Source organism: Abramis brama (genome assembly GCF_963993115.1).
Source record: "Abramis brama genome assembly, chromosome: 4".
NCBI lineage: Eukaryota > Metazoa > Chordata > Actinopteri > Cypriniformes > Leuciscidae > Abramis > Abramis brama.
The window spans coordinates 38,427,940-38,553,234 of NC_139966.1; the positions used below are offsets into that span (position 1 = coordinate 38,427,940).

The 125,295-nt window shown below is 36.8% G+C and overlaps 4 protein-coding genes and 1 long non-coding RNA gene across 15 annotated transcripts in view; 3 read left to right on the top strand and 2 right to left on the bottom strand.

Moving 5' to 3' along the window:
• LOC311081224 (uncharacterized protein) overlaps positions 1 to 1,624 on the top strand; it is a 2,749-nt gene extending 1,125 nt beyond the window's left edge. Inside the window, exons 3-6 of one of the 2 annotated variants that reach the window (XR_014605833.1) lie at positions 185 to 364; positions 736 to 878; positions 1,146 to 1,200; positions 1,374 to 1,454. Coding sequence is in view for 1 of the 2 variants with exons in the window: in XM_084111655.1 (XP_083967781.1) it covers positions 185 to 364; positions 1,146 to 1,200; positions 1,374 to 1,531 (393 nt within the window). In the remaining variant the exon portion in view is untranslated. Of the gene's footprint in view, positions 1 to 184; positions 365 to 735; positions 879 to 1,145; positions 1,201 to 1,373 lie in introns of both variants that reach the window. The other variant, XM_084111655.1, reaches the window with a different exon arrangement.
• Positions 1,625 to 23,695: 22,071 nt separating this feature from the next.
• On the bottom strand, positions 23,696 to 25,207 carry LOC311081226. Its single transcript, XR_014605834.1, has 3 exons — positions 25,066 to 25,207; positions 24,195 to 24,319; positions 23,696 to 24,076 (listed from the first exon to the last, which is right to left on the bottom strand). It is a non-coding gene; the product is annotated as an uncharacterized lncRNA (long non-coding RNA).
• Positions 25,208 to 50,031: 24,824 nt separating this feature from the next.
• Positions 50,032 to 66,187, bottom strand: il15ra (interleukin 15 receptor subunit alpha). 6 transcript variants are annotated; one of them, XM_084111657.1, is made up of 9 exons: positions 65,764 to 65,897; positions 57,904 to 58,095; positions 57,497 to 57,523; positions 55,652 to 55,726; positions 55,357 to 55,575; positions 52,713 to 52,751; positions 50,704 to 50,742; positions 50,463 to 50,541; positions 50,032 to 50,371 (listed from the first exon to the last, which is right to left on the bottom strand). In XM_084111657.1, exons 1-9 carry the CDS (start codon positions 65,831 to 65,833, stop codon positions 50,194 to 50,196), a joined length of 918 nt encoding a protein of 305 aa, XP_083967783.1. In that variant the 5' UTR covers positions 65,834 to 65,897; the 3' UTR covers positions 50,032 to 50,193. The 6 variants fall into 6 exon arrangements, with proteins under 6 accessions (XP_083967783.1, XP_083967782.1, XP_083967785.1 ...); XM_084111656.1 differs by having other exon boundaries at positions 55,652 to 55,729; XM_084111659.1 differs by lacking the exon at positions 52,713 to 52,751 and having other exon boundaries at positions 65,764 to 66,187.
• Positions 65,957 to 90,785, top strand: rbm17 (RNA binding motif protein 17). 3 transcript variants are annotated; one of them, XM_084111653.1, is made up of 14 exons: positions 65,957 to 66,086; positions 75,453 to 75,600; positions 75,963 to 76,079; positions 80,761 to 80,927; positions 81,424 to 81,489; positions 83,876 to 83,991; positions 84,158 to 84,208; positions 84,705 to 84,831; positions 85,572 to 85,723; positions 85,948 to 86,007; positions 86,517 to 86,593; positions 87,029 to 87,127; positions 87,227 to 87,299; positions 90,411 to 90,785. In XM_084111653.1, the coding sequence occupies exons 2-14, from the start codon at positions 75,478 to 75,480 to the stop codon at positions 90,512 to 90,514; spliced, it is 1,332 nt and encodes a 443-aa protein (XP_083967779.1). In that variant the 5' UTR covers positions 65,957 to 66,086; positions 75,453 to 75,477; the 3' UTR covers positions 90,515 to 90,785. The 3 variants fall into 3 exon arrangements, with proteins under 3 accessions (XP_083967779.1, XP_083967778.1, XP_083967780.1); XM_084111652.1 differs by lacking the exon at positions 65,957 to 66,086 and adding an exon at positions 74,178 to 75,105; XM_084111654.1 differs by lacking the exons at positions 65,957 to 66,086; positions 81,424 to 81,489 and adding an exon at positions 74,179 to 75,105.
• A 9,244-nt stretch (positions 90,786 to 100,029) lies between these two features.
• Positions 100,030 to 109,921, top strand: pfkfb3 (6-phosphofructo-2-kinase/fructose-2,6-biphosphatase 3). Of its 3 annotated transcripts, XM_084111641.1 has the most exons (17): positions 100,030 to 100,342; positions 102,571 to 102,699; positions 102,868 to 102,964; positions 103,129 to 103,195; positions 103,276 to 103,350; positions 103,432 to 103,488; positions 103,591 to 103,715; positions 103,805 to 104,012; positions 104,285 to 104,431; positions 104,521 to 104,625; positions 104,708 to 104,837; positions 106,604 to 106,666; positions 106,766 to 106,830; positions 106,925 to 107,104; positions 107,254 to 107,276; positions 107,976 to 108,026; positions 108,517 to 109,921. In XM_084111641.1, the coding sequence occupies exons 1-17, from the start codon at positions 100,261 to 100,263 to the stop codon at positions 108,521 to 108,523; spliced, it is 1,611 nt and encodes a 536-aa protein (XP_083967767.1). In that variant the 5' UTR covers positions 100,030 to 100,260; the 3' UTR covers positions 108,524 to 109,921. The 3 variants fall into 3 exon arrangements, with proteins under 3 accessions (XP_083967767.1, XP_083967768.1, XP_083967769.1); XM_084111643.1 differs by lacking the exon at positions 107,976 to 108,026 and having other exon boundaries at positions 100,033 to 100,342; XM_084111642.1 differs by lacking the exons at positions 107,254 to 107,276; positions 107,976 to 108,026.
• Positions 109,922 to 125,295: the final 15,374 nt, after the last annotated feature.

Here is a 125,295-nt window from a genome sequence, read left to right on the forward strand (position 1 = left end):
TGCAATCATCCATTATTTTCTTGTGTTGTAAGGACACGTGAAATTGTAGGACACATTGTGAAATTGTAGATCGTCTGACATCACTACGCCCATAGTCTATTGAAATTGATACCCTGTTTTATTATTTTAATTGGTTAGTTTGACTAACTGTTCGACTGTTTGACTAACTGCCTCATATCTTTAGGAGTCATCTGTTCGAAAATTGATGACTGAAACATATCCCATTCAGCGTGAAATCCTCAACGATGCTGATACCCCTATTGGCGTTGTAAAGGACGAGTGGCCGTTCCTGTTTGAAGTTCCTCACCTGTTTGATCATGCATCTAAACTCCTTGGCTTCTCTGTACAAAACAAGCTGGCACAGGTGTGTTGTTACTGTTATTATAATGATTGTGCTGTGCTGCTCCATATGGAGAGAATTTTGTCTTTATTAATCAATCAAAAAAAGATTTGCAACCAAAAAGAGAGTTGAGACCAAAAAAGATAAACTGGCAACCAATCAAATAGAATAAATTGGATGAACAATCAAATATAATAGATTTGAGACCAAAAATAAGGAAGTGGCAACCAAAAAAGCAGAACATTTGAGATCAAAACAGAACAGGTTGCAAATGAAATTGAAATAATTCGATTTTTTTTTTTTTTCAAAATTCTCTCCATAGCTGCATTTTTTGGAGACCAAACGAAAATGAGTGTTAGTCTTATGTACCTGTACAAAATTAACACCTTGAACAGGAACTTTCCAAAAAAGAAAAGGGGATCAATGACTTCTCCTTGACTCCAAAGGGATGAAGACGGGCGAAGGTCCAATACAGCTCATCTGTGGCATTGCAAAATACTTCAAGGAAGACTCTTATAAACTCTTCGACAAAAAAGAGGTAGATGTTGTAAATTTTAAACTGTGTGCAAGATAATTATTTGCATCCAGTGGTGAACCAAGTAACCAATCACAGTATGAAGTATAGATTCCCCTAATTGTGCTGCTGATATTCTCTATAAACTCTCTCTCTATAAACTATTTACATTAATGTCTGTGCTTAATGGCTACCTCTGTCTGATGAAGACACTAGCAGATAGTCAATTTGCCAGCAGGTTTGTGTGCACTGGAAACATTAATTCATGTGTCATGTCTGTCACCAAAACAGATCTCTGCAGATCCTGAAGTCGAACTCCCAGTGACCCCATGCATCCTAGTCAGAGGTTTGTAGTTAAATATTTTTTGTATCTCAGCGAACTGTTTTATAAGCTGTTGTTTTGTCGTATTTATTAAAGAAATGTTTTGCTTGACTTAAAATATAGGATTATTTTTTTTGTACATGGTGCTCAGAATTGTTATTTTTTTTCTTTATCTTTTTTTTTAATCTGTGTTTAAGGTGACCAGCAATTCAAGATTGCTCTTGATGGGTTACTTGTCAATGACCACATCACCTCTCCCATTGTGGCCTTGAGCTACGTCTTCTCCATGTTTTATGTCTGCAACGTTCAATACCCACCGGAGATGGCTTTTACTCTTAAATTCATGCAAAGGTAAGCACTCATTGTTTGGAAATACTTTGTAAATGTGACTTTGCCGTGCCTTTCTGCACCCGACCTGCTTTTTGTCAATCTACACCAAACCCCTTTGTCTGAGATGTACAAGTTCAAAATGTGTCGCCACATGCTGTGAGCTTTTAGATCAGCTGTTATTGGCTTATGATCCCCCTGAATATGGATTTGTTCGTAGATTTCGTAGCTCCCTGTTGAAGACTATTGTTGGAATAAATGTGTCATATTTTTTAAAATGGCAGGTAACATGCTTTTTGCTTTACATAGTGTCCCAAGTCAATCAAAAACAAAACAAACATAACATGATTCTAGTTGGGAAATGGAGCAAAAAGATATTTTTCTTAGAATGGTTTCTTGACACAAATTTCTTTTGAGCTATCTCTTTAAAACCATTAGCACCTGAGACCAGGTTATGTCAGTGGTGGTCAAACCTTTTCATGTCAAAGACACACAAACTGAAATGTATTTGGCTGCAGACTCCAACCTCAAAATATGTTGTTCCAGGAACCCCCTCCAGAAGCAAAGACTAAACATATTCATTTAAAAAATAATTCATGCCCAAATGTTAATACTTTGATGTGTAACATGCACTGAATGTCACAGTTGCTCCACTCCATGTTTGAGTAACCCCCAGGACAGTCCGTGTTCAAATGTGCTGTTACACCTTTTGATAGGACGATGTCAACTGTGTTTTCTATCCCCTTCTGTGTTCTGTGCATTTATAATATCCCTGCACACATGTTGAGGATGCATGCTGTCATGTGTTGGTGATAAGCAGACTTCTCGCCCTTGCAAACATTTCTGTATATGCGCAGTGTGAATGCATGTGTCTTGAAAAGACAAAGGAAGAGATAAGCTTAGCCACTGGCACCAGCGCCACAACAACATTGGGTACTAGACAGATGGTCAACTAGAATGATAGAGAGGTTCACACATAGGGGCATATTGAAGAAAACAAATGTATGATTTTATTGAACTGCTCCACTCCTGTCAAGCCACACTACACGTGCAAACTTTGTCTGCATCTCACTATTATTATTATTTTTTTCTCAGAGTTTTCTTTGGGATCAATCCTGAGCGAGGCTCCAAGGCAGAGAAGAAGGGGAAGAAACAGCACTGCATTCCTCCACAGGTGTGCAAGCTGGTTTCTCAGCTGAAGGAATTTGAATGCAAGCAGAAGGAATCTGAGTGGGCCATTTGAGCTGTTCTCAAAGCTTTTTGGACTGAATACACACACACACACACACACACACACAAACACAAACAAATCCAAAAACATTGGGATTGGGAGTAGAAATACAGATTTTTACAGTATGATGTGAGTTCAGATGTTTTAACTAGATGCCCACAACACACATGCTGCAGTTTCAAATCAAATCCCCCATGTTAAGGGGGAGGGAAGGTGGGCGATATTTGTCATTCCAGGTAGAGCTTTGCCTGTCAATGTGGAGTTGGAGGTGTAAGTTTTAAGTTTTATTTTTTGCAGAAATCTCTTTATGGCATGTTGCACAGAGTCATCCTTCTAAGGTCATGGTTGTTATTGCTGCACTGATGTTTTATAGAAAAGTTGTATAATGTACATAATGTATAATGTATACTTCTAATGTTTTATTTGTTTTTTGTAGAAAGGTCAGACACTGGTTGCAGAGCTCTGCCTGTCGGTGTGATATGTGGAGTTGGAGGTGTACTGTAGGTTTCTGCATCCTCCTGGAAGGGGGCTCCTCATTTTGCACTGACAGGTGAGACAGCAACAGCAATGCTGGCAGTTTTATTGTCTTATTTTGTCAATGTCTTTAACAAATCCATTTGTTATTAATGCCTGTGGGTGCTAAAAAGTTGCTAGATTTGGCAGCTCCCTGTTAAAGGACATGGCTGTAGTTCATTGAGAGAACAGCTGGTTTATGTATGTAAAATTGCTCTGAATGTGAAGGTGATGTTCTGAATGTTTTAATGGTTGTGATGTTCTGAATGTTTTAATGGTTGTGATGTTCTGAATGTTTTAATGGTTGTGATGTTCTGAATGTTTTAATGGTTGTAATGTAAATATTGCAATTCATTCACCGCAAAAAGTGCAATCACTTTAAAGCACTGGCAGCTGTTAAAGGAAATAAATAATTGTTGTGATTCTACATTTGTGCTTTATTGATGATAAACGGTATAGAGAACTGTACGGAATTAAACATTTTAAGATGACTGAAGTGTCCGTAAATGGTACCGATTGAGTACTTTAATGATACGGAATATTCCATTTTAGGTTTGATGGAAGTGTCCGTAAATGGTAAAGAAAAAGTCAGGTAAATCTACGGAAATATCTGTTATAGGGTTTACGGAATTGTCCGTACAATAACGCAAAAATTTACGGAAAATACGGAATTTTCCATTTTAGGTTTGACGGAAGTGTCCGTCAATGGTACAGAAAAACTCAGGTAAATCTACGGAAATATCCGTTTTAAGGTTTACGGAAGTGCCCGTACAATAACGGAAAAAGTGCTGGTAATTAATTACCAGCACTTTTTCCGTTTTTTAACGGAACTTTTTTTAACAGTGCAGGTAGGTGTGTTGAGGCAGGCTAGAGCTAAACTCTGCAGGACAGTGGCCCTCCAGGACTGAGTTTGGACACCCCTGATATAAATGAAATGTTTATAAAATAGCTTACTAAAACCTCACAGCAAAAGTTTAAATAAAATGAGAGTCACAAAAAATTGCAATGAGTCTCTCAAAGCACCGTCTCAAAACATAGGGAGCGCGCGCATCTGTGTGTGTGTGTGTGTGTGTGTGTGTGTGTGTGGACATCAGAAGAGATGTGACCATCTGTGTGTGTGTGTCATGGGATTCCCCTCCCACCCTTTTGAGCTCTGACATCTGAAACGTACTGTTCAGACGCTGTGATTAAACAATTTCATACAAAAAAACATTCTATCCTTTAAAAGAATATAAATGATTATAAATAATATAAAATAAAGATCTTACTAAAACCTCACACAAAAAGTTGAAATAAATGTAGAACTATCCAGTTTAAGGTGCTAGGTTCTGTTACATACTTGGTAAAAGTGTTTGGGAAATTGAAAGAGACATGTAAACCAGCTCATCGGTTCGGAATTGCAACAACCAGAGTTAAATGATGAACCGTCTCAGAAAGATGTAATTAACAAGGATGTGTTAAAAACAAGGGCTCATGTTTTTTTTGTTTTTTTTGTGTGGTTTGAAATGATAAAATTGTGAGTTCCAGATTTCAGGGGAGGAGTGTTGTGTATTAACATTTGTATTTGAATACTATTAATTTGTATTTGAGTTGACTTTTGATCTTGTTTGTTATTGGCTGTGAGAGCAACAGTGTTTGTGATTGGCTGTGAGAGCTCCCGATAAAAAGGAGCGCGCCTTCAAGAGTAAAACAGTCTACCAGAGCACTTGAAGTGTAGTGTTTGAGGTCCTAACTGAAAAGTCTTTTGGTTAATCAGCAAATAAAATAATCAAAATCAAGACTATTCGTCATCGTATTTGTTGCTCTAGTAAATACATGACAGATATCATCTTGGATGTGTCATTTGATCTCGGATGTAATAAGCAACGTACGAAGAACGGGCCCCTGATCTTCTTTGATTTACTTTGTTTCTGAAAGTGTGGGCATGGTTGTGTGCCCTGTTATTGTTTGCTTGCTGTCTCTCTTTCTCTCTCTACTCTCTCTCAGGCCTAATCATCAGCACCTGGAACTCGTTTGTGAGTGTGCCTGAGACGGAGAGTATAACCCCTCATTATTTTGGGCCTTGCTCCCCCTGAGCCATTGCTCCCTAGTTACCTATGATTTGTTTTTACTTTGGTATTGGTTTTGTAAATAAAATCCTTTCTTTATTATATATCATCTGGTGTTGTCTTCACTCTGGGACAGAGGATTGAAGTGTGTTCTTGCCTTTTCTCTTAAAGGAGCTGTATGTAGTTTTCAGCGACCTCTAGCGGTGATGTTTCAGATTGCAACCAATAAGTTTACAAGCGCGTGCTCTTACACGTGCTCGAATTTATGAGCGAGCACTGTGGGTACCGGCCAGACTGAGACGCGTCACGCAACACACTGGAGAAAGCATCCCACAACATGCTGGAAACTCAGGTAAACTCCCACTGCAACGTTACAATAATAGGCTACTTTTATCAGCTTGACGTTGAACTAATGCTCCATGCTCGTAATGTTACCATGATAAGTATGGAACCCTATCAACCGTGTCGAATTTTGCCACTGCAAGCACTAACTTCACAATTTCTTCAGGAAATGTACATTCTAGGTTTGTAGATAAGGTTTCTCACTATGATTCAAATGCCCTGCCGATGTTGATCCGTGTTTTTTACCCGAAGTTCATCCGATTCACGTCTGGCCTTTAATAGGAGCTTCAGCAGAAAAAACTTTTTTTTTTTTTTTTTATCAGTATGTGGAGTTTGTGTTGGAGTCTGTGTTTTGCTGAGCGCAGGTCGTTTCTTAGTGTTATCAGACATGTCATAAGTTGCATAAGTCATAAGTCCATGTCATAAGTTGCAGTGTCGTCGCTGTTGAGTGCAAAGTCAGTAGGCTAGACGAGTCGAGAGGCTCGGGAGCGCGCATGCAGGTGACGTCACTGGCGGTAAATCCGACCCGGGACCTTCACATAAAAATAAGAATACTTGCTTTCAGAGGTAATAGCAAAACCCGCAAAGTGGATAATTTTAATGTGAGATTACAACCCCTTCACACACAGGCAATAAAAAAAGGATTCGTTTTGATAAAAAAGCTACATACAGCACCTTTAACGCTTAACATTCACCCGCCAGTGTCCTGAGAGCCTCTGCAGCCACAGAGGAAAAGGTCTAAGACAAACCCTGAAACGGCACATGAAGTGATACTCAAAGATCTCAAGCGAATGGGAAGAAACATCCCTGCCTTTACACCAGAGCTTGCAGAAGACCACAACGTCCCTGCCAATCTACGAGACATTGATTTTCACCTGCAGTCTTCGACCGGTGTGACACACCAAAATAAACTCCATCTGCTCTGGATCACATCCAGCCCAGAGTGGCACTGCATTCTGGCTTTGGCTATGGCACTACCAGCGGCTGGAACAAGCCATCATAACAGGATTCTCAGACTAAGAGTCTGAATGCAGACTGGGCACTGCCCCAGACACCAAACAGACCTAAAAGTGTCTGTGCTACTACCACAGACTCTGAACGAGCTCACCTTGGAGCTTGTAACGAACCTGTGACAGAGGATGACACCAGCTTTTTTCAACTTTTTTTTTTCCCTCCAAAACCAGTTAGTCACCATTTCTGGCCACCCCACGCAATGCCCACTCAACGATGTGTGACCTGACGCAGAAGGCCTTTAACACACAAGGCCTCGTCAGAAAGGGTGCCTAAGACCCCATTGACTCTGAACTGCAAACAAACCAGAAGGCACCCCGCATGATCACAATGCAAGCCTCTGCTGCAAAGTTCCTAGTCGGCATAGAACATACAACTTTTAAAGTAGATGAAAATGTGTGCTCAAAAAGAAGCAGGAAGCTGCATTAGTAAAATTTGAATTTTACTGATTTAAAGAAAATCTTGAATGCATGTGTAAGCCTCACATGCCAACAGACTATGCACTGCTTTTTGAAACATACAGACATTTGCCACCTGCTGGTTGAAATTGGCACTGCTGCATATTCGTTTCCATGACAATGACTTGTTACAGGAAATACTAACCTCAAATAGGGCATTCATCACCCTGATGCCAGATAGTAAGCAAACCACCTGAGCTGAGTAAACTAACATGACCTAGCGCCACTTCGTTTAAACTACTGTTATCCTAGAAGTGTACATTTGATCATTCTGATCCAAATAGGACACAACATGCGATACGCATTTTGATCACTAGTTGCTGGCTTGTTTAAATGCAGGTAAAACGATAGCTGGATTTGACATCTCCACTAAAAGTAAAAAAGTCTTAGATTTTTAACTGGTATCGGTAATTTCAGCATTAAAGCGCAAGTCTGTTTGACAAAGGAATCTCATCTCAGCGGCATGCTGTACCGGTATTTATTATTCTGCTTTGGGTTGGAGAAATCCAAATTGCAGTATTGCTTCATCTGTTTCTGACGAAGAAATCTCAGTACAGTGTTATATACACATAGACTTGGGTGATGCCCTTTCTACAATGTAAAGGCCTTACAAATTATTGTTAGATTGATGTAATTCATCTAAATTGTGGCTGCATCTACAAGCAAAGCTACCTAGTGATCAAAATTGTTTCACTCGTTGAAAAGTCAATATTTATGCATGAGATGGACGTAACCTTGTATGCGTAGACGAGCTTTGACTTACAGCAAATCTATTTCCTTACTTTTAAACAAGTAGAAGAAGTACAGAGAAGAGTTACATGAGTAAAATTGGCAAATGCCAAACCACATTTGCATTTTACTGAATGTAACATAAAATTTTTGAAAGACTTAAAGTATAGGCGCCACATTTTAACTTGTTTAAACATGTATAACTCATTTAAAATGTGCAGACATTCTTCATGGACTGTTGAACATGGACTGTTGAACTGGACTGGTTTCCATGACAACGACTTGTCACCGGAAGTGCTAACTCGTGATGTCATATTGTAAACAACCAGCCTAGGAGGCTAAGCTAACCTAACCTAGCGTCCATTCAGCTTAGGCTAAGCTAAATAATAACTTCTACAGTTAGCGGTTAGCATCATTTACTTGAAGCCTTTAACTACAGCTTGTGCTGTGCACAGTGCAAAGTGATCTAAAATACTTTTCCTTTAACCCAGTTAGGGTTCTGATTTTTCACTTTCTCTTTCCTTATTTTCAATTCTTCTCAGCTGAATTTCACTTCACCTTCAGTAGTTTAGGCGTAGTCCTCGCTGAGTGCTGTCAGCTAAATTTGCAGTTACCTTGTCAATTAAACCTAAATTTAATTACATGTAAACTGTGTAGCTAAAGAAGAATTCTAATAGTAAGGAGAATTTTCATCAGCATGTTGACTGAACTTTTGAAGGGACACACACACATGGTGGTCTTGAACACACAGCAGCTGTGACCCACTAGGGATTGTCCAAGCAAATCAAAAGGTCAGTCACTAGTGCTATTGATTATTCCAAATTCCAGATCATTCCTGCTGGTTTGATCACTTGCTTAAGCCTTTTTTTTTTTTACTTTGATAATAATAGCCGTCAGCTATTCACTTGTCTATTCTTTCATTTATTTGATTTATTTACATTTCCCCTCTTGTTCTAATGTGGTTCCATTTCCCATAGGGCCCAGAAAGGAACCAGAGACATCTTTATTTGTGATTTCGTTTATTTTCAACAAGTGCAGTCATTTTTATGACCCTGCAACACAAGTAATCTCAACGATTACTAGGGCATAACTGAGGCATGGTCCTGAGGGTTGATAATAAGCATAATCCGAATAGGAAAGCAGCCCTTTTTCCTCCTATCCTTCACTTCGTCAAGCCCGTTGTGAACCACCAGTTAAGTCCAGAGAAATAATTTAGCCATAAGAACCATCTTAAGTCATTTATTTCCTCTCGGCTTATGCCCTTTCCAGAAAATATTCTCGGAACCACACAAGTCTTCGCCTCCTAACATCCACAGCTAAGATGATAAGGATACAAGACACACTTGACAAGCTAGCTACACATGAAACACCTAGCTTTATGCTACATACCTAGCTAACCTATCAAACCTTAGCTCTGAACTCTTTAGGGTCATGCATTAGTCTCTCAGTGTGCCAAAAATGTCACAGATCCTCTGCTTAACCTGACCTTAACCAGACAGGAGACCGAAAGGACTGACAAGCCATCGTGAGGAACACTGTTCCACCAAGGCTGCTGACATCCTACAGCACCAGAGCCAAACGTAACTACACCATGAGAGAAGAAGACCAATGACCCATGACCCAAGCCAGAGTTACAGCCACACCGGGCTGATCAAGATTATCATCTCCTTACCCCACCATAGGGGTGAAACAGAAGGTAAACAACCTCACATAACAGATCACAGCGTCCCACAAGGAGCGGACCTGTGCGCAAAACCTTACCGACCGGCTAGAGACTGAGGTTCAAACCAGATTCAATGCAGCTGGACTGAACAACCCAGGACCAGCACAGAACTGTCACCATGGCAACAACCCAGGTACCAGCTAAGCCCCTTGGAGAAGCCCCTCAGCACCCTCAACCTGCAAACACCACAGAATGACCAACGGCTGTCAACGACAACATCCTCCTTCACACAGATGTCAATCGGAGGCTCCACAAGCTGGATGCACCTGACTCAGAGCTACAGGAGCTGCTGACACAGGCAAAACAGCTCCCTGAACAGGACTCACCCGAGGAGTCCTGTAATGTACAAGCGTCCGACTCCTTGCCTACCCCAGCTTAGGCAAGCTCACATCGGCACCGCCATTAGGACAGAGCAACACTTCAATCCTTCAGACTTCTCGTGACTGAGAGGCTAACAACTACCTTCTGACCTCCTGCCACCAGCACTAGGTCAGCCTGAAAACCTCTCTATGCTACATAGAGCCCTAACCACTTCCTGCAACCACAAGCAAACACCTGCCCCAAAACTAATTGACTTCAGAATGACAGGTGACACCCTGTCAAGGCACCTGCTGCACCAATTCAGAGACCTGGACTTGGCTGCTGTCTACATCACCTGATGGAACGACCACTGCTCCAGGAAACACCAACAACCAGAGGCCACCATGGCCTTCCAGCCTTGTATGACAGAGGTGTGCCTGATCTTTCTGCACTTTCAACGTCGCTCGTGGTTGTCCTTAAGAGAAACAACAACGATCGAAAGGGGGGAATCTGTAACGACTGAGACAAATCATAACTAACACAAATCATAAATAACACAATTATTTGGTATATGTACCAAAAAAATCTTTAAACTGCACTCTGGGATCTGTGGTCCCATCCCCCAAAAAGGACAAGAAGGTCCTACCACGATCAGATAAGTTGGTTTTATTGGTGTAAAAGAATGTGACCACATGCTCAAGAGAGAGACAATGGGATGACAGAAACAATCTTTAATACAGACTTTGCTGCATTAATCATAGACGAAATGATCTATAAATGAACATGCATCCCAGAAACTGTGTGAATGATTGACTGTCTTGTGTACTATTATGTATATACTATGGTATGTATTTTATTATACAACCAACCAACGGTCAATGTAACTTTACCTGTATCATGTCTCCTATCTAATTCATTTGACACTCACAGACCCCTCAACGAACTCGATTTTCAACCACTTCAAGAATTGTCCACTGCACAGACCATGCAAGTATCAATTTAATGAGGTGCTCTGAAAATGTATTTATTTATTTATTTATTTAACCTTTATTTATCCAGGTAAACTGTTTGAGAACCACTTCTCATTTACAAACATGACCTGGCCAAGAGGCTACAGGAATAAATAGGAACATACTGTACAACTGTACATAGTCAAACACATGACACATAGGAACAATCAATTGAATTAAAAAAGGTAGACAACAAAGAAAAGAGAAAAAGAAAAAGAATAAAGTGCTTAAATATGTGTATAAATATGTTTCATGATTGTCAGCAGGAACAAGAGTCAACTGTAATTTTTAAGGTTTTGCTCAAAGGTGGAGATTGGGATCAGAGATGTAAGTTTCAGGGTATTTTGTAGTATGTTCCAGTCATGTACTGCTGCAAAGCGGAAGGCATTACGTCCAAAGGTAGTAGAAGTAGGGGGGGTACTAAATTTAATCAAATTACTTGATCTTGTGTGAAGAAGAGATGACAAATAGAGAGGTGTCTTGCCCAGGATTGTCTTGTATATGAAGAGAAACCAATGATGGAGCCGCCGGGTATAAAGGGAGGGCAAAAGTAAAGGAAGCTTTATTGCGGAAAAGAAAGGCTAGTCTAGCTTTGACTTTTGTTTGAAGGTTATTGATGTGTGTAATGAATGACAGGGATGAATCCAACCAGATACCTAGATATTTATATTTTTTGACATACTCCAGAGCCATACCGTTCATGCAGATGATTGTAAGTGGAGTCTCGGTAACCAGTTTTCGGCTAAAAAGGATACATTTTGTCTTACTGGTGTTAATACGGAGGTGGAGATTGTCAAAGAACTGCTCTATAGAGGTGAAGCTGAGTTTAACACTGGAAGCCGCAGAATTGGGAGAGGAACCAACTGAGTACAAAATGGTATCATCTGCATAAAGATGAATCCGGGAGGTGCCAGCAGCTCTGGCTATATCATTGATGTAGATAGAAAAAAAGGGTTGGGCCCAAGATGGAGCCTTGAGGCACACCTTTAGAGATAATAAGTGGGTCTGACATAATGTTTTGAACCTTCAATTGCTGGACATGGTTGGTGAGATAATTGGCAAACCAATCACAGCTAGAGGAGGACAGACCAGTACTGGAAAGCTTATGTAAGAGGATCCTATGGTCGACAGAGTCAAAGGCCTTGGCAAAGTCTATAAAGGTGGCAATACAGACCTGTTTGCTGTCTGATGCTGTAATTACGTCATCAAGGACCTTTGTAGTGGCTGTTATGCACCCATGTCCCGTCCGAAAACCAGATTGCATGTCAAATAATATATGATTTTTATCCAGGAAATCATTTAACTGTTTTTGGACAAGCTTCTCCAGAACTTTGGCAAGGCATGGTAGGATGGAAATTGGGCGATAACAATTTGGGTCAGATTCAGAACCCCCTTTGAAGAGGGGAAAAATTATGGCTGATTTCCAATCAATAGGGAACTCAGAAAGCTGTAGGGACATGTTAAATAGTCTAGTTACGGGAGCGGCAATAATGCGGGATGCTGCTTTTAAGAACATGGGATCAAGACCATCCAAGGCCAGCAGATTTGTTTGTATTCAGCTTGGTGAGTTCATCCTGGACTTCAGAGGTGGAAAGAGACATAAAGGAGAAGACACTGTTGCTTGATGGAGAAAGTTGGGCATCTGCTGAGGTTGTAACTGAAGTGTCCATTGAGACTGGATTAGGGTTTGACACTGAAACTGTATGGGTTGCATTAATAAAGTGATGGTTTAGAAGTGAGGCCAACCGAGACTTCTCAGTAATAATAATGTCATTAAATAACATAGTAACTGGTAAATGAGGGGAAATAACTTTATTTTCCATTACCTTGACTGTTTTCCAGAATGCTCTAGCATCAGTGCCACATGTGGTGAGTTTCTCTTTAAAATCCGAGATTTTGGCATTTCTGATAGCCTGTGTTGCTTTATTTCTGCATTGACGGAAGGCCAGCCAGTCAACTGGAGATTGGGTAGAGCGGGCCTTTCTCCAGAGGGCATTTTTATGATGAATAATCTCAGCCAGGTCATTGGAAAACCAGGGACTATATCGATTTTTTATTCTTATTTTTTTCAGAGGGGCATGCTTACTCATAATCAGACTGAAAGTGTTTTTTAAAAAGACCATGCCTCTCCCAAGAAGGGGAAGGAATTAATTCTGTCCCAGGACACAGCCGCAACATCTTGGAGAAAAGCTTGCATATCCAGTTTTTTCAAAGAGCGCTTGATTACAATTACTGGGGGCCTTTTGAATGAAAGGCCAGAGCGTATACATGCAATAGCGCAATGATCACTTATTTGACTGAAAACTCCGGCTTGATAATTAGATGGATTGTTAGTCAAAAGGAGGTCAATCAGAGTGGATGATGAGGAAGATTTAGGATTAGGTCTGGTGGGCTCAGATATCATCTGAGTAAGGTTTAGAGCATCAAACTGTTGCAAAACTGTATCTGGGGGATTGATCATATCCCAGTTCAGATCACCCATAAGGACAAACTCAGAGGATATGTATGGAGCTAGGAGTTGACTAAAAGCTGTGAGTGCAGAAACTGGAGCTGAAGGTGCTCTATAGCAAACAGCAACAGAGATAGAGAAAGTAGTTGAAAGCCTAAGCTTTAGTACCAGTAGTTCAAGTTGTTTAGGAACTGACTTAGAAAGAGCAACAGTACATTGCAGATGATCTTTAACATATATAGCTACACCACCACCCCTGGTAGCTCTGTCCTGACGAAATACATTTAGCCTGGTATGAAGATGTCAAGATCAGTGTTCCCTTTTTTAAGCCAGGATTCAGAGATAGCAAGAACATCAGGATTAGCTGTATGCACCAATGTTTTTAAAGTGTCAAAATGCTTAGAATTCAACAGACTGCAGATATTTACATGTAAAAAACCCAATGATTTACAGTCACAAAATTCACCAAATGACAGCTGGGCAGTAACTGAGTTAGCTGGCCCAGGATTTGGATGAACATTACCAGAGATAAATAACGTGAGAATAATTAACATGCATCTAAGAGCAACACCAGAACAAATCCATTATTTGTCTTTTACAAAGGGCAAAGCCAGTAACAAGTTAGAGTCAAACAGTTCCTGCAGTAGCATAATTGCAAAATATGGAAGGGTTTGAAATACCTGGGTGACAGAAAGTCCAACAGATTTAGTAATCCAATAGGATGGGACATCTCGAGATTGAAGAATGAAGTCTAATGTTCCCCGACAGTGAAATGCTGTGGCAGACCCTAGAGTGCGTTTACCAGCAGGCCCGGGGTCCTGATAGTGTACATGCAGCAAAAAGGTGAATGACAAAATCCAGAGAACCAGTAGGATTTTTATAAAGAAAAGCATGACTCAGAAACTTTAGTAGTGTAGCACAGACTTCAGTGTGTGCTGGGAACAAGCCTTGATGTATCTTGATGTAAATCCTGATTCGAAAACCCCTGCCACAGATTTAGGCTGAATGCAAGCCACACTGCAGCAGGTCCATGTAGGCCTCAGACCAGGTGGAGTAGGCCGAGATCCTCTCGAAAACAAGCAGGTAGGCCTCAGACCAGGTGGAGTAGGCCGAGATCCTCTCGAAAACAAGCAGGTAGGCCTCAGACCAGGTGGAGTAGGCCGAGAACCTCTCCGAATAGCTGTAGCCAGATAGCATAGGCTTTAGTGTGTGCTGGAAGCGATCCACAGTGCAGCTGGAGATAGATGTTGTTATTTTGCTGTAAATCCTGTTTCAAGATCCCGTCACAGATCTAGGCTGAAGACAAGCCACACTGCAGCAGATCCCTGGGCATGAAGATAGGCCTCAAACCAAATAATAGGCCAAGAGCTCACAAAAATAACAGGGTAGAATATCCATAACTACAAAAACTTAGCTAAAATTAAATTAAGGCACTGTCTGGATTATTTCAGAGAAAGGTGCCCTAAAAACCTTTAAAAAAGTTAAAAATGGACAGACAAAGAGCAGACAGAAAGACATTCAGCCATCTTGGAAAGTGGGAGGAGTCCAGTCCTCTGGAGGAGTCCAGAGTCCGTTCAGAGTAGAGAGGACTGATCTGCGCATGCAGATAAGCTGATAAGTCAGATACGATCAGCTAAGATAAATGATAAGCTGATGGTTCTTTTCATAGTTAAATAGACCTTTTCCATAGTTCCATTTCCTGTTTCCGGTTCCATATCACTCACCATTTTACCTATGCATGTATGTATGTATGAATGTATGTATGTTTGTTTAGTTTTAGTTATGTTTGTGAGTTCGTTAATAAAACTTGTGCACAATATGTATTCTCTGCTTGCAACAAAGTCCATTTTACGATCTTGATCTTGTTATATGCTCTAAGCGCTGTACATGCTAAGAAATAATTATTTTTCGGTGGCCATGAAAGATACTCTTTTCTTAGAATAAATGAATAATCAAAAGAGTTCGTTGGAACTGATTAATTGATTGTAATATTAATTTAGCTACCTCAAGTTAATCTAATTAACTGACCCAAATATGAATAATTAATCATAATCGGTAATTATGAGTTATTATTAATATTTCCCCTTTGAGCTAATATTGTTACATTGGTGTATCTTTTGGATAACCCGACTGTCTCGCTGATCCGTGGAAACATGTTTCCAAGATAGTTCACAACTTCACACCCATCAGTTAATGGGAATAACGTCAGGCTCCTTCTGTGGGGCTTTCAGTGGATGAAGATAAGGATGTGGCATAAGGTGGGCATTTGCTGATGTACCTACTTTTGGAAACTTTTAACTCGGCAAAGGGGGTTGGCAAACATGAATCCTTAGTTGCAATCTTTTTTGGGATTGGTTGGGCTTTTTGTGGTTTTTAGTTTGCATTATAAGACAAGCAAATATATTCATTACCATATTGGTCTTTTTAATGACAAATTAATGCTTTCTTAACTCTCGATTTCCTTCACGCCCCCTCCTTCCCAGGTTCAGCTGAATGTCAAACCAGACCTTGCGAACCAGCCCGGCTGCTGTCTGGTGACAGATATGGTGAGTTACTAATGAATACTTAGAACTGACGTCTTTCCCAGCCTTGCTAAAACTTTTTAGGACGGCCCTGAATATGCCGTTGGATTATTTGAATTCTGATTTTGGATATATAGAGGTTCAGTCCAAAAATAAAACTTGACAGTGAATGAGTTTCAAATGGTGGCATAGAAAGCTTGCAGCTGGGTATTTAAAGCATCTGCCCCCTTCTCTCTCTACCTTGTCCACAGACGTATTTTTCACAGACGTTGTTAATCATTAACTGGCCAAGCTGGGGTTTTTTTCTTTGTTTTTATATCAGTAGACACTGTTGTTTTTGCATCAGGCTTTTTTGCGCTAATACTTGGGTTGATGACAAATCAGATTTGATCTTTTCAAAAGCTGCTTGCTGCACACAGCCCCAAATCCAGTCATTCTGCTTGGCTAGAATAGAATAGAATAGAATGAGGCATTTATATAGCGCTTTCATATGTACTACTGTACACCCAAAGTGCTTTACAATCATATCAGGGGATCTCTCCTCAACCACCACCAGTGTGCAGCATCCACTTGGATGATGCGACGGCAGCCACAGAACCATAGTTCGAATTACAGGACAGAAATATCAGTTTTGGGGGGGTCAGATAATTTTTCTGATATTGTGAAAAAATATAATTACAGTTACAATACAAGTCAACTCCTATTTTCACTGTAGGAACATTTTAATGTAAAGCGATTTCAGACACCCCTATTGTGGATCGTACCATTTTTAACCACCGTGGCTAGAAGCAATGGAGATAGAGAACGACTTCAACTTCTCAAGCAAGCGTCAACGTTGAATAACAAAACGCTAGTTTCATAAAGTATCATTCTTTTCAACATTCCTTATTTGTATATTCAAAAATATTTAAAATAAAATAATCTAATTTAATACAGTTATAATTTTTCAATGTAAATTATTTAATTTTATTGGTAACAGCCTAATTATTTTAATTGAATATATGGTAACACTTTACAATAAGGTTCCTTTATTAAACATTAGTAAATGTATTAACTAACATGAACTAACAATGAGCAATACATTTACTACTGTTATTGTTAATCTTTGTTAATGTTAGTTAATGAAAATAAAGCTGTTCATTGTTTGTTCGTGTTAAATCACAGTGCATTACCTTATGTTAACAAGATTTTAATAAAGTATTAGTAAATGTTGAAATTAACATTAACAAAGATGAACAAATGCTGTATAAGTGCAGTTCATTATTAGTTAATGTTAACTAATGTAGTTAACTAATGAACCTTATTGTAAAGTGTTACCGAATATATTTATCAAATTTAAGAATTTGAAGTGAAAGATGGAGCATACATTTAATAAAATTAGGGGAAAATGCCCTTTATAAAGGTACAAAAAATTATTCTGAGTGTTTTCAAACAGTGATGTAATGAAACATTGACAATTTAAGCTTGAAGGGAGTAAAGCCTCTGTTTAGGCTATTAAGGAAATGTAATTTTGTCAAAAGAAGAACTTTTATTTTAAATAAATGTTCATTTTAAATCAGCCTACTTCAGTGTGATATGTTACCATATTATCATGCTTAACAATAAGAATTTGAATAATTGTAATGTGATGATCAGATGCAGATACAGGGCTGCCAACTTTTGAGTTTAGCTTGGAGTGAGATTTTTTTTTTGGCGAGGGGGAGGGGGGTATGTAAGAACAAATATTGCATCACAATAAGTGTAATTGTGATTGTCAAAACATTTGGTAACTAAATAGAATTTTATGAAGTTTAGTGACAACATGTTACAATGTTTACATTGTACAATGACTGGTATAGGATACAGTTTTTATTATTGCTTGACAAAAATTTCAAGATTTCAATTAAATTCTTGTGATTTGATTCCGATTTTGATTCAATATTGACTAATTTGGATACATGTTTATTTTAAATTTTATTTAAAAAAATAATCTCACCTAATGCTGTAAACATAGAGGGCCCAATCTGCTGGTATTATTAAAGGTTAAAAATAACATTAAATTAAATATAATGCAGTTTTTGTTATAATAACAATTATTTAATGACATAAGTAAAAATATAATAAATATGTAGGCTAATATAGTGCTCAGCAAAATCTCCTCTCTAGCTATTTTTTCTATTCAATTAACATAATGGCTTTCCTGAGGTATATAACGTTATGTGACATAATTGTTCTCCTGCTGTTATATTGACCTCTTTCCGTGGTTGAAAAACACTAATTGGTCGATATTATGTATACTTTCGGTAAGTTGTACTGCATCTTTAAATAAAAAAGTAACAGGTGATCGGTTCACGTGCACTTGAACTGAGGCGCTCAGCGATCTGTCACGTCACATTTACAAGCGCCAAACGTATTTTTGTCTGAATTTCGTTATAAAATTGACGGAATCTAAGAGCCGAGAATTAGTTTAATATTAAAAGTAGGCTACCTCTTTGCACCACAATTTTTCTGTGCGTGAGAAAATGGATGTGTGGCGTGAGAGCGTGTGAAAAGTGTCAATTGCGTGAGTCTCACGCTCAATGCGTGAGAGTTGGCAGCCCTGCAGATATCTAAATCAAAGAATATAGGCGGTTTGCGGGTGGATTATTTATTTTTAACAGCGGATTCGGGTGACTCAAACTGCACCAGATTAATGAATTTATCTTTAAAATGTACAAAATTTTCTTCCGGGGAGGCATGCCCCAGGACCCCCCTAGAGATACCAAGCTCCACCAACAAAAAAATGTGGGAAACACATTAGGCTATAAGTAGTCCTTATGACCCACCTTGTGTCAAAATGATTAATGGCTTTGACCTTTGACCTTTTGACAGCTTGAACTTCCTGTGACCTTTTATGATTGATGGGTTGAACTTCCCAACTGAGGTCATGGGATTAACCTTTGCCCTATCGATCATGTAGTGTGACAGTTAGTTTTGCCCTATGACCTATGTAGTCCTAAATAGTTTTGACAGATAGTTTTGAAGGATAGTTTTGCCCTATTTGAATAGAACAGATGTTTTGACGGCCGGTGTCATGTGTGTGTGTCACAGACAACAAGCTTTGTGTCATGTGTGTGAGTGTGGTTATGGTGTCATGTGTGTGTGTGTGTGTGTGTGTGTGTGTGTGTGTGTGTGTGTGTGTGTGTGTGTGTGTGTGAGTGTGGTGTCACAGGCATCCCCAAGCATCGCGCTCCCTCCCGCCCTCGCATTCCAGAGCATCGGGCACTGACAGCTGTTTGGTCACTGTGAAGTGTATGTCACACAAAAACTTCACATCCTTTAAAAGTATATAAAATAAAAAAGCTTACTAAAACCAATTATTTTAGATGAATAAAAATTCATCTTACATAAAACATACTGTTCCTTAAAAGTGTATAATATAAAATAATTATCTTACATAAAACATTCAATCCTTTATATTCTATCCTTTATATAATTTATATAATATAAATGATATAATCTAAAACAATTAAACTAAAGTTGAAAAATATTCTGTTATTTTAAAAGTATATAAATATCTCATTGATCCAATTATTTTAGCTGAATAAAAGTGTATAAAATAAAAAGCTTACTAAAACCAATTATTTAAGTTTTAGACGAATAAAAGAATATAAAATGACAGACTTAAAATTAACACTTTTTTGTCCATACCATTGATGTCCACAAAAATAATTAAACTAAAGTTGAAAACATGCCTTTAAAAGTATATTATTGATCCAATTGTTTTAGATAAAAGAATATAAAATCATCTTACATGTTTTAAAAAGTTTAAGTATGTCCTACCATCGATGTCCACAAAAATGCAATGTATGAATGGGTTCAAAATTGTTTTACACAACTGAATTCATATAGTCATTCCTGAATGACCTCACACTGTCTCAAAACATAAGGAGCGCGCGCGCTTCTAATGTATGTGCGTCAAAAAGTAAAACACACGTGTGTGTGTGTGTGTGTGTGTGTGTGTGTGTGTGTGTGTGTGTCTGTCTGTGCGCCCCCCTCTCCGTCTGAGCTCTGACCCCCTCCTTTGCATACCAGAGTACAGTGAAATCTCACACTAACAAAAGTTGAAAAACATACCTTTAAAAGTATATAAAATATATCATATTGATCCAATTGTTTTAGCTGAATAAATAAAATCATCTTACATTATTTTAGAGAGAGTTCTAACACATCATTGTCCATACGAATGGGTCACAAAAACATGTGAGCTCTGTCATCTGAAACAGGATCCCCCATCCACATTCCTGAGCACAGTGAAAGTGAGATTAAACATCATATACAATAATATAAAATAAATATCTTACTAAAAAAAAATCTACTGAAATGCTTGTAAAAAGAATAAAATTCATCTTACATGTTTAGAAACTTACAACTCTTGAACTTACATGTTCAAGAAGGTCTTAAGAGAGTTAACATAAATCACAGAGTGGTTCTCTCTCACACCAGCATCTCTGACTCAGAGGAGTGTATTCAGTGATGGGATGAGACATTGTGAATGTTGTGTTGAATTTACTTCAAAGTAAAATCTTAATGATATCTTTTAAAAATAAAATTAAAAAAAAAAATTTCTACAACGATGGTCTGTGGAAAAATTCGACTTGAACTTATTTGTATTTATTTATCATGGGTATGTAAAATAATTTGAAGCGTCACAAGTCATCTCACGCCTGTGAAATGTTCAATAATTTCTTAAGTTGTATCTGTGAGAAAATGACAACAACATAGGCCTATCTTCAGAGAGAGCAACCATGAGAACATTTAGAAACTGGGAATCTTCCAGAAATAAGGTCTTTCCGATCAGCGCTGAGAAAGAAGTTACTTGACAATAATGATAGCTTCAGGATATCGGGTGACAGACCGAGCCTCTGTGCATCGTGTCAGAGCGTATGTCATGTTAGTCTGCTAACGCCTTTCCATACTAAATTCATTTCAAAGCATAACCTTAAACGTTTGCATTAGATATTTTAAAAGATTGATTAAATCTTTAAAGTTTGAATACATACTCATCTTCTATTTATCTTTTAGAAGACTTATGTATAATATAAATTATTTTGTTTAACGGTGACCTAAAGTATAATTGTTATTAAACAATGTCTGTTTCAAAACTGTACTTGGTCGTCTTAAATCTCATTTATATGAAAAAGATTCAACCAGCATTTTTTGTCCATGGGGGGGTTTCAATTTTTATGGTGGAGGCCATAATGATTTTGTACCGTAACTGCATATTCTAACCCGGTACACCTAAACACGACCATCACAGAAAACTACATTTTCAAAATGAAATAAATAAATAATTTAATAAAATGTAAACAAAGTTTTAGCTAAATAAAAACACCTTACATTTCCAGAGAGGCGAAGTAGTTCTTTATGCAATGATAAAAACGATCCAAAAAAGCAAATAGTTTAAGTTGTCCTATAACATCCCCAGACCCCCTCCCAGTGATAAACTACAGTGTGAACTGAAGCTTCAGGATATAGGGGGGGCAGACCAGATGAGTCTCGGGGGACAATGTCACAGTAAATCTAGTCTGCGTTTCAGAGCATACTACATCCAGAGTTTATACGAAATTCATTTAAAAGCATAACCTTAAAAGTTTAAATCAAATCTTTAAAGTTTTATTAAAATCATATCTTCTATTTATCTTCTTAGAAGACTTGGGTATTATTTTTACTAAACAGCGTCTGTCCAAAAAACTTTAGATTGTTGAAAAACTGTACTTAGGCGTCTTAGATCTTTTGTCCATACAACATGAAACAAAGTTTGTCACAATGTTTTGCTGCTGCGTTGTTTTTATGAAATCCGAGGACTTCACATTGCTCTTATTTAGACTAAGTTGTATCATTTGGAAAATCACCACACAATTTGAGAGACGCAATGTGTGATAAGTAAAAATCACACATCGTCTTAATTCAAAGTATAAGATCGTATAAGATCATTTTTACTTGTATCTCCCGAACTATCCTTAATCAGTGCGGAAATATATCAGTGTGAGAATATACTATCGGTCATCTACTCAAAATACATGTAGAAGTTTCAAATGTTAGCATTTGTTGATGGTGGCCGCATGAACAGACTTTGGGGAGAGCTATAGCAGGAAGCAATGCCCTTTGACCTCCTCGATTTTGCAGGCCTTTTTGTTAAAGACCCTACTACAAGTTAGTTCTCCCAAAAGAATTTCTCCCATCTAGCGGTGAAATTCTATTTTGCATTTAAACGAATAGTGCTTTCTAGCGGTTCTCCCACCTACTCGCTTTTTCAACTTTGGTAAATGTGCCAAGAATCTATGACAACATGTCTTCCGATAGCGCTTCATCGAGTTTAATTGTACATGTTCTACCGTTATGCTGCCTATATAATGATTTACACAACCAAGCTTGTCATTTAGACCGTACCTTTGACTTACCCGTCGAGAAGAAAGCAGGCAACTTCCCTTTCAAAGTCTTTCTCCTTCATTAGCTCTTTCCACCTGGGAAAAGCTATCCCGATATTTATTTACATACCGATAAATTAAATTTTAGCTTTTTGGCGACGAGGATTCCTTCTCCTGTGGCTCGGCATAACTATGATCCAGCATTATATTGTACCGTGCAGTGCAGCCTTTCAAATGTGCCGCGGGAAGTATCAACGTCTCCCATATGGTCTAGTGGTTAAGATTCCTGGTTTTCATCCAGGCTGCCCGGGTTCGACTCCCGGTATGGGAAGCCAATTTTTTTACATTGCCAACAAAATTCAAGTTATTCAAGTTCATCAATAATCATTTTTAGTCTTAGAGGCCTACACGAACTGCAGAAACATGCAGAAGATATGTAAAAACTCATAAATGCTGTTTCAGTACTGAATCATTTTCACAAATACAATTATATTGAATTCAGAAAATTTCACTATGGAATATTTACTTTATCTATCATAATTTCAATTTAGTATGTCATCATTTAAACTTTTCATCTCATAATTATGACGCATAGTCATAATTTCAACTTTTTAAGTCATAATTTCAACTTGTCATAATTTACAATTTTTGTCAATTACGCCTTTTTAATGTAATACTAAAAACGGTTTTAAGTCATAATTTGGTTGTTGACTATAGTAGTGTTGCACCTGCATGCCCACTAACTCGCTTGTGAGAGTCAGAGTGTGTAAAGTAAACTCTCATTAGTGTTAGTAGAGTATTAGTGGACTGGTAGGGTTAGAATAAGTAATATTAGAATAAAATATCTGTTGGGGAGCATCACAATAAAGAGTTAATGTTTAATGAGTTAAATGACAACATACCATTTTTCAACAGAGCGAATCTGCGCATGAGAGACCTTCAGAAGTCATAACTTCAGGGGTAGGCCAGTTGGCGAAAACACTGCGTGTGTAAAAATCAAATACTGTATGACACTTTTCAAAGTTAGAATAAAAAGTTAAGTGTCACAAAGTCTGACACAAGGCCATTAACTTGTTTTTTTGCTTATTTCTACAAATATCAGCCTGATAAATATGAATACGATTAAACAAGATCATTTTTAAGAAAAAACGAAAAAACAGTGATTTAAAATACAACTAAACCATGATAATGTTTAGTTTAGATGTTGATGGCTAAGTTTCAGGCATAGTGCAACCACACAATGTTAGATTTCTCTAACATCTCACTCACAACGCAAAACGTTGTAAATAAACATTTTCAAACTGTAATTTAACCATATTTTATTAATATTATGTTGATTTAAAGTTTTTGTTATTAACTAATGCCTACTAACACTTCAACACACAAAATTAAAGAGATGTATTATTTTAAAAAAAATGGAATGTTCACAATCTACAGTTAGATATTCTCCTACTTAGTATCTTTGGGTGTATTTTGTCACGCCATACTGATGCAAAGTTCCACACTCTATGGACTAACTTAATAAAATAAAAAAACATACATAAATATATATATAACATACACAAATCATTTCTTAACTAAGCAACTGTTTCTTAAATTATCAGACACTCACCACACTGATGTTAACATCACCATATATTGTCTTTTCTACCATGATTGGAGCAACTATTGTCCCACCATTCTTCTGGTCAATTGTGAAGTTAAGCTGATTAGGGATCTGAATTAATAGCCGTCCGAATGATGTAGAATTATTATTATTATTATGCTGTCGTTGTGGAAGGTTGTTAGGCTGTTGGTTTGTCATGTTTCCAGAATGTGTTTGAATGCTCAGCGTCTGAACGTCACCATCTGTTAAAAATGAACAATTAAATACACAACCAAATCCATGTAAACATTATAGTAAAACTTATTGAAGATTGAGAAACATATTCACTACTAACAAAGTAAATTATAAATCTTTTCCTACGTTTGATATTCTTTTTTCTGATTTTTTTCACTATGGACTTGATCCTTTTTAATGCTGTTTTCTCTCCATATTTATTCTGTAGTTCCTCTACTGTGTCTTCCAACCTCCCTGTTGTTCTTCTCCAACTGTGTTAACCAAAGATAAACAGTTAGAAGATTAAAATGTATGTACAATAGCAAAAATAAAGTTGGTCATTAGTTGATAGGGTTAGATACACCTGTAGACACATTCATACACCAGTTCAAAGTCAATGAACCGGCTGATGCTGCAGTGTTAGAGCACATGATGGCCGGTGAACAGCAGGTTAAACCAGAGCTAAAACAATAGTCTATGTTAGGACAATAGTATCTGATAATAGCTGATAACGGTCATAAAGTGCGAGATAAGGAGCAAGTAGCTAAACTAAACATTTCATATTTGACAAATGTTTTGACAAATGTTAAACAACGACAAAAATAATCAAACTAATCAACTTGTTTCTAATTTCACCATTTGAACTTAAAATAGGCCTATATAATACATGCGATTTAATGTGAGAGGAGAAGAAACAAATAACATGTGTACATGAATGAATGTGTACATATTGTGAATTAATTTAATAAACGTATTTACCTAACATCCATAGCCTTCAGTAAATTAAGGCAAAGTTCCTTTTTGTGGACAAAGTGAACTTTGGAGCGCTTAAAAGTGTCATTTGGAACTCTTTATAGTTATTTTTATCAAAAAATATGTTGATAATGATTAGTTATGCCAAATGATAGTTTGGCATGCATGGGATTGTGTGTCCATAGTGAGAGAGAAATACTTTTATTATAGAAATACCTATTTTTTATTCTATTCTTTAATCCACAAATAAAATAGGTTTTTATACCTGCTCAAGTACTTCTTGATGAGTTTCTTCTGTATTGAACAGCGAATCTTCTCAGTCAGATCATCGCAAGATCTCAGGAATCCTCTCACACTGCTTGTGTTCACGTGCTCCATCGCTGCACTTGTGTGTATGACTCGACCGATTCAAACATCTCTCTGGCGACATGTAGGACTTGTTGGTTATGCAGGAACTAGTTATTTATGGCTTTCCTGAGGCCAACCTCCATACATTCTACACACAACAGTGGGGCGGACCCCAGCCTGATAAATATTTCACGCACGCTCTAGCTCTACTAGCCTCAGACTGCTGTGCTACAGCAAAAAGTTGAAAGTCCTGTTTGCCTGAGCCTGACACAAGCTTCTGACCCAAAAACACAAACTTCCGAGCGTTAACCCTGGACGACTGTACCTCAAGGATTCCAGGAACATTCCAGGAGATTCAGGAGACTCTTCGAAAAGCTGAAAAATGGCAACGCAAAACCTAAAGGAGAGCGACTCCCCGTTGAGTTCTGGCGATGCCGGGCACAAGTATCATCTGGCGTGTGAGTGCGCCACAGGCAAAGAGTGTCGTTTAAGACCTGCGCTGGACTGTATGTTTAAAGATCATTTTAGAGGCAAAATGGTCGGCTTGATGCACAGGATCATCGACGCTGCGTGTGATATGAAAAACGATTGTGCGCAGGATACCAAACGTGTGACAAATCTCAAAAATGAAATGGATGACGTAAGAGGCTTGATAAAGTCATGGCCTGATGTAACACCCATGTTTTTTAACGGCAAAGAGCCGATCGGCGTAATCCTCAGAAAAGTTCTGGATGTGTTGCGTGAATGTAGTGACGAATTCCAAATCATCGAGATACTCGCTATTTGTACATTCGTAACAGATCTCTGTGTGTCACTGGTGTCAAAAAATGCAAAAACTGACGTTGGTGAATTAGTTGAAAGTCTTGCCAGCTACATCGTAGAGCAAGACATGATAGCCTGCGGATATTTTCTATTCTGGTTAGACCATCTGTAAATGTCTTTCACTCAAATTTCTTCAATGTATGAAAGTATAATGTTGAAATAAAAATTTCTGAATGAAAAAATGTCTGAGCTCATAAAAATAGTATTATAATAATAATATTTAGAAAAATATTTAAAAGATTAAATATTTGTTTTCTGCATTTTAATTACTGTATTCCCGAGGCGGCAATACAGTTGTATCATATCAAATGATACAACTAATTTGCCCGCTGTGTACAGAACAGAAATTTGGTACAGGACAAATTCGATTTTGTTCTTGTTCTCATTACATTTTTTAATAAGATGATGTGTTCTGTCATGGACGACTAGACACTAGGCATGGGATGTCCGGCAGAGAGAAGGGCTTGAGTGGACACACCCTGTGGTCACATTTTTATGTCTTCATCCAGAGCCTTCATCAAAATCGCTTTTCCCCGCTTCGCAACGTAGCCATCCTACAGCTTTCCGCCCCTGCGACACCCGTTTCAGGCCAAATGGAGGAGCGGGTGGGTTACCTGGATATGTCTCACCAGCGCCCTCCGGCTTGTCAGAATCCTGACATGCGTCGGGAACAGGAACGCCTTGACACCTTTCAGAACTGGACTCTTGCACCAGTAGCTCCGGCCGAGCTTGCCAAAGCTGGTTTCTACTGCCTTGGCCAGGGCGATAGAGTGGCTTGCTTCAGTTGTGGAGGCCAGCTTAGCAACTGGGAACCGGGAGATCGTGCAGTATCAGAGCACCAGAGGCATTACCCCAACTGCCGCTTCGTTCGAGGTGACCGTGCAGATAATGTACCTTAATCTATCCTTTCCAATGGATCGGCAATGCAACAGTGTGAAGACAGGTTGCTCACATTTGTCTACTGGCCCTCAAGAATAACTGTTCGACCAGACCAATTGGCTAAGGCTGGTTTTTACTATGTTGGTCGTAATGATGACGTGAAGTGCTTTTGTTGCGATGGTGGACTCAGATGTTGGGAGTCTGGTGATGATCCATGGGTAGAACATGCTAAGTGGTTTCCAAGATGTGAATACCTGCTGCAAGAAAAGGGTCAAGAGTTTGTTCATCAGATTCAAGCAAGATTTCCAAGACTATTTGAGCAGCTATTGACTAATGGAGACAGCGACTCAAGAGAATTTGTGAGAGAACAAGAGAACAATCCTGTGGTGAAGTCTGCTTTAGAGATGGAATTTGAGTGTGGCCTGACGGCCCCGACAAATGAAGCTGCATCACCGAGTCAAGATCTTTCAGACTTGCCTATGGAGGAACAGTTAAGAAGACTTCAAGAGGAGCGCACATGCAAAGTTTGCATGGATAAGGAAGTGAACATTGTCTTCATCCCCTGTGGTCACCTAGCCTGGCTCCGCCCTCCTGCGTACTTCCGCTCAATTTTATTTCCCTTCAGTACTACGTCTGGGATTGTGGTGTATTCTTTGGTTTTCTCCGATCATTTTTTTACCGGTCCAATCAGCGAACAGAGGGAGTGGCTGAGAACGATGACGTTGAGGTCGTGCGCTAGTTTGAGTATAGGGTTACGTCACGACCAAACGTTAGCGATTGGTTATGGCAGATCCAGAGTGACTCTGGGCAGATCCAATAGTTTTAAACTTCAACAGAGTACCCGCCTACAAGGAAGTTAACGCTTGTCAATGGAGAGAGGCCAGACTCTCTGTACAAATGAAATGTACGAGAGTCTGGTAGAACCAGGCTAGTGGTCACCTAGTTGTATGCAAAGAATGTGCGCCTTCTCTGAGCAAGTGCCCCATATGTAGAGGCTTGGTCAAAGGCGCCGTCCGTACTTTCCTATCATAAAGTTTTCCTATCATTTGGATTTAACTTGATGCATAAAAAACAAAGGAAAAGTTTATTATTTTCACTCGATCCAGTGACAACATTTTTGGATTTACAAACATTTAGAAAGTAGTACACTGTAAAAAAAAATCCCGTAAAAAAACGGTAAATCTCTGGCAGCAAAGTTTCCAGACGGGTTCTGTTAAATTACAGCAAATAACCATTTCACAAAATTACAGGCAAAAACCGTAAAAATACAGAATTGACTTTACGGTCAAAATTAATTAAATTACAGTACATTACTGTTAATAATGGCTTATTAAGCCGTGGAAAAACGGATAAATGATGTCAAATTACATAAAAAGAACATTTAACTTTAAGGTTAAACTGTAAATTTAGGGTTTTATAAAGTTATTTTATAATAATGCTCTGTATATCTACAGTAATTATCTTTTAATATATAGTTTTTCTGTGTAAAATAACTATGAATATATGTATAAAAATGTAATAAGTACATAAATTCAAATACAAAGTTTGTATATTTACAGTTTTAATTTTTGCAGATCCAGTTTCACAACTTTGACCAATCTCTAATTAAGTACTTAATAATAGCAAATTTACAGTCAATTTCTGTTAAATTAACTAAACATACAAGTACGGAATACCTGCACATTTACAGTATTACTCATTAAACAAACACTGAACATCAAGATACGTGAATGATAGGAAATACAGGCTTAGTATATCATTTAGAACAAGTAAAAATATCCACATTAAAAGACAATTGCTGTATGCCTTTATACTCTAATATAACTTATTTCAAACATTTACAATTACATTTTATCCAAAGTGACTTAAAATTAAGAGAACAATAGAAGCAACAAGTGCAGTGACAAGTCCCAGTTAGTGTAGCACAGTGCACAATTTTTTTTTTTTTTTTTATTAAAACAAAGATTTAGTATTATTGGGTCAAGTTTTTATGAAAAGATGGATCTTTAGCAGTTTCTTGAAAATGTGTTGAGTTGCGCCGGTCATTCCACCAGCAGGGAACAGTCCAGGGAAAGGTCAGTGAAAGTGATTTTGTGTCTCTTTGGGATGATGGCACCACAAGGCGCCGTTCACTTGCAGAACACAAGCTTCTGGAGACACAGATCTGAAGCAGTGAGTTTAGGGCTTGCTGCAGCATGTGGATCAGTTGCAGAGGTTTGACTGATGCTGGAAGAGCTGCCAGGAGAGCATTACAATAGTCCAGTCTGGATAGAACAAGAGCTTAGACAAGGAGTTGTGTGGCTCCGATAGGAAGGGCCGGATCTTTCTGATGTTGTATAAGGCAAATCAGCAGGATCACACAGCAAGGATGATTTGGCTGAAACCATAAGCAGTTCTGTCTTGGCAAGGTTGAGTTTAGGGTTGTGCCGATAGACGATAGTATCGTGTATCGACGATAGACAGAGATATCGCCGATGGCAGATGCCTTTGCCGATATCAATACGATAATTGGCTCGTTTTTCCATTAATGTATTAAATCATTATTATTATTATGAAGCTAGTATAGTTATTAAATTAATTAGGAACTACAATTATATTTGCCTTGCCTAAATTCATAACGACATCACCACATAACCACACTTGCGCCATATCACGCGCGTATGAGGACTCCTCAAAGAAAATGTTTTTAAAACAGACAAAACAAAAACTACATCCCACAACGAAATTTCATTGCAAGGTGATCCATTCACAAATTGTCAAGAGTGCTTTAACAGACGCATAATTTTTATACAGAGCCTAGATGAAGACGCGGCATCGTTGTTCGTCAGTATTTTGTTTCCATAGCACATTAACAAAATATTTAATGACACGAATAACACTAAAAACAATACAATTACAAAATATGAATTATAATAATAATATCAATAAAATGATATAGGCCGCCTAGGCCTAATAAAAGTCTTTAGTTCACGAAGCATCTGTGAAACTCTGCCATCTGTGAAAATCACAAGCAACTTCAAACTTGTTTAACAAGAAATATTCTTCTAATTTTTTCGCTGTCAATAATGTAAGTCCACAAGAGAAATATTCAGCCAGTAAATTAAGATAGTTGCTGTAGCCTACCGTTATCCACCGTCGACTCTGAGAGAACGTGCTGTTAATGCAGCGAAAGCTCAGTCCGTTTCTGATTTCGTTTTCAGGGATTGAGCGCGTTTACATGCACGTTATTAACTCGATTATGCTGAATAAACTGACAATGCATGTGGTCATGTAAACGGATTAACCCGTTTTCCTTTATCAGAGTCAAGTCATAAGTTTAAGTCGGCGTATAACCGATCGACTTTTAGATTTTTGCCTCTGATTTCTCCTGGCATTTAAAACACCTGCGTTATTGAAGTGCGGTGCGCATGTGAAGTGCATCCAGACAGAGAGAGCACTGGTAGGAGGACATATATCGCAGACTCCGACTCTTTCTTGAATCAAGAAATTAAAACGTGTTCACATCTCGTCAAACAGTCAAAATGCTGCAGATCTGTAACGGCATGAGAGGATAATGTGTGTCCGTAAATTTCCCGCTGACATGTTGAAATACTCCGAGTCAGATACAAGAATGATTAGGATCTTTTTTTTACCTCACTATACCAGGAAATAACCTGATTTAGCCTATTAATAAACACTCCACCTTTGCTAGCAAAATAGAAAAAAGATTCTCATTTAAAACGAAGTAATAAAACAAGCAAATTGATGAGTAAATAAGCAAGTTAATAATCAAATAAGTAAGCCCCGCCCCCTCACGATAATATCGTGTATCGCCGATCTCACAGGCTGACGATAGGACGATATGAAAATGGAGCATATCGCGCAACCCTAGTTGAGTTGAAGGTGAAGGTCATTCATCCAGCAAGAATTTTCCATCAGGTAGGCTGAGATAAACGTCAGATCATCTGGCTGGAATGAAAGGTAGAGATATGTGTCATTAAGTAAAAGTCATGTTTCTAAATGACAGAGCCTAGTTACACTACCAAAAAAAAAAAAAAAAAAAAAGTAAATAGATGGGTGGAATCTAACACAATTGTGGTCTTACTGTACGTTCACACCGCCGCCGGCGAGAGCGGCAAAATTCGCTCTCGCCGCCCTGCCACCGACGCCGTAGAAAGTCGGCGGCGTATATTTTTTCCTCTCAGCCGGAGTACTTCTATATTCCGATTGGTTGCCGCCGAACCGCGTCATAGCTTATTACCATAAAGTTGACTTGATTTCAACTCCTCTCGCCGCTCTTGCCGTCCAAGATGCGCCGCGCCGCCTTCGCCGGAGCTCGCGCCGGCTCTCATTGAAAATAAATGGCTTCCGGCCACTTTGACACTCTCGCCGCCAGCGGTGTGAACGCACAGTTACTGTAGCAAAACCAAACGTTGTGCAACTCCAGTGGCCTCACAAGGATCAAATGAATATTCACATGGGAAAATATACAGTGTAAAACAAATTACATTTTCTGCCACTTTTAGTGCAATCATATGGGATCAGAAGACTCTGCCATTACAATATATTAAATTACTTTTTCCCATACCTTGTTTGCCATGATCATCCTGCTTTCCACTTGACCTGAAATCACACAAAAAAAATTATATAAATATATTTTTTTTTAACAACTCAGTATTACATTTACACATGTCAGAATATGTTCCACTGAGACAATGCAAAACCTCAACTGACTATGATCTGGAAGCTGAGCAGGAAAGGCTAACAGTGAAGTTTTGAGCTGAGACACCTAACGTTAGGGGTGTAACTTTCCGTTCATCTGGATCAATGCAATTTTCATAACCAATGATCAAAAGTATCCTATGAAAAGGCTACTATGATGACCCCAGGCCATCCAAAATGTAGATAAGTTTATTTCTTCATCAGAACACAAACATTCTATCAACTTTTATTTTATAAGCCTATGCACATGTATGCATTCTATAGCTAACGTTAACGTTACGTGTTGGCAAGCAGATGCAGCCAGAATTTGCAATTTATCATGATGTGTTCATATTCTAGTCTCATGTGCTTTCCTGTATTATCAAGTACAGTATTTACTGAATTCGTTTTCTTAACAGTCTTGATAGCCACGTTAACCCTTACGAAAATTAACTATGGTTTAACCACACAGGAAAAAAAACAAAAAAAAAAACATGGTAGGCCTATTTGTAGTATAACTGTGGTTATTAAAAATGGTAATAAAAATCCGCCAAAAACGTGGTTACTATAATTTTACTAACTTTATAATTAAATAAAACTGTCTGCACACTTGAATCCTTTCAGCAAATTTAATAGCCAAGCTTTCGGTCAGACGACCATCCTCAGGGCACTAACTTTATAATTAAAACCAAGGATATTTTTTAAGAGAAGAGTTTTCAGCTTCCAGGCAGTGTTTCAAAATGTCCCGCCATTTAAGAGATTGATTTACTGACAGATACTATCGCGTATTAACGAAGATTTTATACACAATTAAACGGACTTTGATATGTATAACAAGTCTACGAAAGCTTGTTTTAGGTCTTTTGAGGTGTGGGTTCAACTGATCTTTCTTAAAACAGATGGAAAATGTAAAGACGCATGCTACATTTTCAGTGTTTTGCCCTCGCCAGTTAACTGAACATCATTTAAGAATGCTAACGTTAGCTTGAAAACTGCAAACGTAACACAAATGTAATATAAAATATCGTTCACATGTAACGTTAGTATAATGAGACTCTTACCTCAGCCGCTGATCGGTTGGCATGATGTCCGCCGTGACGAACAAGGCTCACTGAAAAGGGCGTTTATTTCCGAAGAATCCAAACGGACTGACTGACAACAGAACTCCTGCTCACGGCTGCTCTTGACGAATACGATTGCTTTGAACCACTGTTGTTGATGTCATAATCCACTTCACGAGAGAGTAGACTGAATTTAAATCTCCCGCTTGCCCAAACTCGACTGATCAGCTACAGCTAACGTTAACCGTTGTGGGCGGGAGTAAACAGCGGAAATGAATTTGAATCTGCGTCATCGCGCGCGCGCGCGCACTCACACACACACACACACACACACAAAGCCCTGAATGTGAAGCAACGGAGATTTGGAAAAATATTCATAAAATATACATGAAATTATGGGAGAATAAGACAATGAAATAATGATCAAAATGAGTATAAAATAAAATGTGAAATAAAAAATAATTCAATACAGGCCTACTGTAGCCTATGTATGTACAAATACTATTATTTAACCTTTAAAAAGCTCACATTAACCCCCACATGCTTATAATCTGTAAGGAAAACATATTGAATAGATGCTGATTTCCGCAGTTATACCTTCTTTTCTTTGTTTTCTAATTTCACAGAAAAAATCTGTAAAATATTACTTTATATTTCTGTAAAATTACACATAACTCTGTAAAAATACAGACAAGTTCTTTTTAAAAAACGTAAAATTGCTGTAAAACCAAAATACAAGCAATTACCTGTAAATTTAACAATGGACCTTTAAATTACAGCAAATGCCTTTTATTTTACAGATATTTGCTGTATAATGACAAAACGGTAAAATTCTGTAAAAAAATACAGACAATTACCTGTAAAATTACACTTTTTTTTTACAGTGTAAGGATGCGTAGGCTTTAAGTTAATTTGACCGACTATTGTTAAAGACCGTTAGCGCATTCAAATGTATTGAGTTAAAATTAAAACGTGATATCCATATCGCATCATTACCGAATTCAGGGGTGTTTAATAACTTCAATAGCACCAGCTGATTTAAGTTTTTCTTCAAACAAAAGTAATTTCCTGATAAATCATCATACATGTGTTTTGTTTTATGCACAGATTTTGAGTGTCGCTTATAGAAAGAGGCATCCTTGTCTTTGTTTCGTTGTATTTTTAAAACATAGAACCAGAGAACAGAGAACCTTGTGTGGCATATCCGCACAAAGGGTTAAAATATACATTTTAGCGCTATTTAAAAACTAGGACGGTATAACAATATAATGTAAATGTCTCACGTATCAAATCAAGATACAAATCAAGCCAATTCATGTGAATACTGTCGTATATGAACAAAGAGAAGACCACTAACATTACAGCTAACCCTACACTGTAAAAAATGTATTGTCAAATCAACAGTAACTTACTGGCAACAATTATCCAGTAGTTGCTGTATTTCATTCAACAGTAAAATTACTGTAACAGTAAATACAGTACTGTTAAGCATTCTGTAAAATTAAATACATTATTTTACTGTAATTTTTTACCATGTTAAAGCACAGTATTACACCGTTGATTTGTAATAATACTGTATAGTATTATACAGTCATGAAATGTTATTTTATGACTTTTATAGTGCTACTGTGTAACCTGTAGAATATGTAGAAAATCCGTAGGAATATTATTTTAACTGTTAATGGGAAATAGAAAAAAGAACAATTGAAGCTTTAACTGCACAACAAGGTTTATTGTGTATTTTTAAACAATACATTAGTAATAATAATGTAATATAACACAACAATAAAAATCTGCTTTAAAAGAAGACTAATGAACATTATATAATTAATAATTAAAATCAGTGAACAATTCATGTATTTCAATTCATGCAAAAATTATCCTGAACAGGTAAAAAAGAAACTTAGAAAGAAAGCAATACAGGTGAGGATGAAGGCCAGGTGAGGAGGGTAGTGATGGTGTCAAGTGGAAGAAGAGCGACAACACTTCTGATAAACCTGCAAGGAATGATAAGCACAAATCAATCAGAGGCAAAACATACAATTAATAATCAAAAAAACCTAACTCAATTATCAACACCTTTTTAGGAGATTTTTTTTTTGCCTATGGTATCCACCTTATTTTTACAGTGGGCATGGCCATTTGTAAATGAAATGTGTCTGTCTTCCGGTGTCATTACAGTTATTTCTAGCAGTACAAAAAAGCTTGTTATGCTTCTTGATATTTTGATGTATTGAATTTGTCATAATTGTCAACAGTAGTTTATAGCACAAATATTTTTATCATTTACAGCACTTTGTTATTCATCTTGTGAATTTCCCTTTAGCAGTTAATGAACTGGAAGTCTCGCACATTCACAGAAAATAGCTTAGGTAGGCTACTTTAGTTTTTACATACAAGAAACACGTTCAACATGGACACACAAGCGGTTTTCTGTGGTAACGAACAAATACTCTGTAAAAGAGAATGAACATGTCCTGTATCAGAAGCTAAAGTAATAAATATTGAGAAGGCAATGGCCCATATTCTATATCTCTGACTCCAAACAATCGGTCACTGATCAGGGCTGCGTTTCCCCAAAGTATTGTAACCTTAAATTGATTATCGAACAATTTCCACCAATGGTACCTACAATCAATTTAGGCTTACGATGCTTACGATAGTCAGTTCCTTTCATAGATATGTCTGTCGATTTGATGCTTACTCATTTTAATGATGAAAAAGATGTGCGTGAGCTCATGACGCGTGAGAGGCTAATGTGAACGCTGAGCGGCAGCGGGTTAGAGTAAATTAACGCAGATATGAGGTGTGTATAATTTAAACTAAATAACTCCCACTCAATTGGGACTAACAGTAGCTGCTGTTCATTTCTCTGCTGTTCGATTTTGAATCAAATTTCATTTAGATATATGCATAGATTTGATTTTAGATTTGATCATATATTTTAAATCTATTCCATACAGTATATCAAATTAAAATTTGATTCAAAAGAGAATTCCCAATTTCAAAAGTACCGCCTCTTTTGAATCAAATCGTGACCCCAAGAATCGATTTGAATCGAATCGTAGAATCAAAAAGATTCCCACCCCTATTACATTTCATTATAGTTTTACTTTACCTGTTGTCTTCATTTTTTAATGTATGTTTGAGAACATTTAAAACTTAAAAGAAATACATATTTGACATTGATTGTGATAATTATCAACACTGACTGATATAAAACATTTTATCAATATGATTTTTGACCATATCACTCAACCCTATTTTTACCATTTCATGTTTTAATTAAAACTTATTTAATTAAATATAATTACAATTATAATATAAAAATATGAATTCTTTGACTTATACAAGGCATATTTGTTAAATGGAAACTGTAAAGGGAACATGATTATATTTTAAAACAGACTATCAATTTGAAAAATGTATGGTTTAAGTCATTTCCACCCTTTTTGGATTTTTCTAAATACAGATTCAGACACAAATCATTTCTACAGATATGGACTCCACTGCACATCCCTAATATTACTCTTACCTTAATGATTTTGCCAATCATATTCTGCAAAGTCCCTGATGTAAGATGCAACGTGTGGATTCAAGGCCATGGTCTTCCTCCGAACAACCTTCCCACTCTTTCTGCTCACCTGGAACTGTGATGTGCATTTAGAATTTTCAGGATTTATCCTGACAAGAAACCTACAAAAAAATAAAAAATATTTTACAACTGAATCAAGAGTGAATCAAGAGTGATCACAATGTGTAGCATCATCTGTAATAAGTCACATCACAATAGGGGATAAGCTCTAAACCATCACTTGTGCAAAATAAAAACCAATTGGTGTTACTAATAGAAACCAATTTGTAACAAAAGTGTATGAATGAACATAGACTGAGGCAACTGCACAAGGTCCTGGCAGATCGCCAGGTCAGGTCCTCACAGACGTGTAAAAGAAAATTCTGATTTAGACGAACATAAGCGCAAATAAATCAATAAGAGGAATCGAAAATTTAATTTTATAACAAAAATCCGAATCCTAACCTTGGGTATCCGATTTCAGGATACATTGATCGATTTGATATAAACCGTATGATATAAAATAATGAACTCGCGGGCGCTTCCACTGACTTAAAATGGTAAATAACAAAATTATTAGATCATTCTGACCTTATAAGAGGCTACATATGCAATCTATGTTAATAAAATCACATTTATTAATCAAGTAGGCTAGCTATCAACATGAAGGAAATACGCTTCTGACTTAAACGAGGCGTTAGAACATAAGCCGCGGGCAGTTCTTCTAAACTAACGTTAACCTGCCACTATTTAGTTTGCATAAAAAAAATATAAAGATTCATCACTAACCAGATATTTATGACGAAAACTTCGCCGACAGACACAGCGATGCGATGCAAAGGCCTGCACTCTCAAAGTTAGGCTACTCAGGGAACTGAAGATTTCTTCATAAAATGGCAGCTTGTGGTTATTTTTCGCGGTCATTTCGTACTACTGTATTTAAATTTACAGTAGGCTAACATGTCCCAAACTACACTGAAACATAGAGTAGCCTATCGTATTGTACACAGTTTATAGTAAAATGTTGAGAATAAATTTAATATCGAAATCGTGGTCAGCTATTCTCTAAATTACTTTAAAGTTATAAGCTAGAACACATACAAATATTAAGATTTATTACTTACCATATGACGAAGTTTCAGGTCGGCAGAAAAGACGTGGCGATGCAGAGTCACAACAGAAAAACTCTCAAACGCGCTCTCCTGCACCCCCCACTGACAGAAATTAAGACTGTTAGACTGTAGGACCCGTTATCCTGATTTATGTAAGGATAGTCTCGCGTAGCCAGACCTTCAGACTGACGGCTGAAGGTCTGGAATTCATAGCAGCTTTCTTTGGCCAAGGCCCGCCCATAAGGCCGTTTGACCGACATGTCAAACAACCAATTGCAGTTCGTTTCGTTCAGCGTCACGTTTCGGGGCGTGGAAATGTCCCCACAACAACAGACCGGCGTGCAACAAGTCAGTCAGCATAGAAAATCAAAGAAGGAGAAGAAAACAAGATAGATAGGAGGGGACACACAACTAGTAAAATTGGATCTGCTGGGAATCCTTCTAAATGCTGACAAAGGGTCGGCCAGGCTTGGAAAATAATACTCTTCCCAAATCCCGTCGGCAAACAGGCTAAAATATCTCTTTTTGTCTCCACTAAGTGCCTCAAACAAAACTCCTGGACATCTCTTAAAGAGTCTATGCCGTGAACCTCGCATACTTTTAAGAATCCTACGTTTAGCTGATCTTGATAAATGCTCATTGTCACTCATGTAAACACAACAGTTTTTCTTCCGCAATCACACGTCTGCGCTTTGTTTCCCGGCGGACCGAAAATAAACGCGACACTCGCGCCCCCCGGAAATCCGATAAAATTCAACCAATCAGATGACGACTTCGACATTCCTGAAGTGTTTCCAGTTAAGTGTACCATATGCATCAGACGTTTAGCCAACGTTCCGTGGGCGTGACGTCTGAGGCTGAGACTAATGTAAGGATAACGTTAGTAGTCCTGTGGAATTGTGTGTGGTGTTTTTCGCGGTCAATTTGCACTGCCGTATTTAGATTTACAGTAACTAATAATTTCCCAGAATGCATTGAAAATCTACAGTAACATACTGTCAACTGTGTGCACAGTACATAACTGTTGAAAATACAAAATAATACTGTGAAAGCAACTAAATCTACAGTGACATACTGTACATAGGTTATACAGCAATAAACTGTTGAGAAAAACAGTACAATGCTGTGAAAACAACAGAAATCATTTACAGTGTAGGGAACAGATATCCGGGGAAAGTGTAAAGAAAACGCCATACAAAACATTACAATCACACCCGACAATACGATAAGTGTTACGCTAGCGATGTTAAACAATTTAAAAACATGGTGTTTCAGAAGAAATGCAAAGATGGATAAAAAACAAAGGTGTCCAAAATGTTACGTGCTAATATTTGTTTCAGAGTCGGTATGCTCCGGTGAAAACTATGTGAACTTTGATGAGGCCGAGAACTATAGCGCTGTTAAACATGCGGTTCAGTATAAACAAGAATCCAACTCTAATGCGACTGCGCTTGTTTCACATATAACTGATGATTGTTAGATATAATAGTTAGATGATTTATCTAACCATTGAAATTTACGATATGTTAAAACATGTCGGCATTATGCAGAATAAAAAGAAGATCATAAAACTCTGGTGTCAAAGTGTGGACAGAATAAAAAATGAATCAACCCCCCTTTCACGTAAAAATACCACGTATCAACCGTAATAATAACAAAATAAGTTTAATAGTTAGACGAGTTTGAAGTGTAATAGGTAACAGAAAAACAGCAATACTCATCTTTGTTTCGTAGACATAGCAGAAAGATTCACTCGCATACTAAACACTCTCGTGTAGAAGGAGGACCTATAATGTATAGGATACATTCCTATATGAACATGTTTGACCACGCTCTATGTACTTTTTGCAAACTGTACAAAAACTAAAGAAACAAGATGTCAATGACAGAGATTCAAAAGCAAAAACGGATCACTATAGTGGCTTTTCTGTGTTTGTTTTAAATGGCTCATGATGATGAAGAATTAATTAGAATTTACTTATGTGCAATTTTATCAGCAGGTTTTACCAAAGTGTGGAACTTTGTTAAACAGCCTCAAGCTTTGATGAATATGCCTCTCTCGGTGCAATAGTTTAAGTGTAAAACAGCTTGTGTGATTCGTATTTGTGTGATTGATATCAATTTAGTCAAACTATCGCTTAAATTCTTAATCGTCATTTATTTCTATAAACGGCTCTCAAAGAAAACGTCTTCACCTAAAACACATACAACATGTGAAACAGTGTCGCCTGCTATCTGAACAAGATGACTAAATCTAGCGGAGTAATAAAACCATCATCATTTGGAAACTTTTATGTATGTATTTGTGTATCACAAATTCTTAGTGAATTGGTCTTTTGAATCTTACACATGTGATTCCTTTATAAAGATTATGTTTTTAAGTTAGTCCATAGAGTGTGGAACTTTGCATCAGTATGGCGTGTAAAAATACGCCCAAAGATACTAAGTAGGAGAATATCTAACTGTAGATTGTGAACATTCCATTTTTTTAAAATAATACATCTCTTTAATTTTGTGTGTTGAAGTGTTAGTAGGCATTAGTTAATAACATAAACTTTAAATCAACATAATATTAATAAAATATGGTTAAATTACAGTTTGAAAATGTTTATTTACAACGTTTTGCGTTGTGAGTGAGATGTTAGAGAAATCTAACATTGTGTGGTTGCACTATGCCTGAAACTTAGCCATCAACATCTAAACTAAACATTATCATGGTTTAGTTGTATTTTAAATCACTGTTTTTTCTTAAAAATGATCTTGTTTAATCGTATTCATATTTATCAGGCTGATATTTGTAGAAATAAGCAAAAAAACAAGTTAATGGCCTTGTGTCAGACTTTGTGACACTTAACTTTTTATTCTAACTTTGAAAAGTGTCATACAGTATTTGATTTTTACACACGCAGTGTTTTCGCCAACTGGCCTACCCCTGAAGTTATGACTTCTGAAGGTCTCTCATGCGCAGATTCGCTCTGTTGAAAAATGGTATGTTGTCATTTAACTCATTAAACATTAACTCTTTATTGTGATGCTCCCCAACAGATATTTTATTCTAATATTACTTATTCTAACCCTACCAGTCCACTAATACTCTACTAACACTAATGAGAGTTTACTTTACACACTCTGACTCTCACAAGCGAGTTAGTGGGCATGCAGGTGCAACACTACTATAGTCAACAACCAAATTATGACTTAAAACCGTTTTTAGTATTACATTAAAAAGGCGTAATTGACAAAAATTGTAAATTATGACAAGTTGAAATTATGACTTAAAAAGTTGAAATTATGACTATGCGTCATAATTATGAGATGGAAAGTTTAAATGATGACATACTAAATTGAAATTATGATAGATAAAGTAAATATTCCATAGTGAAATTTTCTGAATTCAATATAATTGTATTTGTGAAAATGATTCAGTACTGAAACAGCATTTATGAGTTTTTACATATCTTCTGCATGTTTCTGCAGTTCGTGTAGGCCTCTAAGACTAAAAATGATTATTGATGAACTTGAATAACTTGAATTTTGTTGGCAATGTAAAAAAAATTGGCTTCCCATACCGGGAGTCGAACCCGGGCAGCCTGGATGAAAACCAGGAATCTTAACCACTAGACCATATGGGAGACGTTGATACTTCCCGCGGCACATTTGAAAGGCTGCACTGCACGGTACAATATAATGCTGGATCATAGTTATGCCGAGCCACAGGAGAAGGAATCCTCGTCGCCAAAAAGCTAAAATTTAATTTATCGGTATGTAAATAAATATCGGGATAGCTTTTCCCAGGTGGAAAGAGCTAATGAAGGAGAAAGACTTTGAAAGGGAAGTTGCCTGCTTTCTTCTCGACGGGTAAGTCAAAGGTACGGTCTAAATGACAAGCTTGGTTGTGTAAATCATTATATAGGCAGCATAACGGTAGAACATGTACAATTAAACTCGATGAAGCGCTATCGGAAGACATGTTGTCATAGATTCTTGGCACATTTACCAAAGTTGAAAAAGCGAGTAGGTGGGAGAACCGCTAGAAAGCACTATTCGTTTAAATGCAAAATAGAATTTCACCGCTAGATGGGAGAAATTCTTTTGGGAGAACTAACTTGTAGTAGGGTCTTTAACAAAAAGGCCTGCAAAATCGAGGAGGTCAAAGGGCATTGCTTCCTGCTATAGCTCTCCCCAAAGTCTGTTCATGCGGCCACCATCAACAAATGCTAACATTTGAAACTTCTACATGTATTTTGAGTAGATGACCGATAGTATATTCTCACACTGATATATTTCCGCACTGATTAAGGATAGTTCGGGAGATACAAGTAAAAATGATCTTATACGATCTTATACTTTGAATTAAGACGATGTGTGATTTTTACTTATCACACATTGCGTCTCTCAAATTGTGTGGTGATTTTCCAAATGATACAACTTAGTCTAAATAAGAGCAATGTGAAGTCCTCGGATTTCATAAAAACAACGCAGCAGCAAAACATTGTGACAAACTTTGTTTCATGTTGTATGGACAAAAGATCTAAGACGCCTAAGTACAGTTTTTCAACAATCTAAAGTTTTTTGGACAGACGCTGTTTAGTAAAAATAATACCCAAGTCTTCTAAGAAGATAAATAGAAGATATGATTTTAATAAAACTTTAAAGATTTGATTTAAACTTTTAAGGTTATGCTTTTAAATGAATTTCGTATAAACTCTGGATGTAGTATGCTCTGAAACGCAGACTAGATTTACTGTGACATTGTCCCCCGAGACTCATCTGGTCTGCCCCCCCTATATCCTGAAGCTTCAGTTCACACTGTAGTTTATCACTGGGAGGGGGTCTGGGGATGTTATAGGACAACTTAAACTATTTGCTTTTTTGGATCGTTTTTATCATTGCATAAAGAACTACTTCGCCTCTCTGGAAATGTAAGGTGTTTTTATTTAGCTAAAACTTTGTTTACATTTTATTAAATTATTTATTTATTTCATTTTGAAAATGTAGTTTTCTGTGATGGTCGTGTTTAGGTGTACCGGGTTAGAATATGCAGTTACGGTACAAAATCATTATGGCCTCCACCATAAAAATTGAAACCCCCCCATGGACAAAAAATGCTGGTTGAATCTTTTTCATATAAATGAGATTTAAGACGACCAAGTACAGTTTTGAAACAGACATTGTTTAATAACAATTATACTTTAGGTCACCGTTAAACAAAATAATTTATATTATACATAAGTCTTCTAAAAGATAAATAGAAGATGAGTATGTATTCAAACTTTAAAGATTTAATCAATCTTTTAAAATATCTAATGCAAACGTTTAAGGTTATGCTTTGAAATGAATTTAGTATGGAAAGGCGTTAGCAGACTAACATGACATACGCTCTGACACGATGCACAGAGGCTCGGTCTGTCACCCGATATCCTGAAGCTATCATTATTGTCAAGTAACTTCTTTCTCAGCGCTGATCGGAAAGACCTTATTTCTGGAAGATTCCCAGTTTCTAAATGTTCTCATGGTTGCTCTCTCTGAAGATAGGCCTATGTTGTTGTCATTTTCTCACAGATACAACTTAAGAAATTATTGAACATTTCACAGGCGTGAGATGACTTGTGACGCTTCAAATTATTTTACATACCCATGATAAATAAATACAAATAAGTTCAAGTCGAATTTTTCCACAGACCATCGTTGTAGAAATTTTTTTTTTTAATTTTATTTTTAAAAGATATCATTAAGATTTTACTTTGAAGTAAATTCAACACAACATTCACAATGTCTCATCCCATCACTGAATACACTCCTCTGAGTCAGAGATGCTGGTGTGAGAGAGAACCACTCTGTGATTTATGTTAACTCTCTTAAGACCTTCTTGAACATGTAAGTTCAAGAGTTGTAAGTTTCTAAACATGTAAGATGAATTTTATTCTTTTTACAAGCATTTCAGTAGATTTTTTTTTAGTAAGATATTTATTTTATATTATTGTATATGATGTTTAATCTCACTTTCACTGTGCTCAGGAATGTGGATGGGGGATCCTGTTTCAGATGACAGAGCTCACATGTTTTTGTGACCCATTCGTATGGACAATGATGTGTTAGAACTCTCTCTAAAATAATGTAAGATGATTTTATTTATTCAGCTAAAACAATTGGATCAATATGATATATTTTATATACTTTTAAAGGTATGTTTTTCAACTTTTGTTAGTGTGAGATTTCACTGTACTCTGGTATGCAAAGGAGGGGGTCAGAGCTCAGACGGAGAGGGGGGCGCACAGACAGACACACACACACACACACACACACACACACACACACACACACACACACACGTGTGTTTTACTTTTTGATGCACATACATTAGAAGCGCGCGCGCTCCTTATGTTTTGAGACAGTGTGAGGTCATTCAGGAATGACTATATGAATTCAGTTGTGTAAAACAATTTTGAACCCATTCATACATTGCATTTTTGTGGACATCGATGGTAGGACATACTTAAACTTTTTAAAACATGTAAGATGATTTTATATTCTTTTTCTATATTCTAAAACAATTGGATCAATAATATACTTTTAAAGGCATGTTTTCAACTTTAGTTTAATTATTTTTGTGGACATCAATGGTATGGACAAAAAAGTGTTAAGAGCTTATTCAAATCTCTAAAATAATGTAAGATGAATTTATTTATTCAGCTAAAACAATTGGTTTTAGTAAGCTTTTTATACACTTTTATTCAGCTAAAATAATTGGATCAATGAGATATTTATATTATACTTTTAAAGGCATGTTTTCAACTTTAGTTTAATTATTTTTGTGGACATCAATGGTATGGACAAAAAAGTGTTAATTTTAAGTCTGTCATTTTATATTCTTTTATTCGTCTAAAACTTAAATAATTGGTTTTAGTAAGCTTTTTATTTTATACACTTTTATTCAGCTAAAATAATTGGATCAATGAGATATTTATATACTTTTAAAAGAACAGAATATTTTTCAACTTTAGTTTAATTGTTTTAGATTATATCATTTATATTATATAAATTATATAAAGGATAGAATATAAAGGATTGAATGTTTTATGTAAGATAATTATTTTATATTATACACTTTTAAGGAACAGTATGTTTTATGTAAGATGAATTTTTATTCATCTAAAATAATTGGTTTTAGTAAGCTTTTTTATTTTATATACTTTTAAAGGATGTGACGTTTTTGTGTGACATACACTTCACAGTGACCAAACAGCTGTCAGTGCCCGATGCTCTGGAATGCGAGGGCGGGAGGGAGCGCAAGGCTTGGGGATGCCTGTGACACCACACTCACACACACACACACACACACACACACATGACACCATATAACCACACTCACACACATGACACAAAGCTTGTTGTCTGTGACACACACACATGACACCGGCCGTCAAAACATCTGTTCTATTCAAATAGGGCAAAACTATCCTTCAAAACTATCTGTCAAAACTATTTAGGACTACATAAGTCATAGGGCAAAACTAACTGTCACACTACATGATCGATAGGGCAAAGGTTAATCCCATGACCTCAGTTGGGAAGTTCAACCCATCAATCATAAAAGGTCACAGGAAGTTCAACCTGTCAAAAGGTCAAAGGTCAAAGCCATTAATCATTTTGACACAAGGTGGGTCATAAGTACTACTGCTATATGATGATCTACAAAAAAAATACATATTTAATTATCTTATTATTAAAATACATTATTATGATTTTACCACCTCCGCCTCATTTTGAGCCAGGAAAAACCCTGAAATAGGCACTAGGCTTCTTGTAAAGGTATTACTTTTACTAGTAATTAGAATGGTATTTCAGTGCACTTAACTTCTAACTTTTGGGATTGATCAAAACAGTTCTCTTTTGGATATATAATAACAATGAGATATTCTGTAGCCTACTGATTATCAGTTTGTCACATGTTTAGACCTTGTATGTGTGTTACACAACACATGTTGCACTTGACGATCACAGTGGGGATTGATATAGTAGTGGACCATGATGGTCATAGAAGAAGTGAAGGGGCAGTACCCCCCAATTATGGTGGGGTAATTTGCACTCTGCACAGAACAACGGCACCAGTGCGCTCACCACACACCAGCTATAGGTGGAGAGAGGAGAGAGAGAGTGATAGAGCCAATTCAGTGTAAGGGGATTATTAGGAGGCCATGATTGGTAAGGGCCAATGGGTGGAATGTGGCCAGGACACCGGGGTTACACCCCTACTCTTTACGAGAAATGCTATGGGATTTTTAATGACCACAGAGAGTCAGGACCTTGGTTTTACGTCTCATCCGAAGGACGGTGCTCTTTGACAGTATAGTGTCCCCATCACTACACTGGGGCGTTAGGACCCACACAGACCCCTGCTGGCCTCACTAACACCTCTTCCAGCAGCAACCTGGTTTTCTCAGGAGGTCTCCCATCCAGGTACTAACCAGACTCAGCCCTGCTTAGCTTTAGTGGGCAACCAGTCTTGGGCTACAGGGTGATATGGCTGCTGGCTAACAGATCACGCAGTGGTTTTGTATCGTCAGTGAAATGGGGCATGAACTTACTCATATGTGGCCATGCCCAGGAAGCGTATAACATCCGCCACATTTTGGGGTGTAGTCATCTCCACAATTGCCCTCACCTTTTCTGGATCTGGTGCTATTGCCTCAGAAGTGATTTTGTGGCCTACAAACAACTGAACACTTTTCATTCAGAGTTAAAGGGATACTTCACCTCTGGAAAGATGAATGTGTATTTAAAATGGGTCATTTATGTAGAAGAAATGTGAAATTATTTTTGAATTTGGAGCTTTCTAGACTTTTTGGCTTATGTGGATGAAAGACAACAACTCCCAGAATGCACTTGCTTCACTGCTCTACGAGGCCACTCCCAAGCCACGCCTACCGGTAAGAGCGCGCAGTTAAACAACAAGACTAGGCTACTAGTGAGTCTCCATGACGAGTCTGCCCGGGATTTCGAGATCGCCCAAAATGTCCGGGATTCTGCTTTTGCGTTCTACAGTCGCCATTCATTATGTTTACTGTGGCGAGCAGGACGAGACTGAGGGCCGAGGGCCGTCACTTGTTTAGCGTTCATGTAAACACTACATTCAGATTCACCAATCGGAATGAATTCAGTTATATTGAAACAAAAGGTTGACATGTAAACAATGAACGGCGACTGCAGAAAGCAAAAGCCGAATCCCGGACATTTTGGACGATCTCGACGGCCGGACATGTCCGGGAAAAAGAGGATGGTAACCCCAGCTCAGCTTTCTCCACAGAACAAGAGCCTGCTATAGCTTAGCTTCCAAAAAAATATGGCTGACACTATGTGTACATTCTGTGAGTGAGATCCCACCCTCTATGGGCGGGTTGAAAACATGCGGGACAGCCCCTACTACTGGTGTTGAAGAATTTCCCTTGTCTCATATGAAAGTCTGAATACTGTAATGCCAAGTAGAAAATGGGTCACAAGAATAAGAGAATGGAAAAGTACCCAAAAAGTCTGTAAATGCAGGTGCTGGGATGCGCTGGCAGAAAAGCATGTTTTTTGAGATGTTCCACCAATAGAAGAAGGTTTAGGGAGAGATGTATCTGATGGTGGCAAGGCCACAAGGAGTGACAAAGAAGAAGAGATAGATATGAGGGTGCCCATTGGGCACCTAGCGATAAGAAAAAGTATAAGACATGAACACTGGCTATTGTAACCTCAGATGTCCAGATGGCCAGCTGGCTTCTCACTTTGTTGCTTGTCAATAAAGTTAATTCTTCTGACCTGGAACCTCGACTCTGAGAAACTTCTTTGTGACCTGAACCAAGGACTTAGAATTTGCTATAACTTAATTACTACTTTGAGACCTGAACCAAAAAGAACTTTGCCACAACACTGGCTGTAGTCTTTAGCCTCTGGCCAAAAAATTCTGCGCAAAATGACGATTTTTGCGTCATTGGAGGATTTTTTCCAGACAAAAAAAATACATAAATCTCTTGTCTCAGGGGGATATGAGGGTGGAAAGCACGGTAATTCGAAAATACTACAGGTTTTCAGGGCCGTATTAAGACAGTGTGGTGCCCCTGGGCACTATACCTCAAAGCCAATCAGACATAATCAAGGTGATTTCTAAAATGTAATTTACTAACTTGTCCAACTACATACATGTAGGAATATGAGCAGTGAGCACTATATTCAAATGTCTTAATTCAAAATGTACATCAATTCATTGACAGCGTCAATTCACGTTTGCCCAATAAACCTTCATTAATGTCCTCTTCCTCACCCGAGTCTTCCTCGCTCCTGTCTCCCCCAAGAAGAATATCCTCATTCGCCTGGCGGTAATCGCAGACGCCTAGTAGGCTAACATTAACAGTAACGGTGCGTGTCCACTACAGCGGCAAAACTCCGCTCAGTGCCACTGGCAACGCTGTAATGTATCCGCTTTGGTTGCGAGTGTGTTTAATCGAAGTTTTTTTCAACACACAGACAGTATAATCATCAGCGATGCACGCGATTACATTTAGAAATAGACAAGATTTGTTTCCAAATGCACCAAGCAAAGATAATTTCAATTTTATAAACTTTTATAAACCCAGCCAATATAATCACAATGAACACATCCCAAATAAAATCTTTAACAGATATATAACAACTGCAAAACCACTCAACTGACATCTGTCCATTTTGGATTTAGATTCATTTTCTGTAACGTTAGCCGTAAAAAAAAAAAAAAAGACACATTTGCGCGTACTTCTTGTGGACCAACTCAACTCTGACAGATTGGAGAGGGAGGGGGGGAGTGATAGTGGTCATGTAATCTTTATTTATTTATAATTTATTATTATTAGTATTATTGTTAAATTAGTGTTCATAAACAAGTTATGTATGGTCTTTCAAGAATTTCAAGTTAATAATAGCCTATAACAATTTACGAAAAATATTTTTAAAGCTTGTGTCATGTGGTGCCCCCCTAGTGGTTGTGAATGGTTGGTGCCCCTGGGCACTGGCCCAAGTGGCCTTATGGATAATCCTGCTCTGCAGGTTTTCTTCTAATACAAAGCTTAATGCTAAATCCTGAAGTATCCCTTTAAGCCTGCCTTCTGAAGTCTGGACAGGACCTCAGTTACTGTAGTCACTCGTCGTATTGGGCTTTGTCTTTACCACATACTAATACATCATCCGCATGGCAGATTACTCCTGTCCATTTCATGCTTTTAAACACATTAGTTGGTGCAATTGTTAGAATAGAACCAGACTGTGAGACAGAAATGAGCGAATCCAAAAACAGGTATTTATTGAACATGAAACGGAGATGCATTGCAGGTAAGTAATAGCACAGTAGATGCTTCAAAGAATACAAAGATAATAACTGAGTTTTTTTCTGTTACCAGGTTAAAGCAGAGTTCAGGTGCAGTTGGGAAACAAGAATATTAAAAAGCACACACCACTGGATGAGTATCAGGTGAGTATATTTCATCACAGGTAAACAAAGGAGTTTTTTCAGGAAATATAGCTGAAGGTTACCCAGAGATCACTTGGAGTACAATTAAGAAGATCACTGAAGACTTATGAGCAGAACTACTAAGTAGAGCAAGTAAGGAGTCTGTATCCATTTGTGAAGCCAGACATGACTGAAGGTGTGTGCTCTTATACACACCTGATGAGGTGCTGATGAGGGACAGGTGATTAATAATCAGGTGAGAGGGAACACTGGCTGAATGGTGTTGACTAAAGAGCCTGGTGGAGTCATGACAGTAATATTTGTGTTAAATATATTGCTTGCAAAAAAATACAGAATACACTACCTTTGATATGGCCAATGGAGAAAGATGCTTTTTGGAGCCAGATGGTGTAGTTACCAGCATCAACCAGCAGGGGCTAATGCTAAAAAGCTAAACCTTGGCTGCATCCGAAAACTTAGGCAGACTTGTTGCATCGCTGCTCTGTCAGGCAATGACTCTGCAGGCAGGGTTTGCGCACGAAGGCACCCCACGAATATGATTTCAGACAGACTTCTAAGGCAGCGTAACAATTTAATGATCTACAGCAATATAGAGCGAGCTTTGGTGAAAACTAAGTGAATATTTAATGACTACAATAGTAATTTCTCACAAGAAATTACATCACAAGTGGAAAACATTGATTAAAAATGTACTTTTACACACAAACTTATGATTAACTGCAATTTTCAGACGCCATCTTTATTTTTGTAGCTCAACTATCATCGAATGGAAAGCACAGAATTGTGGGATATCAAAAGCAGCGAATGACACATCTATGCTGCCTTCAAAAATCAGATGAAGGTATCCCACCCAGGAGACAGGAAGTGAATATGGCAAATAACATTGTATTTGGATGTGCCTTGATGCCTTCCGTCCTTGGAATGTGTCCTCCGAAGGCAACATTTATCAGTTTTCAGACGCAGCCCTTGACTACATGATCAAAACCATTTGATAAACCACTAAAAGTTTCTTCCCAGCACATGTAAGTCTTCCAAGATGTCTGCTAAAAAGTCATTAATCTGGAAAGCATCTGTCTAAAAACATCTGATAAACATTTTTTATTTTATTTTTATTTTACTCACACTCTAAACTTTTCTAAAATGTTTTTTTCTAAAATGTTTTAGAGACATATTGATGATGAGCAAACGCTATAAAAAATTCTAATCGCATATCAAATAGGCATCTCTGTGATGTGTTTTGTCATTGATCAATATACACATAAAGACCATGATGTAAAAACAATATAAAACTTTATTAATTTTCTGATAACTAAAGGAGTAGAGTGAGATAAAGTACAAAAGATGGAGGTTGATCAAATATGTGCAGTTGAGATGATATTTCATGGACTGCTAAGGGCAAAGTCTTTAACAGGAGTCTGTTTGTGGGAGGAGCTTGTCACATGTTGTCCGCACCATGGGCGGAGCCTGTTCGTGGTTGATTTGTGTCATTGACAGAAACAGTCTGTTGTGGGTTTGTTGACTGCAATGTTTGGTTCAGCTGATCAGTGCTCAGAAACACCAACTGTACAGGTATGTAGGAAGCTTCTGGACTGTCTCTTTCTCGATGTCTTAACCTGTGGGTTGGAGGGTGAAAACAATTCAGTAAGAAGCTGTAAAAAAAAAACTACCAAAAAAACATTCCACAATAGATTTTATAAAACATACCTCCGCCTCCACCAGATAAGGAATACAGCTGCTGCTGCCAGGCAGATGATAATTATGCTTGTAACTCCAGCTACTTTTGCTGAGTGTTGAAGAAAGAAAGAAAGAAAGAAAGAAAGAAAGAAAGAAAGAAAGAAAGAAAGAAAAAGAAACCATTTTTAAAAAAATACAATGAAGAGCACAAAGTGGAGAAATATTGAATATTATTTGTTTCAGGAAATAAACAGCATAAAATGGCACTCACATGTGTAATACCCAGTGTTGGCTTCCGGTTTATCATTTACTAAATTAAAGAAATTTTAATGGGTTAGTTTGTTCAAAAATAAAAATTCTGTCATCAGTTCCTCACACTTGTGTTGTTCCAAACCCAAATTACTTTCTTTCATTAAAAATTATGAATAATGTATGCTTTTGTGGAAAAAGCATGAACAGAGCATGGCTAAAAGCTGTAGAGCTCCAAAAGGATGAACACACCATAAACATATAGCTCTTATGATGTCTTCTGGGGCCATCAGCTTTCTGTGACAGACAGACACTTTTTTTTTTTCACTTAACATCTTCTCTCTATTAAATATTTAATCTCATGTGCTCTTATGTTTTTACATCCAGTGTGATGCATTACATGCAAGAACATGCAAGAGCAAATTATGTCAAATGTGTCTTCATCTTCTATGTTTTAATATGCACATATGTAATTTACATTAAATAGCTATAGCAGAGGGGAAGATTTCCCATAAATAACAAATTTCTGTCTGCTCGTATGTGTCACGGTGGGTTGCAGGAAGGCAGACGGATATGAGAATATATTTTCAATTTGAAGGTTTCATTTAATTAAACACAGGACAGCAGAACAGGTAGCAACACACACTAAATATAACGGAGATCGGACAAAGACTGACTGAACAGACGGAACTTAAATACAAGCACAGATGACACTGATTAATGGAACACAGGAGATACAGATGATGATGATTAACTAAACATTGAAATGAATGCTAATGCCAATGCCAAATGAAAACAGGAACCAATCAAAACACAAACTGAAAGTCCAACTAAGCACTAACACGTGACAGTATGGCTTCGGGAGATTTACTATATAGTGCACGAGTATGCATGAGTATGGACTACTTTAATGGTGGGAGTGCCTTTAAATTGTATGAACGCTTTGAGAGTGAAACATACTACCAGAAAAAAAAAATTCCTTACTTTTTATGTTTTCAGTGATTGTGAGAGAAAGGAACTCCTTAAATGTCATAGGTTGCATCAGAAATCGCATACTTCCCTACTATATAGTAGGCGAAAAACAGTATGTGACAGAAGAATTCAGAGTATTTCTGAATACGATGCGCGCATACGATGGACACTTTACTATCACGTGAGGCCACTGGAGAATGGAGGTGAAGCGACACAACTAATGCTGGTAGGTCACATGATGATAACCACATGGCAAATGTAGTACGTCAAGATTACATTCATACTACACACATTCATACTATATAAAACATAATTTTTGCGCTTGTGAAGTAATTACTTATTCAAAATAAGTACCTACTCAAGAAAGTATGCGATTTCAGAAACAGCCATACTGTTGTAATAAAAATGAAGCTGGTTGAGATAATGTCCAGAGCTGTAATCTAGGCTACTTTGAAGAATCCCCAAATATAAGAGTTTGTATTTGTTTAACACGTAGTCACTGCATAATCCCATGTATGTAGGGTGACCATATTCCAGGACATGTCCGGCCGGGGTTTCGAGATCGCCCAAAATATCCGGGATACGGCTTTTGCTTTATCGTCGCCATTCATTTTGTTTACATGCACACCTTTTGATTCAGTAGGACTGAATTAATTCCGATTGGTGAATCTGAATGTAGTGTTTACATGAACGCTAAACAAGTGATCGGTTGATGTGCGTTTTACCATTGCTAAGAAAATTCCTGTGTTTTCGTCTCGATCGGGATCCGTGTGAAGCAGAATGCATGACCTGCAAAGCTGGCACGTACGTGTCAGTGTCAAATAATGTAATAATGTAAACATAATGAATGGTGACTGTAGAAAGCAAAAGCCGAATCCCGGGCATTTTGGGCGATCTCGAAATCCTGGCCAAACATGTCCTGGTTAAACAGGACGTATGGTCACCCTACATGTATGTGATTTTATTTTTAATGATTTTACTATTATTCTAAAGTGTATCTAATCTAATCTAATCTAATCTAAAAGTTAGAGGATATTTAACTACAAGCAAAGAAATTACCTTCAGAAACAGTTGAGGTGTTCACACATACAGTGATTCCTAATAAAAATGGGAGAAGGACAGAATTACAATGAGACTGAGTTTTGACAGAGTGAGTGCAATAACATGAGGGTGAGAGAAGTTTGGCATTATTATTATTATAATAGAAAATCTGTCAGAAATATTGCAATAGTGGTGAACAACGAGTTCATAGATTGAAAGCCAACATGTTGTGGTAAATGTTAATCGACCATGTTAAAGACTTCTTCATAGTGTTAGTCCTGTTAACATTCAAGAGGTAATTTCATTAGGAATGTTTAAAGGAGCAGCCGCAGCCGCAGCAAACAAAAAACAAAAAAAGGAGAGACATTTATTGTAAAGGTCAGAAAGTAAAAAAATAAAAATAAAAAATGGTCATGAAATATGAATGTTTTGGCACAATACTTTACAACAATACAAGTGGACTTCATTAAAATAATAATAAAATGTAGGCCTACGATATGATCCCTTTAAAGGTATAGTTCACTCCTAAGTAAATACTCAGCATCATGTGAGAATCCACTTACTTATCACAGAAGGAGAAATTTAGCAGTTTATACAGAATTTTTGAAAAATGAACACTATAAGAGTAGATGACCATGGCTGACAAAATAGCATCATAAAATCAGTCAATAAGATTCTTCTTCTAAGTCTTATGAAGTCGTACTATAGCTTTATGTTAGGAGCAGCTTGGATGTTCTGCTGTTAATACCGGTAACTCTCCCTCAAAAGTAATTTAATAACATTCCCTAGCTCGAAAGTCAAATGAGTTTTGAAAAACATGAGGGTGAGCAAATTTTGGGTGACTTAGGCTATTCCTTACTTACTGGGATCTGCAGCGTTTTTTTTTTTTTAAGATTTATTTTTGCCTTTAATTATATAGTGAAAGACCAACAACACTGTTACATGTTGGAGCCAATCCCAGCACCAAGACACACATCTTTTTATAATTCTCAGGGGGATTTGCAGTTGAAATCGCATTCCAGGGGTGGGACATTTCCCAGTGACCATTCTTGACGTGTGATAGTCTGATATGATATGTAGCTAGGAAAAAATTTACGGACCTCACAATCTATGAATCAGGCAATCCTGTGTGAAAATGACACCACCACATGTCCCAATTACAGCGAGACACTGCCTGTTTTTTTGGCTATCCAACAACCGTGCAAAAAAAAATGGAGCTTAAAGGCAAAGGAGGAGCAGAGAGGGAGTGGATGAAAAAAAGGCCACAAATGCAACAAGGTGCAAAAAAAAAAAAAACACAGCCATGTTTGCCAGTAAGGGAGCAGGTCGATCAGAATTACCTACACAAACGCTGCACACATCTACAGCATGGCTAGCTATCGCCTAATAAGTCCACTTTGTGCAAGCGATGTTGCAACATCTTAGAAAATGACAAACTAGCACACTGTTTTAGATATGGGGATACAGTATTTGCTAATAAAAACAATTGACCAGGAATTTCCGCTTTAAGGACTCAAATTGAAGGACATAAAGTCTTAAATGTTATAAGAAAGTCGGAGCACTGCCCACAAGGGCCTAACTTTTTGTGTCAGTTGTGTGTGGTTAGTTATATACATTGCAGGCTTTGCAATATGGAGGTAAATTTGTTCTGCATAACAGGAAGTAAGATCTAGTCTGGTTTACATCCTGTTCTGCTTCAAATTAAAGTTCAACTAAAGTCTTCATATACCAAAAACGATTTCATCTCAGTAATCACTAAATAATGACTAAACAATCCCCACAGGAATCACTAAATACGACGAAAACAATTTTGATTTTGAAAATTGACATACAGTGAGCTAAAAAGGATCTATTTACTTTTATACTTTCATTGTTAAGAATATTGAAAAGCAGATTCAAATGACTTATGTAGATCAGGCAATTGTGCAAACACACAAAAAAACTGAATTACTTTAGTCTCTTTTAACTAAAAAAATATCCTCTCAAATGCAGAAAGCAGAAATGCAAATGCTAGAAAGTGCACTCTTTTTCATATAGTTTAGGCTATGTTTGTTTATTTACATTAGGCAATAATAGTGCAATACAAATTGTGCTGGGAAATTTTAGTGAATGAACCGCAGTCTGTAACGAGTCAATGGCTTCATTTAAATATAGACAATTTCAGCACAGCACCAACTAAACTGCATTGTGGATGGTTAGTTAAGAATAGTAATAGTAAATGGTAAGTATTACAATGATGTACCATGTGCAAAAGTGGTACAACTATTTAGAGAATTTTACTGTATAAGCGTTAGTACATTCATATAAACACAGCTCTAGCTAAATGAAGATTAATAAAACTGAAAATTCTGTCATCAGTTATGTTTTTCCAAACCTCTGACTTTTTTTAAACTTGTTGTGACACATCTTGCAGTAGGAAGTTTGAATATGTGCATGAGCTAATAAAGAGCTTAACAAATCTTGGTTATTATTTACTGTGAAAAAGAGCAGTTTGAACATTCTGCTAAACTTCTCTTTTTGGGTTCTATGGAAGAAAGAAAGTCATGCTGGTTAGGAACAACACGAGGGTGAGTAAATAATGACCGGATGTTATTTTTTTAGGTGAACTATTCCATTAATGTTAGTCCCATGCATTTCAACCCATCACAGTGAACGGCTTCACCTGTTGTTGTAGTTAAAGGGCTTGGCGGGGTATGTGATGATGTTGTTGTCATATAATCTCTGCTTGTGAAGCTGCTGGATGTTGAATTTGTTGAAGTAATTTCATTGGTTGTTGTAAAAGACTCTGCCTCTTTTGTTGTGCTCTTCAAAGTTGTCTGGTGTGTAGTTCTTCTTGTTTTGTTTGTGACAACTTCATTTGTTGTTGTCAAAGTTATATATCCTGTTGTGTGTCATATCATAAACATAAATGTGGTTCTACCCAAAAATATCAACACATACAAGCATAATATATTTACCTGTGGTTGGCATGCTTGTGCCAAGAACTGTGGGATTCTTTAATTCTGTTCTTTCTGTGGTGGATGTTGTAGTCTCTGCTGAAGCAAATAAATAATACAGGACACTTTAGTCTTGAGCCAATCTTGGTAAGTCATAGGGTTTAAAAGTATTGTGTGCAATTTTTTGTTGTTGTTAAAATACGTTTTATATCCAGAGACATCTATAAGTAGTAAACTATTTGTTGGTTAATTCCCCTAAAAAATGTAAACACACTGTAATCGCTATCAAAAGACTTGTTTACGTATTTGGGTGTTTCTGCAACTACGGGCACTTTTAAGTCCCAGGAGTGAAATTTTAGATTTATGTCAAAATTTGTCATTTGATGTTTCATAAATATAAACGTAGTGTCAATACACACCTTGACATAAAAAATAATGAATAAATAATATGATTTAATGTAAAATTATGAAGCATTTATAGGTCCAAACACCATTTTTGCTCATGTCCCACACCCGTGGTTTCAATGTTGAGATACTTAAAATTAGCTCATTCTTTTACAATATGACATTATTTCAAATGGAATTGTTTAATATTCAGATTCATTTACAGCAACTTAAAATTCTTTGTATTATTTACTGATCATTTTTATGATTTTTTTTAACTAAACGTGACTGTCCCACACTTTTGAGTCCTTAATGACAATGAAACAATGAAAAAAAGCTTTTATTATGAAATTTTATCGAACACAAACAAGTCTAGTTTCTATGGAAACAGAAATGATCACTTGAGCACATTGCTGACAGACTGGGCCACCACACTACCTCACTCACAAGATACCAAAAAAATAAGGTAAACATCATCTTTTCTGCTCTAGTATTTATTGTGCGTCCTTACCATTCAGCTTAATAATTGTGTATTTTTGAACTACATTTTAAAAATAAATGTATATTACTGTTGAATTCATGTATATTAAGATGCTAAGAGTCAAAACTAATGTGGTAGGCCTTGCTAGCTGCCAATTAGCTAAAATATTAGCAAAAATGTCATTTCCGCAACATGTCTTTACCGCAGCAAATTTAGGTGTTGCGGTAAAGACCTTGTGTTGCGGTAGAGACAAATTCAAGGTTTACTGTATATTAAATTACAAATATTCAATATATTATTAGTACTGAAGTATATATTAGTATATATATTAGTATATATATATAAACATGCCATTTTTTTTTATTTTGTCCTTACCGACACAAGATGTCATTGCCGCAGCACTGCTCTATTTTCATTTTTTTCACATTTTCATTTGCAAAAAAATATTTTTACACTTAAGTTGAGATGATTAACACATTGAAATTGCAACATCTATCATAAAAAGTTAATTATGTTATATTTTGTGTGTATAGAAACAATTGACATCTAAGGTTACTGTACATTTTTTATATGGCTTAGAAAAAAACATGAAATTCCCTATTTTGTATATTATTTTTTTATCAGTATTTACTAAAAATGTATAAAATAAACGTTATTGTAACGTTGCGGTAAGGACACTTTTTAAGAAGATGACCCGAAAAACATAAAAAATAAACATATTTCAGATTAAATTCTTAACGACTACATTCTATTTTGTGTACATTGTTATATGTATTACAGACTGTGATGGTTAAAACTGAAATTCATAGAGGTTGATTTTTTCAAATTGGGATAGTCAAAAGTGCCCGTAGTTGCAGAAACACCCATTTACGTACAGTGACTGGCTCAGTGTGACCAATGTTAATGTTAAAACCACGTAGCATAAATTACAAACTTCCCTTTTCACTTCAACAACAGACACAGAAAGACAGGGAGGAATTGGTACTTAAGAATGTACTTACTTGTCACAGGTGGGTTTTTGGGATTAGCTGCAAAGAAGGAATAATACAATCACCACATTGATCATCTGACTTCTGTTAGGATGTAAAACTAAACAAATTTATACATTTTAGAATCATCAGAAGAAAATGTGATGTTTCCTAATGGTGCTGTGAGTGGTTGCCAAGGCATTGACAAAAAATGTTAGAAGGAATCCATCTAGTATCTAGAGCCTCGCACATGACATTCAAAGTAAAAAAATAAATAAAAAATAGAAGTCGTGGCCACAAATTAAGAATTCTGCCCCATTATTTAATAATTTGTTCCCTAATTTTATTTATATAGTGGTCATGATTTAGCTAAAGTAAAAAAAAGGGAGAGGACACGTCATGAGCCCTGGACATCTCTCTACAATAAGCAAGAATCTTACGTATGCACACAAGGGGAGGGGAGTTTTTCCAGTTCGTGGTGCCATCTTTCATTTTTGTACAGATGATCAGGTTGGATGTTCCTGCTTTCCTCACGTAGCCCTCTTCACACTGAATGCGAAATCTCTCATTAACAGGATATGTCTCATTAAAAGGAACTGCGTGGCTGGGGACATTGCAGGGTTTACAGAAATCTGAGACAAAGTAAGAATAATGTCACAAAAAAATCACACATACAATCAAAGAAACTCAGATAAAATCCAATTAATCATTATAGCATTGATATTATAAATAATTGATTCTCTGTAATGTGCACAAATCAAGATGCACATAAACGGAAAATACCAGTGACTTTATGGCATAGTTTCTCTCTTTTTCCCCTTTCAGTTTTTCTTTTAAGGAAGAGTTTGGAGCTTGGAATAGAGGGAAAAAGTATACAATATCTACAGTTTTTATAATCCTTCACATATTAGTGCTACGAAAATGGAAAAATGGTAAATGGAAAAAAATTTAAGATAGACCGAAACTGGATTTTGACCCAATGGAAACTGTATTGTATTGTATGGAAACATGATTCATACTGTTTGTAGCTCAAACAGTAGAGCGTTGGCACTTGCAACGCCAAGGTCATGGGTTCGATTCCCAGGGGAAGCAAGAATAGATAAGAATGTAAATGTGTACCTTGAAATGCAATGTAAGTCGCTTTGGATAAAAGCGTCTGCCAAATGCATAAATGTTACACAGCTTTCTGGCATCAGTGAATACCGAAAGTCAGAGTGGTACTGTGTACACATTTCTTCACAGATTGTTTGGTGACCCTGTTTAAATGTAATGCACTGGAGCAGGCAGCATTATCACAGTTTTTAGGTTAGTTTTGGTGCTCTCTCACATGTGGAGAAGTCATTTACATCAAAGTCTGAAAGCCATGTAGCAAAAATCATCCCAATTTTGTAAGGTTGAACTGTAACCTCTGTGTGTTTTCAGAGTTTGCTTTGGTTCGTGTAAAAAAAAGATTTTCCGAACTGGAGCACACCAGAGAAACAAACCTGAGTACATTTGAGAAAAGTAAAAAAAAGGGGTCCAGTTGTGATCTTAGCTCTTCCTGGTCGCATGGAAAATATGTTATTACTTTTTACTTAATGTACACTACATGACATATTTATTATTATTAAATAAAAAATAAAAAAATTCTAGAAGATTGTATAAAAAAAAGTCTGTTTTAAAAATCATTTGAAACCAACATGAAGTCTGAAAACAACATATGGTTCAGAGGAAGGTCATGATAAAACAAAATAATTGTGATACAAAAACCCTTGAGCACATTTTGCTGTGCAAAAACTCTCCAGTACATTTTTGGACAAGACAGTGCACATAGCTGTTCAAAAAGGAGAGAATAAAGTTACAGTTTGGAGGGGTATGTTATTCCTCTAATGGAATGAGGAAATAGTGAAAAACGAATCATTTATCATCCACCTAAATATTATTAAAAACAGCCCTGAAACACAATAACTTCAAAATAGTGCTTATCTCACTAGCATTTAGTGACTGAGTAATCTCACTGAATTGGAAACAAGCCTAAATTTGGAAAACATAACCGGGGGGGGGGGGGGGGGGGGGGGTTTGTGGGAGCATTTGTGCAATAGTGCTTTCGCAATCTCTCTGACCAATCTTGAACCACTATGCAACACCACAAACTGAATGGGGAAGAAATCAGAATGGGGAAGAAAGGTGATTTAAAGGAGTAATTCACTTCAGAATAAAAATTTCCTGATAATTTACTCACCCCCACGTCATCTTTCTTTCTTCAGTCGGAAAGAAATTTAGACTTTTGAGGAAAACATTCCAGGATTTTTCACCATATAGTTGAAGATCCAAATTGCAGTTTCAATGCAGCTTCAAAGGGCTGCTCTACACGATCCCAGCCATGGAATAAGGGTTTTATCTAAAATGTATATCAATGTTTTTTCTGATTGTTTCGCTAGATAAGACCCTTATTCCTGGGCTGGGATTGTGTAAAGCCCTTTGAAGCTGCATTGAAACTGCAATTTGGATGTTCAACTCGTTGGAGCCCATTGAAGTCCGGTATATGGTGAAAAATCCTGGAATGTTTTCCACAAAAACCTTAATTTATTTCCGACTGAAGAAAGAAAGATGACGTGGGGGTGAGTCAATTATCAGGAAATTTTAATACTGAAGTGAACCAATCCTTGAAGTGAATTTGAACGTGTCAGACAGGCTGGTCTGAGTATTTCAGAAACTGCTGATCTCCTGGGATTTTCACACACAACCATCTCTGGGGTTTACAGAGAACGGTCCGAAAAAGAGAAAATACCCAGTGACTGGCAGTTCTGTTGGTGAAAATACCTAGTTGATGCCAGAGGAGAATGACCAGACTGGTTGGAGCTGATAGAAAGGCAACAGTAATTCAAATAAGCACTCGTTACAACAGAGGTCTGCAGAAGAACATATCTGAACACACAACATGCCGAACCTTCAAGCAGAAGAGCTACAGCAGCAGAAGATCACACCTAGTGCCACTGTCAGCTGAGAACAGGCTACAATTCACACAGGCTCACCAAAATTGGACAATGGAAGATTGGAAAAGCATTGCCTGGTCTGATGAGTCTTGATTTCTCCTGCAACGGTCAGGATTTGGCATTAACAGCATGAACGCATGGATCCATCCTGCCTTATATTGACGGTTCAGGCTGGTGGTGCTGTTGTAATGGTGTGAGGGATATTTTTTGGCACACTTTGGGCCCCTTAGTACCAATTGAGCAACACCACAGCCAACCTGAGTATTATTGCTGACCATGTCCATCTCTTTATAACCACAGTGTACTCATCTTCTGATGGCTACTTCCAGCAGGGATAATGCATGTCATGAAGCTCAAATCATCTCAAACTGGTTTCTTGAACATGACAATAAGTTATGTGATGGAAAGACCTTGAAGTTGTCTTCCATCACTGTTTTTACTGTGTTCTTACTGTTCCTATGCATTTTATAATATTTACATGGGGTTTGCTATTTTATATTTCCTGTTTTAGCTGAGTGGGCACGGCCTTAAAGAAAGTGCGAACTGGAGGGGAGCGCTCATTTTAGCTATTTATGGAAAAGGTTTGCTTGTAATAAACATCTGTTTGGATGCTAACACCGCTCGGTTGACATCTTGTGACCGCTCTGGTCACACAAGTTAACTAAGCTCAAATGGCCTCCACAGTCACCAGATTGAAATCCAACAGAGAACCTTTGGGATCATGTGGAGCTGGAGATTCACATCACGGATGTGCAGCTGACAAATCTGCAGGAACTGCGTAATGCTATCATATCAATATGAAACAAAATCTTTGAGGAATGTTTCCAGCAACTTGTTGAATCTATGCCACTAAGGCAGTTAAAGGCAAAATACTATACTAGCAAGAGTGTATACAATGTTTTACATCAAGGGTATGATACAAATACATGATGGTATGTCTAGAGTGTATAAAGACTGACTTTATGAATTGACTTTTTCACCCTCGCAAGTAGTTTTTTTCTCAATGGAACACAAAAGAATGATAAGGGCTTTCGCATCCGGAGGAACATTTTCATAGTTCCTAGAAGTATTTGCAGAAGTACCCGGATTTTGCCGTGTTCATACTGTAGGAACTAGGAACGATTTTAGTTCTATGAACTCCTTTTGGAGGAACTAATTTAGCTCCTGCTTCAGAGTAGGGTCTAAACCAGCACTATAGGAACTACCAGTGACGTTAGTGTACGCTGATTGGCCGAACGCGCACAAAACACCAGATTATAGCCTATATATTTACTCCAGACTCTACGAACATGGAAAACAGTGAAAGATGGACCTCTCAACCTTTACGCTAAGGAGAAAATCCAACGCAACTTTGAGTCGACCAAGCCAAACATGATTTTGTATTTCTGCTCAGCTAGCGACATTGGGCATCAACCACACGGCATACGCTAATACTTTTTCATATACTGTCTACTTTCTTTGTATAACAGTTCTATACAATAATGTATTAGAAAGGAATATTAAACAGACCATAAACAAATGGAGAATAGGAGCGCTGTGTGCTCAGGCTCTAGCGTTCTCAGCGCCGTCAAAATAAAAGTCACAACAACAAGCGCGGCTTACGTCACTTCAGAGTTCCTACTGGCGGTGCAAATGCAACCGGTAAATTGGGAATCATTAGTTCTCAGGGAACCACCCTGGAGGCTAGTTCCTAGAAATAAGTTCCTAGATCTACCTGGTGCGAAACCCTAACCCTAACCCTAAGCCTAACTACACGGTTTACTATATCTGAAAAGTTACAAAAGGACCAAAAACACTAAAAATTATTCCACTAAAAAGTAGCTATCACTATTGCACAAAAAAAAAAAAAATTTAACCGTTTTAAAGGTGAACTGAAGGAGATGTCATTCGTGATGACAAATTGTCACTTCCTGTGACAGATCAAAAACTCGCCACACACACACACACACACACACCACATCCTTTGTGAACATTTCTTGTAATATCAAGTCCAAAAAGGGCTGCGCTGATGACTCTTTAACTCCTGAACATGAATAAAACAAATGACAACTGTGCTATTCTCTGCTGCTGTGTTAATAATTCCAAGGAAATCTAGCAAATTATAAATTTTGTTATTTAGGGTTCAGTGGGTGGAAATATTAAAGGGATAGTTCACCCAAAAATGAAAATTCTGTCATCATTTACTCTCCCTCAAGTTGTTCCAAACCTGTATGATTTCCTTTCTTCTGCTAAACACAAAAGAAGATATTTTAAAGGACAATTCCAGTGAAAAATGAACCTAGGGGTAATTAACACATGGTTACCGAGTCGATCGTTCCCTGCGATGCGTTTTCATGAAAATCGAATGTATAGAGTTTTATCTTTAAAAACAGATTAGCTCATAGCAGTAGTATATGGGGCATAGAGTAAGTAAAATTAAATCGCTAGTTAATACCACTAACAAGGCTCAAAATAGCCTCACACTAACACGGTAACATAATGAGGGTCCTTACATACAAACCGAAGCATTGAGAACTTTGTAAGTGTACAGACAGTTTAATAATCGAGCCACGAACGCCGTCGATAGGATAGCTGGTCGATAGGAATTACGTTTGTGAAATCTAACGTAGCACGGCGTTCGTGGCTCGATTAGTCGAGACTGTTTTCCAAGATGGATCCTGGATGTAAACGCGTAATGTACTGTCTTTATAAAGTATCTTCTTATTAAACTGTCTGTACACTTACAAAGTTCTCAATGCTTCGGTTTGTATGTAAGGACCCTCATTATGTTACCGTGTTAGTGTGAGGCTATTTTGAGCCTTGTTAGTGGTATTAACTAGCGATTTAATTTTACTTACTCTATGCCCCATATACTACTGCTATGAGCTATACTGTTTTTAAAGATAAAACTCTATACATTCGATTTTCATGAAAACGCATCGCAGGGAACGATCGACTCGGTAACCATGTGTTAAATACCCCTAGGTTCATTTTTCACTGGATTTGTCCTTTAAAGAAGGTTGGTAATTAAACAGTTGCTGGTCCCCATTGACATCCATAGTATTTTTTTTTCCTACTATGGAAGTCAATGGGGTCCATCAGTCGTTTGGTTACCGACTTTCTTCAAAATATCTTCTTTTGTGTTCAGCAGAAGAAAGAAAGTCATACAGGTTTGGAACAACTTGAGGGAGAGTAAATGATGACATAATTTTCATTTTTGGGTGAACTACCCCTTTAAAGATGTGGGCTTATAACGGAAACCATATACAAACCTCAGCTATTTTTATTATTACTAAATTTTGAACCACACACCATCACTATTCTCCCCCTTAATCAAGCTTTTCTTATACATGATTAACCTCAGTATACCACTAGTTTAGTCAAAAAGATTTGTGAATAACGACTTCAATTTAGTTCTGTTTTGTCACACAAAGACATTATAGCTTCAGAAAACAAGTCATGCACTCACTGGCATCTTTATTAGGTACACTCGCTAGTATCAGGTTGGACCCCTTTTGCTTTTAGAACTGCCTTAATTCTTCATGGCATAGATTCAACATTGTGCTGTGGAAACATTTCTCAAAAAATATAGTCTATATTGCATCATAGTATCAGGCAGCTGTTACAGATTTGTCAGCTGCACATGCATGATGTGAATCTCCCATTCCACCACATCCCAAAGTCACTATCATGTTCAAGAAACCAGTTTGAGATGATTTGAGCTTTGTGACATGCATTATCCTGCTGGAAGTAGCCATCAGAATATGAGTACACTGTGGTTATAAATAGGTGGTCATGGCCAGCAATAATACTCAGGTTGGCTGTGGCGTTTAAACATTGCTCAATTGGCACTAAGGGGCCCAAAGTGGGCCAAAAAATATCCCTCACACCATTACAACAGCACCACCAGCCTGAACCGTCGATACAAAGCGGTATGGATCCATGCGTTCATGCTGTTTATGCCAAATTTTGACCCTGAATGTTGCAGCTGAAATCGACACCAATGTTTTTTCTATCTTCTATTGTCCAATTTTGGTGAGCCCGTATGAATAGTAAGCTAATTTTCCTGTTCTTAGCTGACAGGAGTGGCACTCTGTGTGTCTTCTGCTGCTGTAGCACAGGTGAATAGGTGTACCTAAGTGGCCAGTGAGTATATGTACTTCATATATGCTTTTTTGAAGCTTGACAGACATGTTATGAACTACTGATGTATTAAAAAGGAGGTAACACTTTCCAATAAGGTCTCATTTGTTAACATTATTAATGTATTAACTAACATAAACTAACAATACATTTGTTACAGTATTTATTCATCTTTGTTAATGTTAATAAAAACCCAGCTGCTCATTGTTTGTTAGTTCACAGTGCATTAACTAATATTAACAAATACAACATTTGATTTTAATAATGTATCTGTAAATTTTGATATTAACATTAATATCAATATAATCAATGCTGTAAAGGTTTTGTTAATTCTTAGTTCATGTTAACTAAAATAGTTAACGAATGAAACCTTATTGTAAAGTGTTCCCAAAAAGGACTCTTCGAAATTATAATTTTGTGTTCAACATAAACAATAGGCTACTTGCATACAGGTTTAAAAGAACATGAGGAAAAGTAAATAATGACACAACTTTCTTTTGGGGGGGAACTATTAACTTAAATCTAATACATATTGTAATGTAACAATATAAACTCCCATTTCTGAATAATTAACTCAAGGTACCTATATAGTACATAAAAATTGTATAACTTAAATGTATAACTTTATACAAAACTGTACCACGTTTTTATATCAATCAATCAATCAATTAATTAATTAATTGATGAATTAATTAATTTTTCACTATAATGAGTTAAGACCAATCAGCACGAATGGTCACAGCCTACTGAAAACCATTTCGGATCAAATTCAGCAGTCTTTTAATCAGGCATTTTCCTTTCCAATTCTTCCCAGTATGGAAAAAGTACAATATTTAAAAATAAATAAACAAACAAGCAAGCTGCAAATAATATAGGCTAAGTATTATAAGATATCAATAAGGCTATCTGGGACACTGTCACGAGAATGAGTTTTCGCTTCTTCATATTTCAGTTAAAGTTTCTTCTAGTTTCTTTTTCCAAGACGTGGTTTCGTTTTTTTGTTTTTTGTTTTACTTGAAGGCCATGTGATGCACGAGCAATTAATGAAAAAGGTTTTTTTTTTTTAGCCAAGCAATTCAATTTAGTCCACAGTTACAAAGTAACGCTAAACCTCAACATATGTGCTATAACCTATGCAATAACACTGTTCAGGTTTGCCAAACATAAATGTATTATTTTTTCCCGTGATGTTCCTCAACTTACCGCTTGCTCTGGCAATGGTATTATGCTGATGAGCGGCCGTCATTAAAATCAATATAACCAGAATATGCATGTCCACTTGTCCCGGTGAATTCAGAAGAAACGCAGACGGGTAAATCCTCACGAATGTGTATGAAATCGCACCGCCAGGCAGAGAGGTGCGACATCTGAGTGGGTCTGATAGGAAACGTCACTGTCTGTCCACACCATCTTTCACTTTCACTTCGTGGGCGCGCCCGTGCGAACTACGCGGTTCCCGTAGGATATAGCAGTGCTTACAAGGCACTACTTTAAATGGACATGAAGAGTAGGCAACACAGTTAAGGGCAAGTAGACTAAATGTTTCTCAATTGTTGTGTGTGTAGCCTACTGTAAACGAACGCCTGAGCAATGCTGTCACGATCATGCCGCTGTCCCGACGCTCAGTGCACGTCTTTTCCCATGTGTTAAATTTAAGGCTATTGTGAAATAGCAATTATAAAGAATGGACCAATCACAATTCATTATGCAAGTACATGAGAGAAAGAGAACCAATCCATCCGAAAGTTATTGCAGCAGTTATTTACATACTATGCCTGTATAGTTTACGCTACACTCAGAAAAAAAGGTACAAAAGCTGTCACTGTGGCGGTACCCGTACACCTTTGTACCTAAAGAGTGCATATAAGTCCCTCAAAGGTACATATTGGTACCAAACGTGTACATATTAGTACCTGAATGGTACATATTAGAACCCTTTTGAAGGGTACTGTCCCAGTGACAGCTTTTGTACCTTTTTTTTCTGAGAGTGTATAGTGCTTTTAGGCCCCATCTATCATAGATGCAACAAAAAATGAACGGGTCAATATTATCTAAAAGCACTATGATTTGTTATAACAAATCTTTTTTTTTTCTGTCATTATGGAGTATAGATTTATTTTGTCATGCTAAAATGCTTTAACAAGGCTATATATAAAAAAAATATTAATAATAATTAAAAATGTAAAATATTCAGACCCTTTGTGCTAAGATACTTAAAATTTACCTAAGGTGCACCATACTTTGACATGCGCTGCGTCCGAATTCGAATACTTCCCTACTATCTGAAAACCAGTATGCCAGCAGAGTAGTCCGTCCAAATAGGCCTATAATACAATGATGTGTGTGAGTCCAGCTGTGGCAAATTCAATTGATTTATGACATGATTTGGAAAGGCACACACCTCCTGTCTGTAAGGGCTGTGTCCGAAAGCTGAAAAATGCTGGCTGTTTCTCAGTAGCGGTTTTAGGCACGGGCGAACCGTATAGTTCCATATAGTTATCGAAGTCAGTCACACCTCGACTTTCTTCCAAATAGCGCACATTTCATTCATAATATTATAAATACAGGCCTCTATATTTCCTGCACAGTTTTGTTTTTCTGAATGGTCTGAATGGCTAATAAAAACAGGTAATACAAAACGATTACTTGGTCACCACCACCCAGGTGAATTGGTTTAGTCTTGACTTCTGGTCGTGACTCGTGAGTGACAGTTATGGGGGGATCAGGGGATCTGTTGATTGTCGATGTCGAGTGCCAAATAAGAGATGGACAAGAAAGGTCAAAGCCATCAGGTGCCCAATTTAGGCGAAAGGGGTCTCGCCCAGGGTGTAATTCAATGAAGAACCGCCACTGTTTGTCACGTCATCCGCCTGATCCGCGGTTTATCCGCATCTCTTGTGTGTGTGTGTGTGTGTGTCTGTGAGTTGGCTCGGTCCTCCCTCATGCAGTTTAATTGGTTGGCATCGCGTGTATGATTGACAGGAACAGAATGTAAGGCTGATCAGACAGTCGAAACGAATGTGTAGTGCTCCTTTAGGCCTATAATTATTATTTTTTTGTTGTTCTTTGAATTAGTCAATTATTTTAAATAAAATTACAATTATTCATTATTTCATTATTACATAATGATTTGATTTCTATAGGCTAGCCTATATTTTTTTAGCAGACTTTTTTTTTCCTGTCCTGGACTCGGTCTTGACTCGGACTCAAACCTTTTTGGACTCGGTCTTGACTCGGACTCGAACCTCTTTGGACTCGGTCTTGACTTGGACTCGACAAAGGTGGTCTTGACTACAGCCCTAGCCTATTCTTCATGATATCTCACTATCTTGTGCGTTCGATTCCATGACTGTTGAGCGAAAAAAATAAAAATGGCTGGTGGTCAGTTTGTGAGTAAAAGTAGCCTATATTTTTGACCAACTTTTTGATGTAATTTCTATCGAGAAACAGTGGTAACGAAGGAAACGGTAAGCGCCACCTACTGTCAGAGAGAATTTGCATTTTCATTCAGTCTGTCTGCTGTTTTTGTTTTGTGCAGTTTAATATAGCATAATTGTTTCACAAAGATAAAGTTAGACCATTCTGTTTTTAGACCAAATCTTGAAATTCTACAATCTAATAATTCAAATAAAAAACAACTGCTCATGTGTGCGTGCAGCATTTATGTTTGGATCGTGATTAATGCAGTGCTTGCCTCGACCAGATCACAAAACTCACGGTTCGGATCACATTATGGTTTTTGAGTTACGGATCGGATCATTTTTCAGATCAGCAAGGGAAAAAAGGGCCATTTCAAGTGGCTACAAATAAGTTCCAGGCCCCAGTTTGGCCTGTAGCCTAATATAGCCTAGCAAATAAACGACAAATATTTGCTTTAAAAAAAAAAAAACTGCAGCCGGTATCAGGACAGATCCCAAGAAGGTCAAGCCAGAGAAACCATAGATTAGACAAGCGACAGATTAGACAAGCACTAAAACACACTAGCAATGATAAAAGTGCAGACAGAAGATATAAAGGGGAATCAAGAGGGAAGTAGAGACAATGAGCGGACGCCAACCGGAAAGATTGAAAACAAAAACAAATCTGATAGATTAGATCGATTAGAGAGCAGACGGCTCCGTATTCTTTTTACATTTGTAAAACGTCGAAGTAAATGCTGTTCTTTAAACTTATCTGTTTATCAGTGAATCCTGGAAAAGGACATGCGTTTTCCTATCAACACAACCATTTTGAACAGTGAAAGCATTTGTTTCAGCATAGAAGGATTGTGTAACCCTGCAGATTGGTGTTCATAGTTTTGAATGCTTTGCACTGGTACTACCACATTTATGTGCTTAGGGCCAGGGGTTAAAGTGGGCCGGAACGGTCCGGAACTGCGTTCCGGCACCTCAGATAAATTAATAAATAAATAGATTCAAATCAAATCATTCTAAGCAAATTCAATGATTCTCATTATTCATCATATCAAAACTGAATATCACCGCCTGGCCCCGCATTCACAAACACGCTTCCCGACGTTATGTTCTCACGGTTTTCCTGTCTGGTTTTAGTGCATCCACACCGGTTCTCGCCTCCCCTCCCTTACTAATGCGTGAATGCACTCACGGGGGCTGAGCGCGGTAAAGTTAGTTTTAGGTTCGATATTCATTACATGTAGGCCTAATATTCAATATTCAAAGTTGTATCCTTTATTATGTAGGCTACATCTATTGCACATACATGTTAGGCTACACATTCACGGAATGAGTTACAATCGGTTACAATCAGTGGTTACAGACTTCTAGTTCCCAGCATGCTTTGCTTCTGACTGTTAAAGGAGAGTAAATGTTAAAATTAAGTGTCGATATTAAATATAGTGTTCAATATTTTATAGAGGGGAGATACATACTTCCGAGTCTACCATACATAAGTTTAATTCTTAATCACTGTTATAATAGAGGTGAAAACTGGCAGAACGGTAAGTTATTGAACTAATTATTCATTTTCATGTTGTCCCACGGGTAAAAATTTAAGTGCATTTTTCATATTTTGCTAATTATCTGGCAGATAATTTTACTTGTTTTATGTAAAATGCATCTTGAAATAAGACCAAAAAAAGCATTTTTTTGCAGCGTGAATGAATCTGCAGTGATACATGATGCCACTAGAGGCGCCAGAACGCTTGTTTGTACTGTATTTTTGTTATCTCTTTGAACGTTTGTGAGCTCCTCAAATACTTTATTTGATTTTGTTTACCCTATTGTACTCTTATTTAGATTTTTATATTATTACCTTCCTGACACTTTTTTATTTATTTTTGCAGATGTTTTTTCTTGTTCTGTTTTATTTCATATGCATTATTATTTAATATTTGCATATGAACGAAATTCCATGCATAATGTTCATGTTTATTTAAAAAGCAAGGCTCCGTACAATAAAAAAATAAATAAAAAAAGTAAAGTGAAAGAAATGAGATTAATGATATACGTGACGCGGGTGCTTTGACCCGTTAACGGCGTTCCGATCGGCTCTTTAATATGACTTTGCAACATGCACTCGTCTCAATGAACGAGTCTGCGTCTGCCGAATGTCTCGTCTGTGTCTGCCACATCACTCATTCGTGTGCCGAACGTCTCGTCTGCGTCTGCCATAGTCTGCTGCAAGGGCGGTTTCCAGCACATTCCACACACTCATTCTTTATTATTTTTTCCCACTGATCTTCAGTTGTATTTTATTAGCAATTAAGTGATTTTACCTTGCCTATGTATAGCTTTTATTCCAAATAGTAAATATGAATTTACACAAATGTTCATGTTAAAATATTTGTTTACCATTGTTTCTTGTCAACATATCCACAGATAGCCTACTTATCAAGAAATCATAAAAAGCATGTATATAGCCTACTATTCACCAAGTCTCTTGACCAACACAAAATAACGTAGTTGTAAACATTTGGGCTGATTTAACTCATTTATAGTTAGGTATAAACGCAAATAATAATAATAATAATTATCATTAATATCAGGCTAGTCTAGGCTACATATTTAGAAGACGCTTTTATCCTAAAAGGGAACAAAGCAATTCGTCAAATGTCAGTCATAATATAAGATTATCACATATAAACACAAGATTTTGACGCATTTCCAAGTGTTTGTGCGAAGTGTGGAGCGCGCTTGCTGCATGCCACGGAGGCGCGGGCGCGAACACTTTCCTATCAACAGTGGAAGCAACTTAAAATAGCCTGTAATAGCTGTAAACTCACAATAACAAGAAAACATTGTTGCTTTTGTAAAATAAAAGAAAACAATCAGCCGCATGATCTCCGTGAACTGGAGCGCGTCTCAAAAATGAACTGAAACAGTGTATAGGCCCTACTGCCTCACAGTCAGACTTGAGGAATATACATAGCTTGAAATGGCTACTTTTAAATGAACAAGTTCAAATCGAAAGTGTCTGATTATGTAATCCGTAAAGGTTAATTTCTCTCTAAGGCGCATCCGCAGCGGAGATGGAGATATGTTTGCAGACACGGATTTAAAAAACACTTTAAACAATTAAAATGCCTCTTTATTTTTTCAGACACATTTATTATAATTAGCCTACTTCTGCTGGTGCTTTGCAGCAAGATTTATGCGTGCGCTTGAGCTATAGCCTACCATGCATGCACCCAGTATTTAATTAATATAAACGTGCGATTAGTCGACTAATTGCTTAAATAAATTACTACTAGTTGACTACAAAAATCTTTAGTCTATGGCAACTCTAATCAATACATTTATTTGACATGTTTTACTTATTATTTATTGGATAGTAATTATCCAGTTATTTACATTACATTAGTTGAGTTAACATATATAGCCTAATTAGTAAATGAACGAAAAAAAAGATTAAATTAATATGCTAACCATGTATTTCTGCATTGCTTGTTCCTACACGAAAAGGACTGTTTTAAAGGTGACAATCCTTTATACGTGAAGATTATACTGTATCTTGAAGATTGTTGTATTGTATCTTCTGTTATAAAGATGAAGATTGACATTTCGTTAATTAAAAATAATAAGCATATAATATTGTAAAAAAAAAAAAAAAAAAGTTATGTTCTGTTATGCGTTTTGACTACTTTTTGTATTTTGTATACCCTAATTTTATCTCTGGGTAATGAAGATATATATATATATATAACTTTTTTAAAGGGCCTCATTTTTCCTGGACCCGCTACAATTGAGAATCACTTTAAGCATGCACGCTAAGACAATTTGAAGTATTCCACTTAATACACAATATACAATAATTAACAACGTACCGCTTGCTGTTCTAGTGAGGACGGGCCGAAAAAAAAAATTCCTCCAATTTATACCCACCCCACCACATACACCACAACTTTAATAGTTGGGAATGCATTGCTGTACTATTTACTACATCTCACAATCCATAGTATATTGTTTATACAATTGTTATTTCCCTGTCGACTGGTGATATAACGGATTGCACTTTATGGACTTTTTATTGCACTTATATTGTAAGAATCTTTGATGTTATTTCGTTGTTATTTATAACAATGACAAAAAATAAAGAAAAAATAAAGAACAAACAATATTTAGAAGACGCTTTTATCGAAAAAAGGAACAAAGCAATTCGTCATATGTCAGTCATAATACAGGTTAGACAATAATAATACAGGGTTTTATTTGATTATCACAAATAAACACAAGATTTTGACGCATATCCAATGGTTTGTGCGGAGTGGAGCGCGCACTGCGTGGCACGGAGGCGCGGGCGCGAACACTTGTATTTTCCTATCAGCAGTGGAAACAACTTAAAATGCTCATAATTTATGGTCATATAGAAAATAATAATACATAATTCGCAACTACTTTTATTTGAGTAAACTCACAATAACAAGAAAACGTTTTGATTTCGTAAAATAAAAGAAAACAATCAGGCGCGCTTTCATGATCTCCGTGAACTGGAGCGCGTCTCCAAAATGAACTGAAACAAAATAAAGCTTGAAATGTCCAATTTTAAACGAACAAATTCGAATCGATCCAAATTCGAATCTGATAATCCGCATGAACAGTGCATTTCTATCTAAAGGCGCATCAGCTTTACAGCGGAGATGGAGATGTTTGCAGCCGACACTGATTTAGAAAATACTAGTTTATTAATAAAAACAATTAAAATGCCTCGTTATTTTTTCAGACACATTTAGGCTATTATCATTAGCCTATAAACCACCTATAAATCAGCTCTCTGTATGGTTCCAGAGATGGCTCTTCTCATTCAGCACTGCGGGAAAATAATTTGGCCTTAGAAAACCAGTAAAATCTTTTAAAAAATCCATATTAATTTGTGAATATTTTAAATGTTTAATAAAGGGGCAAAACGTCATAAACAAAAAGTCAAATAATAGTTTACAAACTATTTAAAAAAAGAAAAGTTTACAGTCGGTTTTTTTTCACCACAGGTGACTTATATATAAAAAATAGTAGCCTATTTTTCAATTCTATTCTTCTATTTAAAAGATCTACAGAAACAGTGGTTGCGCGATCGAGTTGTATGTTTTCTAGTTTACCAAAGTGCTGTAGCCTAGGCCTTTTAAAACTATAAAAAAATTAAAACACAATAACAAACAACCCCAACAATAAGCTATAAAAATGCAATAGCCTATATCAATTTTGTTTCTTCATATTTCTATCTTTGTGGGGGCATTTGGCCCTCAAAATGTGGGTTAAACAACACACACACACACACACACATACTATCCTATATATAAATCACAGACGCAGACGTCACGTTATAAGACAGACGCAAGTGTCACGTTCATTGAGACCAGTGCATGTTGCACTTGCACAGTCATATTAAAGAACCGATCGTAACCGCTGGCACCGTGTTGAGTAGAGTGTTAAATACTTGTTAAATACGTGTTAGAGAAAAAAAATAATTAATAACTTCACTGCCACACGTGAATGACGCGTGACGTCTGACTCTACACTTCACTGCCACGCGTGATTTACGTGACGTCTGCGTGACGTCTGCGTCTTAAAATGAATGGAATAAATAGCAGGAAAAAAAAAAATAAGACGTTGAGTGAGACGTTCATTGAGACGTTTGCATGTTGCAAAGTTGCATTTAAGAGCCGATCGGAACGCCATACTGTGCTGCGTTCCAGTCCAAAATTAGGCTTGTTTGAGATGCGCCTAGCCTCGCCTGAAATGTGTGCGAGAGTAGGCGGCTGCAGTGAGGGGAGGAGTGAAAAAAGCGCAGGCAAGCCGGACAGATCTCTCTTCTCGCAGTGGATCTGACACCTGTGAGATCAAAGATGGATATCGCGGGATTCACGCTCGTGCACAGTGTTGCTAATAAACTGGATGTAATTCAAGTTCTGTTGCTTTTATATGAAAATAAATAAAATGAACAAGACACCCAAAGTAGCCTACTTGTTATTTAATTCCATTCCAAATACATGTTTATCAATATTTTTTTCTTTAATACAGACATAGGCCTATGTGTTTTTATTTTTTTTATTTTTTTATAAAAATTAAATTGCATAACCCAAAGAGATCGCACTGTCAGATAGTTTGGGAATATTCACACATAAAATATACACATAAAACATGATATTAGAGTTTTAAAATCAAACATTTTAAAAGAGAACAATACATCACAGTTGTTTAAACCAATGAGCATTAAGCTGTGTCGTCAGCAAGTCGTTTCCCATCATGCTTTTGATCAGCGCAGTCAGTGGAGAGCAACTGCGCTCGCCTGCAGAATCCGACACATCCGCCTTGCGATCGCGAGAGATTTTTGACATACGTCAGCATGACATCAGAGCAAGGCGGACCGCACTCGGACACATTTCTAACCGGCATGCATCTCGCGCTGATCACCGGTGATCGATTCTGCGCAGATTTTGCTCATCTCAAACAAGCCTATTGTCATGCCCTTCACTCGCTAACTTCCCTCGGTCTCGTTCACTCGGATGTACGTCATTGCGAGTGCCCACTACTGGCGGAAACTGCAATGGGCTGAATTGGAACGTCCTAAGCCCTTGATCACTTGGAATCAGCCATGGAGTTTATTTATTATTTACAATTTTTTTTCCCTTTAAGAATTTGTTTAATGCAGCATCCAAATGTTTATAGGTGTGTTTGGGTTGTTTTAAATAAAAAAAATGATAACTAATATATCATAAAGTTGTCTGTTGTGGTTGTGATTAGACGAGATATGTGGTGACGTCACAATCGTACTGCATTGTGGGACATATAGGTGCCTGAAGTGTACATTTGAAGTAGACTCGCTCCCTCGGTCAAAATCGAGGGAACGAGGGTCTGTCCATATAAACTTCCCTCGTCCACTTCACGAAGTGGAACGCACTTAAAAATGGCGGCAGGGATTCCCCCGAGGGGAAGTGCTTAGGGAAGTTCGCAAGTGCGTGTCTAAAAGTGGACTGGAACGCAGCACTGGTTTGGCCACAGCCTGTGATGTCATCCGTCCGCGACATCACTCTTGTAGCATGATATGCTAACCGACAGTGCAGAACGAGTAGAGCATTTATTTTCGTTAAAGGTTTGTATCTAGCTTCAGATATTTGAACAGTTAAAATGCATGAGTGGTTTAAGCTTAGACATTAATAATTTAGTATATTTATATAGTACAATAAGCGTTGCAAGCCGTTTGGAAGTGAATGCTAAATGCATAAATAATACTTGACTGTGTAAGAACCATGTTTTATTATTTTTGTAACGGAAGTTCTAACTGTAGGTTAATTTTGAATGTGGTTTTATGTTTAAAATACATATAGACGTCTAACTGACAACTTGTGCGATACTTTAGCTTCTGTTACATTGCACACTGATGTTTGGAACACGTTTATAACGTTATGTATAATCCTGTTTCATGTTTGTGTATTTCAGTGTTTTTATTTGGGAAGGAGGTAAAATGTCTCTATATGATGATTTGGGGGTCGCAACGAGCGACACTAAAACAGAAGGATGGTCTAAAAACTTTAAACTGCTTCAGTCTCAGCTGAAAGTGAAGAAAGCTGCATTGACACAAGCAAAGGTGGGTCAGTGTTTATGCCACATGCCTGACAATAATACAGTGTGTCTCCTTCTTATATTAATAACTGGAGAGTTTAGGTGTCAATGTTCCCTTTATCATGTAAAACCTGAAAATATTAGGGAATTTATTTTGTTTCTATTATTGGTTAGATTTAAAATATTTAATTAGCAAAAATGGATCATTGTGAGTAATATCTCTATCATATATTATGTTATTTACAATATAATAAAATATATCATGCATATATTTGTGTACATGATTATCCAGTAACCACAAATAACTTGAAAAGTTATGGAAATTAATTCTTGAGTCATGGAAAGTCGAAAAGTGTGACGGACAAATGAAACTGACTTCTTTTGCAGACTCAGAGGACGAGACAGTCAAATGTTCTAGCTCCGGTTATCGATCTAAAGAGAGGAAGTTCAGCAGATGACAGACAGATCTCTGATACACCTCCACACATCGCTGCAGGGATGAAGGTAAACAATGTGTATATTACCGTCTGATTATGCACGATTTAGGGAATTTTTTTAAAGCTCCAGTTTAGATGTGTTGGCTTTAGTGGCCAACAAAATTGTGTTTATGTATCAATGGCCCTGTTTACAACTGGTATTAAGATGCGTTTTGGTCGATTGGATGACAAGTAGACGAGGGAGACACTTACCCGTTTACACCTGGTGTTTTAATCTGTCTCTTTTGTCCACTTTCAACCACTTCTGTCCTGATGTCTTCAAGGGGAGTGTCTATGGGCGGGTAAATGTATGTTTTTTTTCAGATCTTTAGATCTAATGGACTATATAAGCTTTTTTTTTTTTTTTGCATACATATGTAACAATTTACATATGTATGCAAACGGAGATGATGGAGAAACGCCCAAAGAGCATCAGCTTTAGTTTCTGCTCTTAAAGCGGCAAGACCACGCCGAACACGGTGAGTGTTAGAAATCAGGAATGGTGTGAGAACATTGTGCTTGGTAAGTTTTTCATCTGCAAACTGTTGGAAATTTCAGAAGCGAAGACCAGGAGACTTGGTTGTATCTTCATAACAAAATAAACACACAATAAAAGTGAGAAAACGGCGAACATTTTAATAAAGCATTAGAAAAGCATCTGATCTTAGCAACGTGGATATGTTTATTTGCACAAACTCTACGGCACTCCATTAAAGTCACGTCATGTTTGTTTATATAGCACATATACTATATATTGCTACAAATCAAGCAGCTTTGTTGTATTAAACATTGACAACCAATGTCAGTGTATCATTTCATCAGAAGAACTTAATTCTCTACTATAAAGCAGCTCCTCCAGTGTTCATGTTTTCACTCGCAGATGTCTGACCTCGGCCGAATGAACAGGCCAATCAACCAGAAAATATTTCCATGTGAAAGAAGGCGGAGCCTCCACACACACACCTACCTATTATGTAATCTCCACGGACCAATGATTGTACAAAGCTGTTTAGCAGCCGGAACTAACTTTGGCAAGCTGTTTTTCATTTCGGCCTGGTTTTGTTCGAAATTACGTCACATCAGTTCGTTCTTCGATTTCACTTGAAGTATATCGGGGCCTTAAGGGAGCTGGACATTGTATTTTATAGGCCTTGAGTGGGCAGTCCTGTATTAGTTCTTTTCAAAACTACAACTGTTGACACGTACGACAAGTTATGGTAACATGTCGTACAAATTACATGAACAGAAAACCATGTAGCATAAGAGTGGAATTTCTGAAAGTCCATGGCGCCTGAATAAATGTGAAGTCCATTTCCTGTGGAGTCCATTTCCCACGCTTAGAATCAGATGAGACTTTTTCATGGATGTCTGAAGTGATGCTTTACACCAGGGTGCCGCTTATAAAGACATCATGGCATATACACATACCTGTAACCAGTGTTGGTCAAGTTACTTGGAAATAGTAATTAGTTACTGATTACTGATTACTTCTTCAAGAAAGTAATCCAGTTACTTTACTGATTACTTATTTTCAAAAGTAATTAGTTACTTTACTAGTTACTTTACTAAGTTACTTTTCAAAAACATGATGCATGACCTGAATACGCTATAAAGCAATAGACCTTTCAGCCTAATTCTATTCTTTCTGCATATTTACATTTAGTCATTTAGCAGACGCTTTTGTCCAAAGCGACTTACAAATTAGGACTAAATTAAGCAAGTCCTCGTGAAGAGGCAAAAAACAACGCAAGAAGTGCTCAAGATACGAAGTTCAGGCATTATTCAGAGTAGCATAAGCGAGGACATAAAGGAAAAGGTTTTTTTTTTTCTTAAATGAGGTTAAGTGCTCACGGAAGAGATGGGTTTTCAGTTGTCTTTTGAATGTTGTCAGGGATTCTGCATTCCGGATGAGGGTGGGGAGAGCATTCCACCAGCATGGAACTGTGAATGAGAATGTTCTGGAAAGTGATTTTGTGGCTCTCTGTGATGGAACCACGAGACGTCGCTCGTTGACCGATTGTAGGCTTCTGGTAGGGATGTAGACTTGTAGGAGTGAGTGAAAGTAGGAGGGAGCTGAGCCTGTGATAGATCTGTAAGCAAGCGTCAATGCCTTGAACTTGATGCGAGCAGCGAGAGGTAGCCAGTGCAAAGTAATGAATAGAGGAGTGACATGGGCCCTTTTGGGCTCGTTGAAGACAAGACGAGCTGCAGCATTCTGAATCGTTTTTAGAGGTTTAGTTGCACATGATGGAAGTCCAGCCAGAAGAGCATTGCAGTAGTCAAGCCTAGAGATGACCAGGGCCTGGACGAGAAGTTGTGTTGCATGCTCAGTTAGGAAAGGCCTGATCTTCCTGATGTTGTGCAGTGCAAACCTGCATGATCGAGCTGTCTTTGAAATGTGATCTGTGAAGGTCAGCTGGTCATCCAATATCACTCCAAGATTTCTGACCGACCTTGATGGGGTGATTGATGATGATTCTAGCTGGATAGTGAAGTCGTGCTGTAGAGATTGACACTGGTCTGTGTGTCCTAGTCCATCCCTATAGTTGATTTTCAAACTTTAAAGTGAGACATCCTCCAATGAAAGATGTCAGAAGACATCATGACCCATAGAGAGCGGATAAGAGACTGGAGTGTGCTGTAGTATAGTTTTAAGGCTGTGAGTGTACTTAACCAGTGTCCTATACATTCGGAGGAAGTGATAGTAAACTTCCCTTTGTTTATTTTACATGGAGTCTGTCAACTTTGCTGTAATTATTGGGTAAATTAAGCACTCATCGCCCCAAATGGTTAACACCTCAGCAAGCTGCCCCACGAGTTTAATGATTAGGGGACGGGCTGCTTCAGAGCAGCAAGCAGACTGAGTAGAAGCTGAGTAACATTGTTAATTTCTCTTAAGTTCTTTTTGTTTTTCCTACACTCTTTCATCCAATGTCCAGGTTTACCGCAGTAATGACAACTGCTCTCATTTAGGACATTTAAGTTTTTGTTGGTTCTCTGTGTTTACCTTATTCAATGATGCTGCTGCAATCTTTACTTTGTTTTGACATCATTGTCTCTTTTCAAAGTAGCTATCCTGTCCGAGTTGTTTCGCAGGGTTCTATTGGATGCATGTGAAGTCTAGGAAAGGTAGTGCTCTTCAGTATTCTGATAAAAGCCTGTGGTGGAAATTCACCTATAAGTCAGGCCACTCAATAGTAAAATCTCCATGCTCTTCAATCAAAATCTACCCCTTACATGTACGGCATAACCTCCGTTGGCCAGCCACCTGCTTGAAACCTTCGGTTCATCCTCTTACATTCTTAAACCGATACCACTCTTTTGAAACCATTACTTTTGTCCTCCTTCACTACTCCCTCTGTCAGAAACAACATATCTTAGACAATCTGTTTTCAAAACATGCAACGGTTACACACATGTCTATTATGTCAAAAACAAATGACATTCTCATGATTAGAAAGTCAAGTAAGGATTATGTAAGGAAATCTATGTAACGTAAGATTAACAAAATTGTTCATGTATAAGCAACAGCATTGATTGAAATCGCATAAGAAAAATATTTCTCTTGCAACCCATCAAACCACAGCCGTGTAACAGTTTGTCTTGTTTATTTCATTCCTGTGTGTTTTTCATGTGCTTCAGTCTCGATCTCCTGCTGCTTAGTCTCCTTGGTTACAGATTACGTGCAGCTGTCTGTCGTTCCCTGTGTATTTATACAACATTACTTTCAATTCATTGTCGTTTCTCATCAATGTAAGTGTGTTTTCCCCTGCGTTAATCCTGTTTCTGAGTATTTGATATCAAAACCTGTTTCCTTGAAGTATTCCTCGTCGTGAGAGTTTCTATTCACCTATTCTATTCAAATGGTACTCCTCCTAGAGATCTGTCCAGGAGATCTCCATCCGTCCATCCTAGCTAGCTAGCTAACTTTTAAAACGACTAAACTAAAAATTAAAACTATTACAAACTGAAAAACTTAGAGCTTTTAAAACTACTTCAAACTTTCTGGCTAGGATTTTTTTAAGCCTACTTTAAAGTTTGTCTTTTCAAACTTTACCATCTAGTTTTTATTTTAGTATGATTGTCATTACTAAATAAAAATATTTAAAAATAATAAGAAATAGGCCTATTACTCTTGTAATATTACTATAACAAAAATTTAAGAAATGTATTATAATAACAATAATACATGTATTTTACAGTTCCACTGTAAAATTACAATAATAATATTTATGGGTGTCTTAATTACTTAATTTTCAAATGTTAACCCATCAAGCTTAAATTTAGTCAGAAAACCCTTGGAACTTAGAAAGCCCTTTACACTTCTCTTTTGTTGACAGCAGCAGGTTTAAAAGCACTTCTCATTACACTTTTATGAAGATGGTTGATGCGTTCCCATAGCGACCCAAACTCAGAGCAGATGCAGAGATCACTGAAAACACCGGATAATGACCTACTTGCATGATCATAACCATTGCACAATTTCTGTTTTATCTTGATTAATCTTGCAGCCCTACAGGCACCTCTATCCTTTTAAAAAGGTGACATCACAGCATTTGATCTGTTAAAATCACAACCCTTACTCCCAGTAATATGTTACATTAAAACATTTATGAGGATTTCTCACTAAGTGGTTCATTATACTAAGATGCTCTTCTTAGAACATTAGGTTTCATTGACTATTCATTGTCTGTGTGTGTCCATTTTAGGACTCTGTGTCAGGTGGGTTTTCATCCGGAGATGTGCTGATTCCATTAGCTGATGAGTATGACCCCATGTTTCCCAACGACTATGAGAAAGTGGTGAAGAGACACAGAGAGGAACGACAAAGACAGAGAGAGCAGGAGCGACAGAAGGAGATTGAGGAGAGAGAGAAGTATGCATCCACTATTGAAGAAAAATGCGATAGCTCGTTAAAGGAGTAGTTCACTTTAAAATGAAAATTCTGTCATCATTTACTCACCCTCATGTTGTTTCAAACCTGTATGAATTTCTTTCTTCTGCTGAACAGAAAGGAAGATATTTAGAAGAATATCAGTAACCAGACAGTTTTTGGGTCCCATTGACTTCCATAGTAGGAAGAAAATATACTATGGAAGTCAATGGGACTGTCTGGTTACTGATATTCTTCTAAATATCTTTCTTTCTGTTCAGCAGAAGAAAGAAATTCATACAGGTTTGAAACAACATGAGGGTGAGTAAATGATGACAGAATTTTAAAGTGAACTACTCCTTTAAATAATGTGATATTCGATATGCGATATACCATAATGCTTTGAGTGTGTAAAATACATTTTTAATTTTATTCCATTACATTTAAAAACTGAAAATGATATAACCAATATACATGTTTTACATTCTATTTTTTTAAGAGAAGAAAGCATCTCTACAACTTCTGAAAGTCAACAACAGGGTTTTACTGTAGCGTTACATAAAAAGTAAGTGTCATTTTAACGTCAGTGCAAACGCAGGGTTTCAGGTAGGCCTACATTAGGTTTATTTAACGACAGAAATTGAATTATCAAATGTAAAAATAAAACACTGCTTCACTGTATGAATTAAATATAGACTGATTCTAATTAAAGTTGCAAAATGAATTCAGTCAAGAGCAGTGAGTGATTCTCTCTTTGTCTGTTGTTTGATTAACAATAAGCACACAGACAGAAGTAGGTGTGTTAGGTACGCTTTAAGAGCTGCACGGATCCAGTATATTGTTATATGCACGCTTTTTTTCTCAACTGTCTACTCCACTTACTAAATAACTGATTGTTTTTATGTTAATACTCACCAAGATGGCATTTTGACAATGTTGTGTGTATTATTTGGTTATATAAACTGTGGAATAGAACTGAAATCAGTATTATGCTGTCTGAGAGGCGGCTTTTTGTGCGCGTGTGTAGGCATGTCAGATGTATGTAACAGTCATGTGTCTAGTCTATTCTCTTATGTCTGCATCAACCTAAAACTTTGAGTTTTTGTAATCTTTTGAAGTATTAAAACCATTCAGTTATTGTTAGCCATTGCGATATGCATATATTGCGATATTCCGATAATTTAGATATCATGCAGAAGGGCTGCACAATTAATCAAATTTCTAATCGCAATTACGCTTATGGATGCCACGATTACGTAATCGTTCAAATCCGGAATTACAAAAAAAAGTCCACTTACATTATTCTGCGTGCTTAAGAGGTGTGTTTAGAGCATGTTTACGTTGTAAGAGGGAATCACAAGTACTTAAAGGTGCTCTAAGTGATGTTGGGTGATGTCACTTCTTGTTGACGTTCGAAGTATTGTCAAATAAAACGGAGGCTAGCTAGACCCTCCCTCCTCCTCATCCGTTCACTAACCCCCCAAACCCCACCCCCAAATCATTCTTGTCAGTTATTGGCTGGAACAGTTTGTTATGTTTCGTGGTGCGGGTGAGCCCAGTTTGTTTTTGTTGCTGTTTGTGGAGCCTGTGGTGTCTAGAGAGACCGCGTTTTTTTACAGTGTGTTCAGGGGACAGGCAGCTAGCGGATGGTGAGGAGATGTTTGCTGTATGTGACAAAAAATATTTTGGCCTAAAAAACGCGTGACATCACTTAGAGCACCTTTAAGAGAACCCAGCACAATAGGAACTATCAGTGACGTAAGTGTACGCTGGTTGGTCCAACACCCGCGAAACACCAGCACCCGCCATTTTAAAAAAGCCATGTACACAGCCCATTTACTTCATAAACTAACTCTACGAACATGTAAAACAGTGATAGTCCTTTACACTAAGGAGAAAATCCAACACAACTTTTGAGTCGACCAAGCAAAACATGATTATGTATTTCTGCTCAGCTAGCGACATTGGGCATTAACCACGCGGCAAACGCTAATACTTTTTCATATACTGTCTACTTTGTATAACAGTTCTATCTAATAATATATTAGACAGGACTGTTAAACAGATTGTAAACTAGTGAAGACGGAGAATGGGAGCACTGTGAGCTCAGGCTCTGGCATTCTCACCGCTGTCATAAGTCACAACAATAAGCGCGGCTTACGTCACTTCAGAGTTCCTACTGGCAGTGCGAATGCAACCAGCGAAACGGCCACAGGGGAACATTAGTTCTCCAGGAACCAGTTCCTATAACCACCCAGTGCGAAAGCCCCTATTATTAAACTATGCATATTTTTCCTTCTTTTTTTTTTTTAAGAAGAAGAAACCAAACCATTGTTTAGTTGTCATTTGAGGGTTAATGCAATACAGAAGCAATAAAAGTTTTTCAGGAAGAGTGTTTCCAGCTTGTTTTTTTATTTTTATATAAAAAAAATGGCACGCAGTTGCTTCAAACAATGGTATAACGCTATTTAAAACATCATTCAATGTAAATTGTGAAAAATTTTGACTGTTCCTTTAAATGCTCAAGCTTTTTAAAGCATGATGGGTTCTGATTGGCTGTCAATGATTTTGTAATTTATCAGCTGGAAAAATCGTTCTGAAAGGGATTCCAACTTTATTGTTCTTCTGATATTATCGTTGTTGTTATAGTTGTGGTGTGGACTTCCCTATTCTCATGGAATTAGAAGAATTATTAAAACACAAAATTCCAATCAGTTTTGCAAATTGAACCAGAGCTGTTGGTTCGGAACAGGTTTGTAAAAATCAGGGGGGTTTTTTAGCTGTTAAGATTACACAGAACTAAATGTATTTGATTTGAAATGTATTTTTTCTCCGTAAAATCTTATTTTTGCTGCCTGTCTGAACGCAGCCTTAAACATTTGCCTGATCTGCACAGATCAGTGTTGTTTTGTTGTCCATTGTGTTGTGACCATTTTGCCCCTGTCTGTTAGGAAACGTAAAGAGAGGCATGAAGGAGGGGGAGCTCCAAGCGGATTTTCACGTTTCCCGAATCCCGAAGGCGAATCAGATGAGGAGGAGGAATTTGAGAGAGAAAAGAGGAAGAGGAGTGAGTTCCCAATGAAACATTTCTTCATCTCAATTTCTTTTATATCGAATTGATTGTATATTGACAATTGTGATTAGATTATCCAAGATGTTAATACCATGTTTAAACAAGGGCCCTTGGTATAATCTTCTGTGTGGTTATAAGATGTCGTTCATATGGCATACAGGTATGGGTGGAGCTGCCATCGCCCCTCCAACATCACTAATGGATCGAGAATGTAAGTACTTCCCAATCCCATAGACCTTTTAAGAACCTTTATTTTCCTGTTTTGCCACATTTGAAATCAATATACACTGATGAGCCAAAGCATTATGTCCAAGATAGTTCACCCAAAAATGAAAATGCTGTCATCATTTACTCTTCCTTAAGTTGTTCCAAACCTGTATGATTTCCTTTCTTCTGCTGAACACAAAAGAAGATATTTTAAAGAAGGTTGGTAATTAAACAGTTGCTGGTCCCCATTGACTTCCATAGTATTTTTTTTTCCTACTATGGAAGTCAATGGGGTCCATCAGTCGTTTGGTTACCGACTTTCTTCAAAATATCAAAATATCTTCTTCTGTTTTGGCAGCGCTCGGAGAACTAACAGCATTTTAGGCATGTGGTCATAATGTTTTGGCTCATCAGTGTATGATTTTGTGTGTTTTGGCTTTGTCTCTGATAGGTTGCAGCGGGAAATGTAAGTAACAAAACTTTATTTGTTGTCATGACAGCATCATATTCATATGATGAAGATGGTCGCCAGAGGTCGAAAGCTGCTATCCCACCTCCTGTGTTTGATGACTTGGATAGACCACGATCTCCCCCTGGACCAACTAATTCATTCCTGGCCAACATGGGGTAAGAGTCCTTCCATGCACTCAGAAACAAAGAATCCCTCTGTAGACTCATGAAGTCAATATGATTTATAATGTTATTGTTGCACTGATTGGATGTATGCTTTGGTTCTTCTGATTTACACCAGAGAATTTTGATTTCCAGAAAATTTAGATCCACAAAAACTTTTTTATATATATATATTTAAGATTCAAGTAATTTTGATTTCACACAAAAAAAAAATCAACAGAAGAATCTAAATGTTACTAGAAATAAGGATATGTAAGAAAATGTTAATTTGAATTTAATCTAAATTATTTTAATTTTTAACAAGGACATTTTTATCATTCAATTTAAAATCAGAACATTTAACCAATAGTATTTAATTTAAATGATTTTTTAGATATAGTTTTTACAAGAAAATAGTAGATTTAACAAAATATTTGAAATTTAGCATTTAGATTTAACCTGAACATTTTTGATTTAACCAATAAATAAATAAAGATTTTAATATTTTAGCTTTAACCAAATATTTAAATTTTAAATTAATTTCCAAAGAATGTATTGTAAAGAATTTAGACTTAACCGAAGGGTTTAGATTTTACCAGAAACATTTTGATTTAACAAAATAATGAATAAATCTTGTAATATTTAATATAAATCAAGATTTAATCAATGAATTTAGATTTCCAGATAACTTATTTTAAAGAAAATAAATTTAAATCTATAATTTAAAGTCCAGTGTCTGTCTGTGTGTTTTTCAGTGGTACCGTGGCTCATAAAATCATGCAGAAGTATGGATTCCGCGAAGGACAGGGTCTGGGGAAACACGAGCAGGGGCTGAGCACGGCGCTGTCAGTGGAGAAAACCAGCAAGCGTGGGGGGAAGATTATTATTGGAGACTCAATGGAAAAGAGTGAGATCACATCCACACACACCCACACCCACACACACAAACGCAAACACAGCAACCATGTACAAGCTCTCACATCAAGGATTCTTGTTTTTTTTTTCTGTTCCTTTTTATTGTTTCGAGTGTCATGTTTGTTTTCAATTCCATGTGTTGTCATTTGCACAACCATGTACCCACTGTGTGAGTGTATCATTTGGTTCATTCACATTTGTTTGTGTTTGTTTCAGCATCAGCATCAGCATCAGCATCCAGTCAGAATTTGCCTGATCCACATGGTTCTAATTCAGGTTTGATTTTATTTTATTTCTTGTTTCCCATATCAATCATTGACTTGCCTCTTGACCACCCACAATTGGAAATGTAATTTGTCCCCCTCATTCCTGTTATGTAAACAGTGGCAACAGTAACTTCCCTAACATAAGCAAACGGGTGATGTAGTCAAAATTCAGATGTCATTTCATAGTGTATCAGTTCAGTATTTTTATGTATTTCTATCTTGTTTCCTAGGCTTGTTTCCCTTTTCACTACATGACCTCAATGGAAGCATCATATTTAATCATTCTCATTTATATGCACCAGTATAACAATACATAGTCATAAACAGCAATATTTAAATGCATATACAGTACCATTCAAAAGTTTGGGGTCAGTGAAAATTATTTTTTGAAATAAATTATTACTGTTTTCAGCAAGGAGGCATTAAAATCAGAGTGGACATTCATTAAAAGAAGCTGACTTTTCTTTTATATGAAGTTTTGAAATACATGTAAATTGAAATATGATGTCTGTTTTATAGCTGATCCGTCAAAGAAAAACGATACCAACCCTCTTACAGAGATTCTCAAATGTCCAACAAAGGTGGTGTTACTGCGGGTAAGCTGTGTCAATCAGTCTAAATTAAATTGAACTTCATAAATGTGTGTTTTGGAAAGCTCTTCAAGTGAAATACATTTTTCATATCTTTGGATGAATTTCCTTTTTTGTGATGATGCATGCCATTTAAAGTCAAGTCCCAGCAAAAAATGGCTCTAATAAATATATAAAATAAATAAAAATTGAAAAGCAATTGTTTTTTCCATTTATGTTGAAGCACTTCAATTATTTACTTCATTACCAGAATCCCAAATTAACTTCTCACTTCAATACAGTGGCAGTGCAATTTATTTTTTGTCATTTTCGGTGCAATATTTGCTGCCGGTCCTAGTTAATTTCTGCCCTCTTTTGACTTTATATTGAATGAGATGCTCAGGACAATTTAGTCAAAAGCATTTGTTGTTGAATCTGCACATAAAAACTGTGTGTGTGTAGAACATGGTTGGAAGGGGAGAGGTGGACGAAGACCTGGAAGGCGAGACTAAAGAAGAGTGTGAGAAATATGGCAAAGTCACCAAGTGTGTCATCTTTGAGGTGAGGGTCATGTTGAGCAAGTTTTCCTTCTTGTGTATGTAAGCTGCAGATGTCATCTCTCGCTGACATGAAACCTGTGTGTCTGGCTTTTGTTTTCAGATCTCAGGTGTGACTGACGATGAGGCCGTCCGCATTTTCTTGGAGTTCGAACGGGTCGAATCGGCTATTAAAGGTGAGCGATTAAAGGACAAACTTGAAGTGTGTGTGTAGATGGTCTTTATTTCAAGTGCCCCAGATATTGCTTAATAAAGCAGGTAAGTGTGTGAGGACTGTCCCTTAGGTGTTACGTCACCTGGCTGGTTACATGACTTCCTCAAGGGATTGCAGACCAAACCAGTTTTTACTCACTCACTTTCAAACACTGACCGAAGTATTAACAAGCTGGAAATTAACTCATCCTTCAAAACATTGTTATCCTCAAAAAGGACAGTTTTAAATGAATAACTTTATTTGTATATATTTATATTATATTAGTTTGTGATATGTGTGTGTGTGTGTGTGTGTGTGTATATATACATATGTATGCATGTATGTGTGTGTGTATGTATGTATGTATGTATGTATGTATATACAGACCCTTTCCAAAAAATTAGAATATCATGGAAAAGTTTATTTATTTCCATAATTCCATTCAAAACGTTAAACTTCCATAGATTATAGATTCAGGGCCCACAACTTAAACGATTTCAAGTATTTAGTTGTTTATTTGTACATAATTTGGGCTTCCAGCTCATAAAACCCACGAAAACAGGATTGCAAAAAATTAGAATATTACATGAAATCACACAGTAATTACACAGTGATACCATGGTCATTGAACCAGGTTTTGGTTCTTTTGGCAGTGTGGGCAGGTGCAAATCCTGCTGGAAAATGAAGTCAGCATCTCCAACAAATGCTATATAATGGATATGTGTAATAGATGGAACAATAGCGATCTCGGCGGATCGTCTCTGTGCAATGTTATCTGAGCACACAAAAACAACAGGGTTCTTCACTGTTGGTTAAGTTTCACCGTCAAGCTTTACTTGAACACAACTTTAAATAACTCCTATTCAATTACACTCGGACATACGCAGTGTTTACACGAGAATTAATTGAACAGACACAGATAAGCTTATAGTTTATCACAGGGATTGTAGTGGGACACGCACTGACAACCTGAGAAAAACTAAATAAGGAGAATATTCGTCCTCCTAGCAGTGGAACTTGCACTGCACTCAGATAAATAAGGACTAACGTTAGACGAGGAACACGCTCATCTGTCCTTTACATGGTTATTTCAATTACTGCAGTTTTGATTTCATTCAGCTCTCTGACTGATATAAACACATAACGTTATAGCTATTTGAAAGACTCTGGAACACGCAGACGTCTTAAGCTATAATTATTTCAGAAATTGGGGAACACGCCCAATTCTTACCTTATTGTTGTGTGAGATTTTACATCTTAACTTACTGCATTCAAGTTAAAATTAAAATAAAATAAATTAGGGAGGCAGATTAGACTAGAGTAACAGCTCTTGGTGAACAGGACATTCTTTTCCGTCGTAAAACCCAGTCTCAGTGTGTGTCCTGTAACAAGACACTGCATATATATATATATATATATATATATATATATATATATATATATATATATATATATATATATATGTATGTGTGTGTGTATATATACGTATGTATGTACATATACATACATATATATATATATATATATATATATATATATATATATATATATATATATATATATATATATATATATATATATATATATATATATATATATATGTGTGTGTGTACATACATACGTATATATGTACATACATACGTATATATACACACACACATATATATATATATATATACACAGCGCCGTGGATTTCCCCTTGTTTTTTTTAATAAGGGTATTTTTGATCATATACCAGATCATTATCAAGATGCCACTAACTTTCCTCTTTTAAAAAGGGCTTAATGCTCATCAGCATCACTCATGATATCACATGGGAAAAACCAAACATTTTTTAATAATAGATTTAGCAGCAAAGCATATGTTCTTATTCCTCTTCTGCTTTTTGTGGTTGGTTGTCTGGGTCAGCTCTTAGAACCGTATATTTGACACTATATAAATAAAAGTCTCAATATTCCAGGTGTAAATTTCTGCTCAAGAAATATTTCTTATCAATGTTGAAATCAGTTGAGCTGCTTAATATTTTTTTAGTTAAAATAGTTTTTTTCAAGTTCAAAAGAACAGCATTTATTTTAAACGATCTTTTGTAACATTATAAATGTATTTATGTCCTTTTTGATCAGTTTAATGCATCCTTGCTGAATAAAAGTATTAATTTCTTAAACTTTCTGACCCCAAGCTTTTGAATGGTTATATTCTTTTTGTTTTTTGCTACAAATCAAAATTTTGACAGATCATAACATGAGCAGTTGGCATTTTTATTTTCAAAAACATTTGCCTGTAACACGATGACAAATTTAACTGCAAAGACAAAGAACGGGAAATGAAATAACATCCTGGCAACGCTTTGTTATATTGAAACGAAGCTCAGTATCTTTACACAGACTCTAAGGCCATCGTCTCGTGATATGTTTTAGGACAGTGCCATCAGCTGGTCAGAAGTTATAAACAATATTAAATCTAACCATAGCCTTTGAATTTATTGTCCTAAAGTCACAGATGTTATAACCAAACAGTTCTATTTCAAATAACAATGTGCAATTTGTGCTCATGGCTTCATGATGGCAGCTTTATTAGAAATTGTTATATATATATATATATATATATATATATATATATATATATATATATATATATATATATATATATATATATATATATATATATATATATATATATATATATATATAACAATAGACCTGGGAGATCAGATGTGAGTGGGAGATCCAGACCTGCACAACCAGGAAAGAGTAAACACCAGGAAGAAGTCGTTTCTGTATATAGCATGAGTAATTTTATACACCCTTGTAAAACATTAGCTTATGTGCCCCTTCCCGCAATGCGTTTTGTAATGAGGATTTAATTTTGTAATGAGGATTTAATTATATATATATATAAAAAAAAAATTTTTTAAATGAAATCTTATAAATTAAATAATTTAGATTTAATAGTGTTTTAATATAATCGTTAATTTGTGTCATGATGCAGTTCAATAGTATATTTACAGTTCAACTACATGTAAAATTGTTTGGTCTTTTTGAATTTCGACATAACAGTATTGTTTGCTGCTGTTCTTGTTTTTTCCCCTCCTCAGCTGTGGTGGATCTGAATGGGCGGTACTTTGGAGGTCGGGTGGTGAAGGCCTGTTTTTATAACTTGGATAAGTTCCGTGTTTTAGACCTGGGAGATCAGATGTGAGTGGGAGATCCAGACCTGCACAACCAGGAAAGAGTAAACACCAGGAAGAAGTCGTTTCTGTATATAGCATGAGTAATTTTATACACCCTTGTAAAACATTAGCTTATGTGCCCCTTCCCGCAATGCGTTTTGTAATGAGGATTTAATTTGCTCTTTTTTTAAATTTCTTCTTGTCTCTCTGACGTCACAGTTAAAAATATCCTTTTGTCCTGTCCTTGTGAATAAGATGTGATGAAGAACCCAGAATTAAAAAAAGCTTTTGGGAGAATAACTTTGAGGGTTGGTTCTGTTTTAAACATAAAATGTGTCTCTTTAAATGTTCAACTTTTTCATATCTCTGCACTTCTAGACTTTCATTGTGGTGCTTTCAAAGCAATGGTGCGGGTTTTACACGAATACTCCAGTAGTTACTACATGATTTTACAGAAAAGAACAATTGTATACTGATGTTGAATGGGGTGATGATGATGATGATGATGATGATGAAGATGATGATGTTATAATGAATGAGTCCTGGTTCATGATTTATATAATCAGACATCATGTCCCTGTGCAATTCTAGAAAGTAGGAAACCTAAATTTTTCTGTTGTGACATAATGGCGACTCCCATGAGCCCTCACTCTATGATCCACACACTATTGATAGACTTCAAGTATTAAACTATTTCTTAATGTGTGTCTTGACCCTAACGGAAATAGGGTTTTGTGCGTTACTCAATAAAAGGTGACTTCAGTTCATGCCAAGTTTTTCAGAAGCGTCTCTGTAGGATGTTTCAAATGCCTATAAATGCATCACCTAAATAATATTTGTGTGTATTATCAAATAATTATGCCTGATAGTGTATTTTCATGCAGAGTGTGTGTGGATGTGTGTTAGACTGGGTCAGTGATGGTGTGATGTTCTGGTTTGGTGAGAAGGACGCACTTACGCAAGACGAAAGTGCTGGGGAATAAAGTAAAGAATAGACTGAACTCCATGAGGATTGACTCAAACAGAACAGATCCTCATCAAATGACTCTTATATGAGCAGCAGAGAGTCTGAAACATGTCAGAACAGGGTTGAGCTGTTCAGGTCACAAGTTCAGCACTGGGAATTGACGCTGTGTAAAAGTGGGTAAAAGTGTAGATGGGTTATGGCTTTGTTTGGTTTAGTACTTTAAGTTTACAATTGTTCATACTTATGGTTAGGGGTTTGAAAATCAAACCACAGATCCTACGCATATTTGTGCTGCGAACATGTATGATAGTTCAAATCGTGCTGCTTGTTGAAGTAAGGCATACTTTTCTAAAGAGTTGACCTGGTGCATAAAATTTGCAAAAATCCAGCCGGATCACACAATAACGTATCTATTTTACAAGTGTGTAATTTTGTACGAATTTAATGAAAATGTCAGATTTGTATGAAAAAAGGAAGCTCCAGCCCTAAACTTACCCCTCAGTGTGGCAAGAGCAGATGATTAAAAACAAAAAAAAACAAAAAAAAAGTATTAATTAATTCTGCATCAATTCAAAATGGTTACATATTGTCATTTAAGTGTGTTGGAAAAACCATAGACTTCCATTGTAGGAGGTATCTGAGTGGTTCTCACCCAGGGGCTCTGGGCCCACTAGAAGGCCTCAGTCATTTTAAGCCAAAATTAATGTTAACAAACAATTTCAAAAAACTTGTTATACATTTTTTGTTTGTCTTGATGTAAGTAATCAACTCAGTAATTTTCATGGTGATATCTCAAGGTTAAATTTTTTTCCCTATTCAGTTGAGAAAAAGAATGAATAGGGTATATTTGGGTCTTTTTCGAAACTTTCCCCTAATGGGATTCTTCGGGACTTTTTTTTCCTTACTCAGGACATATTGAGGATACAAAATCAGTTGAGTTTGCTTCTGTTGCAATTTGTTCAACCTTTTTTCATAAAATTACTGGACTATCAGTAAACTCCCTATCCTTAACCCTTATTCACTAAATCATGAACTACTGGAAAAGTCATGGGGCCTTTGAATGTTGTTGTAGACAATGAGGGACTGAAGACATGTAATATGTGGTTTCATAAGGACAAAGACTTCTGGCTTTATTACTGCCAGTGCCAACCAATGAGATGGTCGCCATACCCCCCTTCATTCATCCTAGCAGTGTGGGGAAATAATCGTAGAGGTGGATAAAGATATTTACAGTTGTGGTGGTTTAAACAGCTTAATGACATACTATTTTAGGTTTGCCCACATTAAAATTATTATTATTTTTTATTTTTTTAAACAGGCAAAATGCTTAAATTAAGGGCACTGTTCCCCATCATGATGTTCCTAACTTGTTTGCATTTCTTTTTTTCTGTGGAAAACACAAGAAACTGTTATGAAAAATGTCTCTTTTGTGTTTGTTTTCTTTTCCTTTTTTTTGTTTGTCTCATGTCTCAGTGTTTTGTTTGTCTCATATCTAAGTATTTTGTTTGTGACAGTGTTGTGTTTTTGTTTGTTTTATGTCTGTTTTGTTTGTTTTATGTCTCAGTGTTTTGTTTGTCTCATATCTAAGTATTTTGTTTGTGACAGTATTGTGTTTTTGATTGTTTTATGTCTGTGTTTTGTTTGTTTTATGTCTCAGTGTTTTGTTTGTCTCAGTGTTGTGGTTTTTGTTTGTCTCATGTCTCAGTGTTTTGTTAATCTTATGTCTCAGTTTTGTTTTTTGTTTTTTCTCATGTCTCTGTTTTGTGTTTTGTTTGTCTCAGTCAGAGCCGGACAGTAACTGAGTACATTTACTTGAGTACAGTACTTAAGTACAATTTTGAGGGATCTGTACTTTACTCGAGTATCATTTTTGGGGAGTACTCATGACTTTACTCAAGTACATTTGAGAGGCAAATATTGTACTCTTTACTCACTACATTTCTATCCATAACTGTGAGTACCCGTTACTTCTAAAAAAGGAAAAAAGAAACATCTCGGAAACCCTCTAAAATGTGATTGGATTGTGCAGGCGCCACTGATTGGGACAGCCTATCAGCAATCACCTTCAGCTTTCCGCCAAAGTCAACTCCATGGTCAGATTTAGATAAGAGACGAAACCATGGACGAAACAATGGATGAAGACGCAGCAGGTCCATCCCGGAAGCAATATTTTTTTTCCCAGGATGGTAGGGGAAGACTCATGAATATTCATTAGGGAAGTCATCCCTGATTGATTGGTCTTAACCCCAGTGACGGGTAGGTTTAGGGGCGGGGTTATGGAGGTCATAAGACCCCCAGTGACGGGTAGGTTTAGGGGTGGGGTTAGGGGTAGGTCATCAGACCAATCAGGGATGACTTCCCTAATGAATATTCATGAGTCTTCCCCTACCATCCTGGGGAAAAAAATATCGCATCCCGGGAATGTGCCAAGCCGTGGCCCCACCTCGCCAGACTATTTCAATTTTCTGAACAAGTTAATGATAGTTTTCGCTTCAAGTGTTTGCTGTGTTTACCAATGTAAGCACTGTGGCAGTAGTAATGCAATATTTAGAAAATGTACTCTTGTACTCTTGATACTCAAGTACTTTTAAAAACAAGTACTTTAGTACTTTTACTTAAGTAGACATCTGACTGTAGTACTTTTACTTGTACTTGAGTAAAATTTAGCAAGGGGTATCTGTACTTTTACTCAAGTAATGAAGCTGTGTACTCTGTCCGCCTCTGGTCTCAGTGTTGTGTTTTTGTTTGTTTTATGTCTCAGGGCCCTATTTTAACGATCTGAAACGCAAGTGTCAAAGCGCAAAGCGCAAGTAACTTTGTGGGCGGGTCTTGGCGCTGTTGCTATTTTCCCAGCGGGATAAATGACTCTTGCGCCAGGCGCAAATCTAAAATGGGTTGGTCTGAAGTAGCTTCATTATTCATAGGTGTGGTTTGGGCGTATCGTGAAATAAACCAATCAGAGCGACATCTCACATTCCCTTTAAGAGCAGGCGCGCTTTGTTCTAAAGCGGATTCCTATTATAACGGCGTATTTGCCAGGCGCGCGCCAGGAGCGGTTCACAGCCAAGGAGAGCAACGCTCTCGTCAGGGACGTTGGGGATGGAGAAACCCACCCAAATTAACTTCGGTTAAAAAGGCGTATGATAATTTGGGTAAATGTGTAAGCTAGATGTATGCTTTTATAATAAATTGTCTATCTATCTATCTATCTATCTATCTATCTATCTATCTATCTATCTATCGTAATAATATATGATTTGCAAAAATGAAAACTGCTGCTTCTGTGTAGATGAGAGAATCAAAGTGTATGCGCGTTGTGCACACGCTACATTGATTATGGCCAAGCATGCGCCCTTAAAATAGCATATGAATAACATGCGCAACCCGCCACTGACTTTAAACAATTTTTTCCTGGTTAGTGGCGCAATTGTTTTCTAAACCTGCAAAATAGCATGAAGGAACGTTTGCGCGGGAACACGCCTCCTTTTTTGCGCTGAACCGCCCAGGGAGCGCAAGTTCATTCCCTAGTTTAGCGACGTGCTTTTGTGGAGGGAAAAGCGCGCTTTGCGCGGGTGCAAAATAGGAATGATACATGCGTCGGTGTACAAAGTCAATTGCGCTGGGTGCAAGATAGGGCCCTCAGTGTTTGTCTCAGTGTTGTGTTTTTTGTTTGTCTCATGTCTCAGTGTTTTGTTAATCTTATGTCTCGGTTTTGTTTTTTGTTTTTTCTCATGTCTCTGTTTTGTGTTTTGTTTTGTTTGTCTCATGTCTCAGTGTTTTGTTTTGTTTGCTACTATATAGTATGCGAAAACAGTTCGCCAACAGAGTAGTATGTCCGAATACATAGTATTTTGTTTGTCTCAGTGTTGTGTTTTTGTTTGTTTTATGTCTCAGTGTTTTGTTTGTCTCAGTGTTGTGGTTTTTGTTTGTCTCATGTCTCAGTGTTTTGTTAATCTTATGTCTCGGTTTTGTGTTTTGTTTTGTTTGTCTCATGTCTCAGTGTTTTGTTTTGTTTGCTACTATATAGTATGTGAAAACAGTTCGCCAACAGAGTGGTATGTCCGAAATACATAGTATTCGAAAAACAGTAGGCGAAAAGTCCCTAGATGACCTACTACTTCCGGCGAGATTTTGAAGTGCTTATTCGAAGGACACTTAACTATCCCACTGGAGAGAATTTATGAATGGCAGGGAAGCGAGGTAACTGATGCTGGTAGGTCATGTGATAATGACATCATGGCAGATATGTAGTACGTCTGAATTACATTCATACTACCCACATTCATACTATATAGAACATACTTTTTTTTTAATGGTCACAAAGTACAAATTCAAATGTAGTACTCATAAGCGATTTCAGACGACACCGTCAGTGTTTTGTTTTTTGTTTGTCTCATGTTTCAGGGGGTTTTTTGTCTCAGTGTTTTGTTTTGTTTGTCGTGTCTCTGTTTTGTGTTTTGTGTCATGTCTTGTTTTGTCGGTGTTTTGTCTCAGTGTTTTGTTTTATTTTTGTCTGTGTTTTGTCTGTATCAGTTTTTGATTGTCTCATACCTCAGATTTGTTTTGTTTGTCATGTTTTGTTTGTCGTGTCTCAGTGTTTTGTGTCATGTCTTGTTTTGTCGGTGTTTTGTCTGTTTTGTTTTATTTTTGTCTGTTTTGTCTGTATCAGTTTTTGTTTGTCTCATGCCTCAGATTTGTTTTGTTTGTCATGTTTTGTTTTGTTTGTGTCATGTCTGTGTTTTGTCTTGTCTCAGTGTGTTGTTTGCCTCGTGTCTGTGTTTTGTGGTTTGTTTATCTTATGTCTCTGTTTTTGTGTTTTGTTTGTCTCGTGTCTCAGTATTTTTGTTTCTTGTTTGTCTCAGTGCTTTCTGTTTTGTCTCATGTCTGTTGTTTTTTTGTCTTGTGTCTCAGTGTTTTGTGTTTTTGTTTTGTTTCTCGTGTCTGATTTTGTTTGGACCCAGTTGGTTTTCATTGTATGGACAAAAACAGTTCTAATACATAATCTTTTGTGTTCCACAGAATAAATAGTCTTACAAGTTTGGAACCAGATAAGAGTGAGTAAATAGTGACAGAATAATTTTTTTTTGGGTGAAGTATACCTTTAAGCCTTAAGTCTAACCTTTATTTCACACTTTGATCTCATGTTCATTGCATGCTTAACTACACTAGGGAGGATGGTTGCTTGCTGTTTGTCTTTGATTTGCTGAGACTGCTTGTACGTGTTGTGTGAGAGTAGAGGGGTTGGGTTACTAGTTCCGTATACACTAAACAGCACATTAGGACACCAGTCTGAACCCTGTTTACTGAGACGTGATTCCCTACACTTTAACTTGCGAAATTAATTTATGATGCATGACTCTATTTTAATCACTGTACAGTAACGTCTGGGGAGTTCCATAAAAAACACACCTGAAGGACACTACATTCATTAATATGCACAAGCTACCATATAAGTTCATTTCTTTGTACACTTATTAGAAAATATAATCTCAAAGGCTCTGCAAGAGAATTTTTTTTTTTTTCCTTTAATAAAAGGTTAATTCGTTATACTATAACATTAAAATGTGTGTGTATAAATGTGTACACTTTACTGTGTGTGTGTTTCATGTTCTCTCCGCCGGTCTATTCCTGGTTTTGACATCTTATCCTTGTGAAGAGTGAATCAGCTTGAGGGACAACTTCAGTATAACTGCGTCACACTTGCTTTTCTCACTCTGCTATTTTATTTTTGCTATTAGCGAGTCGGTCAACACTTCACACTGGATCCCAAGAAACGTGTGTACTGTTTAGTGTTTACTTGAGACTTAAATTTCCTGTTGTAGGCCTACATGCCTGCTTCATGCATCTGAACAAATACGATTCTGTAATAACAATCTCTTTATAAGTCTAAATTTCAAAATCTCACATGAAACATGTTCTACGATGTGTTATTTTGTGTACAAGTTAAACGACAGCTCTAGCATTGAATGAAAAGCCATTACCGCTATGAGAGTTAACCCAAATTCCAGTAATATAATCTCCTGCGTGGAGCTGTCTGAGAGTGTGTCCTCATTAATGAGAAAGAAATTAGGTTTTTTTTAGAGTGTTTGGATAAGATGTTATGAGTGATTGTTGTGCTATGCTATATACATTTTTTTATTTAAATTTATGAAATTTAGTCAGCTGAAACAGTTTTGAGGATCTATTTTTGTGTCCCTGGAAAAAAGTGATCCATGACAATAGTGATCTAGTGATGTATTATGTTGAATATTTTTGTGTCTATTTGTTAATGAGGGATTTGTGGACACATTCATGTTTTTCGATTTGTGGAAGTTATAGTTTTTATTGTGAGGTAAAAAGATAAAATTAGACCTTGGGGTAAGATGACCCCCTCTGAATTGGCACAGAAGGCCCCGAGTGTCATGTTGTTACTAGTGTTATTATTTTTTAAATGTAATACTTATTGTAATTAATGGGGTTATTATTTAGTATTTCCATGAATTAGATGTACATTTTAGACATCTTTGCTTTCACGAAAACCTAGGTTAGTTGAGTGAAATTATTCAATATGCATTCATAGTGTTGCTATTATGACGTATCTTAAATTAAAACATGGACAATTAAATATGTAAATATTCATATGCTTAAATAAGTCACAAAATAATTTTACCTTTCAGATGAATCTCTTTTACTGCACTGTAAAAAGTGATCGGTTGTCTTAACTTAAAAAAGTGAGAACGTGGAATTGTCAAGTTCACATAACTTTTACGCATTGTTTATTAAAGTACCCCTGTGGTGAAAAATCCATTTTTTTAATGTGTATATGTCTATGTGGTGTTTTTAAAATGCTTTAAGACAAACCATAATGTAAATTCATAAATCAACACCATTGCTGAGTATTTTCTCCTGCAGTGAACCAAAGACTCTCAAAAACGTGGTTTGACATTTTAAATATATTTGATTTAGTATTTTACATTTATGACTCTTACAAAAACATATATAAAAAATATTATGAATATCAAAAGTCATTTATACATTTTGTAAAAATGTAGCTAAATGACCAAATAGTTCTTATTTCCTATAATAACATATTGGCTGATGCATCATCTGCACAGGCTAAACTTGCTGTATCTAAATATGTTACAATTTAAAAGAAAATGCACATTGTTCTTGCGGTATCTTCCCACGTGCTACCCTATCATTCATATCCCTAGAAATGCTGAAGTTTAATGTAACCTAAATCTTTTTTTTTAAATCTCACCACAAGTAGCTATGATCGGTAATAATCTACTTATTTTAGCAAACTAAAAAAAAAAAATCTTTGAGAGCTCATGCAGCCAGACAGTTATCTGGAACTGGGTCATACAGCAGCCAAATGAAAACAGGTTCACTGTGCATCAGTAACAAAGGCTTTAAGAGTGGGAAATCACGAGAAGCTGACATGAAGCTTGAGGAAAAACCAAACTGTTCTCACGTGACTTGCAATTAACTTTCTTTCTTTGGGTATCACATTTCTGTAAGAGAATGGATTAGATATAATAATTGTTTTCCGATACTAAACGTTAAATAATGGTCACGTGAGAAACAAAAATCTAATTTTTTGTCATGTTTTCCTACTTAACGCAGTAATATTTGCTAAAGGAGAGTATGTGAGGCTGACACAGTGATGTCACTTACCACAGTTTTCATCATGTACGTGCAGATGTGCGAGTCACCATCTGCTCGCGATTTTAGGGAAGATCTCAGAACCAACAAAGGCTTTTTTTAAAACGGAGGATTAAATGCATCGCAGTCATTTTTCTCGATACGTGCATATATGCCCTTCCCTCTTATGAGCTATAGCATAGCGTATTAAAAGGCTTTAGAAGTTTTATTATTATAAAATAAGGTTTTTTTTTGTTTTGTTTTTAGGTTTTTAAATATATATATATATTGGGAATGAAATAGCGTAGGTTACTGCAAACAGATTTCTCTCAAATCACGGTTGCTGTAAATGTCCTACAAATCAATAAACGTTAGAAATTACACGTTAAATTAAATTTGATTTGATTTATTTTTAATTCACAAGTTAACAACCTACAGATCCGGAAATAGGCTACAAAAGAATAGCATATAATTTTACAATCAACACTTGACCGTTATTTTATTAAGGGAAATAATATTAAAAAAAAAAAAAAAAATCAACAAGCCAATGATTTACAGCTTGAAAGTGCTGTAATTCCAGGGATTTATGGATGAAGATTGATGGATTGATGCAGTGACTCCCCGCACGTAGGCATGTGTGGTGTGGGGATGCCCACTCGATGCGTGACCAGCATCTTTGATGCTTTTGAGCACTGCCTTTCTTTCCCTTTTACTATTATCTATATCATAGCATCCAGAAAACAATTATGTAATATAAAAATAATAATTTTCGTATTATTAAAATGCATGGATGAACACGGATAGCATAGCTGTGTATCATTATTTGTTTTATATTTTAACCAATGTTTTGCATTTGGCCGCAGGGTGGCGCACGTGAACGCGCTCACTGATAGACACGCCTCCGAGGTGACGTTACCCCCGCGTGTCGCCGGTTCCGTATTTAAAGCGCAGAGGATGAGAAACGTGATGTGAGAGATTACCGGAAAGCGGAGAGAGGTTGTGTTCTACATTATAACCGATACAAATATTCAAACAGCTTTTAAAGAAGAAGAGTTACAAAAGAAGAGCATCTTAATTCTTACGTTTTTGTTTATTTTCTCTAAACTAAACTAAATATTTTTGGAATTCCCGAAGCCGGTGTTTCCTGCCGCAGTTTTCTTGCTGATATTTTTCCATCCTAAAGGAATGCCAAGGGAACTGACTCAAAACAGGATCCAAAAAATCTGGATTCCCTCTAAGGATGACAAACCTTCAATGCCCCGCATACGTAAGTAGATTATTTTCACTTTTTCTTTCATATTAAAAATGGTGAGCAGCACAAAATTTCTGTCCAGTATTGCCATAATGTTTCTGCACGTAGGGCATAGCCTACATACATACTGTTATTATTAGTAGTAGTAAGCCTAGTAGTAGCCTATTAGTAGTAATATAAGACCTAATATTATCATTTCAACGGTAAAGTGCACTTTACATTTAATAAAGTGAAATATTTGGTTAATATGAATGAACATGTGACTTAACTGTCACGAGCACTTTAATTTCATGTGCATTGAAACAGAGACACTTTAAGGTGATGGTCATCGGTAGCCATGACAACAGAATTAACTGGTTCTATGCACATTCTTGATTCTCGATTCTAAGAGCCTCGCGTGATTCGGTTGTCATGGAAACCCTCGCGCATCGCCTTTGTAAAGACTTTCTAACTCAATGGTTCACTGATGACGACATCATGCATTGAATCGAGCTCTGAATGGGGATTCGACAGAGGAATGCGGGAATGTTGCGTTTTTCATTCATAGTGGGCTATGATTGGTCGAATATATTTACCTGCGATTGGCGTGAGCATGATGATGACTGTAACAGATGCTTATGAATTACTCTTCATTACCAGTTTTAATATGATGCGTCAATGATATCACTGTGGCCTTAGGCAACATTTACTGCAATAAATAGAAAATATACACAAGAACTCACGTTTTGTGTGAGGATGCGTGAAAGAAAGTGAACAATTACAAGAAGTAGCCTATAATAATAATATGAGCTCTATTTCGTCTAAATATTAATATAATATAGCATTTCATTTTATTTGATAAAACAGATTCAATATAAACAATCTGATTTTAATATATTTGTAAAGTATTTTTTTTTTTGGCATGGTAGTATTTTTTGTATCACTTTGAATTTATGCAGATTTTAATACAAAAAATAGATAGGATCCAGAACAGATTTTCTTTTTTAATATCTGTTTTAGAATATATTGTAGAATATAATGAGAATATAAAGAATAATGAGAATTTACTTGGCTATCTAAATGGGGACATTCCATAGATGTAATGTTTTTTACACTGTACAAACTGTATATTTTATCCCCTTACGCTAACCCTACCCCTAAACCTACCCATCACAAAAGAAATTCTGCATTTTAACATTTCTAAAAAACCTTTAATTACATAATTTTTATATCATATTTACAAATGAGGACGTCCCTAAAGGAAGGTTTTTGGAGATTTCGCCAGGTTTTGGTCACTTCTGGGAACAAATTTGACCCCAAAATATAGTTAAGTAGGCACGCCCACACACACACACACACACACAATGTGTGTTAAATTTGAGGTTAAACATTGTTAAGTCAAATAACATAAACTCATGTCTAAAATGTTAATAGCTCTAAAAATAGGCTTAAAAAAATATAATAATATAATTTAATAAAAATGTAATTTTAATTCTGGGGTGAATCATGACCTAGACATGAGCAGTTTCTGTCTGCTCAGTGTACGTGGACAGCCAGTGAAAGCCTAATACGATCATTGCCTGTCTCTGCTGACTGAGCTGAGTTTGAGGATCTTCTTAAGGATGTTCTGAAGGATTAACCCCGACTGCGCTGGTTCACACTGCCCATTCATGTGGCCACCTGCCAATGGACATCAATAATTCAATGAGAAAAACAGCTGTGTCCTTTCTCTCTCCCTGTTAGGGATCACTCTAACCCATAAATGATATGATGAAGTAGAAACACAATCAAAATATACTAAATTGCTTGAATCCTAGCCTAATGCACAACTGCGTAAATGCATATATTTTGTGGCAATTCCCATGAAACATAAGACATACTCACAAACATTTACTTTCTAGAGGATTTATGTGTCTGTGTGTACGAGAAAGTGAGACTTATCTGCGTCCGACCCGTCTTTCTGCTGGCGGCGTGGAATGTGCACGTGCATTTAAGTGTAGTAAATGTTTAGTTTTTAAAATGCTTCTGTGCGCACATGACCCGGCCCATGGCTGTGCTGTTTGATTGGCTGGCGAGGAGGGTCGCTAACAGGTTCCAGGGCACGTGCTGAGAAATCATGCGGGCAACCACTGGAGTGAGATTGAAAGAAAAAAAAGTGCCTTTCCCTTTTAATTCCCTTTAAAACCCTTAAAATATAGGCTAATGGCATTTCTGTTGTTTAAGCAAAGTGTGACCATGTATTTCACTTAATCTTTGTATTTCAGCACATGGAGGCCCCCACCTGGCAAACCCTCCAACGGTGATAGTGATGGTCGGGCTTCCTGCTCGGGGCAAAACCTACATCTCAAGGAAACTCACACGCTACCTCAACTGGATTGGTATTCCCACAAAAGGTACAAAATCCACAAAAATATATCACAAAAAGCAGCAGTGAAAAAAACCAAAAAACTTTTATCACTCTAGTTCATTTTACATTAATATAATATATTAGCTTTATTTCACCTATTCACAATAGTAACATTTTGCTGGAATTCTTAATTGTTGAATTTGTGTATTTTTAGTCTTTAATGTTGGCGAGTATCGTCGAGAAGCGGTGAAACACTTCAGCTCCTATGATTTCTTCAAATCAGACAATGAGGATGCTGTAAAAATTCGACAGTGAGTTGTGTGCTGAAGCTACTCAATGCCATTATATACAAATCATTTATATACTATATATATATATATATATAGTAATTTTTATAGATGTATATGGCAATATAAATGGAGTCATCCATATATCAATGGATATATAGAGTAATTTCATTTTGTTTTGTCCCTAGGCAGTGTGCTTTGGCCGCTCTGAGAGATGTCAAGATTTATCTCACTGAAGAGGAAGGTCAAGTGGCTGTAAGTATCTGCTTCAAATGCATAAACAGTTTAGACACGCTAAAAGACGAGTTGATCATCACCGTCGTATCTTTCCACAGGTTTTTGATGCTACAAACACAACCAGAGAGCGGCGGGATATAATCCTGGAGTTTGGTGCCGAAAATGGCTTCAAGGTCAGTCGTATTCCCTTGAAGATTGCTTTTGAGGACAATTACAGTGATGAAGAAGACCACTAATACAAATGTACTTTGCAGATTTTCTTCATTGAGTCTGTTTGTGACGACCCAAATGTAATCGCCTGTAATATTTTGGTAAGTCGTATGATAAAGATTGTTTAGTCTTATATATATTCAGTGAGATAACTAGTAATAATCAAACCTGCAAAACCTCTAAACAATACAATCCCTAAACAGGAAGTGAAGGTGTCATGTCCTGACTACCAAGATTGCAACAAGACGGATGCCGTGGAGGACTTTAAGAAAAGAATTGAATGTTACAGAGCGAACTATCAGCCGCTTGACCCTGACCAATATGACAGGTACACTACCTATCCTATATACTTTCTTTGGCGCTGACTTAGTGTCTTTAATATCACAGGCTTAACCACTTTTCCTTGATTATCCTCAGGAATTTGTCTTTCATCAAAGTGATTGACGTCGGTCGCAGATTCCTGGTCAACCGTATTCAAGACCACATCCAAAGTCGGATCGTCTACTACCTGATGAACATCCACGTGCAGCCGCGGTCTATTTATTTGTGCCGTCACGGCGAGAGCCAACACAACTTGCAGGGCCGACTGGGAGGAGACTCTGGGCTGTCTACACGTGGACGAAAGGTACTATGCTCTTAAATCTCGGAAAAGAATGAACACAATGCAGTACGAAGGTATGAGGGTAGTTACTTTTAAATAGCCCTTGCCTCATTATAAAATGACGTATAACTTCACAAGCCTTCATAAACAGTCATGTTGTGCCATGAAGCTCAGTTTGGTGCCAAGGATGGTATTTGTAAAGTTTAAAAACAGTACGTTCTAGTACAGGGTACTAAATTACCCATGTGTCTAATTTGTCCAAATTCCCCAGAATAATAAATCGTCCCACTCTGTAGTTTGCAGGAGCTCTTGCTAACTTTGTGGAGGAGCAGAACTTGAAGGGCTTGAAGGTTTGGACAAGCCAGCTGCGTCGTAGTATCCAAACCGCCGAGGCCCTCAATGTGCCGTACGAGCAATGGAAAGGCCTGAATGAGATTGATGCTGTAAGTTCTCACGCATTCATCTCTGGTTTGGTTTTTCGCCTACGTTACTCGATTTCCATTCCCGTTAAACGTGTGTATGGTGTCTGCAGGGTGTGTGTGAGGAGATGACCTATGAAGAAGTAAGGGAGAGGTTTCCAGAAGAGTTTGCTCTGAGAGATCAGGACAAATACTACTACCGCTACCCCTCCGGAGAGGTACAAACAGATGAAACGCCTTCATTTTAATATGACAAAGTAGAAGAAAGTGTCCTTTAATTAAATGCTTGTGTTTCCCCAGTCATATCAGGACTTGGTTCAACGGGTGGAACCATTGATCATGGAACTGGAACGACAGGAGAACGTTCTCGTCATCTGTCACCAGGCTGTGATGCGCTGCCTACTCGCCTACTTCCTGGATAAAAGTGCAGGTGAGATTCTTAAATGAATTTCATGCCATGAATTACTAACGTTCAAGTCATTCCAAACTCATATGACTTTCTTTCTTCAATGGAACACAATAGGAGAAGTTCAGCATATTGTCCCACATACTCTTTTTCACACTAATGGAAGTGGAAGTTGAAGAGAATGGGAGTGCTGTTGAGCTTCGAATGTAGTCCAAATGACTTCTCAAACCATTTGTAGGTTCATGTGAGGAACAGACTGAAATTAAGCTGTTGTTCTGCTCCTCATTGAATGAAAAAAAAGGTACTTTAGCATACTTTTAAAAGGGTACTTATTATGGAAAAAATACACTTAAGTAATATACTTTGAAAGAATATACTTAAGTAGCCTATAAACTGAATGTAACGTTAATTGTATTTAAATGAAAATTATATTAAATGCAGTTAGATGAACTTTCAAGTGCTTTTTTGTTCCACTTAAGTTGGACTTAAGCACATTTTTTATATGTAATCAATTATATAATTACTTCTATTGTCTTTGAAATATGGATAAAGTGCACTGCAAACATATACTTGAATGTCATCTCTATTGAAACTTGTGTCATGTACATTGGCAATGAAGTTGCAATTGAGAACATATATTAACTTTAAATGTAAAATTGAATAACACACTGCAGTTCAAATTATAATCAAGAACTTTACATGTGCTTTAGTATGTTAGTCACATCAAAATATGTGTACTTCTATAAAGCATGACAAAACAAAAGAGCCACACACTTGCACAGTTATAAAGTATACTTAAGTGTGTTATTAAGAAACATAGTCATAAAACTCTTTATGTACACTTAAGTTGGCTTTTATTTCATTAATAATTTATTATCGTCAAATACAGTTTTTTAATGTACTTTTAAGATTTGACGTACACTACAAGTGCACATTCAGTACAATTAAGCACACTTATTATTCACAGTGGTCAGGTTTAATTTCATTGAGGGCAAGATTGTTTTCTTAAAACTTTGGCCTGTTCATGATACTAAGCTATTATATGACTTCAGGGGCCTACACATAGCTTCTATGTTAAGACCATGTCCTAGGAACTGCAGTTAGCAGTTAGTAACCTAACTAGCAGTTAGCCAAGGGGTAATTAGACTTATTTTTTCAGATTCAAATTAGGCCGATTTACATTTTTATGTAGCTGTTATGACCAGGCTTAAAGAAAAAAATCAGATGACTAACTTAAGATTAGTCTAAGCATTTTATTCAACCAGCCCAGAAGTCATACGGACTACTTTAATTATGTAAAGTTTTATGTTTTTGAGTGTGACAGCATCAGTAACTTTCATAGTATGGAAAAGAGCAGCATGAACATTCATCAAAATGTCTCTATTTGTGTTTCATGTAAGAAAAAGTCAGATTTGGTGAACTATCCCTTTAAATTCATCCCCTCATCTTCATCAGCTGACACTTTTCCGTCCTCAGTAGAAGTGCAGGTAACACTGTAGTTTAGGGTCCAATTCTCACTATTAACTAGTTGCTTATTAGCATGCATATTACTAGGATATTGGCTGTTTATTAGTACTTATAATGCATATATTAATGCCTTATTCTGCATAACCATATTCTACATCACTTAATCCTACCCAATACCTAAACTTAACAACCACCTTACTAACTATTAATAAGCGGTAATTAGGAGTTTATTGAGCCCAAGTCGTAGTTAATAGTGAGAATTGGACCCTATTCTAAAGTGTGACCAAGTGCAATCATACTAACCTTTAATTTCCTGTTGGCAGATGAGATGCCATACCTGAAGTGTCCACTCCACACAGTCCTGAAGCTGACCCCAGTGGCTTATGGTAAGATTTTTTGGCTTTTTATTATCTCTGACATATCAAATCTGAATAATATTGAAAAGTATAATGCTAACTAATTGTGTTATTTTTGGTATTTTAAAGGGTGCAAGGTTGAATCTATCTCTCTGAATGTGGAGGCAGTGAACACGCATAGAGACAGACCAGAGGTAAGCACAAACTCACACATTTGCATATACATACACACAAAAGCTGTACCATTGCAGCTTCTGATATCTTCTTCTGTATTCTCACTCTCACTAGGAGGTGAAGAGAGGCCCGAGCACTCTGATAAGGAGAAACAGTGTGACCCCTCTCACCAGCCCTGAACCCAATAAAAAGCCTCGCATTGAGGGTCTAGATGACCCGATCGTCAGAGAAGTGACGCCCGCCCAACGGACCCTGTGTCCAACATCACACACCACACTCGCTCTGTCCACACAGGTGAGCTAGTTACTGTTCTTAGATCTATAACCTGTGTCATATCTTCACTCTCATAACCCTATAGTGACATCATTTCATGCTTCGCCCTTTCACATTCTCTTCCTGTTTCCTTCCATTTATCCTTCCTCATTCTCCTTTATGTGCTGCAGCACTGGCTTAGTGAAGCTTGTCTGTAAGTATTTCTGTTTCTTTCTTACCTTCTTTAAATAATTTCACTTCGTCTAACCTTTCCAACTTGACTTCCACATACTTGCGCCACATCCTTAAATGGGCCATGAAGTATAATACATTTTTCTTAAATAGGTGTATCAACTTTTAAACGCAACAAGAAAACATTTCTCATATCTTTCGTTGTTGACATCCAATCAAACTCAAACTATATCTTAGTGCAAATGTCACTTAGTTATTTACTGAAACTACGCTGCAAAAGGGCCAATCAGAAGTCTTTATGATTATGATGTCACAAGTTAATTAACATAAGACAACCTTAATTTACATAACATTACAGTAACATCCAGTAATTTACAACTTGGCCTGCCCTGATGAACGTTATTGTGAACCATGGCATAAAGATTAGCCAATCATAACTGACCTTATTTGCATATATAAGTCTTAAAGGTACAGTAGCAATCTTGTTTATTTTAGAGAGAGGGTGGAAAATGGCCACATAAAATCAAATTACGACTGATTATGCTGTAATCTTACAATATGGGTCATTTAAAGGTGGTATTGATGAAGAAACATGTACACAAGCACAGTAGTTACACATCATTTCATGTTTATATCTTCATTTATATGTAGATACCAGCTTTCTCATTTGTTCTACAAATGGTCACAGTCTGTCTCTTGCTCATCTTTTCCATGCTTAAAGACGCACTTTTTTACATTACCTACAAGTGGTTTCAGTGCTGCTCTTTCAGAGGTAATGCTCACAGAACCTTATAATGTAGAGTAGCTAAATAGTATAGCAATTTGTGAATAAGAACTGATTTTGGGACGAAATCTACAGAAATCCTGCAGAATACATTTGAATGTGGTAAAATGTGTTAAATGGAGGTAGAATTACACTTTTGAGCCCTGTTTATAACTGGTATTAATCTGGTACTTACATTTAGTGCTTGCTAACCATCCGAAACATGTCAATATCAAAATACCAGGTGTAAACTGGTTTATTACTAGCAAATTAGCCAAATATTCAATAAACAAACGCGAAAGGCGTGTAAAATATGTAGAGCTTGCATTCGTTGTTCGAATTCTCTGAAAATATTTGAGCGCAGATTCCATGTAGACTTGTATAACAATAATAGCACGTTTCTGTTATGCTAATTGCTAAATGCTATTAGATAGCTGCTAGCTTGAGTAGACCAACTGTTCAGTAATTAACCGAATGTTCTGCATCATTTTTTTCGCAGAACCTGAAAAAATGCTCTATGGAGTGCCACGAACCCCCTCAGCGCTACCTGTGACATTGTTCGGCTATGTTGCTTTACTCAGAGCGGACGAGTTTCCTGCCAGGCTGCTTCCTCTTTTCCTCTCACAGAGGAGTGTGCATTCTTCTCCCAAAAAATAGACACTGAGTGCCACCTGGGTTTTTCTATTCGTCTATGAATTGAACCAGTGTGGAGTTTAATGTTTTCTATGTGTGTTTTGTGTATGAAGAGAAATCGGAGCCCAGTGGCAGGGATTAAACATTCGGCTAAGTGATGTTGTCAATCACACCCACATTTTTGGACACTATTCCCTGTTTACGTAACAGGATACCACTTGTAGATGTTTTTATTCTAGTCCCGGCTAGTTTTTTAACACTGACGGTAAGAATTTGCCCTGAACTTTGAAGGATGATACTAAAACAGACCAAAGATCTCCTGCAGATGCTTGCGGGCTGATTTATGTCTATTCTGCACACACTTTCAAAGATATGCTGCAAATTAATTGCACATTACAATTGCACATTTAGATTAGTTGCATCTTCTGAGTGCAACAATGAATCTTACCATTTTTTATGCTGCTGGCAGTTTTGAAGGCTGTTTAAAATTCTCATGTTGTCCACTGCAGTTTCAGATGATTTGTGTTATGGATTGTGAGTGCTTTTTTGTGTGTTTCTAAGACCTGGTGACAAGGTCACTGTGCAAGGTTATAAAAACAGGGTGTTTTATGCATCTTTGGATGGGACAAATTGAAACAGTGTTTATATTTGTTGTTTATAATTCATGTATTTTAATGGCGTGACGCATATCAGATACATTTTTATACTGCTTATTGATTGATTCCCTAGAGTGCCTAATGCTTGAGCGATCAAGCCAGACCTGCTTTTTGTACATTCTACTATGAGAATTATGTTTAAAAAAATAACATTTGAAAGAAATGAATTAGTTTTTTTTTTTTTTTCAGTTTCACTTTTGTTAGCATGTCTCAGCCTGAACAAGAGATTAAACTAGTATTTGATAATTTGTGTACAGATGTACCCTTGTAATTCAAAGGTTTCCAATTTTAACTCTTCGAATCTAAGTACCAGCTTTAACTGTAAATGTATGGTTTCTATGTTTTCTATTCATCACACAACTATAGGTGAAATGTTGTACATTGGCTCGAAATGGTAATTCATTTGTTCGTTTCTGATACTTGAAACTCATTTTGTAATATCTTTCCTTTTTTTGTTAAAATAATATTTATTTATTTGTACTAGACTTTGTGTTATTAAGCACTTTGTTCATTGCTGAGTTTGTATAGCATATCATCAAGTCTAATTGTCTCTTTCTAAAGGAAAGTGAATCATTTATATGCATTTACTGAATCAATAAACGGTCTAAAAGAGGATTTGTGGGTGTTTATTTGTTTTCACAGAACTGCATTTCCTTATCTTGACATTTTTTCATAAATGGTCAGATACAGGCCGACGGTTTCCCATCTGTTTTTTATTTAGTTACAAAGTATCAGTCAGTCCTCATCCACATCCGCCTCATTTCTAATGAGCACTATCTATGTTTTATGGCCCTCTGGACTCTTTGCTTTGCTTACCTGTTGGAACAGATATTAACTGTTGCCCTCAATGGAAACTCATTGTATAACCAGTCAGCCTTTCATTTACTATTCAAATTATTGTGAGATGATGCAATTTACATGTCACTTCAGTCACATGGCATCTGTCACATGCCAACTTTTCCCTGCAGCAGGAAGGCAATATTAGATTAAACCTAAAACATTGGATAACATAAACAGTTTAATAACCAGTGTAAACAAAAACACTGGTAACAGGATCAGCACAGATGGGATTTTAGTTATAAACAACACTAAAACATGATATCTTTGCATGGATAAAATATTTAGTTAATTCTCAGGAAAAAAAACTGAGTTTATTTTAAATCATTGTATTTATATATGTTTATTTAACTTTCATTAATAAAAAACGTAATATATATTTTATTTTGAACATTATATGCTACATTATATATTTGATTCCTTTTAAATTAAAGTTTTCATGAAAAAAAAAGTGATACAAAAAAAAATTAAGTAGAGATGATTTTCACCCAGAAATTTCTATTGAAATTCACAATTATTTACAAAGAAACAGCAAGTAATACAATTAATTAAATATGACATTTTGAAGTAGAAAGACTTAATTTTCTTGTAAAACATAATCAAATAATCTTTGTTTTTATTTTCAACTTTCAAAACATTTTTTAACTTTGCATGGTCGGAACATGTTGTTGGATCATTTCCAGTATATAAATACAGTATATACTGTGTGTGTGTATATATATATCTTTGCATTTGTTTGCTTATATATTGGATTGTTTATTTGTTTCGTATTTAAAGAATATTTTGCTTAGTTAAACTTAAAATATGCATAGTTTTTACTATATGCATTATCAGACAAAATGCAACATTTGTTTCTGCACTTAATTTTCACCCTGTTACGTTAAGTTTCTCCTTTTAATTAAACAGTTTCATCTTGCAGTCACATGGTTCAAACAGAGGTGCAGTCTAATTTCAGTAAATGTCTTTAATAATTACCTCTTCAAGCTCAATAATCAACTGTTAATTAGAGAAAAAAAGAATAATTACACATATATATATATATATATATATATATATATATATATATATATATATATATATATACAGAAAGCACAAAGAATTGTGATTGTACATAATGGGCTGTACATAACCAGCATATTTGCTATTTGAGGCCATTTTTCACTGACCGACAAACCCTTCCTGAATGTATCTGAAAATTGGAGAACTGCATCTTCCCAAATGTCATGCGATACCAGGCATGGAACTGAAATTGGACAATATAATTTTCAAAAATGATTTCTTGTGATCACACTTTTCAGACGAAATAAATAACACCCTAAATATACTTAATTGTACCTATGAATTTAAAATGACCATGTAGTAAATGACAGTGTAGCTCAAGAGTATATGTGACTGTTATCAGGGAGCTCTAATAGTTATTTATAGCTCAGTGTTGAGTCTGAGCTCCAGGCTAAAGCGATGGAGAACATATATCGACAGACTGCAATCAGATCAGTGTGAAGTCAATCAGGTCGTCGGTGTTACAGCTTATCACATGAGAGGAACCCAACGCCCCAGTCATTCACGTGCACATGGATACCGTCAGCTCGTGCTGCACACGCTGTGGAAATGTCCCACCAGCTGTGTTTTGGAAATATCTATAATATCTGTAAAAGCAACTGATGATTGTGGAATGTGACACATATTTAAAATGAAAGTAGTTTGTGATTATTGATGAGCATCATTTAAATTCCTGTGAATGAACCATGATGTACTAGTGTGCTAATTCTACTTGGATGCAGGTGGTATCAGGGAAAAATACACTCACCGGCCACTTTATTAGGTACACTCACTAGTACCTTCAGAACTGCCTTAATTCTTTGTGGCATAGATTTAACAATGTGCAGGAAACATTTCCCATAGATGTTGCTCCATATTGCATTATAGCATAACGCAGTTGCTGCAGATCTCTTGACCATGTCTAAATGCATTGAGTTGCTGTCATGTGATTGGCTGATTAGATATTTGTGTTAACAAGCTGTTGAATAAAGTGGCTGGTGAGTGTACATTTACATATTTGTAAGCATTTTGTTGGATAAAAATTTGAATTTGCCAATTTTTGTTGCCTAATATTTTGGTTCTCCAGGAAGAAAAAGGTTTAAATGCACACATATGCAAAAAGTGTTATTTTTAGGAGTACATTAACATGCGAGCGCTGCAGTGATTATATTTTTGTAAGCCAACCCAGAAGTTCACCATGGGTCAAAAATCCAATGGAATTTTTGCATTGGCTTTAGATCATTGCAGGCAGTAAGCTCTGTGACCAACAAAAGTGTATGATTCTTACACGTTTTGATCATTTTCACATATTAGCAACTTTCATGAATTCTGAACCCTAAATAACATCGGCAGAAGTAAAAAACTGAAGTAAGGGTATGAACGAACAAAACTACAGTTGCACCTCTTTAATCGTTCTAACCTACAAGTTAGGAAATTTTGAGTTAGAAAAGTTTGCAAGTTTGAATGTACGAATAAAAACGGACATGTTCCGAATAGTTCCGGACTATTCAAGTAGATGAATTTTCCTGTTTTGCATGATCATGTGTAAAGTCTGTAGTCTTCTACAGTCCCTAGTAACTGCTTTTTTTAAAGGAAAGTAAAAGCTTTAAATCACAAGGGGATATTACTGATGTATTTTATGTCATAGAATAAAACATGAATGTAAAATCTTGAGCTTGTTTAAACCACAGGCCTTATTTCAGCCATTTAACCAAAAACCAATTCAAAAACCCATTGACTTTTAGACAATGAAACCAGAAGAGCAAAAATGCCCTGTTTCCATGTATTTATTCCTGCAGCACTCTATAGATGACCTCAGATCTAAAGCCAAAGACATGATGAAAATTAACATATTGATTTCATTGGATTACTTTTGACATGGTCGCTTTATATCAATATAATGTCATTGCTTAATGTTTTAAAGTTTTGTTTTTCACGAAATGTGCACTAGACTTGTGTTTTCTCGTACTGTTTACTTACAACCGGAGACTGTGGCTGAAGGAAGTTGGATCAGGGTCATGATAATAATGAAACCACACAGCTTCCTCTGAGTAGAGCTGACATGAATGTGCAATGAGCAAGAAATTCCACTCGTTCTCAGAAAACAAAGACGCTTCTAATTACTTTGGCAAATTGTGCTGGTTAATTAACGCTCATTTTCCCAAATCTGCTTAAAGAGACTTTATGAACTCTGACAGACATTATGAAGTTCCTTTGAGGTGGTTATTTTTTGTGTGTGGATATTTTGGTCTATTTTGGTCCATGGAAAACCTTCATAACATGTAACATCTAGTTGGCCAGTGTTAGAATATGACAGAATGTAGCTGAAAGAATAGCTGATCCATCTAATGGTACGTTTACATGACAAAACGGTACCCTTAAAAGTTGTACTTTTTTCGCGTATAGACTACAACAGTGTTGTATTGTGTTTGTGCAACATTGTCTAAATGTCTCATGAATGACAGTAAAACATTCTTCCTGAAGATCTTAATTAGCTGCTTTTGTGATCGATCAGGGTTGGAGCTGAACTTTACAGGATCTCCAGGAACAGGACTGGGCACTCCTGGTGTACACAAGTTCAGGCTCTGGTAAGGACCCTGGCTCACTAAACATTGGGACACTGACATTGGGACATCGTCACTACGGTCATAATTTTGCCAAGTAAGACATGTTCAACATATTTTGTTAGTCCTAGCCATATTCCTACCCCTCAACCTAACCCTATACCCATAAGTTATCCCTAAAATCAGAGGGGAATTAACTGATGTAGAAGCACCTAACCCTGGTTCTATGACTAAACTGGACATAAACTGTAAACTTCTGGAATGTTGTTCTAGGAGCATGAAATATTTTTATCCAGGAACATGTTGCACTTGCTGAAATCACCTTCATCACGTCACTACAGGTATTTATGAACAACAGTGTAAGGATGACAATCAACAATGACTTTTGCTTTCCTGTTCCAACCCCCTCCAAGGGCATAAGAGGTGTTGATAGTGCTCAAGGCTTCTAGGCCAAAATGTTTGCGGGTCTGCTAATTGTCACACCTTTAGTGCAGTGGGGGAAGTTGTAATATTCTGACTGGTCAGTTCGAATGTCTCACATTTGGGTTTCAGTCACATGGTCACACGGAAGTGATAAAAGAAGATTGTATCTGTTGCTCTGGTCTCTTTTTCTAGGGCTTTTCTCTGATGTTTTCTTTCTTTTCTTTGTCTCTTCTTCTTGGGGGCGTTGCTCTTCCTCTCTACCTGAGCTCTGCCTTCCATCTGTCTTCCATCTGTCTTCCTCTCAAGACTTTCTCTCTCTCTCGCTCACTCTCTCTCTTTCTCTCTCTATCTCTCAGGTGACATTTTACATGCTGGGTACAATTGACTGTGTTTTATACAATTTCATTCGTCTAATTTGTAACCAAGTCAAGTTTAACCATAGCCAAATACTGTTATTAAATATTTTATAATTATAACCTGAGCTATCTCAGTATTAACATTAACATGCTAGCTATTGCAATTCAATATCGTCACACTATAACAACACTCTCCCACATATTTTGCTATTATAATTGCGCTTTCGTCATTGGTATAAGTAGCAGTAGAAGACTTCAAATAGAAGAATTTAAAGTTTTATACCATCTTGCTGATAACGTTTCTTTAGTCATTCGGCAATACTGCAGCCTGAACCGCTGTAGTGAAACCACTTACAGCAGCAACACAGATTTTTTCTGACATTTTTTTTTTTTTTTTTTCGTAATGGTATTTACAATACATTATGATAATTACTTTGTTTCTTACAAATCTCTTCAACATTTCAGCTGTAAATTAACTATAAATGGTGGCTACATACAGTATGTTCACTTATGCTCGTGCTGAAATATGGTTAAATTATGTTTTTTTTAAACACCCGTCATGTCTCATGGTGTTTAAGTTGGCTTGCGCAATTTATGTTTCACGCTAAGGGAACATAGTGAGCATCGAAGCTACCTTGTTTTCACGGTGCATTGTGGGACCTTTTATTGTGTGAACGTTTCAGTGCACTGGTAGGATTTTGTGGTTGAAACAAAATGGCCGACTCCCTCAGCATGCACCCTCAAAACACCTTAGCATGTAGCAATTCCATAACAAAGCGCAGCCAACACTAAAGCATTGTGAGGTGAAAAATATGTAATATGTACTTTGCATTTAGCCACAAAGAATATAATTAGCTAAGACAAAGTAACAACTGACTGATGACTAGCTAAGAGTTTTAGCATTTTACAGTTTTTCTCCATTGGTTTGGCTCATTTCTTGAAACAGAAATTACATTCTCAAAACTCTAAGATCATTTGGCAAAACAGTCTTACAGTTCAGCACAACACTATAGCTCACTTGCAAAAGCTCATATCTCTCCCAAAACTGTTCACTCATGCTTCAAAACTAAATCTGTTTCCCATATAAAGAGTCAGTGCCACAAAAATGGCAAAGATCCTTCTCAATTGCTTTGGCTCATTTCTTGAAACAGACCGGACCATCTCAACACTCTTGGTGCTTTTGCCAAAATAACGTGGATGGTTCGGCACAACACCATGGTTCATCTGCAAAAGTTCATACCTCTCCCAAAACAGTTACATGAGTGTGTCAAAACTAAATTTCCTTCTCATTTAAACAGTCAGTGCCCCCAAAATGCTTCGTCCCTTTGGCATTGTGTAAGCACTGCAAGTCAAAATGTTTAGATGTTTTGTCACTATGGCAGAGGACCATTGAAATATCCCTCATGTCCACCTTTCAGTCTTAGCCCAGTCCTTCATTGACAGTGGTTACTGTACTGTTTTTTGTCTAGCTAACAGAATAGAATTGTGTATAAAAAAAAAGAAATAAAAAAAAAGAAATAAAAAAAAAGAAATAGGATTTTAGGATAAGAGTACCCTCCAAGGTTTGACATCACACATTGCACTCATACTGCCAAAGAAATTATAACCATTATCATTCACACACATAAAGTAACTTCCATACATCAGAGTAAAAAGAAAATGTATACAGCATAATATACTGTAATATAAACACACAAACAATAAACAATGAAAATTATATGCAGCCTACAGTGCTGTAAATAAAGCTGGAGTTTCACAACTACAGTAACAGTTCTTCACTGGTCGCTGTCCTCATCCTCCCTCTCCTGGCCACCGTCCTCACCCTCCTGGCCACACGCTGCTGTCTGTCTGGCCACAGATTCTCGTCCACGTCACAGCGTATATTCTCCCTTGCGATGCAACGAGGGAAGAAACGGCGTGCATGCATGCAACCATCCCCTACACTGATCTCCTGTAATATCCTCACACGCAGCGTCCATTTCATGGAGCAGCGACCTCTGATCTTGAGCCCGATGCTCATACACTCTCCACCTCCAAGTGGACAAATACTCCTCAATAGGATTGAGGAAAGGAGAGTAAGGTGGTAGGAACACCATGACCATCCTTGGATGAGAAGTGAACCAGGCCCTGATGAGCGGGCCACGGTGGAAATTCACATTGTCCCATACAATGACATATTGTGGTAGGTGAGGCCCTACGAGACCTCTCTCATTTTCAGGGATCAAATCAAAATGAAGGCAGTCCAAGAAGATGAGGAACTTCTGTGTATTGTATGGGCCAAGACTGGGGATGTGAGTGGGGATTTCAGGATTTCAGACTCCACACCATTCTCAGATATGGCAGCACACATAGTTATATTGCCCCCTCGCTGGCCTGGGACATCCACCGTGGCCCGGTGGCCAATAATTTATTTATTTATTTATTTATTTATTTATTTATGAACATTTATTAGAGGATCAACCCCATGAGATGAAACATCTCATTTTCATGGGGGTCCTCAGGATCATGTCCAAACAACATAGAACAGCAGAACAACAGAGTAGATACAATCAAATAAAACCAAAAAAATCATAATAATAATCATAATAAAAATCATAATATCTTCATAATATTATATGGTATATATATATATATATGTATGTTCTTGACTAATTTTGACAATTGAACAGACTATTGTGCATGTGATGACTTATACAATGAAATGACGCTGACACGTTTTGGAGCGAACAACCATTAGACTGAGAATCAACAATCAGTTTAGATCAACAAGATCTATTCACTTGGAAATTGTGCTAAATGTAGGCTACCTGTACTTAATCATTTGCAAAGATGTACTGAGACATTGAGACATGTACTTAGACATTTGCAATTTGATGAAATGAATGAGAAATTCAATTCTGTTGTGAACAATTGCCAAGTGGTTTGGAGGTTTGTCCATGTTGTTTTGAGAATGTAATTTCTGTTTCAAGAAATGAGCCAAACCAATGGAGAAAAACTGTAGCATGCAGTTATGAAGGCTTCACAAACGTGTCATGGCCATCAACGTTTGTCTCTAAAAAAACGTTTTCTGTTTGGCTTAGCTGAAATAAATATATAGTTGTTCTACTGGCTGTTTTGACATGATCCTGCTAAGCTCTGTGTCTTTAAATAGAGCTGTAATTCTCAGGAGATTAGTTCAGTGTGGTGACTTAGCACGACTGGTAATACACACGCAATGCAGGATACCAATGAATCCGCTCCCACGGCTTCTCATTCACTTTCTCATGTAAATCAATTAGCGGCTACTAAGTGATATGTGGTTTTGAAGGGAAAAAGAGCTGAGCTAATGTTCTTTTTTGCAGCTAAATGGGACATGCTACTCACTATACATAATAAAAGGGTGAATTCACATCCTGTTGACGTGCTGTATTCATTTGGGACGGGGTTCTTATAAAACCCTGAGTCAGATCTTTTGTTTGATCTCATAAGGACAGGAAGGCCGGTTTCTAATCCTGTCAGTCAAAGCTGACCCATCAGGCACAGGTTTACATGATGCGTCACTGGGCCTAAAATGACGGCGCTATGCGTGCTCAGCAAGGCCTGTCGGAAGCCAGAGAAGAAGCGATCTGTGTACAATTTTATCAGAGATAAAAGACTTAATTGCACCTTGAACTCTATGCAAAACACTCTTATCTGCAGAGTCTATTAAAGTAATGTTCCAGGTTCAGTGTAACTTTAGTATTATTGTTATAGTATTTATTACTGTTTTAAATTAGCTGGTTTTATATATATATTTTTTTAAATTACTTTAACATATTTTCAGTTTTCATTTTAGCTTTTTTTGGTCATTTTGGTATGGTTATGTGCTTTTGTTTGTATTAGTTTTTATATATATATATATATATATATATATATATATAGCATATATTTATAGCCTAAGTCATTTATTTTTATTTTTATTTTTATTTCAGGCTCAAGATTTAGCAATTTTGGTACCTCAACTTCAACTTACTTTTAATAAAATAAAATAAAAATGTCAATTACATATAAAATGTCATATATGTTATAGTATATATACATATATATAAATAATAATAATAAAAAAATATATATATTTTTTTTACTTTATTTTAGCAAATAACATAAATTATTTTTAATATTTGTATTACATTTCAATGCTGTTTTTGATGACAACAGAATTTGATCTCATATTTTTGTGTGTCAAACAAACAAAAAAGTTTACAGTAATGCTCTACAATGGAAGTGGCAGCAAGTGTTTAAAATAAAAAAAATATAAAGATTATATTTTATTTATCACCAGTGTTAAACTAATGCTCATTTTATGGGGTCATTTAAAGATCAACTAATTTGCCTCTAATAAAGTTTTCTCCAAAAATATATATAAATAATTAATTTAACACAATGAAAATTGAAATAGTTTGTGTGATTTTTTCACTTTTTGTTTAGATTATGAAGGTTTAAAACCATGTTAATATTTTATGATAGATTTTTCATATTTTGTGATTAAATATTTGGTTTTGAGACAATAAAATTAATACATAACAGCATATGTTAAAGTAGCAAAGGTAGCCTAAATGATAAAAAAATTTGAACACATTTTTGATGTGACCTTCACATAACAAAACAAAAAAAAGTTGAAAAAAAAAAAAATCACTGAGAAACATCCATCAAAGAAAAACAAATGTTCATCAACGGATCTATGGGGTATTAAGATATCGACTGAGATGGCAGACTGGCACCACTGTCCTTATGTGGCACGCAGATCTCTTTCACGTTTGCCTCTCCTCCTTTTCTCTCTCTTTATCCCTCGTTCACGGCTGAATAATTAATCCCAGAGTATGGTGTGTTCGGACTCACGTACTCACTTTCTGTCTCTCCGCCCCACTCTAACCATCCCTTTCACACATGCATGCTCATACTGGCCAACATGAACACTCAAATAGAAAAGAAATGCTTAGTCAGCTTTCTTTCTTTTTTTTGAGAAGTGACCATAAAAGTGTACTGGACTGCAGAAGAGACAATCTTTAGTTTAGTTAACTTGGCATCTTTCAGAGTTTCCATGGAAACGCTACATCATGCAGGCTTCACTTTCACTGTGCCCAGTATTCATATTCACTGGAAGAGTGATTCAACACTCTCAAGCAATAAAACTTTACATAGGAAAAATTATAAATGTGATCTTTTTAATGGCTCAAATTTTTTCTTCTAGCCTCTCTTTAGCTGTTAATAAAAATAATTTACATCATATAATTAAATAAATCATAAATATATTATAAAGTCTATCTATCTATCTATCTATCTATCTATCTATCTATCTATCTATCTATCTATCTATCTATCTATCTATCTATCTATCTATCTATCTATCTATCTATCTATCTATCTATCTATCTATCTATCCATCCATCCATCCATCCATCCATCCATCCATCCATCCATCCATCTTTCAACATCACAATCTATGCTTCTAAAAGTTTATATCAAAATGAATTTTAGAAACACCTGGGACAAATATAAGCCAGCATAAATGCAAACTCCATTAAGTCTCTATAAAAGTTCCTCCTTGGCTATTTAGTGAGGAGTCAATAAAGTCAATAAAAGCCCGTTTGAACTTAAAAAGTGTGATTTTTCTTCATCTTCTGAGCTTGACAAACACTACATTTTTTCTTTTTCTTTATTTCTTTACAGTGCAGATACAAAATGAGGTGATGTCTGTGTCTCATTTTGTGCCAAACCTCGCCTAATTCTGTCTGTAAATTATGGTTTGAACAGCGGAGAAAGAATAAGATGGGCGGAGTGAGAGAACGGGATAGAGGGGGGTGGAGGACAGACTTTCAGGTGGACGTGATACTTCTCACATTCACTGGATGGGGCTTGGTTTAGTTCCTTTTTTCCCCTGTCTAGCTCCAAGTCCAGCCTCAAAGGAGCGAGTGTGCATCAGTAACCTAAACCAGTTCCTGAATGTCATCCAACAACTGTCCCTGGAGTCCTAAACAGTCAGATCTCAGGTGAGCGTGCGCTTATTAGCCCTGCTAAAAGATCAAAATGAACGTGACGCACAGTTGTCATAACTATAGTTGCATAATACTGCCATTCAGTTACAAAACGACAGATGAGGACACATGTACACACAAATGCAGAAGTGACAGGCAAACCAATTAAACAAAAGGACAAAAGGACAAAAGGACAGGTCACACTCTTTTATTAATATTGCAAATGGTGGTATTTCCAAAATGTGTATCTGTGCACATGTGGCCTAGACATCTGACAGTGACCACAAAAGCTTAATTGTGCTTTAAAATGTACAGGAAGCAATGTGAGGCATACCAGTGAGAAGAAACACACACACACACACACACACACACACACACACACACACACACACACATATATTTAGCAGTGTTTGTTTTGTTTTGCATCATTTACTGAGTGGTTTGTGGGGGATAATTATGTATTTTTTTAAGTGAGGATGTAATATTCTTGGCTTATTTGATTGGATTACTGGCAGACAATGAAACGGAAAAATCCCATTGATTTACACTGCATGAGCGACCCAATGAATTTGAATTAGACTGCTAAAGAGCTCCCAGTACATTTCCCTGGCCCTTTTTTTGCAATGATGTCATTGAGTGGACAGGAATTCGAAGGAGAAAAATAAACAAGCACTGCATTTGCCAGACCATTACATCACAATCACACGATTACTGGCATTGTTGGGCCAGAAATGGTGTGACACCGTGACCTCTAACATGGGACATTTCAAAATGTATTGGACTGCTGTTAGGTTTTTTCATCCAATTAAAGTATAAAAGTTTAAAATACTTAGTTTAGACAATGTTAAAAGGTGCACTCAATATTTCTTCACTCATTAAAAATAGAACCTTATTTTTTATTAGAATTTTTATGAATTAAACAGATCGTAACATACTTTATCACAATAATAATAATAATAAAAAACAGTTAAACAAAAAAATGTAAGTGTAATCATTAAAGACATTCCTCCTTATATAGAACCTTTTTGGCATAAAGGGTTCTTTAAAATTGAGTCAAGAACCCATATAGGGTTCTATATAGAACACCATTGCACCTTTCTTTCTTAGAGTGTACACATGAAATCATTTGAAAACATTTAAAATTAAGAAGATGAGATGCAATCATATATCAGTAGCCTAATAAAAACTGCTTATTAGACTACTTTTTAGAATTATTTATTTTCCATGGAGACCATAGGCTTTATCCAGCCAAATACTTTTATCTCTGTAAAACCTTTATTGGACACTTATGCTCACAGAATAAAGTAACGGTTGACTATCTGCAAATAGCACATTTCTACAGTGACAAACGGAAAACTTTAGCTTTGTTTGATAATACATCCATGCCACTAGATGTCAGTATAAAAACGGCAATCTTATCAGCCAGTTCAACAAAAACAAATGAGCTGAGTACACCTAAAATAATGGTTATGCTAATGTATCAGTTACCATTTCTGACCATATTCTGCAGATCAAAGGTTACCACAGCGATTCAGCTTTAAAATAACCTAATTTGAAGAAAATGTGATGTTTGACCAACCAGAACTTACTACCATGATGTTAAGGTAAGTGTTCCCTTACAATTATGTTACTATACAGCTGTTTTTTTAGTTTGTTGCTATAAGTTTAGCTAGCTTCGTTTGTTGCTTGGGTGTTTTGGATGTTTGCTAGGCCTTGCCAGGTGTTAGCTAGGGTGTTCTGTCGTTTCCAGGGTGTTGCTAAGCAGTTGTTAAGTTGAGTTGGAGTGTTTTTGTTGCTCTTCGATTGGGTTGATCTAGGTGGTTGCTAAGGTCTTACTTGCCTCAAAACAACCCACTCACAAGTTTCACCTTCAATGTAGTCTATGGGGCTTTTTGTCCAATTGCTTAGAAAAAACAATAGACAACCTTAAATTACAGTACTTTCCAGGCTGAGATAAAAGGATATAAAAGACGTTTTCTGGACCGCTTTCAATATTATGTGTTTTAGGAATTCCCAGTATCAGTCATGGGTTAAACGGATGGGGATATTTAATTTTATGCTATCAATCAATAAATTCCACTAGAAACAAACTTTGTTGTATTATTTTATTTTAATACTGTGAAGCTGCTTTGATACAATCTGTATTGTGAAAAGCGCTATACAAATATACTTGATTTGATTTGATTTGATTTGATGCTTCTGTGTATCTTTTCCTCAAGAGGTTGTTATTGGTTTGTGTTTGTCCAGAGTTGCTAAACTGGCAGACTAGGTGAATGTTAGTTAGTTTTCTGGTTTTGTATACATTTTTAGCAAAGAATTACAAGATGAGAGCACATTGTGTGTGGGAACAGTGCTTAGAACTTCCTATTTGTCACTTTTTGCATCCACTTTCACAAGCGAACCTTGCACAATGTGAACCTTAAAGGAGTAGTTCACTTTTAAAATGAAAATTCTGTCATCATATACTCACCCTCATGTTGTTTCAAACCTGTATGAATTTCTTTCTTCTGCTGAACAGAAAAGAAGATATTTAGAAGATTATCAGTAACCAGACGGTTTTTGGGTCCCATTGACTTCCATAGTAGGAAAAAAATATACTATATGGAAGTCAATGGGACCCAAAAACTGTCTGGTTACTGATAATCTTCTAAATATCTTCTTTTCTGTTCAGCAGAAGAAAGAAATTCATACAGGTTTGAAACAACATGAGGGTGGGTATATGATGACAGAATTTTCATTTTAAAAGTGAACTACTCCTTTAAATGAAGGTTTTTTTCTCTCTGACTACTTGTGTTAAAGGTATAGTTCACCAAAAAATGAAGATTCTGTCATTAATTACTCACCCTCATGTCGTTCCAAACCAATAAGACCTTCGTTCATCTTCGGAACACAAATTAAGATATTTTTGATAAAATCGGAGAGCTTTCTGACTGCCCTACAGACTGCAACGTTATTACCACTTTCGAAGGCCAAGAAATGTAGTAAAGACATTGTTAAAATAGTCCATGTGACTACAGTGGATTCTAGTCTATTCTAGTCGCTTCATAACTTAATGACATGAGGATATGTAATTAATGACAGAATTTTCATTTTTGGGTGAACTAACCCTTTAATGGATTTTGATGACTTAATGACAGTCCATTCCCTCCAGTTCAGATACAGTATTGCCCTCCCTGCTAACCTTGCATCACTGTTAAACCTAATCCTGTTATCACGAAACCAGTAATAGATCACTTCCCAAACATGCCATGCGTCATGTCACTGGCTGTCTGGCAGTGTTTCAGCCTTGCAGTAAAAGACCTCATAATCTAAATGTGTTTTGTTGTAATTTCTAAATGTATAATTCCATGTGTGTATTGTGTCAACATCTCACCACTTTTAATTCAACAATTCCACTTTCTCCTATGTAATTTTCTCCATTTTCTTCTCACATGATAAAATAGTTTCCCCACTGCACCCATTCGAGCGTAAGAAATCTCTTCAATGCTGACTGTTTAAAAGACTAATCTCGCAAGTGTCTAGGCTGGATGTGTGAGACTGTTGTCTGCTCTTGACCTTGATCACTTTAGATCCCATTACTTTGCACACTGACTCTGGCCCCCATCTAGATTAACTTACCCTCAATGCTGGACCATCAGCCAAGCACGTCGTGCACATACACAAAGAGAAACGCATGCCTACTTTCAGGTAGTACAGGTTCGTGCAAATACGTGCACTGAATCAAGCAGCATTATAGAATCAAGCACCAACTATAGATGGCCATGGATGGATGGATAGATCAATTGACATAGATAGATAGATAGATAGATAGATAGATAGATAGATAGATAGATAGATAGATAGATAGATAGATAGATAGATAGATAGATAGATAGATAGATAGATAGATAGATAGATAGATAGATAGATAGATAGATAGATAGATAGATAGGCAAACAGACGGACGGACGGACAGATGGGAAGACCATTTGACAGATAGATAGATAGACAGACAGACAGACAGACGGATGGATGGATGGATAGATCGACTGACTGACAGACAGACAGACAGACAGATGGATGGATAGATCAACTGACTGATAGATAGACAGACAGACAGACAGATGGATGGATAGATCATTTGACAGATAGACAGACAGACAGACAGACAGACAGACAGACAGACAGACAGACAGACAGAGAGATAGATAGATAGATAGATAGATAGATAGATAGATAGATAGATAGATAGATAGATAGATAGATAGATAGATAGATAGATAGATAGATAGGCAAAAAGACGGATGGATAGATGGATGATAGATAGATAGATAGACAGACAGACAGACAGACAGACAGACGGATGGATGGACGGACGGACGGACGGACGGACGGACGGACAGACAGACAGACAGACAGACAGACAGACAGACAGACAGACAGACAGACAGACAGACAGACAGACAGACAGACGGATGGATGGATGGATGGATAGATTAATTGACAGACAGACAGATGGATGGATAGATCAATGGACGGATGGATGGATGGATAGATAGATAGATAGATAGATAGATAGATAGATAGATAGATAGATAGATAGATAGATAGATAGATAGATAGATAGATAGATAGATAGATAGATAGATAGATAGATAGATAGATAGACGGATGGATGGATGGATGGATGGATGGATGGGCAGGCAGACAGAGACAGACAGATAAATAGACAGACAGACTTTGAGCATTATAACAATAAATCCCTTGGGGACAAAGTACTTCAGCTACAGTGACATGCC

Bases quoted from the DNA above. Each gene is read 5' to 3' on its own strand.
- rbm17 (XM_084111653.1), top strand. From the start codon at position 75,478: ATGTCTCTATATGATGATTTGGGGGTCGCAACGAGCGACACTAAAACA. The intron at 84,832-85,571 runs GTAAGAGTCCTT...TGTGTTTTTCAG, and splicing joins TCATTCCTGGCCAACATGGG to TGGTACCGTGGCTCATAAAA. The intron at 87,128-87,226 runs GTGAGGGTCATG...TTTTGTTTTCAG, and splicing joins CCAAGTGTGTCATCTTTGAG to ATCTCAGGTGTGACTGACGA.
- il15ra (XM_084111656.1), bottom strand. From the start codon at position 65,833: ATGCATATTCTGGTTATATTGATTTTAATGACGGCCGCTCATCAGCAT. The intron at 58,096-65,763 runs GTAAGTTGAGGA...ACTTTGTCTCAG, and splicing joins TACCATTGCCAGAGCAAGCG to ATTTCTGTAAACCCTGCAAT. The intron at 55,576-55,651 runs GTAAATATATTA...GACACACAACAG, and splicing joins CACAAGCATGCCAACCACAG to GATATATAACTTTGACAACA.
- pfkfb3 (XM_084111641.1), top strand. From the start codon at position 100,261: ATGCCAAGGGAACTGACTCAAAACAGGATCCAAAAAATCTGGATTCCC. The intron at 103,716-103,804 runs GTACACTACCTA...GATTATCCTCAG, and splicing joins GACCCTGACCAATATGACAG to GAATTTGTCTTTCATCAAAG. The intron at 107,105-107,253 runs GTGAGCTAGTTA...TATGTGCTGCAG, and splicing joins CACTCGCTCTGTCCACACAG to CACTGGCTTAGTGAAGCTTG.